The 143,752-nt window shown below is 41.2% G+C and overlaps 4 protein-coding genes across 8 annotated transcripts; 2 read left to right on the plus strand and 2 right to left on the minus strand.

The window, feature by feature from the left end:
* Positions 1 to 322: 322 nt before the first annotated feature.
* On the plus strand, positions 323 to 9,621 carry CZH5orf63 (chromosome Z C5orf63 homolog). 2 transcript variants are annotated; one of them, XM_088156523.1, is made up of 5 exons: positions 323 to 570; positions 2,390 to 2,520; positions 5,179 to 5,299; positions 7,987 to 8,043; positions 8,799 to 9,621. In XM_088156523.1, the coding sequence occupies exons 3-5, from the start codon at positions 5,183 to 5,185 to the stop codon at positions 8,976 to 8,978; spliced, it is 354 nt and encodes a 117-aa protein (XP_088012649.1). In that variant the 5' UTR covers positions 323 to 570; positions 2,390 to 2,520; positions 5,179 to 5,182; the 3' UTR covers positions 8,979 to 9,621. The 2 variants fall into 2 exon arrangements, with proteins under 2 accessions (XP_088012649.1, XP_014739366.1); XM_014883880.2 differs by having other exon boundaries at positions 327 to 382.
* Positions 9,622 to 14,412: 4,791 nt separating this feature from the next.
* On the plus strand, positions 14,413 to 70,716 carry MARCHF3 (membrane associated ring-CH-type finger 3). 4 transcript variants are annotated; one of them, XM_014883844.2, is made up of 6 exons: positions 14,413 to 14,545; positions 15,756 to 15,903; positions 51,979 to 52,195; positions 53,247 to 53,454; positions 66,316 to 66,525; positions 70,252 to 70,716. In XM_014883844.2, exons 3-6 carry the CDS (start codon positions 52,002 to 52,004, stop codon positions 70,408 to 70,410), a joined length of 771 nt encoding a protein of 256 aa, XP_014739330.1. In that variant the 5' UTR covers positions 14,413 to 14,545; positions 15,756 to 15,903; positions 51,979 to 52,001; the 3' UTR covers positions 70,411 to 70,716. The 4 variants fall into 4 exon arrangements, with proteins under 4 accessions (XP_014739330.1, XP_088012646.1, XP_088012647.1 ...); XM_088156520.1 differs by lacking the exon at positions 14,413 to 14,545 and having other exon boundaries at positions 15,766 to 15,903; positions 51,933 to 52,195; XM_088156521.1 differs by lacking the exon at positions 14,413 to 14,545 and having other exon boundaries at positions 15,775 to 15,903; positions 51,929 to 52,195.
* A 6,215-nt stretch (positions 70,717 to 76,931) lies between these two features.
* Positions 76,932 to 98,643, minus strand: LMNB1 (lamin B1). The gene is made up of 11 exons (XM_014883843.2): positions 98,146 to 98,643; positions 89,576 to 89,732; positions 88,640 to 88,765; positions 87,470 to 87,640; positions 86,007 to 86,132; positions 83,333 to 83,553; positions 81,861 to 82,086; positions 79,848 to 79,952; positions 79,296 to 79,415; positions 78,541 to 78,654; positions 76,932 to 77,674 (listed from the first exon to the last, which is right to left on the minus strand). The coding sequence occupies exons 1-11, from the start codon at positions 98,490 to 98,492 to the stop codon at positions 77,633 to 77,635; spliced, it is 1,755 nt and encodes a 584-aa protein (XP_014739329.1). The 5' UTR covers positions 98,493 to 98,643; the 3' UTR covers positions 76,932 to 77,632.
* An 18,660-nt stretch (positions 98,644 to 117,303) lies between these two features.
* On the minus strand, positions 117,304 to 126,250 carry PHAX (phosphorylated adaptor for RNA export). Its single transcript, XM_014883872.2, has 5 exons — positions 126,079 to 126,250; positions 123,435 to 124,054; positions 122,040 to 122,160; positions 120,206 to 120,289; positions 117,304 to 119,167 (listed from the first exon to the last, which is right to left on the minus strand). Exons 1-5 carry the CDS (start codon positions 126,172 to 126,174, stop codon positions 118,898 to 118,900), a joined length of 1,191 nt encoding a protein of 396 aa, XP_014739358.1. The 5' UTR covers positions 126,175 to 126,250; the 3' UTR covers positions 117,304 to 118,897.
* Positions 126,251 to 143,752: the final 17,502 nt, after the last annotated feature.

Consider the following 143,752-nt stretch of genomic DNA (forward strand, 5'->3'; position numbering starts at 1 on the left):
AGAAGCCACAGTATAAGAAGAGGCTGCAAACCAAGGTTCGGTGGAGCGTGGAGTGGGTGGTGACCCCTCACGTTCCCCAGCGCGCTGCTCGCTCTTTCTATATCAAATAAAGCAATCTAAATTTTGCTGAATACCGAGACATTTGCCTCTCATTTATAACATTACTGTTACTATTATTGCTATTACTATTACTGCTATTCCATTACTATTACTGCTATTACTATTACTACCAGCATTTTACTTTCTCTGGCGGACCTCGGCCGCCCCCTTGGCCAGCCGGGAGCGCTTCCCGAGCCCGTGTCGCTTCCTTCCCGTGGCCGTGTCACGTCACAGCCGGTGCGGCCCCGCCCGCGGGCCGCGCGTTCCGGCGGAGCTCCCGCAGGTGAGTGCGGCACCGGGCACGGAGCGGCTGCGGCTCCTCGGCGCTTTGGCTCCTCGGGATTCGGCTCCTCGGAGTTTGGATCTTCGGGGGTTGGCTCCCCGGGATGCAGCCCCTCCAAACCCCCACACCCCAGGGATGCGGCTCCCGTGGGATGCGGCTCCCTGTCCCTGCGGAGGGTCCGGTTACAGGTTTGCAAGGATCGGCATCGCCGGGAGGGCGGGCTCGTTGCGGGGGATAATGAGGAGGCCGCTGGATACACTGTACCCTGCTGGGCTCGCCGGCCGGGCTTCGGGCGATCTGGGTCAAAAGTTTCCAAATAGAGATGTTTAAAACTCTTATTATGCTATATTTATTGTATTAGATATAAATATAGATATAGATATATAGAGATACAGATATAGCTATATAGATATAGGTATGGATATAGACATAGATATATACAGATATAGATACATATGTGTATATGTGTATATATATGTATATATATATATATGTGTATGTGTATATCTATATGTGTATGTGTGTATCTATATGTGTATGTGTGTATATATATGTATATATGTATATATATATATATATAAAACTATGTGTATATATCTGTAGACAATATATTTTTTTATATATAATTAATAATAGATATTGTATTTCATATCTACTTTATATATTATTTATTTATTTATTCATGTATATTTTGTACATATATAGTATTTTCATATTTCTTTTTCATATACATGGGTACAAATATATATCGTGTACAAATATTATATGCATATTATATATAAATATGTATGTGTATATTATTATATATTACATATATAGGTCTATATTATTGTATATTGCATATATTACATATATGCATATCTTATTATATGCATACATATATATAATCCATATTATTGCCATTTTATATAAAATCCATATATCTATGGATATCTAGATATGTGTATGTCTATGTGCATATATATGTATGCTTATATGTGTGTGTATATAATGTATAATATATAGATGTATATATCTATATGTATAATGTAGACATGGTATGTATATATAATCTGTATTATATGTGTATATGTGTACGTGTATGTATAAGTATATATATAGATGTGTATTTATATATGTATATATATGTATTTAAAACATATAAGCTGTACATATACATAAAATATATACATATCACATAATGTGCGGTATCATTATATACATCATTAATATACAGTATAATTATATACGTAATATATATGACATAATATTCAGTATCATTACTATAATTATCAATGCAATAGACAAGAGCAATACTTTAATACATTAGTACATATTAATGATACATTAATATCGCCTTCTGTTGCATCTCAATAAATATTAATATGTATTAATGTCAGCCATATCCTAATATTTTAATATTATTGATATATTTTAAAATATTATAATGTTATAGGATGTGTACCGTCTAAGATATTAATATAATTTTGTGAGATACATGGTATATATAAAATATTATATGTTGTGTTCTATAATATATATGACGCATATATTATACTCTATTATGCTATTATTACTATTATTTTTTTAAATCCATTACAAACTTTACATAATGGTAGCAGTCTGTCGTTTTGTGCAAGTTCTGTATAATATTCAGAACAGCATTACAGCAAGCTGTTGGATGTTATTTAAATTATCTGAAATTTGGAGTGTGGCCCTGGACCAGATTCTAGGATGCACACTCTGGGAGGAATTATTGAACAAAATGTGTCACTCACGGGGGTGATCTTCCATCCTGTCTGGGAAGGAAGTCAGTGTGTTTGTGGCATTTTCCCCATGTTACTTTGGAGGAGAAAATGCAAGGAAACATGCACTGATGGATGCCTAACATCACCCCACAGATACAGCTGGAATTGCTGGTATTGAATTCAGTATCTTTGAATTTTGAGTTGTTGCAAGAACCTGATTCTCCCTGAAGGACTTCTGGAGTTATGTGCATGTGCAAAAAGATTTCCCTGTGTTTTTCAGGCCTCCTCTGAACGTCAGGTGGGGTAGAAGCTGTGTGGGGATCTCCACAGCTGCAGGATTTGCTGTCCCCACGCACCTGGGCTCCTCGGTCTGTGGCTGTGGCACCCATTTTCCTGTTCAGCATTTCCTTGGTAGGTAACCAAATGCAGACTGCCAGAAAATTTCAGTTCCTTGATGAATTTTGATGGTTTTGAATGATGGACAAGAGGAGATAGGTGTTTTAAATGCCATCAGCATGCATTCTGATACTTGCACTTACTTGCTCCCCCCATTCCCTTTCAGCTGTTACTTAAAAGGTAAATCCTTCAAGAGAAAAACCATCCATGCTTGTCTTTCCTTCATTGATGCTGAGATTAAGTTTATACAGATAGTTATCTCATCTAAATAATGTGTGGTTTTAGTGTCACAACTTAGTTTTCCTGTAGATGAGGATTTATTGGGTGATGGAAATTCCATTAACAGGAATTGAGTTCAACTTGGCTTTGCAAAATAGAGCATGGTCCAAATCCAGACTCAAAAGAATAATTTGTTAAATCTGTAGCATTGTGGTGTAGGAGAGGGTAAATTCTCAAGTTTGCAAACATTCTTCTCTGCATTTATGTATTCTTTTTTTTCCCTCGAGCAAATCTTTATAATTGGGGATCATCTAGAGAGACTTCCAGAATAATTATATGGGAAGTTTTGTGCATTTTAATGTCTTTGGTATTATTTTACTTAGGTGAATAAATAGACAGGATTTTGTTTTCTTTTGGTTATTTATAAACACATCCAGCCAGTCTCATGCTAGCTCTGGAAACAGCAGATTCTTTCTTCAATAGCAGCACTGGTCAGTGAAGATTTTATTGCTGGATTCTGAAGGTAGAATTGCCTGTAATCATATAAAATTGGTAAGGAAGTTAAGGCACTGCTGGTTGATTATTTTTTGTGAGGTCTCAAAGTTGATATTGTTTCATTCATTCCCCTTCAGCTGATGATTTGGTAGGAATTGTCTTCAGGACAACAGAGTATGGAGGGATTAAAAATGGGCTAAACAGAACTGAACTGGAGCTGTTTTATGCACATATGTCTATGGAAGGGAGAATGAGATCTGTGGAAATCTGGGCTTTAATCATTGTGCTATCCAAAGAACAATTTGAGAGCATCTACCTCGTTTGGAAGGCTTGCTGGGCTGGCAACAAAAGCATTCTTAAGAAACTTGTCAGAAAGCAGACCTCCCCCCAACTCCCCCCCTTATTTTTTACCTTATATGTGAACAGGCCAGAATTCTGTAAATACTTCGTGCCAAAACTGCATCCGTTCTGGACTTCTATTTATTGTAGCTTCAGAAATTTTCTACGTCTGACTGAGGCTCTTCCTGTCATCCAAATCTGCATTTTTTCCAAGAGGTTCCAAGCTTGTTCTTACATTTAATCTGCAAAATCCCAGGCAGTTCTGTTTCCACCTGGAAAGTGAAACAAATGCAGTAGCTGCCAAGGACTGTGACCTTTGGCAGTGTGTGCTGTGCCAGTCACTTTTACTGCTCTGCCCCTTGCAGCTGACTCTTATTAATAGCTGCTGTCTTTCTGTTATGCATGAAGATTGGTGGAGCAGTGTCCTGTCACCCATTCGATTTTTCTTGTGGTTGTGGCTTAGAAATGGAGCATTAAAATTTAGAGTCCACTGCAGTGTTCTTCCTTAGTGGTTATTCTGGATAAACTGTCCTCTTAAAAAAAAAAAAATCTTTGTGATATTAGTACTGAGAGATCCAGGGAAGCAAAAAAGCACTGGGCTCTCTTTTACTGAACATCCTAAACTGTGCTTGAGAGTTGCAATGGGATCCTGCTCACTCTTAAGCTGTTTAAAATTGTGACATCATGTTGTGTGTTTAACTTCAGATAATAGAGGTGCAGTAAGCCAGGCCTGAAACTGAGCAGAAGCAGTTTGGCTTTGGGTAAAAGGGATTTGATTTGTTTTTCCCAGTGTAAATTCTGATACCAGATGTCATGTCTGCTGATAATCGTCATGCAGACTCCCTTTGGCTTCTGAGATTTTTTTGCCCCTCAGTCCTAAAATGCCTTGTAAAGGTTAAGATTAAGACAAAAGTTTAGAGAAAGCAGTGTTGTTATTAATGACATTGTGAACAGGTGACTTCAAGACTCCAACATGGCACCCTTCAATAACACTTAATTTATTCAAACTCTCTCAAAGGAATCACAAGCCCATCAATCAATTTGCTGTTGCAGGAAGTACTTTGGGCAGTGTGAATACTTTTAATATTCCTAAGTTAAATCATCTTGGCTGCAGCTTTTTATTCACTCCAGAACGCATTATATTAATATTCTGATTAGGTACAGATTAGTTTTTTGATGGAATAATTCGGGTAAGTAGACTATGTCAAACACTGCAGCAAGATTACAGAGGTTCAAAGCACGGCACTTTGCATTTTTAAATATGTAATTCCAGCTGGCATCTGTGGAGCTGGAACAGCATAATGCATTTATGTCAGCATTTGTGTTAGGGAATTTAAAAGAGGCATTTCAGCAAGAAAACGTAGGTGTTCTGTTGTTCGTTTTTCTTTTTTTTAATGGAACTGCTGGTTTTGAGCTGTGCAATGTTTCTGGCCTGCTGCACAGTAAACCAGCTCCCTGATGAATGTGTTAATCCCGTGAGCATAAAAACCCTGGGATGAAAGTTTTGATTGTTGGTGGTTTTGAGCCGCCACGGAAGCGCCGCGTTTATCCTGTCATTAAATTTCATGAGCTGTAACTTGGCACAGAGCAACTAAGGAGTTTTGTTTCTGCCTGAAACAGGACGATGGTGCTCTCTTTTCTGGGCAGAGCCCTGCCACGAGTGAGGCGTTCACCCAGCCCACTGGGGAGACAGCTCTGCTCAGCCAGCACAAATAAGCCAGTGTTGACTTTATTCACCAAGGTAAGAGCTGTTAACACCATAAAGCTGGGCAAGACCGTGTGTTTATCAGCTCTGATAGACAGGAATCACAGATTAAATGGCTTGTCTTTGCCCTTTTTTCCCCCCTCCCTTCACGGTATTGGGTGTTTTGCTTAATGGGTTTCTGCACACCAGGCTTTGCAGCACAGTCCTGCTCTCATTGTAGCAAGCAAGAATTAGCAATCAACAAATATTTCAGGGCAGTTTTGCCTCAGTGGCTCTATGGTTCATTTACTAGTTAAAGATTTGGCCCAGCTGCCAGTGTTTCACCCTGAAAATGGAGAACAGAGATGAATTTTTATACACAGTCTGCCAACCACGAGCATCAGCAGTCAAGCAGGCACTTCAAAGTGCTCATGTTTAATTTCAGCACCACCTGTGAGATTGTAAAATTCATCCAAACAGTGGAGCACGTGAGGGAAAAGTAGATTTTGTTTTACCCTCCTTTTGCTTTATTGGCAACAGATAAAATGTGTGTAGCATTCCTAAGCATAGTTAGAAAAGAGATAAGGATGAGCAGGAAGGGTCATTTGTGGACTGACACATTCATTCCATGGATTGTTTTCAATTATTACCTGCATAGTTCTGCAGTTTTATAAAGGATGGCACAGGGTTTGGGGTTTTGCTGAATTTATGTGGCTGTTGCAGCTTTCAAGAGGAGAATAACTACAAATGCAAAGCACTGAGAGTGCTGGCATCAGTGTGGTGGTTTCAAATATGATTAAAACAATATCCTCCTTCTGCACAATGCCTGTTTATTCCATCAGTAACCATACAGGAGATTTTAAAGTGTGTGACAAATGAATAGGTTAAAAATAATAGGTCAGCATCCATTTAATAATCAGAACTATAAAGTTGCAGCTTTCTCTCCCCTGCCCAGTTCAGCCTCAGCCCATTCATAATTCAAATCAGGTAAGGTAATGTTCTTACTTTTAGGTTAATAATTGGAATAAAAAAGCTCTTTGTGTCTTAAAATGCCTAACTAGTAAGGCACTGTGTGAAATCAAATTTTCTAGTAGCAGCTCTGAAATGGCCTTTTGTTGAAGGTGTTTTTAACTCTAGATGCTTGCTGTTAACTTTAAATGTTCACTGGCAATTGCAAAGAAAAGCTCAGGCTATAAAAAAATTATTCTACACTATTAGCTTAGGCTAAGTGACCCCTTGTTTGCCTCCTTATTTTTAGTAAGGAGAAAAGAGGAGAAAGCAGAAGGGAGTTATGACTTCTGGATCAAACTGATAGAAACAACCAAATGGGTTTCCCTTTGCAGACCCCGTTTCTGACCACCCCAGCATTTGTGCAACAATTGCTTGTATAAATCTACTTTTGAAAAATATTTCACTGCTTGTTAAAATAATTCACTTTTGATTTTAAACCAGTACCACCTAGTGCCTAAGCTTGCCATGAGAGTAAAACCATATTTTTTTCCTAAAAGTTAGCCTCCTTTGCCAAATGCATTTGTGTGCCTGATGTGTTAGGAAGCTCTCCACAGGTCTAGATGATCCAAGTGTGTCCTGTTTTAACTGGAAGGGTCCTGGTGTGTTACAAAAGGGGTGTGCAGGATTCTGGGTCATTCCTTTCAGTCACCAGTATCTGTTAAACCAGTCCCTGCAAAAGCAGCCAGGACTGTGAAGAACACAGCACTTCAGTGTCCTGCTTAAGTTTTCGGAGCACAAGGACTTGTCCATGTGGGAAAGGCAGTTTAGATTAGATCTAAATAGAAGTAGAGTGTTTATTCTGAAGAAATTCACATGCTGGAAATAAAAAGTAGCTGTTTCGGATGAACTTCACATTTAAACAAGCCCTAGGAAGACTTTCAGTGGGAGAAAGAAGACGATCTTTTCCAGTTGTGGAAGGTATTTTGGGGCAGAGGGATAAAGCAATCATGTTCACCTCCCTACACTTTGCCATGTGAATTATTGTCCAAATTCTGCTGTTGCAAACATTGGAGCAACATGAGAGGCTATGCAGTTATGAGCAACTTCATCAGAGTTACTTCTTCAGTTACTAGCTGGTCAGCAGGACTCAGATGTTCAGCTGTAGTGGAAGATGAGGGAGTTTTCAAAAATGTGAGGATTTTTTTGACCCCACCACAGGTCAAAATACTGCAGATGTTTGCCAGTTCTCCCCACTGGAGCTTATTCTCCTTCCAGCTCTGGAGTTTGGAGGATCCTGCTTGATTTCTTCCAGGAAAAGCCACCCAGGTTATCTTAAACAGCCTTCTTTTCCCATTTGAACTGGGCCATGTGTCTTGATCTGAGAGAGGCTGGAAGTCACTTGTGTGGCTTTCTCATTCCTCTTTTAGCAGGAATGGCACCTGCAGCAATCTTCATTTGGTGATGGCAGTGCTTTGAATATTCATTGCTGACTAAAACGAGGGGTCTCTGCAGGACCTTTCAGGTCATTCCCTTGGATCAGCTTTCAGAAGACTGTTAATTTCTTCTATGAGAAATGGAATAACAAACATAAAATAATTAAATTCAGTGGCTGAATAGTTTGTTGGGTTTCTTTCATCCATACTGCACTGATAAGTAAAGTTTTAGAAAGCCCTACAACAGGGTTTGGTGCAGGGAAGGGAACCTGCATTTGAAGTAGTGAATGCTCCTGTCTGTGTGTGTTATTTTACAGTACAAACAACTTTTGTGTTTACTGTTTATATGTTTTCATTTAGAAACCGTGCCCTCTGTGTGATGAAGCAAAAGAAGTTCTTGAGCCATACAAGAGAAGGGTAATGTATGGAAATACAGTATATGCTTTCCATTTGGGAAGGACAGTTAATCAGGATTCTTTCTTTGTAAAAAGAGAATTGCTTGGATTTATTTGCATATGTTATTCTTTCATGGATGACCTCTTCAAGACAATTTCAGCACTGATTTACATAAAACTCATTATACAAAAGCATTTTGTGACAATGCTACGCAAATAAGTATTGCCAAACTAAACCAATATACACCATGTTGCAGTAGTTCTTGAAAACACTCCTTTTCTAAATGATGTTACCTTGTCTGAAGGAGGAGTTTGAAACTTGTATGATGCAGGTAATGATATAATTTGGGAAGGATGTGACTAAGTGAAGCTTTGAATATTTGAACTACATGTGACTGAATTTTTGCCATTCTTCAACCAGGTTTTGATCTCTCTGTTGAAGGACGAAACTTTTAATGGAAGCATTAAGAGCTGTTGCACTCTGCTGCCTGTTTTGTTCCCAGCTGTGTGTTTGTTGAGGTTGCTGCCCACAGGAGAGTGGTTCTGCACAGTGGAACAAGAATATTCTGGGCTAGGGAGAGAGTCCCTTGTGGAGAGGCAGCCAAGTGTTGTGGCTACATGTATTTTGTACTCAAAATACCAGGCCCTGAACAAAGAACAAACCCACAAGCTTCAAGAAAACAGCCTTGCATTTCTGAGGAAAACACTGATCAGAAGATAAGCAGGTGGTGTTTTCCAGTGTCCAGTAGCAATTGACATATTTCTTTCCTGTCACAGTTTATTCTGCAGGAGGTGGATATTACCCTTCCAGAGAACTCAGCGTGGTATGATAAATACAAATATGACATACCTGTTTTTCACTTAAATGGGAAGTTCCTGATGAAGCATCGAGTTGACATTCAGAAGTTTGAGGACCGACTTAGGAAGCTGGAGTTGCAAAGTGAGGGAAGCCAGTGAAGAAAATGCAGCTGCTCTGATGCAGATCTCAAAGGTGAAAAGAACTGTGTGGAAAAAAAACAAACAAACGCCTTATTCATTATCTGGCCTTCAATTTCTTAGGAATTTTCAGACTCACATGAGTCTGAAAAACGTTAGTGACTTGTGTTCTGTTTTGTATTAATCACCCAGCCCAGCTGCACCAGGAGCCACATTTTCTGTGCCATTCATTTGCTGCTCTTGTGGGCTGGTTTTTCACTGGCAGAATAAAAGCTGCTCCATAAGAGCAGATGAAGTAAACTCTGTTTGTATGGGGTTGGCATGGCCAGGTTTGGGCAGTGGGGGGTGGGACAGGGAGAACGTGCTGGAAGTTTCCCCTGTGTCCAGCTGAGCCAAAGCCAGCCAGGTCCAGGATGGACCCTCTGGCCACGTCTGAGACCATCACTGATGATGAGTAAGGAGGAAAGAATGTTCAATAAAATGACCACAAACCCCATTCTCCATCTCCCTGAACCACTGAGGGGAAGTGAGGAAGAGAAAACCGAGAGTGAAGTTAAGCCTTGGGAAGAAGGGAAGGGTGGGACAAAGGAATTTTTAAGATTTAGGTTTTCTTTGTCTTTATCCTACTGTGATTTGATTGATAATAAACTAATTTCTCCAAGTCTCTTCTGCCTGTGACAGTGATCATTGATGTCTCTCTGTGTTCTCATCTCAGCCCACAAGCCTTTTATTGTGTTTTCTCTCCCCTGCCCAGCTGGTGAAGGGAGTGATAGGGTGACTTTTGTGGGTGTGTGGCATCCAGCCAGGTTCAGTGTTTAAAAGATGATTAGCACATGTAGACTGTAGCAGTGTAGGAGACCTCCTTGGAGAAGTCTAGGAGCCTATCCTAAATGATAATTTGAAATGGAAAAGAGGACATTTTCTGTTAAAAGGACACTCGATTAAAGATCACACACCCGCTGGAATTGAATGATATAGAATATAGAATGATCATCACAATTTGATCCAGATTTTGCTAACACCTAACACTGAATAGTTGATTTTTCAGATTTCAGTTCTGTCTACTGCACAGCTGCAAATGCATTTGTCATGTGGCAAGAATGCCATTTTATTAAAGATTGCTGCAGTTACATTAGAGCACCATAGGCAATATATATGTGAAGGAGACAGAATGCCCAAGTTAAACATATTTTCAGGGAGAATGACAGATTCAGGAAAAGTCAACCATTTTGGGTTAAATAGTCTGTAATAGAATGGAGAAAGTTGCTGGTATTTTTGATGTACTTAATAGATTCTTTAACACAGAAGCTAATCCCTACGTTCTGCATTTCTGTTCTTCTTATCATGGTGGTATTCAGTCTTTTCTTCTCACTAGGAATTTAAGTAGGTTGACTTGACAGATGTGTCTTCACAGAGGGAAGAATCCAGACACAATGCCTGGCTGGAGCAGCAAACTGGAATACAACAGGATTCATGGCAAACTCTAAGTTTTGGAGTATGATTTAATAGGAAGTCAGCTGATCTGCTGTGGTGAAAACGGGCTGTTCCTTCATGGCCTCATCCTGCAGTGTCTTCAGCATTTGACAGATAATTTGCACCCAGTTTTGATGTATTCCCTAAAATGGAAAATTTCTGGGGCGTGGGGATTAAGAAACTGAACTTTCTTCCAGTTTAGCAGTTTCAATCCACTCAGGTTGGGGTCTGAAACTATCCAAGATTTCCCAGGAGGGAGATCTGTGCCATTTTTATAGCAGAGGACTTGAGGCAAGTTCAGCCAGATCATGGATCCACAGTGTTTTCCATCACCATTAGCAGAAGAACAGGGCTCTGGAGACAAAATCTTCTACACTTTCAGCAGTTCATAATGCTACAGTGAAACTTCTAACTGTTCCATGGGTTACTATTACATCAAAGATCTGAATTACCTCTATCAGCTGGTGCCACTCACTTTTCTTCTATGATTTGAGATGGTTTCAGAGGGCCCAGGTTTTTCCCTTACTGAGGTTTTGTGGTAAGAGAATTGCATAGAGCACTTGTCAACCGTAGCTCAAGTGGTCTTCTGAAATGTAACAGCATTATCTCAAAGATAGAGACAGCAGAGGTCATGTGGACTCACCCCATTTCCCAAAATACAGAACTGACAGAGACTGGCAGAGATCTCAGAAAGCATTTTGCCTTTATTTTACTTTAGTAAGGTCTGTTTTGGGAAAGGAAAAAAAAAAAAGCTAAAACGAATGTTCTTAATCATTTTAGAGTTGATTAATCCCTTGTTCCTTTTTCTGTCACTGTGGAGATTTTCCTCTGTAGCCAGTGCCAGATACTTTTTCCCCATTTATTTTGTAAAGTGAATGATAACAGGATTTCCATAATAGCTTTTGTCCATTGCATGGCTTTTGTGAGTGAGATTGAGCTTTTCCATTAGGGCTGTGCTGCCAAAAACCTTCCAGTGTTCTACACTGTTCTACACTTTTAAGAGAGTGGAAACCCTCTTTTCATCAGTTTGGACACAGGGATAGGAGGTGGGAATGTGTCAATATGGAGTGTTGGTGGCACAGCTACCAACATTCAACATTCATTTGGTTCATTTTCCAAAAACAAGAAAGGATGCATCATATATTAATTTGATGGGGGTTTTTTTTGTTTGTTTGTTTTGTTTTTGTTTGTTTTTATTCTTGAATGTAAGAAATGCAGCAGTCTCCCAGCACATGCATCTCTCCAATCAAATGTGTTAAAGTATAACACAGATATTAAAATGAGAGAGTATGTGCCCCTGCTGGCAATATATTTATGGTGCAATATGCAACTTTGTGAAAACTGGCAGTTTACTCTTTTGACAGTGAGTATTGGCAGGAGTGCAAAGCCTCATAATGCACTATCTCTGTAGGAAAAGGAGCTTGAATACAAGATGGATTTATTTCCTATTTCTGGCCAATTAAAAAGCACATAGGCAATATCCCATCTTCTTCCAGTAACTATATAAAATAAATACTCATGGGGCTTACTTTCTTATATGTTCTGCTTCTCTGACTCTTTTTTTGTGTCTTAAAATTGTACACAGGACATAGAAGAAAATGTCCTAATTTCCTTTAGGCCCAGCACTCCAGGCACAGTGTCTTCCTGTCCAAACTGGCCTGTGATACACAATCTCAGATTCAGCTGTAATCACATGGCCATCTGGATTAAGTACACATGGAAGTAAACAAAGCCCCATGTGCAAGTGTTTACAAGATTTTTTTTTTTTAGTGTTTTTGGTTTAGGGTTATTGGGGCTTTTTGGTTTTGTTTTGTTTTTGGTTTGTTGTTTTGGGGTTTTTTTGGTTGGTTGGGGGTTTGGGGGTTTTTTTGGTTTTTGTTTTTTTTTGTTTTTTTTTTTTTTTTGGTTGTTGTTGTTGTTGTTGTTGTTGTTGTTGTTTGTTTTGGTTTTGGGGTTTTTTGTTTGTTTTTGGTTTGGTTTGGTTTGGTTTGGTTTGGTTTGGTTTGGTTTGGTTTGGTTTGGTTTGGTTTGGTTTTCCCAGGCGGTTTTTTCTTTATAGTCTACCAATAACATCTCTCTTCTTTTCCATCATGCCCTGCTGGCAAGAAGGCTTCATCCCATTCTTTACTTTGTAGACCCAAACCTAAGTTTTTGAAAGTCACAACTGGAGCTGTGAGAACAGAACAGTTTCCATATAGAGAACTCCAACCAAATAATGGCTTGAGCTGCTTTGGCAAAAAAATCATGGTAAGAACAACAAAACCATTCTCTGTGCTCTGACCTCACCTCTTGTAGATCAGATTCTGGCTCTTGGGCTGGATCTTCCAGAGATAAATGGCATATGACCAGGCTATCCAAAATGAGTTCCTGCAGGAGACAAATACTCCCAGCTGTCTGTCTTGTGCATGGAATGGGCTTCAGGGGCCAAGGGCTCTCCAGACCTTCCTCACTTTCCCTCAGTGCTGCCTTCTGAGGCATACATGGTTGATTACAAGGGTAAAAACTAAATCCCTCCCAGCCACATATCTCACTGAAATGGACACACTTGCATCTACTCACTTCTGCTGAAGAGAGGGCAAAAGAACAAAGGTGTGACATGGGTTACTGGAATGGCCCTAGACACGAGGTCAGGGTGTGCAAAATTCAGGGTCTTACTAGAGGCCAGGCAGTTTTGGCCTGCCACCTAAAGAAATGAGACTTGGGCCACGTAATATTGTGTCAGTCCAGTCCTTTCCCTTCCTTTCTCTCCTTCCTGAGTCCTTCCCAGGGACTAGTTCAACAAGGTGATACAGCTGAGGTTTTTTCCTCGAGGGTTTTGGTGGGTTGTTTTTTATTTTTTTTTTAATTTTTAAAATTTTGTTTGGTTTTTGTTTTATATTTTTGTTTGTTTGTTTTGGTGATTCATTTTGTTTTGATTTGGGTTTTTTCTTTATTATGGCATTCTCTGCATATTCCCTGGAGATCTGCACCCAGAAAGGTGGCACATATCTCTCCGTGCAGTGGAGAAAAGCATCAAAACACCAAACCACAGTGATACACACAGGTTTGATTTATAAACTAGCCATTAATGCAAGCTTCTTCTCCAGGAAATGAGACATCCATTGCAACAAGATCTCCAAGGTGCCAGGAGTTGAAGCTGCAGATCTGTTTGCAAAGCTGGGATCCAAGTGACTTTGTTGATGTTCCTGCTGCATTGAACATCTGAATTTCTGCTTAATTTACTTTACCTGCCTCCTGCTAAGGTGTGCTGAGTGACTTGGACAGCCCATGTCCAGCTATCCGTTTTTATTTTAATACACATTTTAATACCCTTTTTATTTTAACAGCACCCGTGTGCTGTTTCCATTTCCACCTGGAAGTGCAGCTGGGGGTGAACTTGCAGGTGCAGATATAGGTGGGCATTTTTCTGCTTCACTGGCAGGAAGGCAAACCAAGGGCAACTCCTCCTTGCCCCTGATTTGCCTTTTAGTAAAATTTTAGTCCATCTCGCTGCTTTAATGGGCAGCAGCATTCACAGCAATTCTGTGAAATACCATCTCAGCCCTGCAATAGTCCTTTATTTCTGAACAAAGCAAGCGTGACAGAGGCAGTGAAATGGAGAACTGTGGCTAGGCAAGGAAGAAAATTAGCCTCAGGGTTTAGCCATGGCTATCTTTGGAACTTGGAGCTGTCATTTTCCATACAGCCGAGTCCCGGCAACTCGGATGCTTCCATCATTTCCATCAGCACCGAAGCAGCTCCGGAGGTGCAGCCGGCTCTGGGAAAGCTTCATCCCCCTCGGAGTGTCGAGACACGGCTCTGTTGGGGCTTTTTAACTCCCGTGTGACGAGAAAAGGATGAATCCCTCGTCTCCTCGCACTGTTTCCCTGTCGGTACCCGGGCGCTCCTTTGTGTCGCTGCTGCTCCGCGGGTACGGCCGGGGGAGGAGGAGGAGGAGGAGGAGGAGGAGGAGGAGGAGGAGGAGGAGGAGGAGGAGGAGGAGGGATTGATGGAGCGAGGTCCTGTGGTGACAGCCGAGCCGGAGGCTGCTGCTGGCGTCTCTCTCCCCTTGGTTTGGCCGCTTGGTCTGTGTTTTTTTGGAAGGACAGCCCGGGTGGAGGGTCCGGGTGGAGGAAGTAAGTGCGGCTGCACACACGGGAATGGAAATGCGTGGCTCTGGGGGGTGGGTGGGTGGGTGGGTTGTGTTTTCTGTGCTTTCTTCTTGTTCTTCTTCTTCTTCTTCCTGGTATTATTGTCACCGTCACCGTCGTTTTCCAGTAGTTCAGCTGAGGTTTGGTTGTAACTCTTTCATTAAAGAAGCAAAACCATGTAAAAAGTAAAAATGTCCAGCATGAAGAGATCTGGCTGGAGGCTCGTTCAGGCAGAATTACCTTCGGGACTTTGGAGCTGGGGAGGAAAGAAATACAGTTTCTTCCTATTCCAGAAGCTGTGACAAACTGTAGCCATTTCTGAGATTCTGCCTAGGAATTCCAAATCCTTTTTGCCTTTCAATTTAAATTCTTTTTCCTTCTAATTGCCGGGGATCATAGGGCTCTTTGGAGATATAAGAGATTATGAAACTACTCAGCACATGTCAGAGGAGTTTAACTTCCAATGCAAAGCAATTGTTTAAACTTAAATTTAACCCCGTGTTGCACCCTCTGGGGCTGCTGATGCTGCACGCAGGATGTTTGCCAAGTGGTGTCTCAGTTTGAACTGTACAGGGCAATCCAGCCATTCCCGAGTCATCAAACCAGTGAAAGCAGGGAATATTTATCTATTAGAAACTACGCGTTTTGGCAAGGATGTTTACAGCCTGTCCAAGGTCCACTGGAATAAAGAGGAAAACTCTCACTGATGATGACTCATGTCCGTGGGCTTTGGACCAGTGCACGGTGTTGGAAATGTGCTTTGCCAAGTGGAACTCTGTAGGTAACCCTCCCACAGCCCCCCTGGCTGGTAAAGGGAGTGGGATGAGCTGGAGAGCGGTGTCAGACAATAACTTGTGGGTTTGTGGCTTGCTTTAAATACATTTGCTAATTGAGTTTGTGTTCCTTGGGGTTTTACGTGTCATTTATCTTTAATTAATTGCTAATGGCTTAGTCTGCTGCTGCTCGCAAGGCTGATGAGGCAAATTGCAGCCTGTCTTTCTGCAGTAATTGTTATTGTGAGGGCATCTTGGGGTGTGAAGTGTCTGCTCTGAAACTTCCAGTTCGTGGGGTGCTTGTGTTGGGGGGGTTTACAGGCATCAGGCTCACCTGGGAATACATGGATCAGCTGGCTGCCAGATTTCCCAGTCAGAAGGGACTTTTTCTAATACCTGTTCTGACCTCTTGCTTATCGCAGGCCACAGGATTTCACAAATAAATTCTTCACCAAGCCCACGACTGCTGTGAGTTCTCCACGTGTCCTTATGGACAGGCTCCATCCATGGCAGGGCTTCAGGCGTGTCTGAGCCACTGCCTGCTGGCTCACAGGCTTGAGCTCTGAAAGGGTGAGTAATATCTTCCATTTTAAATGGCTGCAATTAGGCTTAGAGCCCACTTTGATCTATCAAAATATGTTTTTTTGGAAGTAATGCCTGTTAAGACACATCAGGGTGACTGCAGTTGTAGCACTTGTGTTGGCAGAGCCACTTCGAATTTGTACAGACTCTTCTTTGCAACAGATGCAAAGAGATGTTTGTAGTTTCTGTAGTAGCAGAAACTTCACCTACATTTGCAAATACATCTACCTAGCATGTTCTTTGCAGTCCTGCAGGGTCTCTTGATACAAATTTTTGTAAATTTGTTTCTGAATGATGTTCTGAACGGATTCATCCTCAGACCACCATTGATCAGATGACAATATTTCCCTAAAGGTGACTCTAGCTAGATGGAGCAGGCCCAGAAGAGCCATCCTTCCCTTAAAATAAAACAAGTTATAGACCACTGAAAAGTATCTGAGAGCGTCACAAAAGTGGTCACAGCAGATTTCTGCTGCCAGGAGGGTGCCCTGCTTTCCTTATGGAAGCTGGCAGGAAGAAATGCTGCTGCTGCTTAGACCCACAGTCTGAAAGGGAGGGAAATTATTTGTGACACAGTGCAGGAAGGCTTGTCACAAAATCAAAGTGCTGAAAATCACCAAAGTGATAATAAGAACTCTTATCAAGGGATTCTTGCATTTCTCCCATGTCATCCTCGCAGTGTCAGCCCTCTTGGTGCTGTGCTATAGATATTTTTTAGTGTCTTTGCTGTGGTACAACCCCTCAGCACAGCAAAGAATCTCATATCTTTCTTTCTTGTGGTTACTGAACCTGTTTTTACAGCAATACAAAGAAATAGGAAAGGAAAAAGAGTATCTGGTATCTCACTTTGCTTTCATTTAAGCTTTGTGCAAGACAATGTAGACCAGAATTAATTACTAATTCTAATTATACTTTGTGTCTTGGAGATATTGATGATATTTTCAATTTCAAATTTATGCATCTGCAGCTTCTTTTTTTTTTTCCACTGCAGCAACAAGGCCAGCAAAGCTCTTAAACACATGCCTATTTTAAGCCTGCCAGCAGTCCCTTTGACTTAATTCAGCTGAGTGGCCCAGGGTGGCCCAGGGCAATTGTTCAATATAAAATTCTCTCTGTTCTGATGGCAGTCAAAATTGTTGTGGTTTTTTCAGGGTTTGGAGGGAAGAGGAGGGAGGGAGGGAGAAGGGAAGAAGTTATTTATTCCTGAAGCCTAACACGACTTGGCCAAGGTCTTCTGGGTAGACCCTCAAAATAGGGATTCTTGTATGTTAAAATTTCTGGTGTCTTGGTACTTGCTTTCACTCTGAAAAAAACTGGGTTTTATGTGATACTCATTCACTCCAGACAGTAGAAGGCCTTGTTCATTCCCACAACACTTAATTATAATAAAACTACTGTTAGAACTGCCCTGGACATGTCTGTTTCTGACCTGGAGTATGTCCCTGCCTTGGCACTTCAGCATCCTTCCACACTTCCTTGTCTTCACCTTTTTTCTGCCTTAAGCTCCTGCACTTTCCTGGGTTTTTTTCCCCAGTTTGCCAGTATTTACCTCACACTTTTTCAGCCTTCCCCTGCTAAAATGTAGCTGGCAGAACCAATATATTTGCCAGCATCACCACTCTGCTTTTGTGTTTTCCTCTTCTCTGTTCAATGTGAGCCTGAACACTCAGAGCAGCTCAGAATGAGGATTTCAGTCACCCTTCTGTGTTTGTCCCCACGCTTGGACACTGACAGGCACTGCTGTGATGATCACAGAGATATTTCATTTCCCTGATTATGTCCCAGACAGGCGTGCCAGTGGAAAACTGCTCGTTTGGTTTCCAGTATTACCAGTTTGGGGGATAATTCAGCACCCAAATCTGGACCAGTGTGAGTTACCAGTGGAAAGCAGGGAACAAGGATCAGCACCAGGGTTAAAGGGAATGCAGTCCTGACACTGATGAAATTTGACTAATATGGGGCAACCGTGGCCCATTTGCTTTGGTGAATATCACCTCATAAATTCCTGGTCTTTGGACCCTCCCTGGCTCTTGAAGTGAAAGCTGCACCTTCCCATCCTTATTTCTTTTTTATATATGGATGTTGTAATGAATTCCCATCTAACAGCAGTGCATTTGTTATGCTCTGTTCTGAGAAATGATGATTGCTAGCATGCTTCTTTCCTAACAACCAGCCTCCTCTTGGAGTTGCCACTCAGTTTGATTTGCTTATACCACAGATTAGCAATATCAGGCTTATTCCTGCTGGTGAAAGCCAGTGCTTGACACCCTGGTATCTCAAAATACACAGAAAGGATGAGGGGGCTATTTATAAAACAGATTGTGGCCAAAAAGCTTGTAGCCAGTATGAAGTGATAAAGAAAATGAGGCGTACTTGAAAAAAGTGATAGCAAAAGAGCCTACAGTTTGCCTGTCTTTAAATTCTGTGTTAAATTGAAGTTATGAACAATTCTGTCCCTGCTATTACCATGTGGTAATATGCATGAATATCTATTAGTCTTTTGTCTCATTTGAAATGCTCTTGGTTTTTTTTTTTTGTAAATTCGTATTTGTTCCCCAGCACTGAAGCTACCAGTAAGGTATCTGTATTAAATTTTAAAGATTACCTCCATCTATTTTTAACAATCTCCACTTATTAACTAGATTATCTGAACAGTTTAAAAATTTCATTTCTTAAGACTTTCTGAAACACCTTTAATCAGGTGTATTGCAAGCTGCTTTCTCCTCATTTTGGAGGTTTGGAAGGGCAGGGTTTTGGGCAGCAGTGGCAGGGGAGGTGCAGAGTTGTTACTAATTCACAGAGAAATAGTCCTTTCTTGGGTCACTTACAGGTCAAAGCTACCAAAAAAACCCACTAGATATTTTGAGTGGGTTTTGACAGATAAATAATCCAGTATAACTCCAGCCAGTCTACAGAAAGGCAATTTTCATTCAACCAGGTATTTAAAAGAATGGGAGAGATATTTCTAAATTTGAATACCTGTGATTTAAAAGTATTAACAGTTAACAGAATATTTTAGTCCTAGTGATTATTCAAAAAGAGGTTTCATATCTTCCTTTTGCTTTCCAGCATTCTAAGTGACTTTTCCTTGTACCTCTGGCCCTCTTTGGATTGAATTCTGCTGTCTGCACTTCAGTGTCTGTGTGAAGAAATTTGCTCTCATGCAGCCACTGCCAGTGTAAACTCAAAGAGCAATTTCTAGAGAGTTTTGAGCATTATGCCCATAATACTTTTTATCAGAAACACATAAGAATTGCAATTCTGCTATCTCTGTGAGGATAATATTAGCAGAGTTCTCATCATCTTTGCACTGTTCTTACTGGAGTCTTAGCTTTGTGTCGAGAGCTCTTCTGGAGGCATTCCATAAAATTAAATGGAGATTAAACCTAATTGCTTTCTATGTAAGCCACTGTAAAAACTTGAATAATAAGTTGAGGAAATTGTCTTTTTGAAAGGGTTTTTTTTTTTCTGCTGTTGAAAAACTTTATCACAGAAGAATTATTTTCCTCTCCCATCCTATAAAACTTTCACTAATGGCAAAGAATCTTTCATTATATGTCTTAAAAGAAAACTGCATAAACAATAAAAAATAAGAATCAATGTGATTATTGAGCATAATTTATATCCCCAAAGTTTCAGTGGTGCAAAAGCCAATTACAGGAGAAATTCCAGTATCTCATTTATTATATTTTGCTGGTATTAGTCATGGTGAGTTTCTGGCTAGAAAGATGAAAAATGCAGTTTTCATATTTAAGATCTGATATTTAAGCTCTGAAAATCCCATGAAAAATAAATGGAATGAGGAGGTGATTCAGTGGTGTAACATGGGACAGGAAATGTCTTAGCTTTTAAAAGCCAAACCAGTGCATTTTGTGACCTTTGCTGTTGTCCATTGGTGATGATCTGAAATCCAGTAAGGGCTGAATTTCTCTGCTTAGGAATAACCCTAGGAAGAATTTTTTCTTTAGTCATTCCCCATTGTCTGCAGAGAGATTATTTCCATAGTGTGGAAACTTAAGAGTGCTGCAGGTTTTTCTGCTGCTGACCAAATCTTTGCAGGACCTCCACTGGACCTTTTCTGATTTTTGAGTCTTCTCGTCTCAGCCTCTGTTTCCTTGTGGAGTAGCTGAGTCTTGATGCTCTTATCTGAAAATACATTTAGAAGGGATGAGCATCCCTTCTAGGCATGCTAGAAGGGAGGCATGGGAGCCAAGACACTTTTGAAATGTATAGCATTATAATCTGAAATAATTCAGTGTGTCTATTAGGAATGGTTTTTAATTTAATCTACTCATAATGAAAAGTGAGAAATAGAGTGTCAAGGGGGAAAATATTTACATGTAGTCAGGTTTCACTTAAGTACTTTTACTAGTCCTAGGTTACCTTACATTCTGTTTTATTTAGTTAATCTTAGCAGTTAGGTGTCTGTTGGCTCCTGTTTTAAGCTGAACATGGTAACTTCAAGTAATTTCCCAGTGTTTTGTTTGCTCTCAGTTTAGTCAGAGAACCCAATGGCTATTCAGATTTTTTTCTCAAAGATGTATGAATATTTTAAACGGAAATACTTGCTAAAAGGTGTTTGTGTATTTAGTATCAGTAAAGGATTACAAACTGACTTGTGAGCCAGAAGGGAAGAGGCAGAGATGAGATCCTTGAGATTCTCGGCATTCTGCAGGAGAACCTTCAAGTTTTTATAGGAAGTGGAAAAAGAAACTAACTCAGTTTATCTTTGAAAAATTGAGTTATTGAAAAAAAAGTGGGGGGCGGGCGGGCTGGGGAAATAAACTTGGTAGTAATTTAAGCAGCATTTTGGAGCAAAACAGAAATCTTTTCTGCATCCCAGCTGCTTAAAGGAGTATATTTACTAGTGGCAGACTGAGACTGGCTCTGGTTGCTGACAGAAACCATCGCCTCATGCTAATTTAGGTGGTTGAATAGATGCCCAAAAGCCTGGGGTTATTTAGACAAAAGTAGGTAGAGTTATGCAGCAATGACTGAATTTCAATCTGTTACGAGAGAGACTCATCATTCACTGGTTGGAAGCTCTGAGCAGAAATAACTCAAGCGCAGGGTGCACCATGCAGATGACTGCTGCAGCAACCTGTAGAAACTTCTGGGCCCACATTTTCACATACAATTCTCTGATGGAACACTTTTAACCTCAGCCCATATGCTTTAAATCAGTCTCTCAAACCCTTTTGGAAAAGAACATTCAGAGGGGAATTTTTCTTGACAGGGGACTCACAATGCCATGGAGGGTTTTAGTAAAATTTCAGAGCCATAGTCTTCATGGTGTTGTCTTTAGGCATGTCCTGGAAATTCCCTCCCTTTTAAAGCTACAGATTTTTTTGGAAGGAGTTTGAGGCCTGGCTGCTCAGTTTTCAAAATCATCCTAACAGAGGCTGCTGCAAACACATCTGTGGCTGTCCAGCCAGCCTTCCCTGTTTGTGCTGGGTCTGGCAGGGATGGAGGTGAATTCCCTTTAGTGGAAGCCCATAAATTGTTGAGGTTTTGGGCTGTGGCTGGACTGGTGCTGTCGAGGTTTTTGCTCTCTGTGCCTCCCCTGCCCCCACAGTGAGTAGGTTGTAGGATTTTAGGGGATGACCAATGCTGGCCAAAGGGTTTTCCACAGAATGTGTTGTCATGCCCAGCAATAAAACCTTGGGTAGGGGAAGGTGGACTGGGGGTTTTGTCCCACAAGCAGCTTAAAGCTTTCCCTGACACTGGTATTTATTAGGCTCAGTGAACACAAATGAATGAATAAATACTCTTGTGAAGCTGTGACAACCCAGGCAGTCTGAAGCATTTTAGAATTGGTAATTTGTAAAAAGCTAGTATAGAAAAAGAGTTGTACCATATTTGATCCCTGCAACGGGATTTCATCCAACATTTTACTTTTTATCCAGTGATCAGGTCATGGCACCATGCAGTTGCTGCCAGTCTCCACTGGGACCATCTCCATCATTCTTTTAATTTCTTTCTGAAGCCCCTGCTCCAGATTAGCTTCATCTTTCACCTATTAAACTGTCCAGTCCTGTCCACACAGCTGAGGATCACCCTGGGAATGTGGTGCCAAAACAAATCTTTGTTTTTCTTTGCTGTGAGTGCCATCACTAAAGTTGAAACCTGTTTCACTTCTGTTAAGTGAGGTAATGGATAACCAGCAATGGGTTTGAATGCTGCCCTGCACGCAATTAACTGTAGATTGCTCTAACCTTCTTTTTCCCACTGGCCACAGCAGTCCTTGACACAGATTTGCCACCTTCTCTTCCTGAATGAGGAATTAAAATCCTCTTCAAAGAACCACATCACTTTCCCTGCTTGATGCCTCTTTTCTGCAGTGTGTAATATCCACTTGTATCATCTCTCTGACCATCCAGGGCTGTCTCACTCCATCCTTTGACCTCTTAATCATCTCTGGAATCATCTCTGTGTTTTCATTTGTGCTGCCATTTGGGAGAAGCTGTTCATGATGTTGTCCTCTGAAGGTTCTTGCTGGTGAGGTGGAGATGGACAAGATGACTTCTGGAGGTCCCCTCCAGCCTTTCTGTGATTCCACTTGGAAGAGCTATCCTTGACCCCTCATCCAGTATTTTTCAGTATTAGCTATGTGTAATTAGAGCTGACTGCCCATTTTAGTTAAGCACTAGCCCTATCTCATCATTAATTACTGTAGCACTATAAAAGGGGAATTATCTAGATGTGAGCACCATTTGCCTAAATAAGCTGTCACATTTCCCTCTAATTATTTTATTGTATTTGGATTACAAATGCCCTAGGCTGAGGAGTTTACTTATTATTCCTATTTGGAAAAACATTTTATATATTAGCACGACCATTAAGAAACTTGCAGTAAATAATTTTTGGGTGCAGTGACACCATCATCTCATAGCTATGGCCTTCCAGAGGAGTGCTGCTGCACATTTGCAGGTGGTGTCCACTGTATTTACATGCTGACAGATTCTGGAAAGCCAGAATGAAACCTCAGCCCGAACTGGGGCTGAAGGTCTGCATGTGCACTGTCACCCATCCTGCTGTCACCAAAAAAACTGCTCCAGACCATGAGGGCATTTTCAGACTCTGACTTCAGGTGCTGCCAAGAGGATTTCCAGAGCTAACAGAGGCTGCTGTGCACTTTGGCACGTGGCAGTTTCCTCTTTAGTCCCTGGATATTTGAAAAATTGTTGTGGTAATGAAGATATGGTTAATGTATGTATCCTACCTTCATAATAATATGTGTGTCCTACCTTAAATTTTTTGATAGTAAAAATGGTGGGGTCTTATTTAACCTGAAAAAAAGAAAGAAGAATTATTATCTATCTCAGAACTGCTGATTAGTCCTTGTAATAATCAAGATGTTTAAGCAGCAACACAGAACCACAATAGAAGCATAACAGTGCTTAGAAATACAGGTTTGAAGGCTGTGCTGTTGACCTTCCCTGTGTTCAGTAACTGTACTTCAAAAGGATGAGGATACTTTAAACTTGTTCACTGAGGGAGTGAATAGACTCATGGTGTCTGTAGGTGATCAGTTGCAATCTGAATATTCTCTATCCTGTGTGTATTCTGTAGAATATATATAGTAATCTGTAAATATGTGAACACAACTTTTTTAAAAAACTATTTTCCTTCCTTTCTGAACTTAACAAGTAATATTAAAAGCAATTCTGTCTTGTGACTAAATTAATTTTTAAGGGAGTCGTTTATTAATAAAGCCTTCGGAGGGATGCTAGGATTTAACACATTTCTTAGTTGCAGGCATAATGCTAAAGAAAACTTGAATTATCCTTTGGCTCTTGTACGAACAGTGAACCCCAGACAACTTCTAGAGCATCACCTTTACCAGAGTGCAATCAGTGTTGCCAAGGAGAGTTCAAGGGTGAGCATTTGCAAATAGGGCAGAGGAGAATTCTCTTTCATCTCACCTAGGCAGTTTGCAGTGGAGACATATGGAAGAATTTCAGCCCAAAAAACCCCTTTCAGCAGCACCCTTGTATTTGTGGAAGGACCAGTTTAAGCCCAGAGTTACAGATTCATTGGGTTTACAGACACAGCAGCCACCAATTGCAATGCAAACAGCATGTGTCTTACCTCATTGAAAAAAGCAGTTTTGAGTGCTGTGTGATCCAGGTGGTCTATCAAGGAAAAGCTGAAACTCCTCCCTTTTCATGTTGTTTAGTTTCTGTGCATTGTGCTGGAGCAGTCAGCAGAGAATCTACCACCAGAGAAGGAGTGGGGGTTTAAAGCAGGAGACAAAATCTTGAATGGAAGGTCTTTCAGAAAACTGTGAATTAGTACAGAAAGAGATCCTGTGAACAAACTGTTGTCTTCTTTAAGGAAAAGTTAAATTCTGGCTCACTCTGATTGTCCCCATGATTTGTTGTGGCTGCATAAATGTTTTGTGGGAATCAGCAGAAGGTTGGTGTTTCTCCAATAACTTGTAGTAAATATAAATATTCTCAACCTCTCTCTCTTCCTCTCTCAGTGACAGACGAATTCAACAAGACTAAATATAAGTCTTTGCAAATCTCCTTCTAGAACACAGAGATATTTTTCCTTTTCTATTCCTCTCTCAGCTCTGAAAACACAGCCTCCTTGTGGACAAGAGCTTTGGGTAGTTTCTGACATTTTCTGATGTTTTTAATATCTGAATGAATCTCTGTGGTCACACAGACCTTCTCAGAATGAAAATCTGACAATTTTCAGGTAGAAACCGATAGTTTTCATCCCAAAAAGGAATCTGAGGGAGCATGGACAGACTGGAATGGTGGAGCTTAAGCTTAGGAGCAGTGAACATGAGCTGTGCTCAGTGCAAGTTCAGGTGGAAAACAAGGCTCTGTCTGGAGGTGCTTTGGATTTGTGCAATATTTGTTCCACAACTGACCTTAATGTGCTCACTTGTTGCTCAGAGCACATCTCAGGGTTCGTGGTGCTCTGAAAAATTGTCCCACAGAGCCCTGCTATTCTATAAACTAACCAACTTTTACACTTCATTCATACTGAATATTGCTGCAGTGGCTGCATGGCCTCTGGAGAGAGCAAATTCAGCTAAAAAGGGAAATTTGCCAGCCTGTTCCTGCCATTGCAAGTGGGAGAAAGCCAGGCACTACTTCCTTCCACCTCAGCTTTATCATTTGTAGGATGAATAAGGCTACCTGAAAGTGATGGGATTGTAATTTAGTACTGGTACATTTTGCTAGAAAGGTTGTTGTAGGTTTGCATGCTACTCACAACTTAAAGTGACAATAGCAGAATTTGTTCATCTGTGATGGTCAAACCCTTCAGGACATCCTCTAAAGCAGTACCAGAGATGCTGCCTTACTTCTGTTTGTAGATTATTACCCCTTTCAGCAGTGATCATCAATCACTGGGTTTTCCTTAATGGTAGGGAGTGAATGATAGCCAAAGGCAAGAGTGATTTGTCTTTCCTCAGCTTTGCATTTCACTTCCCTGTGCTGAAGAAGTTGCATAGTTCATTCTGCTTCAATGTTTGCTCAGCCTTCTGCATAAAATGATCATGAGCAAAGCTTCACTTCAGAAAGAGTTTGAAGAGATCATTTAGAAAAGACAGAATAGCATTCCTTGGTTTTTAAACCTTGCCAGTCCTCAGTAAATTTCTGTAGTTTTACAGAAATTCCAGGAAAAACTTTGAATTTTGGTTTTGGTTTTTGTTTTGTTTTGTTGGGTTTTTTGTTTTTTTCCCTGAATTTTGTTTGTTTTGCCATTGATGAGTTACTGCTGGTTAATTACCCTTTCCCTGTCTTCATCTTCTCTCTGCCTTGATTTGTTACCTTTCTTTTCTGCTTCCCCTTATCTCCTTCTTCTCTCTTATCCTTGGTTTTCTCCCCACCCACACACCTCAGGGCTCCCCAGCAGTAGGAGCCAGCAGCACCTCTCAGTTCTAGTCCTGTAATTCGTGTTGGCTGCACAAGTTCTGGGACAAAAAGCCCTTTGCACTGCATTTTTCATGCTGACAATGATATTTTTCAGGTAAGCATGGCATTCACCCACTGGGACATTTCAGAGCTGATGAACAAACCTTTTTTGCAGCACATGCTAGTGCCCCATCCTATTTCGTCAGCCACTGGAGAAAATAATTGTCCTCCTCAGATGTCTGCTTCTGATAAACTCTACTTATGGATCTGTGGACCTTTCCAGACAGAGCAGTGGGAAGATAAAACACAATTTTATCTGCTTCATTTGATGTGGTCCTGGATCCAGACTACCCTTCACAGAAAATTCACTATTCCATATGTAAAATTCCAGCCACGTGCAGCAAGTTAGCTCTATTAAATTCATTACCATGCTGCAAACAGCAGATGGAAATACTGGTTTATTACTATATTTTATATTACTTTATATTTTATATATTTTATATGTAAAATATATTTTATGTGTTTTATATTTTATTTATTATTTCTATTACTGCCCTTTTCAAGGGCAGTATTTCCTCACAGTAAAAATATGACTTTTTAGGAAATGAACCGAGGCCTGGATCTCAATCTTTATGTGCCCCTTGTCTTGTGTCACTGTCGTGGTGCAAACTCCAGTGCAGGGGCCACAGGGGCAGAATCCTCTGCTCTGTTTCCTGCCCAGGCAGGTGTGACCAGGAGCCTTTATGACCACTCAGCACAAATTATTGAAGTTATTTTGCTGATTACCAAAAGGGACGTAAGAACACTCTTGAATTCCTGCAAGTTATTAGCCAGGAGCAAGAACATCCACAAATCCTGGGCTTTAGGATAACCAGGGGCATGTATGGGGTGATGGCTGATCACACCTGATTGTGGATCTCTGGCTGAAAATTTAATCCTGTTATTTTTGAAAGACATTTTTGCACCCCATTAAAGATTTTCAAAGTGCTGTGCAATGATATAGGGGTGTTTAAAAGTGTGCACGACGATGCTGTGCTGTTGCCAACAGCATTTTCCTGGCCAGAATGATTTTTTTTCTTCCTCAGTGTGTTACATTTTATAGCTTGGTTCACTTTTTAAGGGCTCCTGGCACGTCCTTAAACTCTGGGCTCCATCCAGAAGAAGCAGCCAAAGTTAAGCTATGCCAAACCACAGCTACTGTGCTGTTGATTTGTTCATTTTTATTACAGGCACAAATTACAATATCTAGCAAGCAGTCGTTCCCTGACATTTGCAGCAGTGGCTGAGTTTCTCAGCGCCTTGTTATTAAATAAAAATAATAATATTAGTCATAAAAAGTTCAGAAAAGCCTAAAGCAGGGTCTTGGAACTTAGTACTACACAGAACTTAGATGTGATCTGAACTGGAATCTAATTGATGAATTTGTTTTTTTTCTTCTGCTTGTCTTAGGGAAGAGAGAACTTTGGAGGTTTTTTTGGTTGGTTGGTTGGTTGGTTGGTTGGTTGGTTGGTTGGTTGGTTGGTTTGTTTGTTGGGTTTTCTTTGGGGGTGTGTGTGTTTTGTTCTTTTGGGGTTTTTTGCTTTGTTTTGGGGGGGGTGGTTTTTTGTTGTTGTTGTTGTTTGTTTGGGGGTTTTGGTTGGTTGTTTATGTTTACTGGTCTCCTTTTAAAAGCTCATGTTTCTTGTGTTTGGGAAGAATCAGCAGTCCAATTTCCTCCTCTAGGATCTCACCACAAACAGTGTGTGTACACATATGGATATACACACACACACACACACACACACACACACACACACAAATAAATATTTATATTTAAGCCAGACATTAAAATACTTGAAGCTGATTTACAGGATGTGTCCAAAGTATTGAAAAAAAGCCATGAGAATATTCTTGATTTCCCATGATGACATGGCTCTTATTCAGCTTTCTCTGGGTGTAGGGTGGGAGATAGCAGCAGCTTTTCAGTACATGCTACCAAAAATAAATTAGGATTTTCTTTGCATGGAGACACAGTGCTTAAAAGAGAAATTACTCCATGCATTTTGTGTCTCCTCAAGTTCTCTGACTGAAAATATTTTGACTAAACCTTTGGGGTGTAGATGTGGTATTTCTTTTCAATCTCCTCTTGTGCTTTTTCTTCTCACGTGAGGGTTCATTGAAATATACATAAATTAGAGCAAGAGTTTGGTCAGGCTCTGGTTGCAACAATAGAGAAGAGTCTTTCACACAACTCTCTGTGCTCTTTATTTTTCATTAGAAGGTAGCTAGATTTTAACAAACTCACACCCATTGTTTTAAATATTTCATCTCTTACTTGTTTCATCTCCTACTTTAAAATATTACAGTCAAAATAGAGGGTTTTTTTTTTAGTCTAATGAGGTTTCCTGCTTCAGAAAAAGAGAAGTCAAATCTCTCATATCCCTAAAAGCAGTGAGGAATATTTTCAGGGTGATAAAGCCGGGTCTTTATGAGAAAAGTGAGAGCACCATCACATTTTCCTGTCATTTGTGGATCTTTTTAATGGGCAAAAATCCATTTTGACAGCGTTGTGTGCCAGCCTTTAGCCTGTGTAATTTCAATCTTGCCTAAACTCTGTTTTCCTTGGAGGAATTGCCATTCCTCGTCACTGGGAAAAGGGACAGAACCTTTCAGTGCTCCTAAAAACCTTCTGACTCTCCCAGGCAGCTTTTGAAAGAGGAAAGCAGAGTTTGTGCTGTGTGTGTGGATGCGTGATTTAACTTTTCAACACGCAAATATTTGCCAGCACATTTGGTTTCTGTGTTTGCAGAAGCTGCTCCTCCTGTGGGATCAGGTCAGGCAGCCTCTGAGCCCAGCTCATTCCTCCCCCTCTCCTCTGTAAGACATTAACTCTGCAAGAATGAATGAAGAGGTTTAATTTTATTTTTTTTTTTCCCTGGGAAATGTTTCCTCATAGCAGGACGCTTATGTGAAAGAGATATCCATGGAGTAAAAAAACAAATAAAAATACAGTGAAAATCCAGACTCTTGCTCTTTTCCCAGAGGATGGGAAAGAGACTTAGCTTCACAAACATTTGCAAATCTGTTTTCTCATTATTAGTTTAGTCCATTGACCTCTCTAATTTTTAGATGCCACTAATTGCAGACCTTCTGTGTATGTCTTGTATGGGAGGAGAGAGCAGCTGGGTAAAGAGGGGAAGAGAAGTTACCCAGCAAAAGAGAGTTTTAGCACGGGGAAATAAAGCTTAAGCCTGAGATGCAGGAGTTGAAGGGAGAAGAGAGTACAAAAACTCTATGTATATCTGAAAGGAAAAGATTAAACACACCGAATTCCACTGAGAGAAAAGCACTGCGAACTCAAACAAAATTTAAAATTTAAAAAAAATTTAAAAATTATTTAAAAGCCATGAGAAGGAGTGAGAAAAGCTAAGGTCACAGTATAAATTACTTATCTCTTTCTGATTTCAAGAAAGAAGTGATTTACACTGTGTCGATCCACATGCTTCCAAAGAAGCCTTTAAACTGAAATTTTTTCATGGATTTTTTGACTGTTAAATGAAGAACAGGGAAGGTGCTGATAGGAATGGCAGCAGGAACTATTCCAGCTGCCTCTTTTTAATGTTTTTCTGTGCTAATTTTACAGGCACATTGGAACTGGGTCATGAGTCCACAAGTCATTCACTATGCCCAGTGCCAGCTAGTCCTGAGTATTTTATTGTTGACAACACTTTTGGTTGATTTTAAGTTCTTTCCCCTTACCAGACTCTAGTCTGTCAAAATCACGGAAGATAAAGCTGTGCCTGCTTAGCACACTTAAAAAATAAAACCAGAAATCTTTTTTTTACTTTATACGTAGGATTTTTCTCTCCTTTTTAAAGAAGAGGAAAGAACAGAGTGACAGAGATGAGGATTATAGTTTGTTTTATGGTATAATCTTCTCATTAGTAGGTATAACATCCAGTTCACTTATCCTTTCAACATTTTTTAAAATCGAATAGCCATCTCAGAGAAAGCCATTGCTACTTGATGATGAGTAGCTTTTGCAATTCTTGGCAATGGGTAAGAAATTGATAATTGTGCTATACCTGCTGTAGTCCTCAAGACAGACTATGGCATGTAAAAATTTCTGTCTAAATTACAAATTTTAAAAAACTATGAAAATTTTAAAAGTACCATTAGGAAAAAGTCTTTGTCCCACAGCAGTAACCACTCACTGTTTTGTGTGGTTTGTTTGGGTTTGTTTTGTTAAGTTACCTGGCACAATTAGTTTTTCTGGTGAAATTGCCATAATTCCCCTTACCATTCATCATATTCTGTTTATGTTTAAAAACATAATTCTCTGCTGTTGGATGTTATGCTGTCACATTGGTACAGGTGAGATCCACACACCAGGAAGTCTCTCTGTTTGCTGGAATGCATCTTCTGTGACATCAATTTAAATAATAATAATAATAATAACAATAATAATAATAATAATAATAATAATAATAATAATAATAATAATAATAATTGTAGTAGTAGTAGTAGTAAAAAAAAAGAGCTAAATAACTTCACATTTCTTTCAATTTAGTGTCTTGGAGCTGACATGCAGCCCTTTGTGTGGCATGAGAGATAGCCTTGCTTGATGCTGGAGGAACAGGAGGGTATCACAGATTGGGAGGCTTTGGGGGTGAATTATGCACAGGTAAGAAAAACCACAGTGGAGAGGCTGAGAGAAAACAGGAAGGACCAATTTTAATTTGCTCTTGGGTTGTCTAGCACAGCTTGCCCTGTTGGGGTGGTGTTACCTGCACAGTTTTGGTGTCAAATTTTGGATGTGAGGTGACTATGCAAAACACCCACTGGTGGAAGGGCTTTATTTATTTTATTTTATTTTATTTTATTTTATTTTATTTTATTTTATTTTATTTTATTTTATTTTATTTTATTTTATTTTATTTTTATTTCATTTCATTTCATTTTATTTCACTCTATTATTTTATTTTCCCTTCATTATTCTCTTTTCTTGGTAGGAAGGAAAATAACCCATCTCTGCAGACAGTGCTGCCAGAGATGCACTTACTCTCTGGGACAGAGAATGCTGCATTTGCCTTTGGCCTTTTTATAGCACTCTTTCTGGCCGTGCAGTTTTCTTAATGGACTCATGTGCCTGATCCTTTTAGCTGAAAGAAACATTTCAGCATTAATGGCTAAGAAGGAGTTAGGGCTCTGTGTGTGCAAGAGAGGACCTCAGGAATCTTGTGTAAATGCCCAGGTGGTTTTGGCTCTGCTGAAAGGATGAGAAGACTGCAAGGATGGAAAAGGAAAACAATATTTTCTAGCATATAATGAAATATAACAAGACTGCAGCTAACTTGTGGTCCCTTTGTGTGGGTTCTTATTTGATTTATTTATTTTTTAATGCAAGCATAAAGTAGGCATGGAAAAAGGAGGATGAAAGTGCTCAGGTCTATCAGTTCTCTCCTTCCATGGTCACCTTTTAATCATTGAGCTGTTAATGCATCTGTGAGCTAGAAGTGGTAGAAAAAGGTTATAGAGCAGCCAGCTCTTTCAAAATCTTGACTATTTAGAAAAGTGATGCATTTCACAATGAATTAGTTTTTCTCCAGGTACATTTCCCCAAACTTTTAATTTACACAGCAGTGTGGAGAAATTAAAAAAAAAAAAAAAAAAGTTATCAGGGATACATGTTTTTGCTTTGGAACTGTCTTCCAAAGGTGCACAGGGAGCTAGAGCCCAGGAATTGTCATTCTGGGTTTGGAGGAAAGGAATTAAAATATATCCAGGGTGAAGTCTGCTTCTTCATTTTCCTTTGCACACGTTGGTTTTCAGATGTTGATGTTTGTGACTGGGGTTTGGAGAGGAAAGGATTTGTACACAGGATTTGTATTTTTGTTCTTTTAAAACTTCCCTATATGAAAGAGAATTACTTTCACACAGTCTACTAAGATATGTGGGAGAGAACAGGAATATGTCTCTGGGAGTGGAAAATGCTCCTTTTTTAGGCATGCTAAGCTTTGAAATCTTGTGAAGTTTTCATGCTAGATGTGACAAAATAACGTGAAAGTAAATATAGTAGCTTTAAAAAGCAGAAATCACAGCTACTGATAACTGTGCAACATTTGAAATGTGATTTTGAAACTGGAAGCTGAAGACCAGAGACACAAATCATAGGGATGGATAATCTGAAATACATTTGGATATATCGTCTAATTATTGTGTTCTAAAGGTTCCTGAAGTTTTTTCTTCCAGAGGAAAATGGGAGAAAAGTTAGGAGAAGATGGGTTTGAATTTTGTACAGTGAACAATTATTTATGTGCTCATGACAGGAGTAGAATTCTTTATTTGGCCCTGCAATCTCAAGAAAACAAGAACGGGGGCCACATGAGGTGTCTTCAAAGTATTAGAAAAGTAAATGAAGTGTTGGTGTTTGTGCACTGTCAGTGTGAATGAATGGCTAAAGATACAAACTCAATTCTGAATATGTATGGGATGGTCATAAAAGTCTCACAAATGCATTGTACCCGGTTTTGTTAAATAATTGAACACATGCTGTGGGGCTGAACCACTAAAAGCTCTGTGTGAGTGCTTGGAATTCAGCTGGTGGGAGAAGCAGCCCTTGGAAGGCAGCCCTTGTCCACAGGGATTTCTCAAGCAGCTTGCCTGTTTGGCCAACCAGATCTCCCTAAACAAATAATCTGATTTTATTACTGCCATGAGTTTAGAGAAGCTGCTTGTTATAATCAAATGGGCTCTGAGTGCCTGGTGCTTTCTTTTGCATCACACAACAGAATGCCCTTCTGCTTCTGCAGAACTGAATTCTGGTAAAGCAAAATGTTCATGGAGAGAGACACTGAAAAGCTTAAAGTCATCTCTTAGCTTTCACCTAAGTTGTGGTTCAAAAAAACATGCTGCCCGTAGATGCTGATGCTATTTTGGAACTGCATTGTAATTCCCAAGCAAACTCAGATAAAATAAAACTGCCTGCCAGCTTTTCTTGCATTAAAGCTTTAATAGAAAGGGGGTGGCCAGCTGAGCCAGAGATCTGCCCCCACAGCCTTCTGCTTCAGTCACTTTGAGCTTGCCAGGGTAATGCATCTCGTGGAAAGCCTTTTTCCATCAGGTCTAATGATACGTTAATCTATAACAAAGCATTAATTCCCAGAGCCTTGAAATATTGTCCCTTGTGCCTGTGGCATCATGATTGACTGGGTGGATTTTGGAGCAGCAAGCAGCTACATATGTGGATGGTTATACATGACTGAAGGATGAGCTAAATATTATTTTCTTGAAATCTCTGTCCTGCTGGAGTGTTGTGGCGACTAACCTGTGGTGTAGGTACAGCATAACTTTAATTTTCACGTCCTGTAGCCTCACCTGAACTGTTGGAAAGGCTGCTGAGCATGCCTCAGGACTGGTGTGAGGAATTTCTGGCTGACTTGGGTTTTGAGATGCTGAAGGCAAGATTAGCCACCCAATATTTGACACAAAATAGCTGAATATCAAGTGAAGAATCAGAGAGAAATAACTTAATAATAATTTTGTCAGCTGGCACAAAGGAGCGGAGTTTAATTGCTGTAAATTCTGTTTCTTAGAATGATTAGCATCTCTAATTAGCAGTTTTGTAAACTGGGTTCCCAAGCCAGTTCTGCAAACATGCAGAATATTTGGTCTTGCCAAGAACCTACTGAGCTGGACCTTTTTCAAAGCAGTGGGACGATGACAGCCAATACAACAGCCAGGAAATCTTGACCCTGCTGAATTCAGTGGCAACCTTGTCCTAAAAACCAGTGGATTCAGTTCATCTTAGGTGCTGGATCAGAGCCCCTGAGAGCTGCTGGAAGGTTCCTGGTGGGATCTGTGCTGAGAAAGTCAGCAGGACAGGATGGGCTCCTTTTCTTCTTTCCTCTGCTTATGCTGCACTATTGGATTTGCATCTGGCTGAGCTCCCTCATGATGAGCCTGCCTCACTGGGCTTGGTTCCTGTCACAAACTCTACAAAGACCTGGGGTTTTTCCCTCAGTGTGGAGCCTTAGAGAACAGCTGTCCTTGTTTTTCAAGTGTCATGAGTCTGGTGCTGCTCTAGGGTCAGTCCAACAGAACAAGGACCAAGCTGCCAGGCCCCATTAATAAATAACTAGCCCCGATTATTTCCATATTTGGAAATAAATTTATTTATTTATTTCCAAATAAATTTTGCAATAAAGCAACTCTGCTGTACTGTATCCTGTTTTCTTATTTGGTGCCTACAGATGCAATTACTTAAAAATTTAAGGCCTAAAATTAAAAATAGCGTTCTTTCTGTTAACTTCAGCCCTTGCAGAAAATTAGTAAATACTTACATATGCAATTGGGTCAAACATTCCAGAGATTATCTATATTTTAAATTTTTTTTTCAAGAGAATAAAATAAAGCAAAATACATTATAAATTTGTGCTTGGCAGAAGGAGAGAAGCACTGGATTATACCAGACACAGGTTTAAGAATAAAATACTGGTAGATACTGTAAATATCCTAAATTTAGTATTACAGTACTAGTATTAAGATTGTGTGTACAATAGCCAGACTTTACCCACAGCCAACGCACATTTTACTCTCAACACACCCTAAAATCCACTAAACTTCTTGTACACACAAAAAAACCTCCTAAAATAGGAGGAAGTCAACTCCTTGAAAATACATAATTCTTCTTAATAAGATGACCACAAAGATGCAATTCTTACCACTGGTGGGATAAATGCTATTACTCCTTATCATATATAAAAAGGAAAATATGTGATCAGCTATGGCCCGGGTTAACTGCTTTGTCTGCTTTTTAAGCATGCAGACAGGCATGCAAACCCAAAATGCTTTATGGTTTCATAAAACCTAGCATGAGGTGACTCCAGGAAAGTCTTCTAAAATTGAAATTAATTATAAACTTGGTGCAACAGTCACCTCTCCAGGTTATCCCAAGTTTTATAGAAAAGCCTACCTTCTAAAAAAACCTGCATTAACATAGGCATCACTGTAACATGACCAAAAGTCATAGTTTTGCATCACATTTTTCATCACAATTTAACTTTAAGTGTTTTTTAGAAGCACTGAAAGTGGAGCACAAAACTCAGTCTGGCTTGACAAAACTGCCTTTCTTGCTCTGCTACTCCTTTAGCTGAAGCACAATGTGAATTTCCACCGAGTGAGATGCCAGGCAGTGGAAGTGAATGTGCTGTAAAGAGAGGTCCAGGGGATCAGTGAGAAAATGCCCCTGGCTGTGCTGAAGTCCCAGCTGCAGGTCATTGCACTCAGCAGCCCTATAAACTCTGGGATAATCGGCACAGACAGCTTGGACAATGTGTGCTGATCCCCAGACTGAGCAAAAGATTGTGTCAGCTGATGAGAAATGTTAAATTTCGTGGGAGGGACCCAACCTTCTTCCCCTGTAAATGTTTCTCTGTGGTTACATGGCCAAGGAGCTCTGTGATAACCATGATAAATTATTATCTGAATCTATTATTAACTCAGTCTTACATAGAATAAAGGTATTTTTCACAGCAGCATTATCTAAGAAAGCCCCACAATGCAGAAAATAAGAAGTTCCATGGATCTGGGATTTATCCTTTGGAGTAATTAACAGCTCACTGAACTGAGGATTTCAGCCTCTGTTCTTTGTGGAAAAATAAAAAAATTGGTAATAGTTGCCATTCATTTTTATTTAATGGAGTGGTGAAGCTTTTTTAAATTTTTTCGTTAGCAGAACCAGGAAATTAACAATCTTGTTAATGTGTTCTGCTCTAAGATGTTGGTTGTCATTGCAACGCTGCTCTGCCAAGGACAAAGGAATTGAAAATAACTTTGGATAATGTAGTCTATAAATTACTTTCACCTGAAGAGTTAGTGTATTCCTGTGCTGAGCAGATCCTAGAAAAATGAATGTTAATTAACTGACTGGTAGACATTTGTTTCAAAGAAAAAAAATTATGAGTAGGAAAAAATGTTATTAAGAGAGAACAGAGATATCATCTACTTTTAATTATTCAACAATATTTTGTAGGGATGAATCATTGCTGGCACTGCTAAAGCAGAGACAAAATATTTAGTCTAACACTCAGTTAAAAAAACCCTAAATGCTCAAGACAGATCTTGGATGCTTTTACTTTGATTCGTACAGATCTTTACTTAGTTTTATTTTGTGGAATCACACAGATCCACAGAATGAATTAGGTTGGAAAAGAGCTCTGAATCCAACCTGTCAACCAGAGCAGAGCACTCGGTGCCACATCCAGTCATTCCCTGAACCCCTCCAGGGATGGGGACTCCTCCCTGGGCATCCCCTTCCCATGCCCAATCACCCCTTGTTGAAGAAATTCTTCTTCATGTCCCACCTGAACCTCTCCTGCTGCAGTTTGGACTAAGCTGTGGAACCAGAGTGAGCAGAATTTTTGTTTGTTTGTTTTTTAAACCTGTTTTAAGTTTGTTTTTTTTTTTAAATATTGAATTAATCTGGTTCTACTTGTAACACGAAGCTGCTGAATTTTGAGGACAAAGCTTCCGTGTCCAACTGCTATGGCTTTGTGTAGAGAAGCACATTGGCTTGGATAGAGCACACTGACTGACAAACTCTTTTACTTCCCTTCAGTTTCACTGATTTTTTTTTTTAATGTTGGCTGTTCTGTGGGAGATGTGGAAACATATCGTGCCCTGGGGGCAGTCTCTGCAAGACTGGGGACTGATAGAATGTGGGGAAATAGTCAAAGCCATGAAATAAATCTGAGCTTCATGAGGCTTGCCACAGGACCTTGATAAACTGCTGCTCAAATGTTGGGTGTCCTATTATCAGGAATAATTTTAAAAGGTAGAAGCCATGCTTTTCTTCTTGGCATAAGGTAGCAGTGGAGATGGCTGCTGGGATTTTTATCTGCTAGATAGAGATGACCAATGGTTGGGGTTTTTTTTAATTATTCTGTCACGTTTATATTAGGCTGTCTAAACTTTACAGCAAGTGCTGTAAGACCACTGAGCAAGTGTTAAAAAATTAACACATAAAATTTGCAAATGTGTCTCTGTGATAAAATACACAGGGGGAAAAAACCCACTAGCAAAAGAAAATTCTTTTTCTTTCTGGTTTGGTGATGACAGTTGTGATGAATAGGCAAATTTTGCAGAAGGTTAACCAAAGGATACAGGCAACTGGCATAAAAGCTTTTATTGACTGTGATATTTATTAGGATGTGACAGTACACACAAATGAGTAAGTACTGTTGTGAAGCTGTTACAACTCAGGCAGTCTGAAGCTTTTTAGAATTGGTGCTTTATAAAAAGCTAGTGCAGAAAGAAATAGGCCATGTTGCACTCCTTCAATGGGATTTCATCCAACATTTTCCCTTTTATCCAATGATCAGGTCATGGCACCATGCAGTGGCTGCCAGTGTCCACTGGGGCTATCTCCATTATACTTTTTATTTCTCTGTGAAGCTCAGATTACCTTAAACTTTCACCTATTAAACTGTTAAGTAAACAGCTCAGGATCACCCTGATAACTTCTGGGGATAAGGGCAGGAGGTTGATGGTGCTGCAGGGCTGCAGTTCAGCTCTTTCTGCATTTCCTCATTTTTGCAGACCTGGGATCCCTGCAGGCTGGTGTGCAATTCAGAGAGGTTTAAAGCTGCACTCTCAGAATGGTGGCTGCTTTGGGGTGCTGACCCATAGCCTGGTGTGCCTTTACTGGTGCTTTACCCTTCCATTAAGCCACCATCAGTGACACCATGGAAGAAGAAATAATCCAAGATGTTTAGATTGCAGGTGAAGTGCAGTAGACTTCCTTTTTTTTTCCTTTTCTTTCTTTTTTTGATGTCTTTTTTTTTTTCTTTCTGTCATCAAGTCTGGGTTCTGCTGTCCCAGTTCTCATTGTAATCAGTGCTGTACCTCAAAGAAAGAGAGCATGAGGCAGAGTCAGAGCTACAATAGCCTGCAATCCTTTTTTATCCACGTGGTTGTTCCTACCTCTGTGTGAGCTGGGTGCTTTACAAGCCTCCCTGGGCTGAGCACTGGGGAGATTAATTTTCTCCAAACTAGCTTATGGTTTAGGTAATTGGTTTTCTGAGGGCTTAAAAAATAAAAATTGTAAATCTGACATAGGGTCAGTGTTGGTTCTTTGCTTATCTGCTCTAGGCTGTTTATGAGAAGCATCAAATGCATTTATCTCTGAAACACTTGGAAATAAAACCATGTAGCATTTCATGGCTGCAGCTGAATATAAAGGCCCTGTTTAAGCCCGTGGTATCTTCACATGAGGACAGGTTTATACCTTCATCTTCTGGGCTCTTTGAACCCCCAGTTTAAGTCCTTAAGGTCTCTATGAAACAGACTAAAATACCTTTTTCCTGTAGGTGCCACTGGAGACCTTATGAACTTTATGTCACAGAGATCCTCAGGATCCCTGCTCCTTCCCAGGTGAGCTGTGCCATGTCTGAGGGGGCTGGTGCAGCAGAGGAGTTATTAAATCAGTGTCAATGAGAGTATCCAGAACATGCAGAATAAGATTTGTTTTCTAGGACCAGCCCACGGACACAATCACAAGCTAGAAATTGAATCCCACCTCTCTTTTCTCCTCCTGGCAAATTGCAGGTCCACTTTTTCACAGCTGCTGAAGTTGTCTTTTCTCTGACTTAGTGCATGCACCTGTGCCAAGACAGGCAGAAAGATGAATCTCCACATTCCTGCCCTCCTTCCACTTGTGCCCGTAACCTTCCAATCCATGCAGCTCAATTGCTGCACAAAAGGATAGTTTCCCTTGCAGCAGCTTATTTTAAATTTAGACATGCTCTGAAACCCAGGAGATCAAAGTACATTCAACAGCACAAAAGGAACTGATCCATAACAGAGCCCTTAAAGCCAGCTCCTTGCCTGTAAGCTGATTTTGCTGTGCAGCAATGGTTGGTGGCTCACTTTTTGTGACTACAGGATTCTGTGACAATCCTGCTTTTAAGGATGTATTTTGGGCTGGGAGTAATTATCAGTTTCGAGGCTGATGTGGGCTTTCAGCTGTGTCACACAGCACAGAGTTAATTTCTAGTTGATGTTTGACTGCCTGCTATTCAGCTGTGTGCTGTTTGACTGACTATATGGACAGCCAGGGGTTTATAAAGACTGAAAAAACTGCAGTGGAGAACAACTGGAAATACTTCGCTGGATGTTGCTGCTGTAATTAGGCTCTGCTACCACTAAGGTTTGGAAATTAGAGACAGCTCTCTCAGTTCTTTGAAATATTTTATACATGTATAAAAGTATATGTATAAGGTTGCTTGTGCTTACTGGCTGTCAACCCACTCGAACAGATTTCAGACAGAGTTTGATTTAAAAGCTTCTCTCAAGTAAATCAAATTAAAGAATGAAATATCAAATGGAAAAATTAAAGGAAAAAAAAAAGAGAGTGACTGTGGGTCAATTTCCCCATGTTTTGTATAAATCTGTGTTAAAGCCAGGTGACACAAGGGCATTTCCAGCCCAGCTGGCTTGGGTTGTGGCTGCCAGACCCTCACCCTTTGCCTGTTCACACTTTGTTAGGAGCACAACCTGCTCAGGGGTGTGCAAGAATGCCTTTTTTTCTCTCCTCCCTGAACACTCAAAGGCAATGAATCTGTTGCCACCTCCCTTTTGACACATAAAAAAGACACCCCCAAAGTCCAAGTGGAATTTTCTACCACCTGAATTCCCTCGCCTCCTCCTGTGCTGGCCTGTTGCAATAAATTGCTTTTGTTGATCATTAATTAGGCTTTTGTTGTTTCGCTTTTGACAAAAGACAAGCGTGCTCTATCCTGGGCCGAGGTTGTTCAGTATTTTGGGGCTGTTTTGCTTATTTCAGTCCTGCTTGGCAGCTGAGAGCTGATGGCTCTGTGCAATGAGACAGATAGTCTGAGTTTCTGGGAACTCTTGGTCACAAATTCCTATCCACAATTGATTTATCCTCTGTCTGTATCAGCAGCCAGGAGTGTAATGTGCTTGAAACAGATACTGGCTGTCAGAAAGGACAGATCTCACAAATATGGGAAGCAAATGTGTGGTTTAATTATTGCAGTTATTATATGGGACTGTTCAGCTTTGGGGATGATCTGCACTGAGTAGGGGTTTAAACAAACCTTTGGCTTACTTTAAACTAATTTTTGTCACTCTTTTAACTCACTGCTCTTCATTAGGGCTACAAATACGTTGTATGCCTGGAGGATGTTACAAAGACAAGTATGCCAAGAGTGTTAAGATCTATTTTATAGAATGATGGGATATCAGGGATTCATTCTGCTTCCACAGCTGTGTTAGGAGATAAACGAGGAGTTAGAAAGGAAGGAGAGCTGCTGGAGGATGTCAGCTTCCTTAGAAAAACACTGGGGATTCATTTGATGGAAAAATTGAACAAATTTAAGGATTGGTATGACTAGCTGAGAACAATGCCCAGATGGCACGGAGAATGTAATTAACCTTTGGCAAATGCAGCAGTCTCAAAATGATCATACAAAAATTCACCAAGATTCACTAGTTTATTAAGACGTTTGTACATAAACTGATCAGTTTTTCAACTTCAGCCTCAATGTTATTATAAAATCCTCGTGGACATGTTTTAATACTTTTTAATTAAAGACGCAGAAACACCCACTTAAAATCTCAGTAGTCCATGGCAAGGAAGGTAAAAGTGATGGAGATAGCCTAACATAAAACAAAAAATGATTGAATCTTACTTGTCCAATTTACAGGGAGAAAAATGATTTTTCCAGCAATAGGCAGAAGCTAGGAGACATGGTACTTAACGAGGAAATTTGTTTCAGTGCTTTTCTCTAACAAGGTGTAATTTCTTTCTGACCTGACAGGCTGCTAAACCTTGGGATGCCATTAAACTGGTAATGAAGTGCCATGCTAAAAATAGTCTTTCTGCTTTCTTTCTGGTTGCCAGAACCAGCAGAATCGTCTGTATACTCAATTTACCACTCTGTGTGTGAGAGACATCTCTGTGTGGATGCCTCCAGGGAGGAGGAGTGTCATCTTTTCCCTGTCACAGAGCAGAGCTCCGTGCCCATCAGGTGCTAAACAGGCAGACAGGACTGGGAGCTGGGCATTTGCTCCTGTGTGTTTGCTCACCAGGTCTGGATTATCATGTGCTGTGCTGTGAAAGCTCGGTCCTGAGCATTAACTGAACCAAGGAAAGTGCTCTTCGTGGAAAATGTGGTGTGCTGGTTTATTCTACTAAATAGCAGAATGCCTTTGAAACCAGGATCCTCAAACTTTACATTTCGTGGGCTGTGTAAATATAAATTGCTCTTGATTGAGAGACGGAGCTGGAGTACATAGCTAAGGGTGTTTTTTAGGACTGCTAAGGTTTCCATTTTCAGGTTTCATTGGTAATTGTTTCTACCTAAACTCTCCTCAATTGCTGTTGCAGCCATAAGTGTCAAGATGGAAGATGAGTGAATAGATTCTAGAAATTTCCACAGCCCTACAGTGAGGTAAGGCTGGCTGAACTCTGGTGTTTAGAGCAGTGGAGGGGACAGAAACCCACAAAATCTGCATGGTGTAAGACAGAAATCAATCACGAGTTTGTGGAAAACCTACATCCTAAACTTCCAGCAGGGTTTTCCTTTTTACCTGCCTCAGCAGCAGGCAATGGCAGGAGGGCAAGTCTTGGAAGAGAATCTTTTAGTTGCTTGTTTACTAAGAAAGGAAAAATTTTTTTGAGGATGAAATTGGCTGGTAAAACACATTGCTGAAAGCAGGTAAGTATTTTATCTTACTTTTTACTTCTGGCTGCTCACTACATCTCCAGAAACCCCAGAATTTTGCAGCCCCAAGGGTAAAACTTGGAGCTCTTAAGTTACTTTGCCCTTTGGCAACAACTAACTTCACACAGATTCTTCTGCAACAGAGCCAATGTGCTCAGCCAAATTTTAGCATTTCCACACTTCTGGATGATTTTTTTGTGCCATTGGCGATGTCTTACGATGTGCAAAGTGATACAAAGATGCACAAACATTTTGATGAGACAACAGCGATTCCCTAATTAAAGATTCTGCTTTAAAAGTGTGGTTGAAGGAATATCACAATCATCATGTTCTCATTCCGAGTGGAACTTGGCCCTGGTGTTTGGGGCAACTCCAGGTACCAGCCTGGGGAAAGGAAGGTTTCAGGGTGACCTAATTGTGACCTTTTTGATGCAGAAGGAGGGCTACAGGAAAGATGCACAGAGATTTTATAAGGGTCTGGAATCCTGGAAAGGGTTAATGGTTTCAAACTAAAGGAGAATAGATTAAGCTCAGATATCAGGGAGAATTTTTTTCCTGTGAGGCTGGGCAGGCCCTGGCACAGGGTGCCCAGAGCAGCTGTGGCTGCCCCTGGATCCCTGGCAGTGTCCAAGGCCAGGTTGGACATTGGGGTTTGGAGCAGCCTGGGACACTGGAAGGTGTCCCTGCCATGGCAGGGGTGGGACTGGATGAGCTTTCAGGTCCCTTCCTACCCAAACCATCCTCTGATTCTGATACACAAAGCACCACTAAGCAGCAATCATGTTGTGGCCCATAGATGTGGTTTCTGGATTACAAATACTCAGATTCTTAAAAAGGATTAGTAATTCTCTGGCAGAGCAGAGAATAGCAGAGCTTGCTAAATCACACTATAGAAATCTATGACATTTCTTGCAGGTCAAATTACACAATACTATATTTTTTTAGCATCAGTCTGGCTCACTGCTATCCTGAAAAGTTCTAATAGTCCTACACCAAGCTTGTCTTGGGTATGCAAGAAAATCTGCATGTCATGGTTGATTTCAGTGCAGAAGTCACAGTAACACAGAGTAAAGTCCCAGCTGAGATCAGCTCAAACCCACTCCAGACTTCCAGTGCCTTTATTTCTCACAGAAATAAAGCTAATACCTAGTTCACTTCTAACTCTTATTATTTTTCTTGTTGTTATTTCTGTTAGATTTGATAAGGACAATAATGTTGTCCATTCAAATTTTACCTCTGCCATTATGATTTAGTTCTGTCTTGTAGTTTTGATTCACTAGTGCAGTATTTCAGTCAGTAATTTGCTTGAAGATTACCAAAGAGCAGTTGAATTTCAGGTCTGCACGTCAGATCTGATTTGTTTGACCAATGCCAACTTCGTGTGACAATGACTAAAAGCATTCTTGGTGTGTTTGTTACTGGAAGAAATGGAGCTGTTCAGTCCCCACAGCATATAGTTTTATATAAAACATCACATACCCATGTAAAACTAGTTCGTGTAGGGAATTATCACTTGATTTTAATTAACTCACAATATCCCATGTGTTTGTCTCATTCTGGACTGGAGTGCAAGTCTTGGAGTTTGATGGAAAACTCTTCCCCTCCCCCAAACTGAAGTTGAGAGGGAAATCTTTATGTAAATATAGAAACCCATGGAGACCACAATTTGCTCCTGCTGAGAGAAATAGACTGATATGGGAACAGGAAGGGTTTATCTTCCCATGTGAAGGAAAATGCAGCAAGAATATTTTTAACTGCTTTTGACTGAAAGGTAAAAGGGAAAAGAGAGAGGAATAGATCTGCGTTTGGAGGCATTTTGCTTTTTAAAGTGTTTTCCTCTTTTTCAAACAGGGTATTTGGAAGACTAATTCCCTCATCATTAAACATCAAAAACTCAACTGCTGCCAACTGAAACACAACAAGATAAAATAATGCAAAGTAAATTCTCTTCAGGGAAGGAAAGTGGCTTGGTAGATTTCACCTCCAGAAACACCTGGGGTGATCCCACAGTCTTGGAACAAGTGAAAGCACATATTCCACATGTAAATATAGTTTGGAACACGCTTTGCAAAGCATCTCACACAAGCCAAGTTTCATGTATTTGCAGGCTGTCATCCAGGTGATTCATTGCTGAATAAAACATGAGAATTGAATCCACCCCATGGGGTTTTCAGTCTTGTTGTAGAAGTGGCTAATACAGTACCTAGGGAAGAAGAAAAAGGCCTTCTGGTTGTACCTGGTGCATGTAGGCTTCAATGCAGAGCACCAGACAACGTTTTTAGTAATTCAAGTACCTTGCAGACAGTGAGATGTTTGGCATCACATGGAAAGGAGAGAAGTCCTCTGTGCAGCAGCTAAATATTAAATTTTTGTGCAGATGAAGACTAAGGAAGAAAATAAATTAATATGAAGGTACCTGAATCATTTCAGGCTTAATTACAATGCATCAGAACAGAGGTATGCAGGGTATGATAATAATCTTTGTTTCAAAACTGGAGTCTTAAAGACAAGTAGTGCTCATTGAGCTTCTAATGAAGCTTTTCTCAAATGGAAGACTGATGAAGCCAATATTGCTAAACTCTGGAATTAAAATATAAAGCTATTAAAAAAATAAATGCTTTCAATCTTCTACTTACTTTAATTTGAAAGTGGGTTTAGTACCTTTTCTAAGTTTCATCCATTGAACTTTTTCCCATCAAAAATGAGAAGTATAAATACAATAATTGTAATAAGATCGTATTTGTGTGCAGTATTGACTGCAGGAGCTGGAAGAATCAAATTTACTAAAAATGGGCAAATAATTAACTTAGCAATGATGAACAGAAGAATTAGCATTTTTGTTAAGCTGTCTGTAGAAAAACCATGACCACATTTCTCTAAGTAGCCCCCATTAGTAGTTAAAAATATTTTGCCTTTTGCTGGCTCTTTTTGCCCTGCAGTTTTCAGGCTCCTGCCTCCATCACCTGCCAGCACTCTCTGTGCTCTCTGTTGCTCAGACTCTTGTACAGACTCATTGCTTGGTCACAGCCTCAAAATCTGTGTGGATTTGGCCACAGCGAGCCAGGTAAAACCACAAGTTAATAACTGATCCCTTTTGTCAAAGAGTTAATTTACACAAGATTTACATGAACAGGAGTTCATTACCAAACCCCAGGCATGAAGTTAAGTCTCAGGTATTAACTATGTACATGATTTGCAGCTTAAGCAAGTAATTTTCAGCTTGGCCTTACCTGGCCAGGAGGAATCAGTTGGATTCAGCTGATGATTACCTGTGTGAGTGAGAAAAAAGAAGCCAAATCAGGGATTTATTTCGTGGGTCAGGACAATGACCTATGTGATGTTGGCAGCCCTCCTTTCAGCCTTGCAGTGGAAACGGGGAGAGCTATTTTTGAAGGTGAAAACTTGGCCTTGGTAGTACATAAATATTTAACTTGGAGCATTTTCCCCTGAGCTCCATCCTACAACTGTGAGACAGTAGCTCTGAGTCCAGCCTAAATGTGGAGAAGGTCAATAGTAGCAATTCCATCAAACACAGCACATTTGGATGAGATCTGGCTGAATTTGCCCTCCTAAGACCTTGTATTTAAGAAAGACTTTAAGACTTTGTATTTGGCAGGAACAGTGGTCCTCACACTGTCTGGATTCTCCCCACTTGCTGGAAGAATAGTTGAAAGCACCAAGGTGTGGCAGATGCAACTTCTGTTCCATTTCTTTGGTGTGCTCTGCTGTGTGCAGGTGTGGTGTGAGTCTCAGAGGGTGGAATGTCACGATTAATGCAGAGTGGGGGTCATGATGGTTCTTTTGATCTCAGAGGTGCAAACAGGCAAAGTGCAGGGGACAAAATAAGTTTATTCAACAGCAGCAATGCATTTTTATTAAATGCCAACAACTCAGTTGCGATAGAGGGGAGAGATACAGGAAACAAAGCATAGAGAGAGAAAAAGAAGGGGATGGGAAAATAGCTACCAACGAGAGGAGATGGATGTCCTCATGGGCCAGCCAATGGTTGGGTCTTCATCCATGGGGAGATCTCAAAGGGTCCTTTCCAGAGGGTCACTCTTTTATAGTCCTTCTCCAAAGCGAGTGGCCTCTGGCCAAGAGGTGGGAAGATTTATGGACCATTGTGTGGTGCTGCAGGAGACAGGTACGGTCAAGCAGTCCTCAGTTGGTACAACACAGTCTCTGGTTGGTGCCATGACAGCACAGTCCAGTGAACACAATACACCAGCACACAGCCAGAGCATCCCCCTTGGCCAGGCCAGTAAACCATTGTTGGGAGTTAGCCTGGGTGGGGTCCTCGAGGTCTCCTTGCGATGGTCGGGAGGCAAAATCGAGGGGAACTTGGGACCCACCCTTACAAATGAGCATCCTGCCCCCTCAGATTTTGCTTTATTCTGACAAAAGCAGCAGCAGGAATGAAGCACCTAAATGGGACAGAGGTCAGAGTCCAGAGGCTCTGGCTGGTGCAGTTAGAACTGCTGCTGTTGGAAATTGCAAAAGACAGGTTTTCTGATGAAATCCGAAGTACTTTCAGAGAATGGCACTGCTGAAAGTTTTACGGGTCCCATGATGAAGGAAGTGCCTCATCAGTAGAACACAGTGTGCAAAAAAATACTGTCACTCTCCAGGACAAAGTGATTTTTAGAGATGAATCCTGGCTTTACTGACATGGAGTTTTTTGTCCTTCGACAGCTGTTGAGAGCAAATTAAATTCTCATCTTTCACATTTTAGACCAAGAAGTGCTTGACTCATTTGTATAAAGTGACCTAATTTAGAAGAGGAAAGAGAACCCAGAAATTTCTAGGGCAAAAACCCCCAAACTTCTGGGCCTTTTAATATGCAACCTGTGAGTAAATAAGCAAATGCTAATTCTATCACTGTGTTTTGGTGCATGAGTGTGAAAACAGTTGTGGTTTAAGCCATGTTCTGGGGCCAGAATAAGCAGGAAATTTGTGGGCAGGAGTGGGGAAATAGGGGAGTGGGGGACTGAAGCAGATGTGGCAATGAAAAAATGGGAATTTAGGGACATGTTAAAGTATGTGCCTTTGTAACCTGTGAGGAAAGACATTTCTGCTAGGAAAAAAACTAATATAAGGAAAGAAAATATACATATCTCCTTATACCTTGGGGGGACAAAGAAAATGTATTTTCAGATCACTTGTAAACTGAATTTGTATCTTCTGTTTTTTTTCTTATTATCACAAGGCTAAAATGCCACCAGCACAAATACTTATGGTATTTATTATCATCTTCAAAATTTCATTTCAACAGCCAACAAAAGGATACAAATCTAAGTAAATGACTCAAGTTAGTGGCTGTGCAGGCAAATAAAGCGATTTTTTAGAGCTCACAGTGCCAAAAAAGCAGTCTATTGCTCTCATGGAAAGTGGTTCAAGATTCAGTATGTAACAAAATAGCAATGATTTACGGGTGGGCAGTGAAGTTTTAAAGGCATGGTCAGATTCTTAAGGACTATTTATGCTGGACTGCTTTGTGCTGCTGCCTCAGATGAGCATTTAGTTTTTTGATATGCTTGTTCATATAATTGCACTTTGAATGCAGCCTACTGTGTGGTAGTTTTTAAAAGTCCCTGGAGCTCAGACCAGATGAATGGGAAATGCTATTTACAGCTCGAAAAATTAGTAAAATGTGGGCTGAAACAGAGTAAAATTGCCTAATGTCATGCAGGTTTGGTACTGTGCTCCTTCCTATGTGTCGAAACACTTTAATGGGAAGTCTGCCCTCCCCTTCTGGTGAACAATTACCACACCTTCCTCTTGCACCTTTCAGTGGTCTCTCATAGCTCCTTAAAAGGTGGTGGTGTAGTATAGCAAACTGGATGCTGCTGACCAAATAAAATTTTCTCCAGCCTTCCTCTGCTGTCACCGTGTGCCAGAGCTGCTGTGTCCTCGCGCTGCCTCTCTCACTGATGGCTTTAGAGCTCCAAAATGAACAAACAGGTCAGGCAGCGTTTTTTCTCTCTCCTTGTGCTCAGCCACATGTCATTATCAAATATAGGAATTTGTCCTCTCAGTTTAGAGAAATCAATTTTTTAATTAAAAAAAAATTAATTCTGGGGGACTTGGGGGTCTTGTGGTGCTGCAGCATCCATGGCTTCAGTTGGAATCCACAGATTCCTTTACTCAATATTTGTATATTTGAAACCAGGAGGGCACCCATGAAGCTCTTTTTGGTGGATTGTGGAGGAAAGAGTCAAGAAACATTTCAAACTATTCCAGATATGGATGTCTGAGAAAGGCTGGGCACAAAACTCGATGTTTGTCCACTAAAATGGGATTTTCAGGTGCCCCAGGGATGTTTTCTTTTTAAAAAGTGTTTTGTCTATTCCACCTTCACAGAACCCTGCATTGTTTCTCAGTAGGTAAAAATCTAGGAGGTTTCAGAGTGCTCTGGAGTTGAGACTTTTTGGTTCTTCTGCATTTTTTTGGTGGGAAGGGAAAACAGGGATCACACAGCAACTGTGTGTGATCCAGTGAGTGCAGTGCCTGCTTTGGTCTCTGGAGCATCGTTTTTAAAAGGTGGCATAAGATTATTGTCTAAACCTCAGGGAGGGAAAAGTAAGTTCCTGTTCCCCATTTCTAGAAACAAAGGCAAGGCATTAAGGTTTTGTTTTGGTTTGGGATTTTTTTGACATTTTGACACTTGAGCCAGTGGAAAACAACTTTTTCACACAGCCTCTGACAACTGCATTGCTGCCAACTCTTGGAAACATTAATTTATTACTTAGAATGCAACTGTTTGCATTCTGAGTAGCCAGACAAGACTGAGAGCAGAAAAGGAGGTGAGAGATGCTCCTCCATGATTTGCACCATTCTCCCAGCTTGCAGTAAAATAGAGAATTCTGTCTGTGCTGCAGATCTGCTGAGCTGTCCCAAGTAAAAACTGTCCAAAATTCTGAAGCAAGCTGCACAAAAGTATGTGAAATTACACAAATAGGAAACAAAAACATATCTCTCTGAAAGCGTCTGAAAACTGGAAGGTGGCTTTTTGGTTGTTTAGGGTTGCTGTTGGTGGTGGTTTTTCTGTTTCTTTGTTTGGGATTTGTTTGGTTTTTATTTTTTTGATTATTTTTCTGTGTGGGTATGTATTTGGGGTTTTTTGTTTTTTTTTGGTTTGTTGTCATTTTTACTATTATTATCATTATTATTATTAATATTATTATTAATAATAATAATAATAATATTGGTGTTGATATTAGTATTTTGGCTGTCTTTTTAAAATAGTGCAGTATTTCTTGGGAAAATATCTCCAGATGGGATGCTAATGGTTTTTCACACATATTTTTAAGTCTTGAAGCTGATTGATACAAACTCACATCACATTTTTTGAAACTAATAGGGTGAATTTGTGGGAACATGGAATAAGAAAGGTGAATGGGTTTCCAAGTTTGAAACCACGACTGAGAGGTGAAGAAGTGCTATTCTTAGCAGAGATGCTGATAAAAAAAGGAAAAGGGAGGAACCCCACAAGTATTTGTTCAACATTTGCAACCCACAGCTTGAAGTGTAAAGATCCTTTTGCCCTGTGCAAATCTCAACCACTCACAGCTTCAGCAGGAAACCAGCACTGCTTTAAAAAAGCTCTGCTGTGATAATTTAACTCGTCACCCTGATGATGCTTTGTGTGTCTAAGAATTGGAGTGAATTCCTGCAAAGTCAGGAAGAGTGCAACAAGGATTCCAGTTGTATTCCAGGTCTGCAGATGGCTCGGCCTTTAAATTCCGTTTCAGGGCAGTAATGCTGTTTTTACCATCTTATTCGAGTGCAGCTCAATTGCAGTGGCAGTGCCTTGGTCACTCACACTTGTTGAGCCTTGTGGGTTTTTTTGGTACAGAACTTATGAACCTCTTAAATAGGAATATAGCATAATATAAATTGATATGGGGCAAAGGATGTCTTCTGCACTTGAATATTCTGCCTAGTTTTCAACATGCCCTCAGATAATTTGCTTGAGTTCATTGGTTGGTTTGTCATTGTTTTTACACTTACTGCATAAAGAAAATACCTGCAACGCCTTTACTTTTACTCTGATAGCCATAAACCCATATATATAAATAAATGAAAAACTGGGACTAGTGACAATATAGAAAAGAAAAAACAAAGAGCTAAATACTGCCATACATTCATCATCCCAAATTCAGCCACTTTTCTCACAATTTTCTGGTGTCTGGAATAAATATTGATATTCTGTCTTCCCCAATTTTATATTGCTTGTCTTCATAAATACTATCTAAACACATCTTCCTGCTTTTGTTCTTTATTTTCTCTTTTATTGAGGCATTTTTGACTGATTTCCACTTGTTTTAGGTGAAAAACTTTTTAACATAATACATACATATGGGTAAATACTGACTTTGGGGAAGTTTGGCTGTTAAGATTTACAATTCTTTAATGTCAGCTTTAATTTAGGATTTGCTTAGGATCTCTGTGCTTCTCAGGGCAACTAATCTCCATTATTTACCATGGAGTTCAGTATTAAAGCACATAAAATTTAATTCTATAATTGTATCACTTTTCAGGCACATGCACTGATTTTGTGTGAAAATGGTTCTTCTGAATTCAGAAAAATATGTTGTAACTTTCAACTTCCTTTTAAAAAAGTAGAAAGGGATTACCTGCATCTTCTCTGCCAAAATGGGATATCAATGCAGTGCTGTAGGCAGAAATTTGAATTAACATTGCTGAGATATAGCCAGATTATTTCCCTTGTGCTTTAAAGCTTTGCATTTAGTTGCATCTTCTGATGCTCCAGCAAACTCTCCAAACTCATCAAGTGACTGATGGATATGTTTGTAAAGGCCTGGATGGTCATTTTATGTGAAATTATAAACCCACTGTTGTACTTAATGGGGTCAGTGAAGCAATCAGGAAAGAAATATAGAATTCTGCAGTGTGGGTCTGTAAGCATGATACTTCTTAGGCTTTTTAAGTTTAATGAAGCAGCTACTCAGCAGCTGAACATTCTTGTTAAACAGTCTCAGCATGGATTTTAAAACTAAAATGTTTGCTGAACACCATGGTCTCCTTGGAGAGTCTGTGGCTCTTATTCTCTTGAAATGCCTGCATCTTTTATATGTTAATGGTTTTGACATCAGCCATTTGCTTCATTTTCATTGTAAATGAGGCCCAGAGTCCGACTCCCTTCCCCATTCCCTGCACACTCTCTCTCCTGTAAGCTGCCTCATCCAGCTCGCTCCCTGGGGTGTGCCTGCTCTGAAAATAGCTGAAGTAATCCTGCAAAACAAACGCTCTGCCAAAGCATTCTCCTATTTTGGGATGCCTTTCTAAGAATAAGAGTCCCTGTGTGAAAACTTGTGTGGTGCAAGTGGTCCAGCATCCACACGAAACCTTACTGCAAAGACATCTCTTCAGGGGCAAGGCCAAATCACAAGGTTTATTCTATACTCTTGGGGAAACACCCCTGTGTAGAGGGTTTTATTCACGTTTGATTTGTAAAGATTCTTCTCAGCTGCAGTGCTGACACTGTATATCTGGGTGAGTGATGCACAGCACTTTTTTTGGAGATTTTTATGATTTTTATGTGGGAATATCATCATTGCGACCTGCAAGGCTTACATGGGACTGCAGCCAAGTGTCCAGAGGTGTGCTAGCGAATCTTTCCCCCCTTTTGCAAAGAGATTAACTCATCCTGTGTGTGTGTTTTTGGTGCCTAACCCGAAGGGGAAAATGGCAGGGATGGTGGAATTAAATCCACAACAAGCACACCCAGCCAGGAGCACCCATCCCACCAAGGCATCAGGAATTGCCCAGGCTCCTTATTCCCAGCACAAACCCTTCCTTCCCAATTGCCATGGTGGAAAGCATCATGCAGAACACCCTCACAGTGATGTGAGAAGGAGCAAAGCAGAGCAGAGAGGCATGGGCAGGCTGTGATTTCTGCCTCACCTTGTGGCATAAATTATTGCTGTGCACAGGCTGTGATTAAGCAGGTTTGTGTGACTAAAGCCCTGTACAGGATTAATTGCCAGGTCTGTGCTCTGCTGTGGGTTGGTGATAGAAGACACTAAGCAGCAGTGAAGTGTTGTCAAAGGGGATTTGAAGCCGATCAGACATCTTCCTCCCCAGTACATAACTTTCCCCGTTGGCAGACAGCCTTTAAATTTGAAAGTGCAAAAAAATTTGAAAGTACAGGGTGGAGGCTGTATATTCCTTCGAAACATTTGGAGGGAGAGTGACAAAAGGTTCAGCCTCTCTGTTTATCACTCCTGACTTCAAGATTCTGCAGAGGGAAGACAGCAGGGTTGCTGTCTTGCTGCCTGTGGGATGTGCAGACTGAATTTTTTTGGGTGACACCTTCTCCCTGCTGAGTGGGCTTTGGAAATCTGGGGTGGGGAGTGAGGGATGCTCCTTCTCACGCCTGGTGTTGGCCAGGCAGGGAGAGATGTGCCCCACAGCACCTCCCTGTCCTGGCTCCTGCCTAGATGGGGACCCGCTGCCCAGCGCCATGAGGACGAACCGCTGCAGCCACCTGCCCGGAGTGTCCCCAGAGTGCCCACGCCCTCCAGCCCCCGATGGCAAGAGCCTGCCCGGCAGCAGTGGGGGCCTGGCCACCAGCTGTCCCCCCCAGTATGTCATGCAGGTGTCCTCCAAGGATGGGCAGCTGCTCTCGTCCGTCGTGCGCACCCTCGCCGTGCAGAGGTATGTGGGGGGCAGAAGGAGGGACAGGTTAATCCCATCTGGTTTAACCCCCATCCCAGCATCACTATCATCCTGCTGCAGAATGCATCACACTTCCCAAACGCTTTCCCAGCTGGAGTGCTGAGCAGCCAGACAAGCTGTTCCTAGCACCAGCGTGGCAGCTTCTGTCTCTGTCCGAGTGATTGACCAGCTCTTCCTGCTGCTGGTTTGGAGAGGCAGATCAGTGGGGAAATATATTGTTAATCTGTGCCTCTGAAGCATGCCTCAGGCTGGTCTTGTTCTCATTAAAAGCAAGAAAGAGTTTTCTGATGTGTTTAGCCTTATCCAGGCTTGGTGCTTGGGTCAAAGTTAAATTTGTATTTGCTGGTGGTGAGCTGGAAAGGCTTCATGGATCTCAAAGCAGTGCAGAAGAAATACCCAGCTGCAGCCACACACAGGGATGTGTTTGGTACAGCTCTTTACAGTTCTGTCTGTATCTCTGCTTGACCTGCCTGTGGGCTGTCCCAAAGAAAGGAAAATCCTTTCCAGAGAGAGGAGGCTTCTGCCTTTTTGTGCTTTTCTGAAGTTGTGGCCCTGCCTTCAGGGTACTACAGGGCAAGGTGCTGCTCTTCCAGCAATATTTTACTGTTGGCCAGTGAAAACAATATTCAGGTCAGAGGATCACCACTACAACAACAAGTGCCCAGCTGAGGCAGATTTAGAACCTCCCTGATGCACTTTGGGACTTTCTGAGGTGGCTGCACCACTGCTTTGGTTGGGAAGAGTCAACCAAAGTTGACAAACTCTTGTCAAGAGTTGGGAAGTACAAAATACAGAAGGACTTGGTCTTCTGCCTCTCATCTGCCACTCTGATGTTCTTCTCTCTACACTTCCTTCCCTCCCACCCCAACAGAAGAGCTATTTTAACCAAGGATACCAAAAACGCCTTAAACCATTAGCGCAGCAGCTCGGATTACAAATTACAGCACTCTTAAATATTTCTAGCCCGTGACAGACAACAAAGCCTATTGCCATGAGCCTTGACCAGCATTTTCCTCTCCCTCTCCTGCAGCAGCCCCTTCAATGACCGGCCCATCTGCAGGATCTGCCACGAGGGCAGCAGCCACGAGGAGCTGCTGTCCCCCTGCGAGTGCACGGGGACCCTGGGCACCATCCACCGCAGCTGCCTGGAGCACTGGCTGTCCTCCTCCAACACCAGCTACTGCGAGCTCTGCCACTTCAGGTTTGCAGTGGAACGCAAGCCCAGGCCACTGGTGGAGGTCAGTATGTGTCAGGCACAGCCCTGAAATCTTGGTTTGTCTTGGTTTGAAAGACAGGTGTCTGCTAAGGAAGGCAGTAGTTTCTCTTGAAATGGAAAATGTAACCCCTCCCCTCCTTCTGAATTATTGTAGTTTTGAAGTTAAGGAGCTTCCAGGCAAAGATATGAGAATAGGAATAACATTTTTTTTACTAGGAAAATTAAAATTAAAAGATACGGTAATACTACACAACAAAACTCTGACAGAGTCAGAATGCAACCTGACACCTCCTCATTCAGGGTATTGGTAGCAGTCCCATTAAAAGCTGGCTGCAGTCCTCCTAGAGTGACAGCTGTGGTGCTGTTGAAGCAGTGGTCCTGTAGAAGGGTGCAGTTCTCCTCCACAGATGCAGTGATGATGTAGAAGGGTCTGATTTTCCTCTGGGAATCCAGTGGAAAAAGGCTGCTCTGATGTTTTAAACCTCAGGTTTTATTTAGGTAGGAAATGCTTGGCTACTCCCCCTGGGTGAAGCATCTCCCCATGGGATGATGTCATTTTATCAGTCATGCAGTGGGACACGATGGCTCATTAACAGAAGATGCCTCCCTGGAGGAAGGATGGGTTGTGGAAAAGATAAAGAACACTGCCCCTGTGTTTTAACAGATGATGACAGAATACATACTTTAGTTTACATCCTGCCTTGCAACCCAAGCCATAGTTTTGCTGGCAAAAATCCACGCCTGCCCTCATGCAGGCATCACAAAGCCTCTGTGGCTCCACTGGGGCTTGGCAGTGTGAGGGTGGGAGCTCAGGGAGTGGCAAAACTCCTCGTTTTGGAGCGAGTCAAAACAAATTATTAGAGTGGGATTTGTGGGTTTGCTTCACTGCAAACATGAGTGGAGGTTTGGGAAACAGTGGTGCAGCAGATTCCTGGAATGCCAGCCAGCTTGGCAGAGGGTGGAAGAGAGGTAAACAGCAGTTTCTGTGGAATGTAGGGCAAGTGTCTGCGCTCAGCATATTAAATATAGGTCAGAAATTACTCTTTTTTCTTCTTGCTTTTGAGAGGTAACAAACTTAGGAGCCCTAGAAACCCGGTTTTCATGCCAATCCCACGAGAAAGAATTGCTCTTGTTCAGTGTTTAGACATTTTTTAGTGACCTTTTGGGCTCTTCTTGCCTATGCGCCAGACTCGACAGTGAATTCAACAATTGTTTCTCCCTTATCAATTAAAACTAAGTTTTTGCGAACCACAGATAGCAGATTCATGAAGTTTTCCAGATTTTAGGGTATTTTTCTTTTCCTCAGGAAAAGAAAAGAAATCAAACCAAGTTCAGTCTCTTGACACTGTTAATGACCTTTTTTCCTCCTTTATTTTATTTTGGAAAAAGAGGAAGCAAAGTTAGGGTTTCTTTTGGAATTAAATATAAATAACCTTTGGCAAAATGAATGAGAATAAGCATTTTGTACCTGTTGGTGATACATGCAGAACTTGGGTTCGGACAAAGTGTCTTTCCCATGCATCTTAATTGTTCCTTTAAACTGTGTCAAAACTGGTGGAAGGAGGCACAGTATTAAAAATGGGTAGGGGAAAACAGCATTTTGTTTCTCTAGTGTTCACAGATAAGAGGACAGAACTGACTGCTAGGAAGTGGGTCAGGGGATGAGCAGCTCAAGACGACCAAAATTGCTTTAACTAAGATAGGCATGCACATTTCGTGTCTAAGCCCACGAATATCTTCATTCTTCCTCAGGATCCCCCCACAGAAGGTACATGGCAGGGAATTTAGCCCAAGTGCTGCACCCAGAGCAAGTTTTGGCCAGTCTGTGGCTTGCTATCTGGTTCTCCTCTCAGTCTTTGGTGCAAGAACAATGCCACTCTGAATCTGCCCTCTCAGAAGAAAAATAAGTGGTGCTGAGGAATCACAGTTTGATTTTAGAGCCCAGCCTCTCGAAATTGTTCCCTTCTGGTGGCTCCTGGTGAGGCTTGTGCTGCACAAATTGGATGTGGTGCTGGCCAGAGCTGATGATGATGATGATGGAAGGAGCTGGAAGCAAAGCTGACCCTGCCCAGGCTGGGGCACTGTGGTTGCTTGATTTTTCCCTGATGAAACGAGGCTTCTTTTTTGGCAAAAGCAGTGATAAATAGTAGAAACAAGAGCAGTGATATTTAAAGTAATAATGGTGAAACCTGCCAGTTGTTTCTCAGCTGAGGACAAATGAAAACCCTGACCAAGAACATTTCTGTAACATAATTAAGTGTTTTTATCTTTACTACTCATTATTTTCTGACTTCTCAGCTACTTACACACACAGTATTTTAGTGCAGAAAACAACAGTTGGGTGCAGTTGCAGGAAAGGTCATAAAACCCCCAATCCTTTGTGATATTACAAATATATTTTCAGTTTAGAAGGAAAATGAAGATGTACTTTCAAAGCCGCATATACAGAGAGTAAGTAAAATGAGCTGTAAGCCAGGGGGAAAATTAAGCAGAAAGATAATCAAACTTCTTGGTTCCTGTCAGCATAACTTAAGTTTGTCCTGGAAGTTTCTACTTATTTAGTGCTTTGAAATGAGAATACATCCCCATGCAAATGCAGCAAAAATCTGAAAGTTCCCGGAGTAGATGAAAGTTGCCAGATTCCCGCATCTTCTGTGTCCTAAAAGCACTTTCATGCCTGTCTCTGCGTGTTACCTGGAGTGTGAAGATGTGGAAGGAGGTTTTTCAGGTGTAGTAGGACCATTTGTCACAAAAACTCTGCTGTAATATTTGGATAAGTGACAAGCCAAAGTGGCCACCTGCTTTTAACACCTCAGTGCGTGTAGGTGTGGGCTGAGGTGTCAAAGTTCTCTTCATTTAGTGAGGTAATTAGTTCTCCAAAGATTCCCCTGACCTAGATAATGGAAAGAGTAAATGGTCCTCCTCTCACTGAAGGTGAATGATGAGTTTTACCAATGTGTTTTAGTAGGTCAAGGGGGGCTATTGTACTCATAAAGTGATTTATAGAGCACAGACTCTAAAAACCTATCCAGTAGCTCCTCAACAGGCCCTATCTCACAGAGTGAATACATCCCATTCAGGGGTCAGTGACAAGTAGTGAAGAAATGCTCAAAGCAATCAGTCATCATATTGATTTTTTTCTCCTAGAGATATTCCACCAGGGTGGGGGCGAAAAAAAGAGGTATTTCTGACTATTCCAAGACATATTATACTATTTTCCAAAGGAGAAAAAAAAAAAAAGAAAAAAGGAAAAAGAAATAGAAGAAAATAAAAAGAAAATAAAACAGCACACTATTATGTTTTCTCCTTGTCCCTTCCTTGCTTCCTAGTGGCTTAGACATGGGTGTGGGAGAAATCTCTTCCAGTGGAAACAAATTGAGGCACTACACTTGTTTTATCTAGTAATGTCATCTGTGAATTTATTCCTGCTGTTACAGGAGAGGGTGCATCAGCAGCGAGCTTTAAATGGAATGAGTGGTGTGGCTGATGGTTCAGCTGTGTTCCTTCCTCCCTGTGTCCATCCCCATGGAAGCAGCAGAGGTGCTGCTCTGTGCTTCTCCTTTGTCTCTGCCGCAGGATGTATATTTTTGTCTGAGGGAGAATCTTGTCCCTGGAAATGCACAAGGTGCTGATTGTTTGATGAAACCCAAAACCCAACCACAGCAGCAGGCAATGGCAGTGCAGCCTGCCAGGCAGACCCGTCCTCTCAAAAAATAAATTTGGGATGCTTCTTGGTTCATTTCCTTTTTTGGACTAACATTATTCTCCCCAAAAAGATTTGTGTTTCCACACAGGAAACCAGGCACTGTGGTGGTCAGCATTCACAAGAGTGCAAAATTCAGTTAGAGGAGTCAGGGTCTGAACCCACCCCTTGTACTCCATGACAAAGGAAATAGAAATCTCTAATAACCTATAATCATACGATCCATATGATGGTTGATATCCACAGAGCTCTTATGCCTTGTGACAAACCCGCCAAGGACCTCAAAGCCACCACAGTGAAATCTCAAACTGCAGTAATTCCATGACTGACTTTTATGGACCTTGCAGTTTTATACAAGCTGCCTTTTTAAGGCCAATCCACAGGAAAAAAAAAAAAACCAATCTGCATTAGGAATGTGTGGTATTATTCACGTAGCTGCATTTGCTGTGTTTCAGCATAAAGATTAGTCAAGCTTTAGGTAAGTATTATGTATCATCTTCATTTCAGTTTCCACATTGCATCTGTGTTGCTTCCACTTGGCTTAGTGCAGAAGCAGGCACGAAATGTGGCAGTACAAACATATTTATGTGCAATAATAAAATGTTAGGGAACAGCCAGCTATGAAATAAAAATGGTATAAGAGTATAATGTGACCATATAAGTCAGGCTTGTATTGCTTGTACGTTACTTACATGTTTTAAACCAAACAGGATTTGGTATCTATTGGCTCACTTTTTTTTTTTTTTTGCAAACAAACAGAAAGCACTTAATTAACAATACAAAGCTCATAAGCAAAACAGCATGACTAGGACAAAAAATAAAGTCAGGATTAGCACAACAATATTGGGCAGAAATTAACTTCAGTTTTTTCCCTGCTGTGTTACTGGCTATAGAGCTTATATCAGGAAGGTAAAATAAATTTTAAAACCCTCTAAAATGTACACCTATGCATGAAGTATTTAAGATGAGCTTACATTACAAATTAAAACCTCCTGAAGCCTTGCACTGAAATATGAATTTATCTCCTGTGCAAGACTTTGAGTCACGATGTTTTTATCTGTTTGGATTATTTTTACTTATTTTTCCTCTCCACTGTTCAGTGAAGCAAGTCATTAGCATTAAATTACTGTAATGAACAGACACCAGATTTGCTGCAGGTAGTTTATAAAAAGATCACACCTCAAGCTAGAAGGAAAATAAATGGTTCCTCAGCATAGTCACCAACCAGGAAAACTTCCATAAATCAAAGTTTGGAGGAACTGCAGCTGTCCATACAGCATATTAGGGCTAGGAGCAGATAATTAAGATGTGTCCATCCTCCTTCTTTTCTTGATCCAAAAAATGACAAATAAAAAGGGCAAGGTGATAGGAACATTTTGGTACCTAGTTGTCTTTGGCTGTGAAAATAATCCCCCTAGGACCAACCCACACAGGGAGATTTTGAAGCAGCCATGTAGATTTCCAGTAAAAGTATATCTGAGTTAAAGAAAGTAATAAAATAAAATAAAATAAAATAAAATAAAATAAAATAAAATAAAATAAAATAAAATAAAATAAAATAAAATGTAATAAACTCCCCAGCATAGATTTTAAACCATAAACTCTCCAAGATGCATTTTTAAAATCTATTTATTCCCAATGGAGTGAAATCCAGAGACCAAACCAGAATGTTCTTTCTCTTTTAAAGATAAATTAAGTAGCTGTTTTATGTTCCTTGCAGCAAGGATCTGCTAGAATACACAAATCTTTCTTATAATACTGGCAGCAAGAATGCAAATAAGAGCAACCCACTCCCCATAAAAAAATAAGAATTCAAATTACTTGTCAGTGAACAGACTAGTTTAAGCCATCACATCTGCAACTGCTCATTCCTAAATTCATAACAATCAAGGGCAAAAAAAACTCAAGGAAAGTGCCCAGGAGAAAGGAACTGAACAACCAGATTTGCTTCAAGAATGAACAGAATGGGGGCAAGATGCTGCAGTTTTCAAAGGCACAGCTTATTTTGTTTGAGATAATGGGTTTGGTGAGTTTTCTTTGGGCATCTTGGTCCTGTAAAATAGTTCTAAACTGCCCAGTTGTAATCTATCTCTGTTCTTCCTGCTCGTAGCATTTCCTACCACTCATGGGAGCCAGTCAAAGTTTACATTTTCTAGGAAAATAGAAGTGGTAAGATTTGTTGCATCTGTCTTTTTGTAGACCTATCAAGCATTTATTATCTATCATGTCTTTGATGTCCATATATTTGAGCTTTTAGATCAGGATATTTACAATGTCTTGAAATGAGTGTTGCCAATAGCAAATCTGCTTTTCTTTCTTTCTTTCTTTCTTTCTTTCTTTTTTTTTTTTTAATGAGAAATGTGATTTTTGTTGGTTTTCTTGAATGTATATATTTGTCTGCCTAACTGGGAATACAGTTAGGCAGACAAAACCGAATGAGAGCATTGCAAATACACACAGATAGAAAGAAACACAGCTTTTCCCATAATTCCACAAAAATCTTCTTTTTTCTTGACACATCCTGAAATCTTTTAACTGATACAAGCATCTCCAGAACTATAAATTAAAAGTAGATAGTAGGAAAACAGAACAGTGGTGAGCCAGGCTAATGTGAAAAAATTATATTATTGTAAGACATTTAATAGATTTCTCTAATGCCATTTAGCAAGCTCTGCTATTTGTTTTCACTGCCAGAGAATTACTAATCTTTTTTTAGAAGCTGAGCATGTGTAATCCAGAAACTGGACACCACATCCACGAGCCACAACATGATTGCTGCTTGGTGGAGCTTTGTGTATCAGAATCAGAATCCAGAGCCCTGAATAGGGAAAATTTTGAACTTTCTGTGCTGACAGGCACTAACCCCCCAAAAAACCACAGCTTTTGACTTGAAGCCATGGAGAAGGCTTCCAAAATTGAATGATGGAACTAAAATCACTAGTTTGTAGTTTAAATAAAAGTGCGCAGTTTAAATAAAAGTGTGCAATATCACATAGTAAAACTTATTAAATTTGGGGTTTTAAAATATAGTAGTGTGAAAAAAAACAAAATGGAAGTTTTAGGGCAAAAGTTTCTTTGTTATTCACCGTCTTCTTCATGAGTTTAAGTAGTACTTTTATAATTAAATTTAAAAAAAAACCACATTGCGGATCAAGAATGTTTAATTATTAAATTAAAAGCAAAAATAATTTAAACGTCCATTCTTAATTAAATAGTTTAAGCTTAAAAAACCTTTTAAAAAAAAATACACTGCTACTTTTAACATGTTAGCTAAAAGTGCTGTAGAACTATAAAAGTACTGGTAGTACTATAATATAAATAAAAGTTAATAAACATCTAAGTCCAAGCACAAAATACCATCTCTCAAAGTTTTAATCCCAACTCTAAAAAGAAAAACAAAACAAAACAAGACACCACAATAAGGATAGGTGCACTCTTTCCCTTTTTTTCAGTCCCCTGGGACCCGGCCTGACTGCCAGGACTTTTCCATTGTCATGGGCAGCGCCCTGGCAGCTCCAGCAGCCAATTCCCTGGGGGCTCTGGGCTCCATCCCACGGGTCCCGCAGAGCTGAGCACCTGCAGCTTCCTCAGCTGGCCCTGAGCAGGATCTTCCCTTGCAGGGGCAGAGCCTTTGCTCCCCAGGGCCCCCCTGCTCTGCATCCCCTGGGAGGGCTGCCAGGAGAGGCTGCCATTGGAGACTGAGGCAGGAAAGCCTTTGGGTACCTCAGGCTTCTCCCCATCCCCTTCATCCCCATCCCCTTCATCCCCATCCCCATCATCTTGCCACAGCTGTTGGAGAGGGGAAAACACCTCCTGTGACCTTCCTTTTCTGTTTAATGAAGCTGGAGAATGTCTTGTTACTCTTTCCCCCTTTCCAGGTTCAGCTCCAGCCTCACCTTGGCCTTCCTGACCCCAACCCTCCACAACCTCTTAGAGAATTTAATCTCCAGACTCTTCCCAGGTCACCTGTCCTTTCTCCCACTGCCTGTGCATTTGTTTCTTTCCCTTTCCTCTGGCCAGCAGGTCCCTGCTGAGCCATGCTGGTCTCTTGCCTTCCCTGCTCAACTTCTTGCTCCTGTTTTTCAGCTGGAAGATGACCCAAGGTCTAAATTGAAAACTGAGTTGTGGTGTGACAGCTACAGCCTGTGGTGATCTCCTTACAATAAGGAACCAACCCTGGGTGGCAGCTGTCTCTGCTGTGATTTACCCTTTCTAGAAAACAAAACAAAAATTCAAGTTTTATCATGCACCACCCTTACAATGGAAAATGTAATTTTTCCCCTTTCAGAAACATGCAGACATAGCAAAATTTATTTGCTATTTCAGAAAGAAGCCTTGGCTCTTTGAGACATCCACATTTAAAATATTACCATCAATTTGAGTTAAAGTAGGGGCTAAACTTAAGTAACAACAGTCTCATTTACAAAGAGGCCACGATATAGGCACAATAACATTATATAGATCAAATAATTTCAATTCCAGCTCTCAAATACACAGGCCTCTGAGACCAAAGAAACATCTCTGTGAGCTGTCACAATGGCCTTTATAAAGGCACCTAAAAACAAAGACAATACTAAAGACAATATCACTGTGCCACTAACAGAATGTTTGATAAGGAGGAGACCCAAAAAATGAGGCATAAAAATATATTTTTTTCAGCCAAAAAGTAACTGTCAAATGTTTGTTTTCCTTGGCAAAACATTAACCTAGGAAAGCTTGAAGTCACCCAAAGTCTTTCATGACACAGAAAACAAGCACGTATACCATTCTAGTCTGGGAAATTTTGGTTTTGAGTTGCATGTAGTTAAGCCAAGTTTCAAGACATTTCACTGAAAAATGTTAAAATGAATATTTAAAGTAAAAATAGTGTCAGAAAGAAAAAAAAAGGCTCAGTTTTTTGGGAATGGGCAATAAATGGGAAGAGGAGGAGCAATAAATAGTCCTCTTGGTCTTAAAAAATGTTCTTCATTCCAGAGAAATATTCTTTTTAAAAAAAGAGGGAATATCAGCCTTTCTGTGCTTAAAACCCAAGGGAAAATTCTCCCACTGGTGGCTGCTGGTATGAAACCAGAAAACACAGTAATTTCCAGCACTTCAGCTTGTGTACAGCCTGCTTCCACCAGGACTCACTGCCGACCCATCAGCGTGAAAATGACAAAAGGAACAGATAAGTTTGGATGTGCAATGAGCTATTTTTTGCTCAAAGGACAATGCATTTAGGGGAGATAATTCCTTCCTATCCTTCCAACCCAGCTTCGTGGTGTAACTCCAATAATGTTTAAAATCATTTCTCCAAGGAAAATGTACTCAACCAGAAGGGGCTCTGCAGCAGAAACAGATTGTAGCCTTAGGATCTGATCAGGAAAAACACTGTGCACACACTTTACTTTTATGCTTGTGAGTCATCTAATTGAAGTTAGACCTGTAGAGATGAGTACTTCCAGGATTTGGCCTTTGGCAGTGGTGAGCCAGCTCAGAATTGTGGAGGTGTTTTACAGCAGTGCTCTGCTGGCAGCTCATTTTAGTTGGGATAGACAAATTCAGAGTCTGAGCCTCTCCAGGGTGCTCTGGTCCTTGGCTGCTGCTTGCTCCAATGATTTCCTTCTTCAATTTCCACTCTGCTTTGTGAAGTGACTGCAGAAAATCTTCCTGTGTGTGGGGTGGAGCAGCCCTAGGTGTGTTCACAGTGTCTGGTCAAGGCGAATGCAGTACATAAAAAAATCTCTTTCAGGATGTTAAGCAAGTTCCCTCTCAAAACTGCGTCAGCTTATAAGCTGCTCTTCTTGGGAGGCTGCTCCAGAGCTGGATCCTCTGAAGGATGGGGATTTTTTTTCTGATTCTTATCCTTAATTTATTTGGGGACAACTATTATCCACCTGTTCTTAAGCCAACCTTAGGCAGCACTTTTACTTCACCAATGGCCCCCTTCAGTTCTCCCTTCTGGCTTTCCTCAAGATGCATTTAGAGAGTGGATTATTTGAGATAAATGTTAACCCCCATCTCTCTGAGGTGCTGGATTCTCAAAGGGTCTCTTGGCTTGCCTCAGCCATGAGCCAAGATGAGGTTTTGCATCAGGTGCTATGCTTAAAGATCTTGAAATAATTTTTGCTGCTATTGCTGAGGTCATTTCATGTCTTGTTAGTCCAGCTCCAACGACCTGTGGATCAGGTACAGGGAACACTTATCACTTTAAAATTGTACTTCACAAAATACCAGGCAGGCCAGCATTTTACTTCAAACATTACCGTTTTTACAACCTCTTTCTTTTTCTTTTTTTTTTTATTTTTATTTCCCTGCTCCCCTAAATGGAAATTATCACTCTGAGAATCTCAACTTATTGCAGAAATAATTGGGCACATTGGCACATTTTAATAGGACGGATTTCAAAGTGTCACAGTGCAGATCTGACAGCTTCATCTGGCCTTATATCTTGTTCCTGGCCAGGAGGGTAGTCCATACCATACTGCCACAGTAATTAATCAGCTCAGGGCTTTGTTAGGATCCCTGTGTGGCTATGAGCTGCACAAAAGGACTTGCTGACTTAGCTTTTTAGCTATAAAGTAACTTGACAGTGCCCATTCCATTCCCAAAACAAATAACTGGAACTGGAACCTAGAAACAGAAGCAGATTTAGAAGCAGGTGTACCCTACTTCAGGAGAAAAATAAATGCTGTGACTGAAATCTGTACAACCACTGAAGTTGCTTAATCTTTGCTTTTGGCTTATACTTCAGAGCTAGCTAATGAAATCCTTCTGGCTTTCTCAGGTTAGACTGTAGAATTGTGATGGCTTCATTTATTATTTAATACTACTCTTGCCTGTCACAGCCTCATCTAATATTTGAATTGCTTGGGTTTGACTCTTTGTTAGTGTGCCACAGGGCATAAGGAGCAGGGAGCTGTGAAGCAGCTCCACACCATTTTAATCTGCTCAAACTTTCAATCAGGTTCAATGACACAGTGAAAAATACTGTCTCAATTCAGGTGCACTGCACTGTGTTCTAGTGACAGTCACAGGGTGGGGACAGCAGCACATGCCTTGACATGTCTGCTCCCTCCCCTCCATTCATATTTTTCCTCCTTGCCCAGAACTAGCAATTATTTCTTGCACTACCTGAGCTGCATGGACGCCAAAATTTTGAAGTCTGTCCTGGGAAAGTGGTGAACACCTGCAATTCCTGTTGAGGTCAAGGAGAAGCCAACAAATGCCCAGAGTTTTCTCTTCCAGGTCACCTTTCAAACAAGTGCTTTTCACAAAACATCTTTTGCACTTTTAAAACCTTCAAAAGCACAGTCTCTGCTATCAGGTGCTTTTAGTTCCTCTTGTTTTCTTGGTGGTTTCACATGGCAGGGACTCCTGGAAATGGAACAAGGGGAAGGTTGCAATCAGCCCTGCTCAGAAGCACCCAGATACAACCTGGAGCTGTTGTGCATAAACCCTTGGGGCTGTTTTTAAGTAAATGGATTGAAAGCTCCAAGGAAAGTGGTGTGAGACTTTTACTCACTGTTTAGCATTCTCTTTAAAGCTACAGTTAAATAAAAAGATGTTCAAATGTGAATGCAAGTCCCCTTATTTTGCATGAGGTCTGCTGAAGAAAACTCTGCTGGCAGCCTATTGCTGTTCTCCCTCTCATACTGATGGGGTAGAGGGATGAGGAAATGGCTGTGTGGGGTAAACTGACCATGGCTGGTTACTATTTTTCCTGGCTAAGGAGAGGAAAAAACCACTATTGAACCGTCCTCTTTAATTGGCATCTTCCTTACAACTTCTTGCTCATAGTAATGCATAGCTGGTTTAAAGCACTTTGCACTCCCTCAGCATTTCAGAAGTATTCAAGCAAGTTAAAAGCCTGCATCCTGCAAAAAAAAAAAAAAAGTTTATGAACATATTTCTTGTGTTCTAAATTTTTGAGTTGTACATGAGACAGAACTTCTACTGCCATGTGTAACACACTTGGAGAAATACAAGGACCAAAGTGTTCAGGGATGCATGAGCCTCCTCTGGTTCTGCTGGCCCCAAAAACCCATTAAAGGATGCTGTAGAGCAGGTTTGACCAAACCCTCCAGATCACATTGGCAAAAATTACAGGGCTGGGTAGTTTTCCTGTTCAAATATTGACTTGTGTGATGAGGGTTGTTTTTTTTTTTTTTTGCTTTTTTTTTTTTTTTTTTTAATTAAAAGGCCTCAATGTACTGTTGTAGGAACTTCTTTCACCTCTGCTATCTCAAATCCTGTTTATAGAAATGTGGGCGTGTGGGCTTGATAGCTATTCAACCCCAACCTTTGCTTCAGCAGCTGACTTCCAGACACTGTTTCTCAAGATTAATACCCTCTTAATAAAAATAACCTGGGTGCATTGAACTCTGCTTAAATGTGGGTATCTGAAAAAAAGTTGAAAATGGCTTTGTGAATGTTATGAGCAGAATGTAAAGAAAAAAAAAATCATAAAATAGCATGGAGAATGTTAAAACATTTTCTGCTCGTTTACACATTGAGAAGGGAGTTTTTCAAAGAAGCCAGTGGGCAAATTCTAGGGGCTGCACTACATAAAACACTTCTCAAGGGCAGCCTTTACCACAGCTGAATAAATATGGTGGGTACAGCTAGAGGGGGACACCAGCAGGAAGCAAGGAGGAGAAATTCAGGTCTCTAGTGTTGCCTAAAAATGAAGGAAAACCTTGCAAACAATATTAAGAGTGGTAAGGTGAAAAGCAGCTCTTTAATGAAAGCTTTCAGGTTCCCTAAGTATAGGTATGTACATGAGTGATACAGGATTTTAATAAGGTTAATTAATTAGTATATCTAGCAGGTACACAAAATAAGAGACCAGTTGCCCTGGGGTCTGTCCCTTGGAGTTGGTCCAGGGGGTTGTTTGTGCCTCTCAAATTCTGGTGGAAAACAAGGTATTCACTTCTTCAGCATGAGAATAAACAGAATTTCAAGAAAGTGTTAGAAAGGGGTTGGTTTACTATTCTGAAATGTGAGAGAGGGCAGGAAAAGGACCAGGAGCTCTACAGCTATGTAATAAAAGTCTGCAGGCACATGAGAGGCATCGCCAGGAACACCCAAAGCCACGTCCTGCTCCACGTTCAGTCCTCCAAGGGATGGGTTTGTGCTTTGAGCTGAGGGTAAAACACCCTCCCTGTGCTGACACGTGCCTTGTCTGTGCTCTGCCTGCAGTGGCTGAGGAACCCAGGCCCTCAGCACGAGAAGAGGACTCTCTTTGGGGACATGGTGTGCTTCTTGTTCATCACCCCGCTGGCCACCGTGTCCGGCTGGCTGTGCCTGCGGGGAGCCGTGGACCACCTGCACTTTAGCAGTAGGCTGGAAGCTGTCGGCCTCATTGCACTCACTGTGGCACTCTTCACTATTTACCTCTTTTGGACCCTGGTAAGTGTCAGGGATTTCGTTCAAGTCGCGGGAAAAAGGGGAAGAGCAAACGGGAAAGTTAATCGTGCAGAGCGCTCTAGAGCATTGCATGGAGCGTTGATTCTGTGCTGGTAAATGCAAACTGCACCTGCAAGAAACCTCTTGTTTCCACACCATTCAAGTCCCCTGGAACACCAGAGAGGCAGTTTGCTTTAGGGTAAGGATTCTCAAATCCCAAACACCAGTGGGGACAGCAGGAGGGAGGCAGGGAAGTAGCACAGAGGAGTTTAGGATAGATGCTACAGGAGGGAATTTCATCAAATGTGATGTACAAAGGGTGAAGGCACAGCACACACACACACACACAAAAATATCTAGGTGAACAACCTGGCTGCCATAGAGGATTCAGATTTTATTCTAATATGACATTAGGCCAATGGCAACATTTGCCAATTTTAAAATTCAAAAGTACTGGATGTGGGGGAAGCATGTGCCCAGGTCTGTAAAAACAGAGCTGCCTTTGCAGTGCAGGTGGAATTGCATCCTGCACGCCAACACGAGTCACTTACATGCCAACCCATCCCGAGAGCCACTTGTTCTGTGTCAAGTTGTTGAACAGAGATCATTTACTGGCCCCAGTGCACTGACAGGCAGCTGGCCCAGCAGAAACGAGAGGAACACAGGGGACAGCTGCCAAAATGGGTGTTCATCCAGCCGTGCTCGCTGAAAGGCCCAGGTTAAGGCTGTGTCTGATATTTCACACCTTTTTGTGCCGTGGGAAGAGCAGGGTGGCTGCAGAGGGGGAGCACTGACAGCAGTGAGCTCAGGAGGTGCCAGCCCGTGCTGCTGGGGCAGGAAACACATCCCACGTGTGGGCCATGGCCACATGCCACAGGGCCAGCACACAGCTCTGCCTCCCACTGGGTATGGCCCTGCCATCTGGACCCGTGTCAGCTGCTGAGCAGGTGGCACTTGTAAAAAAACTGTGTTGGTGGAGGAAGAAACCCCCTGTGCTGAGCCCTGAGGAAAAGGGAGTGTGAGGGGAACACAAAACCCCCACGCTTCCTCACAAGTATCTCCAAGAAAGCTGTGGAAGGGATCATCTCATTTACACGTTTGTGAGCCCTGTCTCACCCACAGGAGGGTGCAGGCAGTGAAAGCTCAGAGTTTTGCCTCATGAGCTCAGTGCAGTTCATCTTTTTGTTGTTTGTTTTTCTGTGGAGCAGCAGCCCTCTCCTGGGACAGGCCGTGTACTCCAGCACGGAGGCCACACTTGTTTCTCCTCCAGTGCTGGGTGTAGATGTGCCTGGCAGGTATGCAAGCAAATATTGCCCAAATTTCCTTTGTGTATGGCTGCTTTAGAAACCAAAATGCTGAACAATTTGCCTAACACACTTGATTTACCATCACTAAAATTGTTGGAAGTGGTAAAAGGAATTTTTTCAGGTGGATTTAATTAGCTATGACACATGGACTTATCCAACCTTGCTTATGAAGACTGCAGCATCTCAACTTGGGTCCCTATCCCTGGGTATTGCATTTGCAGAGTAAGAGGAAGAAATCCTTTCTATTCACTTTACAAATTTTATCCCTTCAAAAGCACACAGAGAAATATGCCCTTGGCTCTTGGAGAACATGGTAGTGATGTGAGCCTGAGGTAAATACATACCTTGGTTGGTTTAATCAAAATTCGGTATCTTTGATGCTCACTCAGTTGTGGACAGCTGTAATTCCACTCTAAATTGTTATTTAGGGCACTGGGAGATGGATGGAGTAAGGAAGCACTGTGTTCACCTGAGAAGGGCAAAACAGGGAGGCCTTTAGGGGACTGGACCACCAAATGACTAAAGCTGAAAGGCAAAATAACCCTCTCTTCAGTGATGTAGGAAAGGCCCAGCCTGGGTTTGCCTTGGGGAGGGCTCCAGAATAGCCTTGTAATGCAGGAAGGAATGGTCCCACACCCAGAAGTGTTAATGCCATCGAATTCTTCAGCAGCACTCGCCTTGTCATTTTTGGAAGGGGGAGAATCCTGTTACAGAGCTGTGGCTGTGCAGGGAATATGTTCAGGGCTGCGGGGTAAATTACACACAAGATGATACAATATTCCTCTAGGTCCTGCGGAAATTGAGAGAACTAAAACTTTGTTTTACTTCCAGTAAATCAGCTTTCCTTCTCTGGAGGCAAAAGCTGGCACACAGATTATTTACACATCACAGTTATCCCAGTGAGCAGCAAGCAGGAGGGATGCTATTTTTAGCATTTCAGAAGCTTTTTTATCCCTCCATCCCTGTAAAACAGAGAAGTTATCCATAAAACACTGCTGCTTTTTACTCTGTATTTTAAACACACACCAAAAAAGGTACCTGGGCCTTCCCAAAAAGAAACATCCACACACAAAAAAGGGATTGGTACTTAAACAAAGAATTCAGGGCCACACTTTGCTTTCTCTTATATAACATACATACCTGGTTTAACAATGCAGCTGCTACTCAAAGAATCTCATGTTCTGCTGCTTGAAAACCCAACCCGAGCTCCAGCTCACTCTCCTGAAGCTGTCACTGCATTTTACAGGGCACCCATCTTTGCAGATGTTGGGGTGTTTTTACCCTCCTCACTACTCCAAGTGATTTCTGCTGCCCCTGCAGTGTCTTTTGAGAAAAGTTTTCCAATATTCCTTCATACACACTGCTCCACAGGAACAGAAGAGGCAAGTTGCTTTCCTGCAGGGGGAGGAGGTGGAAAGTTGGGGGAATTAATCTGAAGAGCTGTCTTTGCAAAACTGCTTAGTAAACCAAAGCTTTATAGGTTTCCCCCAGAGAGCTGTAAAAAGATCTAAATAAAAAAATAAAAAAGTATTTTTTAGCCCTTGTAGGACATCATTAAAAGGTACATTTGTTCGTTTAAAGGCACCCTTTTTGCAGTCAGGAAAGGATACAGTGCATGGGTCAACTCCTACCCACACCTCAAGAACAAAGCAATCATCACCTGGCACATTTATCTCAAAATTTACAGTTTGTTGTTAGTTTTTGTTGTTGTTGTTTTGTTGTTTTTTTTTTTAACTGCACATATACATCCTCTTACACAGCTACAACTCCCACGACACTTAGCTGCCACTAAAACAAATGGTAAACTATTTTTTTAAAAACGTGAGGCCGAGCTGTCTTGCATCTCCACAGCAGTCACACATTTCCACAGTAAGGTTGAAATAACCTGAAAACAGCAACAAAAAAATTTTCAGAGACAATCTAAATTGAGACACACATGTCAGCCTCTGTGCAAGCCCAACTTTGATGTATTCAGCAGTATTAAAAGTACTACAAGGTAGAACACACTACACGCAAACAATTACACTGTTTGTCAATTTAGCAACCTGAAACAAGATGGGTGCTCAGTATATCCCAGAAGATGTATATCTATCTATATCCATATATAATCTATAGCTATATCTATTTATTTATTTATATATATTTTATAAGGATATCCCAAATTCTCATTCCACATGCGCCAATAGCTCTTGAGAAAGGAATTGGCAGGATGTCTGATTTTTCAGGCTGTGAAAAAGGAGAATGAGAGGTAAAATAGACACAGACTGCTTTTCTCCTCTGCTGTGGCACCTTGGAGCAGGGTGGGTCTCTCTTTTCACCAGTTTCCCCCCATTTTTGTCCCACTGGAAGGCATTTGCAGGCGCAGCTGGCTCCTTGCAGGGCAGCAGTGACTGAAGGTGGCTTGTGTCCCTTCTGTCCCCAGGTGTCCTTCAGGTACCACTGCCGGCTGTACCACGAGTGGCGTCGGAACAATCAGCGGGTGATGCTGCTCATCCCAAAATCTGCACCCATCCCCTCCACCCAGCAGTCCCTGCTGGGCCTGCAGCCCCTCAAAAGGAGCTCCAAGGAGACAATCGTGTGATTTGGGGTGGAGCTGTGCACTGAAGATGCTTTTTTTTTTTGTCTCAGACTCGTTGGGGTCGGGCAGCGTCCAACACCCAGGAATGTGCAATTTGAATTTACAGACTGACTGCAGAGGGATAAATCACAGTCAGAACTCAAGTTCATGGATGCTGCAGTTAATTTGTGGTGTTTGCTAAGCTGCCAAACGTGTTTAGTTAGCAGGGACCCTATGGATTCTGCAAATATGTTAATTGTTGCATCATCGAGTGATGCAAACTTTTTTTATTGTTTAGAGTATTAAACTATGGTAATTAACAATGCAAAACAGGTTGCTTTGTTTTTATGATTTTTTGTTCCTACAGTACTGTTTCTTTAGGCAGCTGGAGAGTAACCAATATTTATTTCTGCTGCCTAAAGCACAGCAATGGCATTTCCTCATATGATTTTATCTGCAGGTCCATTATACCAATGTTTTGATTATTAAAATTTGTGTGCAATGAGCTCTACAAATCGGCACGTTATTTAAATGCTACAAAGTGATTAGAAAATTGTATTACCCATTTCCTATTTGGCAGGGAAGGTCCAATAGGAAGATTCTTCTGTTATGAATCTAGCATGCACAAGAGAAAAATTAGACAAATTGCAGTAATCTTCCTATCAAAAGTATTATAGTACATAGCACTCAGGAAAAAAAACCCCATACTTTTCCAAGAAGAAGCACCACATTCTTCAGTGGAGTGCACATTCTGCTGGTATGAATTCAAACTTAGCCAATTTATCCTGCATTTACACCAGGCTGAATTTAACTCTACAGCTTACTTTTGTATAGGGAAAGCTCTGCATACATAATGAATGAGATCACCAGATAAGTTTTAGGAAGCAGGGACTCATCTTGCATGAAGAACAGCATTATTTTAAAGCAGCAGAAGCTCTAGCTTGAGAGGTAGGATTTGTCAGAGCATGTGCAAAACCTGAGCTCTCATGGTAGCACTGAGACAAAAAAAAAAAATTTAAAACATTTAATACACAGTTTTCTATGATGACCAAATTGGACCTGGAGTGTAAAGATCAGACCTTATTCCTGGGTGACTTTACCTGCTTCCACTTGGTTTTATGCCCAATTCATTCAGCAATTCTTCACTCCCAGAGAAGACACACTTCTATAGATAGACTTATTTTAAATAACTACATACACAAAATCTCATTACCAAATGCTGCTAGAATTAGAAATCAATACAGAGCCCCTCTGAACAGCTGAATTTCTTAGAATTGTGCATGGATGGCAATACCACTATGTGTTTTGTTTTCCAAACACTGCAGGAACTGAAAAATCAGAAGGAAGATATAGCAGGAAGACTAATAATTTGTTATTCATAAAGTTCAAGGTATTATGGGCATTTACCATCAGACAAGAAGTTATTTGATGTTTTGTGTGTGCTCTGTGATGGTGGTGGTGGGGAAAGCTTAGTGCACAAAGCCAAATCTGTTAAATTTCTTTATTCTGTCTATGGACCAGTCTAGCTTTGAGTGTGCAATTCAACAATGTTCTTTGTAACTGTCAGTCATGGGGATAGGAGAATCATGGGGATATAAAGCAATAACAGCCTCATTCCAACAGAAAGGTACTCACACAACAAGCCAAGATGTGTAGGAAAATCATGAACCTGCCGATCTGTAGTCATCAGTCTGGCAAGGCTGGGGTTGCTCATGTTTGGCTGTGAATAATTGCTTCTCTTCCAGAGGAAACTATACAAGGCTCTGAAAATAAGGACATCACAATCTCTGTGATAGCCTAAAACCTGTAGTGCTTTATTTGTCTTTATTTTTTATACCTCTTCCCAAAGGTAAATAACGATTTGGAATGAAGACTGAATATGTACTTAAGCAGAATTCCAGATTAAAAAAAATCCGCTGGCCAGGGTCAAAGAAATAAAGCAAATCTAGCTGGGTCAGGATGCTGTGTTTTAATGTCTACACACATACTTTAGGTAAGCTTTCTTCAGAACTTTATTACTGCTTTCAAATTCCTTGAGAGAATTGTTATTCTTAGTGAGTGCTATTGTTGGCTGTGCCTCATGAAACCAAAAATTAGGGTGATAGGGAATTTAAGCGGCAAAACGTTCAGGGAAACATTAGCACAGTGGCTTGGCCCAGCTCATCTGTGTTATTTCAGTTTATTTTTTAAATTTTTTCGTCTTTTTTTTTTTTGTGAAAGGACATCTTTATTTACCTGAAGAAGGCATATTGAAGCAGAGAGAGAGAAAAAGTGTGGTGCAGTTTAGCACATCCATGGCTAACTCACTTTCTGTGCTTGATGCAGCAGCACAGTGAAGTCACCAGCAGTAGTGTCCCATGGATTTTCTTGAGGAAAAAAAGTGACAGGAAAGATCCAGTCAGACACATAGCACTGCATTAAACCTATTAAAAAACAAAAACAAAACAAACAAACAAACAAACAAACAAAACCACAAAAAAACCCCAACAAAAAAACCAAACATACTTGTATTCTCCCTTGTTTTTCCTAAAACACAAGAACTGGGAGGTAAATTATATTACTTTTTAATCCCACTTCTGCTCTAAAGATTTACAGACAGAAGGACCTGCCAGATGGAAGTTGATTTTTCTTCCACAAGTTGATGCTGTAGATGCCACACCAAGCCCAAATTTCCATAAAAAACTGGTTCATTACAGCAAATACTCTTTAACAGCAGTAACACCCATTTCTGTCTGAATAGAAGTGAAAGGCAGAATTAACCAAAGCAGAAGCCACAGCCAGTAAAGCTCCTGGCAGTACAATGACACCATCATTGTTCTCCTTAAAAAAACAAAATTAGTTAAAGAACATAATTAATGAAAGGATGAGTGACCACCTTTTTATTTTTTTTAAATGTCCCTCCACTTCCCTCTCAGCATCTTTATGCTTTCTTCTCATGAAGCTGACTTTGTCATTTACATTCCTTTTCCAGATAAGTTACACAGAAGGAACAATATTCAACAGTATTTGAGTCAGTATTTTAAGTTGCAAATGATAAAAGCAGCCTGTTCTGATTCAGAATGTAATACAAAATGAAGAAATTTTAGTTTTTTTACGTAGTCTTTTCCCTGCAGGACTTGTCTATCACATGACACGGATTTAGAAACACCCCAGCTTTCTGTTCAGCTGGAAGGAAGTCACAACAGAAACAGTCATTAAAGATACTTCAGTTTTTGGTGGTTTGGGGGATTTTATTTGGTTATTCAGCTGAACAGTTATGCCAGACTGAGACCTCAAAATGTCATTTACATTTCATTTATTTAAACCAGCTTTGCACCAATACAAAGTCACAAAGGGCAAAGTGGCAACTCTGCATAATAAAGGGGTCCAGAGTCAATATATGCAACTGGCCTTTGATGCAATGGGTACCATCACAAAGAGGTATGAGAACAGATACTGGGAAAGATTCATGCACTAAGAGCTGAAGAAGCTCTTCTTTTGAAAAAAATAAACCAACAAAACCTGTTAATAATGAAATATCTTTACTTGTTACTTTCTGTGAGATGGCGCTTCATTTAACACTGAACTGGTTAATTAAAGAAGCATTTTCTTTGCAAGCAGAACTGAGCCCTGCCTCTTTACTGCCAAATTATCGGGTATCCAAAAGTATCTTTAAAAACTATAATGGAAATTCATAGAATCACACCATTTTTACGGCTGGAAAAGATGATGTATCAAGTCCAGCCACTGACCCATTGACCACAAACCATGACCCAGGTGCCACATCCAAATGTTTTTTGGGATGATAATTCCACCCCTCCAGTGAATAAACTTTTCCTAATATCCACTTTTCCCCCAGCCTGCAGCTGCAGGAGGTTGCTGTGAGCCGAGGGCAGGAGCCAGCACTGCCCCTGGCTGTCCCTCACCCCACTGGGCTCATGCCATGGATGCAGCCTGTGCAGAGCCCTGTGCAGAGCCCTCCTGCCCTCCAGCACATCCACACTCCAATTTAGTGTTAACTGCACATTTACTGAGTGAATAAATTCCAGAATGCACTCCAGATGAATAAAGATAAATAATAACCAGAGCTCATCCCAACACAGTATGCCCTGGTGATGACACCTCACAAATCCACTGTCTTATTCCACATTTCAAACTTAGTTTCACATGCATTTCCATATGAGACAGCTTTTCCAAAAATCAATCTTTCAGTCCTTAACCTGCTTAAATCTTTTGCTGGCAGCGTCTCCTCCACACCTACCTGTGGCAAGGCTGCAAAACACTTGTGCTCCCTTTGGTGTTGAAGGGTTACAGAACCAATGAGAATTCTATTTATTCTGAGTGTACCAAATACTTTCCCAATAAAACTTGTCAAAATTAAGAATAAATGTTGATGTTCTATGTACAACATGCCCTAAGGAGCAAGAACAAAACACAAAACCTTCAAAAACAAGATGCTGCAGTTTGCAGGGGAACCAATGTCACAGTTTCATTCCACGGCTTCTATTATTATGCAGAAAATAAGACTTGCATGCCAATAATAATATTTTTTCTTCTACAAGTGCAGAACAGTTATGAAAACTCACACCCAAGAGTTAATATTTAATTGTAGGAAAATTCTATCTATCAATCAATCAGCTTAAGCTGAAATGTGCCTCCCTTTATTGAAGCCCCAAATGCAGCTTTTCTTCAGGGTTAATCCCACTGTGTTTCTATCACACAGAAATCCTGTATTTATGCAAACCCTCTAAAAAGAAACCAGGAGATCAGCAAAAGGCCCTGAGCAATAAATGCACACCAAGCAAAACCTGAGATAAAATAGCTAACTTCTGCCATAATCCTGTGATGGAGCTACAGCTGAGTATTATAAATAATTAAGTGTCCCAGCATTTCCTTGATGTCAACCATCATACACCAGGAAAGGCTAAATAAGCATTCACATCCATCACACACAGCCTCCACTCCCTTTCTAAAAAAAATCACCAATTTTTACTAGTTGTCCTCTTTGGGACAGGGGCTTTAAGAGCTTTTATTCTCCAACTACTTGATTTCTTTGCCTGGAGAAAAAACCCTTCATAGTTATCACGTGGCTATTTCTGTAAAAGCAGCGGCATTTTTTTTTAACTTGAAGTACAGATACTGTTTACAGTGCAGCATGAATATGAAACCCAGTGTTTCACAGGTAAAAACTATCTTTTTCAATCCAGAACCCCCAAATTAGTACCAAATGATACACTGGTAAGATAAATTTTCATGGAAAAAAATTGAACTAAGACCAGCACTTAAAATTGCATAATTTATAGAAGAAAATGAATAATTAGCATCCATTGAACAGAATTTACATATTAATTTCACTGTCCATATTTTGCTGTCTGCTTGGACAAATGTGATGTATCTATGTAAATCAGGGACAAGGAAATCCAAAGCAAGAAACAACTTTTAGCACAAAACTGCTGTCAACACCATGAACTGATTTGCACCAGTTTTGACTACGCTGGTTTTTATACTGAACATTGTAAAAAAAGAATGCAGTTCCCAGGTTTGCTACACAGGTCAAACCACTTGTTTCCTAAATTCCCAATCTGTTTTTCACAGGAATGAGTGTATTTGAGCAGAAATATTTCTGGCAAAGTGTTTATCCAGCTACAAGCACTAAATTGCTAAAGAGTTACCTGCAGGGCATGCAATTTGTATGTAATGCCAGTACCAATGACAATCAAGTTACGGAATTTGCAGGGAAGTGCAGGAAATGTTGAGTTGTTGCTGTACAAGTATTAAAAAAAGACAAGCAAAACAAGACCTCCACCTTGTGGCAGGATGTTTCACAGTTGTGTTTCCCAACACTCCCCCCTCATAATTTACAGGAATTCCCGTCACAGCAAAGAAAAAAAGAAAAATTATGCTAAAATTCGTTTTTCTCCCATTATCATCAAAGAACAGGCTCTACAAAAGCTATAACCAAGAATTTGATCAGCAGGAAAGCTCCTACCATAACTTAAGAATTATCCCCCTTTCCATCTTCTGCTGGCACATGAAATACCATGACATTGGTCACCAGAAAAGGGCTCATCCAAGATGAAAGACATGTAAAAAAGTCTTAACTTTGCCATGAAAAGGTCCAGTCAATTAAAAAAAAATTCTGTCAACTTCCAGAGTTCTGGCCATGCATTTAAAACAATGCATTCAGGCTATGTTAAAGGTATCTACTTCACAGCACTTCTAAATTTCTCTTTATGTTATTGTGCTTGCCCAAACTGCTTAGCCTGGTACTTGCATGATGCACTAAAAGCCAGTCCTGTAAGAACAGAACAGAACCATGAGCAAAGATGAGCATAAATGCAACAGAGTGTGAATAAAGCTCTAAAGAATTAATTTTCCAAGTGTGAAGCAATATCAGTTATTATTCAGAAGAAATCTTTGTATCTCAAAAGCCAGTGCTCCATTTAATGGATGTTTCTTCAGCTTCAAAGCCCACCAATTTCAAGGATTCAACATTCATTCACCTTCAGTTCTAGGAAGAAACTTTTAGCTCAGTTCTAGGAAGAAACGAATTCCAAAAACTTCACTCTTCTGCACAGGGATACTTTATTAAATGTTTTTCAGACATTGGAATAATGTGAAAAGGACAGAAAAATTTTCAACATTGGCAAAATTACAACTGTTTCCCATACAAATGTAGACTAGACCTCTAGAGACTTTGTTTTGTTACTAAAAAGTGTAAACAAGTAAGGCAATCCATATTAAAACAGCTTTCTAATTTGTTAGAAAAAAACCACATAAGAAAATTTAAGCTGGTAACACTATCTTAACAACACAGCTACAGGGTGTAACATGAATCCTCTTCCAGAATTAAGAACTCTAAACCAATCCCCAACAGCACCTAAAATACAAAGAGGTTGTAGCAACTAGTCTAGAGTGGTATAATCTAAGAAAAATCGATCCCCAAAACACACTGGAATATTCCTACTCCAGCAAGGTTTCAATGAAGAGAGACGACTGGCGTTTAAATCTGAGAGAGACAGGAGCATCAATTCTCAATTCTCCTTGCCAGGAGCCACCACCTCACGTCCTGCGAGGAGTCGAGATGCTTGTGACAAAACTTCCTTTTTTTTTTTCCTTTTCTTTTCAGTGGCAAAAGGAGATTTAAGGCCATCAGACTCGCAGCTTTAAAAATTCACAGACAGGAAAAGAACGTTGTGCTTCTCAGAAGGCTCTGTTCTGCAGGCAGGGATTACCACGGCTGGAGGAGCCTGGAGGGGCTGGAATTTCACATGACCACACAGTTTCTGTTGGATGCCCTTTGCTCTGCCTATTATGAACAGGGAGAACCATTTAAAACCAAAAAAAAAAAAAAAAAAAACAACCCCAAAAAACCCAGAAAAAACCCAAAACCCAGAAGGAAATTTTTTTCCTACTCAAAAGAATCTACTGTGTTTTGTTGTATATACTTTTTAATGAGTATATATTAAGTATTTATTAGTTTTTATACTATATACTTTTTAATATATTAAAGAACTGGCCTGGCATGGTACAAACAAGAGTCAGCAAAGCTGTACAACCTGTTTTATCCTGGAATTAAAAGAATGTTACATGTCCTTTCCTATTGAGGAGTAATAAGAGGACCGGTATCAGAAAAATACAAACAGTTACCATATTTGAATGAGGGAGCATACAGAAGAACCTTGAGAGGTTTTATATAATAAATCTAATAACACACTCCTTTCTTTTTGGTTTTCAGAACTTCATTTTTTCAGCATGCCAGGGACATTTTCCCTCAAAGAGTTTTCAAATCTCAAATCTTGTCTATCAGAGAAAATATGTGAACAGAGATAACGAGAGATTTAAATTCTCAAAACTTACAGTAAATTTACCTGGCTAAGCCAAGCTTTACTAGAAACAATTGGCATGGGGGGGGAAATCTTAGGAGGAACAGAGTTTAGAGGAAAAAAAACAACATCTTAAAACTTTAAAAAAATGTACTTCTCTGCAAAAGGATATATTAGGCAATATTTTTACACTGGTTTCAGTAAGACACAGCTCCACGCTTTCAATAATTACTGATTAAAAAAAAAATAATATCCAGACCTTATTTTTAAATTTTTTAAAAAAATAATTCATTACTTATATCTCTGTATTTTCGATGCAAATAACCTTGTTAACCCTAGAAGAAAATACCTGCTGGCGGTAAATGTCTTCCTCATCCAGAGGTTCAGCTGATTCTTCCTCAACTTCCTCATCTACCCCTTTACGTGCTGTTGTTCTGAACACAGTGCTTCTCTGAGCAACCTCCTGCAAGACATTTTTAAGACTTGAACTCTTAAAAAAAAAAAAAATCTCCTGTTGCTCGCCTCCTTAAGACTTTGAGAAATGACATCTCTAGCTGCTGGGGAAACTACCTTTATTAATTTTGTTTGTATACTTTTCAGGTACTGCTGAGTATACACAACTTAAGTTTCTTAATGATTATAAAGGAGTGTTTCTCACAAAACACTCATCTGGTTCTTCCAAAATCTGCTTTTTTCATAAATATTTAAGTATTTTCTGTCAACTGCAGCGTGTCACAGTAACTGTCTCATCCCAAGTTTTAAATCACACCTCACCTGAATTAACCCCTCATTGCTTCATGTGGATTTCACTGTGGGATTCCCCACTCCTCATAAGCACACAGGCTTAGGGTAAACTAGTTTAGAAGACAAATCACTGAAGAGTTTACCAAAACTTTCTTTTCAAAGCATGTTCTAAAGCACTGCCCAGCTCCTGGCATGAGAGAGGTCTCTGAACAAGTAATTTTTTTACTATTTACACTCTATATAGAATAAAAAAAACCCAAACAAACAAAAAAAACCAAACAAACAAAAAAACCAAAACCAAAAAATCTTTGTAGGTGATGCCAGCACAGAAAAAGCTCACACAGATCTGAGCTGCTTTACCTCTCCCTGAGAATTTTTCAGCACAACTTTCACATCTTCACCGGTGCCCCAGGAATTCTGGTTCTTCCAGATGAGGTCAGTGGGAGGGCTTGCAGTAACTCCAGCATTTGCAGCCCAGATCTGACAACAAGAAGTCACACAGGAACATTTTTTGCCAGTCTTAAAACATTTCCAAACTGCTGATTCAGGTAATGTATTTCATTTAAGTGACACTATGAATCTCTTCCAGTGAGAAAAAACAAGTATCTTCCAAAATTTTGTACAATAAAACACGTGTGTTTTTAATGCAAGGACTTCAGAATATGTAATATGATGTAAAATTTTCACCTGTACATAGTGAAAATTACTGCTTCATACAGAATGTTCTGAATAACATCTCTCTGTATTAATTGCCCCAGCAATTTACACAATGAATGCCCAACACAAACACAGGTGATAATTTCCTGAACATGTACACAAGAAGGGCAAAACTGAAAAAACCTTGTGAATTCTGACCCACAGAAGTTGGCCTGAAGTCCATTTCAAGTGAGCAGCTGAAACTTGAAAACTTACTGTAACAGTCTGGCCTGCCTTTAGTACATATCTTGAGGTATATCTGTAACTTGCAGAAGTGTCTCCTATTTTTCGGATCATTTCCCAGCCTCCCATTGGTTGATCCTAAGAAAAGGGAGATAAAAAAAAAAAATTTCCACCAGTATTCGTTTTCTGCTATGCATGTAGTATGTTTTATCTTTTAGGCTGTGACACACATAAAACTTAAGTGAAAGGGTTTATTACCACTTATCTTCAGCATGGAATTAGAATAATATTAGGCAAATTTATCTTACCTCTTATTTGAAACTAAAGGTTAATATATCCTGCTTTTGAGTTCTGATGTTAACTTAACTAATGTTTATGATTTGCATCAGTTTTGTTATCAGTTGGTCCAGAGAAATACGTATTAGTAATATGTATTTAATATTAAAATCCCCTTACAAATGTTTATGGTTTTTTGAAGCACAGAATGGCAAGCAGGCTTCCTAAAAAACAAAATATTGCTGTGAGTATTCTTGATATATTTTTATGTATGCACACCTGCCACCACATACTCCATGTTATCTTTTTTTCCTATCAGCCACTTGAAAAGCATTAACAAATCATATACAAATCATCTTTATGGAATAATTGATTCAAAACAAGTGTAGGTATTTTTCAAATTCAAAACAAGTGTAAGCATTTTTTAAACTCTACAACCAACATAGTTTCTGATCATTCAACGGTTGCCACTGTCAGTTAAAATTATCCAAAATAAACAGTCTTATATATTTCCATGGATGCTGACATTCAGTTTTGTCATTGCACCAAAACATACCATATTTAGAGAGATTTTATAAATTTTTAAAATCCATTTATTTAAACTGTCCAAACACTCGTGAATATTCCCCAAGTTTATTACACTGCACTACAGGGAATCACTCAAATCTAGATCCTCTATAAAAGTGCTGAAAACATGAACCACCCATGGTTACTGGAAGTAAAACTGATGCTTCTCCTTGCTTACGAAACAATTAAATAAGTAAAAAACTAAATAAAAGGTTGGGGGAAAAATCTATGTGTGTGCCAGGAGGGAGCTCAAGAAAAAAAAAAAAAAAAACAACTCAAAAAAAGGCAGGTTCTGACTCACTAGAATTCATCTTTGACCTGGTTAAATTGAGTCATCCACACACTGAAGCGTCTAGACCAAGAGACATGTCAAGGTTTCTTGAATTCACTAAATGAAACCACTGCTCCCCAGGTGTGGTAATTACAGGTAATTACAACCCACATTATCACAGTCTGGAGGAGCCTGTCCATATCCTCACGATTAGAGGGGACTGGGACATTTGGAACCAGGCCAGTCCTTGTCACCTAAATCATCATGATGAGCTGCCTTTCAGTGAAGATAAAGGAGGGAAATGTACTGTATGTTACAGCATCGTTTAGAAAACAATGTAAGGAAAAGCTGTGATTATTATTTATCAAAGGGTCCTTCATTTGTGTAGATATGTGTACCCCTCGAATATGAATTCCAGCCTATTCAAGAATCAAATAAGCTCAGTAGCCACTCTAAGAGTGGCTTTGGCATGGGAACTGAGGGCTCATAAAGTTGTGGGTGCAGCCAAGGAAGAAGAAAACCTATGATTTAGGAAAGCTCTATGCAGATACAAGGGACATTGGCAGTTAATTTCATCTAGACCTTGATTCTGCATCTGTGTATGTTACTTTTGGGCCTTTTTAAGGCAGAGGAAGTGCTGAAAAAGCTTCTGAAGCAGCCTGGTGTCCGCTTGCAGTATTTGTCAGGAGCAATGCCACCTGTGAAGTTTTACAGGTGCGTTACTTGCAAGGCAGAACGCAGAAGTGTGAGGTAACGATTTGGTGGACCTTGCAGTGAAAGAAAAACACAGAAAATCCTTGGGAAAAAGTCGCCATCAACCCAAAACAGTGTGTGAGAGCTTTCTTTGAGACACACCCGTTCCTTAACGCCACGAGGTCAGCACAAAGCCCGAGGACGCCTCAACTCGCGACACGCGTGGGGCGTTTCCAAACCTGCTCAGAGGTGTTCTTCAGGCGGATGAACTTCCCATCCACGTCTATCTCCTCGATGGACACGTTGCCCGTGGCAGAGGCAGAGTGGGAGATGGTCACGCTGCTGCTGGCTTCAGACTCCTCCACGTCGATCCTCTTCCTCTTGCCGCCGGCCGTGCGGACGCTGCGGCTGGACGAGGCACGAGACACGGTCACCCGGGAGGAAGGGCTGGGGGACAGCTTCAGCCTGGAGTGGGGAAGGGAGAAAGAACACACACACACATCATGTCAGAGAAAAGGAGGCTCAGGGAAGGACCTCCTTGCTGTCCACAACTTCCTGGCGGGAGGGTGAAGCGAGCTGGGGGTCGGGCTCTGCTCGCAGGGAACGCGGGACAGAGAGAGAGGAGACAGCTCAAGCTGGGTCAGGGATGGTGTGCACTGGGTATCGGGAGGGATTTCTTCACTGAAAAGGCAGCCAGGCTTTGCTCAGGGAAGTGGTGGAATCACCATCCCTGGAAGTGCTGGAAACACATGTGGATGTGGTACTTGGGGACATGGTTTAGTGCTGACCATGGCACTGCTGGGTCAACAGCTGGACTCAAATCTTTTCCAGCCTGAATGCTTCCATGATTTGGTTTTACTTTTCCCATCTTTTCTTTTAAATTAACTTGCTTCCATCGCCCCTTCTTCCCACAGATTTACACAGCAACACAGTAAACAAAGCATGTTACATGAAGAAGTGAAGGCTTAAGTACTTAAGAGGTGAATAAAACATTGTCAAACAGCCGATTAATGTTCCTGGAGCACAGAATACTAATGGACTACTACATTAAGAGCATAAAAGCATTTCTGTGCATTTGTCAAAGACTAAAAAGAAACAAAAACCCTAGGGGGACTCAAGCCACTGTGGGAAATTAATGCAAAAACACAGTGGCATAAAACCTTTGGGTGTTTCATCTCCACAGTTGAGAGGAATCAGCAGTGAGCAGCTCAGAATACAGCAAAGAATCAAACTGCTTTAAATGACAGTTGTGACAGAGGTGAAAATTCTCAGTATTGGAAGAACTCTGAAGCCTGATGTGGAAAATGCAGCTGGCTGATGAGCTGAGCAATCACAATGGCTATAATTTATTAAAATTATTCTATACTTAGAGAAATTTAGGTAACAATTAATTAACCCTGCAATTAATTTTGAAGAACATTAACCATGGCACCAGACAGGCATACAAATGACAATTCATTACTTCTTCTGTGCTGGATCTTAAAAAAAAATAAATAAATTTTAAAAAGTGCTGTTTGCTGCCTTGAGAACGGGTCTGACAATCAGTGTGCTTGGTCTCATGGTGACTTAGAACCGTGTCAGACAGGAGGGGGCAAAAGCAGTGCCTTGGAAAACAGTCAAGCACCACTAAAAACTGCTTTTTAACAGAGAAAAAGATCAGAAAAGTACAGAGATAACAGAGACACCACCTTGTTGCCATGTCCTTTCCTACCTCTCCTCTTCACCCTCCAGCAATTTCCGGTATGCATTGATCTCCATGTCAAGTGCCAGTTTAACATCCAGGAGTTGCTCATAGTCAGACAGCTGCTCCTGAATCTGATTTCTTATCTCTGCAATTTCCTTCTCCTTCTCTGTCAGCATTTTGCGGCACTTTTCCTGTTCCTGGGCCAAGCTGTTCTCCAGGTCCTGTGCTCTGTCCTGCCACGCTCTAGACTAGAGAAAAAGCATTGAAAACATCAGTGATGGAGCAAAGGAAAGCCCATCCAAGCCTTCACGTGCTCTGCTGTTCAGGCAACAGGGAATTCAAAACACAGAAGTTATGTCCTCCTCTTTTTCTCGGTTCAAACTCATCCGTGTTCAAATTCCTGCTCTCCACCTCACCTACTGCAAGACGTAAACACCTAAATTCCAGTGAAACTTGCAACATCCTTGGAAAAACAACTACTTTGGTCTGTTTTTCTGAGGTCTGAAAATATGCTGCTGTACTTGAATTTACTTGAGAAAGAAAAATTGAGCTTAAGAGTTTAACTGTTTAACACGTGCTGGACAGGGCACAGTAACACAGTCTTAAGCTGCACCAGGGGAGGTTTAGGCTGGACAAAAGGGTGGTCAGATATTGGAATGGGCTACCCAGGGAGGCAGGTGGAGGAGTTGCCACCTCTGGAGGTGTTTAAGTGCTCTGTAGTTTCCAGATGTCTCCTTTGGGGTTTGGCTTGGTGCTGCTAATTCTGAATTTTGGGAGGCAGCTCGCCTAAAGGAATAGGGGTTGTTGTCAGTGAAAACCTGCCTGCCTATCCCTAAGGCCTCCAAGGCTTGCTCAGAGTATGGTGATAAGGATTCCTTGAAGAAATCTGATTTATCTTCTGCTTCAAAAATTCCATCAAGCCAGCAGATCTTAAAACAGCCAGAATGGAATGCTTATCAAAGAGAGCCCAAAATGATGGCAGCTTTAGGGTTTATTTTTCATAAGCATGCTTTCTTCTGTCTCTTGAGATTTAATTTTTTTTTTTTTAATTAAGGGGCACAGGACAGGAACCAATGCTCCATAATCACAAAGTCTGCTATGCATGTACCCAAATTTAGGAAGTCACCACATATTCCAAAGACAAAGAGAGAAGGGAGTCTACATGTCTGACACAGGGGACCAGTGTAACTGGTTGTTAATGCTAAGAGGCAGAATTTAATAAATGGAGTTTTGTGTCACATGGAAGATCATAGTGGAGTCTACAACACAGCTCAGTGCTGGCAACTCAAACTAGACCAGCACCAGGGACAAGAAATTTCCAAAAAAGTGCTAGTAAAGTGGAAAACAAAAGTTTACTGGATTGCTACTAATGCTACAAAAAAAACCTCCAAAAAACCAACCAAAACCACAGCAAAATGATTTCTTTGGTGGAAAATCTTGGTCAAAACTACAAAAAAAAGTTGATTTTCTGTGAAGCTGATTGCCCTGAAGTTAGCAATAAACACTTCTGCCAGTTCAGAAGCAAGTCCTCTGAACCAAGCTGTCACTCCTGAAGGAACAGAACAGAGGCAATTAACTTAAAAATCCTGCTGACTGAACCTCCAGAAGATGAGGTAATCTAAAGGCAGAAATAAGATCTAGGTGGCCAAAACTTTCCATCCAATTCCTGTGGAACCTCATGCACATTCATTGTGCCACCTGATCTTTTCCAGAAACTAACTTGTCTAGATAAAAGGAAAACTAGGAAGACTCTTACTAGTATCTGGAAATTTATTTGGAAAATTAGGAAATAATGTCCCCTGCATTTATATTTTCCACTTGAAATGCATAGAATTTTGATTTCCTACTAGAGTCTACTGTACAGGAGGAATAAAATTCAAAATGTATCACAGGAAGGATCAAATAGCACTAGCATTTTATGTTCCTAAAAGGGTTTAAATATTTTGTTGCATTTTCAAGCCAGTTACAAAAGCTTACTGCAGAACCAACTCCTAACACTTCCAATTTTCACTTTGGATTTCCCACTGCAGTGCACACAATGTTACTAATAGGCCAAGAGTGAACATATTACTTGTCTATACATTGTGTCATACTGCTCTGGGTGTGATCTATGCCCTCTGTGACCTAGGAAAAACCAATTTCTGCTCAAGATCCTGCCCTATAAATGCTCAAGGACAGTTATTTGATACTTTTACTCAGTCTCACACTCCTAATCTGGGCAACATCACATCACTGCTTTTGGTTTGTTTTAGATGTCCAGATGCAAACTGGATCTAGGATGAAAAGAGACTGCAAATTCCGGTTCTGGCTTTGAATGTTGCTTTGTAGAATTCTACACTCGGCTGTTCCAGTCACCACTAAGCCGCTCAGAGTGCCAAGAACATTTAATACACATTTGTCCAAAATTGCCTCACCTATCCACAAAAATTTTCACAAAAGCCAGTTAACAGCACCCTGTTTCAAACTAGCTCTGTAGCTACACTTAGAGAAAAGAAAATTAAGCTTGTCAAAAGGGGTCACTCAGGAATTTGAAACAGCACAGAGCAGTGGGAGAGAGGACAAACCCCACCCGCGAGGCTGAAGTGAAGGGCAAGACCGACCTTTAACAGAAAAAAACCAACAACTTGTAAGGGAAAGAAAAGCCCTTTAATACAAAAACCAACAGCTGCAGAGGGCAGGACCGAGGGGGCCGGCTGGTTACCTCTTTCTGGAGGCTGGCGATGTGCGAGGAGAGGCTCTCGATGCGCATGTGGCTCTCGTTCAGCTGCTCCCGGATGGTGTTGGCGGCGGAGCTGCTCAGCTCCGATGACATGCGGGCACTCTCCAGCTGCGGGGCACCAAAGGCAGCGCTTCAGCTTCGAACAAAAACTCCCACCAGAAGCACGAAATGCATCACTGAAAAACCCGCAGGCCACGACAAGCCACCCAGTTCCTCTCCGCGGCTCCAAAGCACCCGAACTTTTCTTCCTTCGGGGCTAAAATGCGGTGCCTGGGTTGCCACGTTAGAAGTGCCCTGCCTGGAATTCCAATTCCCTGAATATTTACTTGAGGATCAGAACTTTCCCTTGTGGACGTTACTGAAATTGAACTGCTAAGTTCAGTTTTCATGCTGGCCAAAGTTTATTTAATACACTTAAACTGAAGAAGCTAAATTGAAATTTCCAGTTCACTAAAAGAGGCAATTGTTAACTTTCAGGCAATATAAGCAAATTCGTACCAGTACCAGTGCCCTAAGCCACTACTGCTTCATTCTATCACTTCAATTTTGAATAGTTTTACCTTTATAAAGTAATTAAAATAACTCCTGCTGAACACTACCACACACACTTGAGTTGCACCATAGATTTACTGAACTTGTTGATGATGATGCAAAGCAATCTAGTTTAGTTTTTTTAAACTAAGCTTCCAAAAATACAGAAAAGCATAGAAAAGACCAAGAAAGCAATGAGAGGTTGCACTTTTTTGCTAGATTGTATTTTAAATAATCTTTTCCAAGCCAGATTGAAGGCCTGGAAATAAGCAGATTGAAAAGACCAAAACCAATGCCAATAAATTCAGTTTGTATGAACTTTTCTGCTGTAACATCCCACCTTGCTTTTAAAAAATACTAACTGCAACAAGTAGAGCCACAGAAACCAGGTTCAGTTGAGACATCAGGGTGCCTCCTGACATAAATGCTAAACAACAGCAGAGGAAGGAAATGATGAAGTGTAACTGATTTCAGCTTTTTGCCTAGATGAGTGAAAAACAGAAGTTACTGGGCATTGCAAAACTTCCCCATGACAGGGTCAGAGGACTCTATCTTGTCTTCTCAGCAAGCCCCATTACGAATTTTTATACAAAACATGGGACGCCTTATTGACCATTGTTCACTATCATGCTTAAAAACACATGAACTTTCCTTGAATTCATAGTAATCCCAGCATTAATCACTTTTCCCCCACCAGATCACCTTCACACAGTGCTTCTTTCCCTTCTATTATTACACCTGATGAGGATTAACCCTGCTCCCAAAGCCAGAGGTGAAAATGCAAATCCGTGCCCAAACACAGGCTAACTTCAAACCCAGCTCCCTAATAAACCCCTCCGAGCTGCCAGCAATTATGCCACTAAGCAAAACAAAACCAGAGCACATCAAACAGCTGTGTGAAAACACGTTCTCACCTTGGAATGGTAGGTCTCTTGCAGCTCCTCTTTGTACAGCTTCACTTGTGCATCGTGCTGCTCCCTGATTTCGTGGAGGGCCTGGGCCAGCTTGTGCTCGTACTCAATCTGACGCCCAGAATCCACCTCCACCAGGCGAGTTTCGTGCTTCCTTCTTGTCTCATTGATTTCCTGTGACAACCGGGAAAACGTGGCAACACTCAGCAAATACAGGGCAAAAATTTCAGAAGGCTACCCCTGCTGAGTGGAGACTAATGCAGGTTCTGGTGTCAGATTATCTGGTTTCTACTAAAAGTTTAGTGTCAATCTCCTCAGTCTTTTTTTGCAATAGCCACTTAATTAAAGTAAGAGCTAGGATACCATCAGCATTTTTTTTTCTGAGAGTTGTCTGAACTTTCAACAAATACACCTCATCATCATTATATTTCAGAAATACATCCCTCCTTTCTTCAGGTATCTTTTCTGGGCTTCAACAAAATCAAACTACTGTGAAATAACAGCCACCCCAACTTTTCCCATTAACTTGTGTGCTTGCCCGTGCTTTCTCTGGAAAGAAAAGGACTCCAAAAACATAAAACAAAGCTGAAAATATTCCAAGCAAGGAAAAAAACCCACATGGAACAAAAGGCAGAACATCAAGTACATTTGTTACTGCCCTAAGGTTCCTCCTGGAAAGTCTCAAGGGCCACAGGACAAAGGGAGGGTGGCAAGAAAAAGTTCTAAAAGACAACTGTTCATCCACTTTTGTTTCCATTATTCAAAAGCATCCTATTACAAAGGTTTGAAATTAAAAACATCGCCAGGTCCAGAGCATCTGTTTGAGTCTCCCTCCACTTTATTTCTTATTACGGGATTATGTGGAAAAATTACTAACCTACTTTCTCCTTAATAAGAAAAGACATGTGCATTGCATACCATGATCAGAATTTAAGATGAAACAACATGACACATTAAGTTATTTTACCACAAGAATTCAGAGTTAAAATTACTTTTCCTAGAAAAAGGAGGTTCTAGAAATCTTCATGCTAGAATAGAGGTAAACTCTACTCAGAGTAGGAGTTCAGACAACTTGCACAGGTACCTTCCAACCTGAATTATTTTCCTATTGTAGAATGACACCCCAGTTGTCTTATTCTCTTTAGAAATGTTAATTCTTGAGGCTAAATTTACCTCCTCATACATATTTTTACGGAATTCCAGGTCCTCAAGGAGACTCTGACAACGGTTTTCAAGGTCCACCTTCTGCAAGGTTTCGTTTATAAGCTGGTCCTTGGCAGCAGCTAAAGAAGCTTCAAGCTTTAAGAAATAAAACAAACAACTATTAGGCAGCAGAACTCACACAATGGCCAGAGCCTCACAGAACTACAGCTGACTACACATTAAGGTTTAACTTCACAATCAAATCCCAATATTTACCCCAGTAATATTACATATCACAGACACACTTTTGCAGTTGTTTATACAAGTGATTTCTATATATTTCACATTATTAACTAGCATTAAAATTACTACTTAATAGTTTTCCTTACAAATCAATTTTTAATGCACGGAAAACACCAAGTTTCCTGCTCTCTACATCTCATCCCCTTGAGGTGGTGCTGCTCAAGATCACAAATCAAAAGGCTAACAAAACCAGGACAAGAGGTTTTTCTGCCTCACTGTTCCATTAGAACATGGAGAACCACAGTCAGAACCAAAAAGGAAGACAGAGAGAAACTTATTTGTCAGTTATCTGTTCTTGTGAAGTCAATCTGCCCCGCCAAAAACACTTCTGAAAAGTGTCAAGTGTACTTTGAGTTTTGACCTGTTTTCTTCCCCCCAAATAACATCCCTTGTAATTCTAGCATCTGCAATTTTAAGAGCTGTCTCTTCCACCATTCACATTATGAATAAAACTCAACAGTACTGGACTCAGAAACCTATTCAACACGTTTCTAATGTTGAAAGTGAATCATGACTTGTTCTAGCTGTGACCAGATGACAAGTTTTCAGCCTTGTTTTTTTGGTAGTTACAAAGTTATATTTTATCAGATTGGCAGCTCATAATATAGAAAACCACATCAACTTGCTAACAGAGACTGATGGATAAATGTTTCATCTTCTCACCTCTCTAACTTGATCTTTCAAATCTTCAATTTCTCCCTCCAGACTTTTCTTATCACCAAGTGCTGTGGCCAGTGCAGCTTCTTTAGAATTTAGGGCTGCTTCAAACTCACGAAGTTTGACTTGGGCTCCATTGAGGTCAGATTCCTTTTTTGCATAGCTGGAACAAACCAGAGAAAGTGGTTGCAGGAAAACCTAGAAATGCCCCTGAAATCGACTGCTGACTAACAAAGCAATCTGAATCTTGAACTTGAGAAACACCTGTCAAAAATATTTTGTGTTAGCTAAATTTACTGGGCTTTGCAGCACCTTTCGAAAATAACAAAGTTCCACAGACCTAAAGAAACAGACCCGAATCTTGTCTGTACAACAATATCTGCCATCACAGAAATTACACTGGTGCAGAGGTGATGTGATTTCTTTATGAAGGCAAGCACAGAAGGTTTTCAAATTACCTTCAAATTAGCTTTTGTGTCTAGACAAGCAGTCAAGCATTTTCTAGGTGTTTATTTCCTAAGCCAGCATATTCAAACAGAGAAATCAAACACGAAAAAAGTAATGTCACATAAACATAAGTTTATTATTCACAAACAATGCTGTCACAGGCTACTATCAAAAGAAAGGAAACCCATATCCATGAATCAAAATGCTTCTTGTCCTTAGATGGCACCAGCAGCCATTAAATTTGTAACAAGTTCTTCAGGCTTGGAGCTCATTCTTTTTCTGCCTGGAATACCCACATTTGTCTATCAAGGACAGTAGCATGCAGATGTCCTAGATGGTTTCAACTGAACTATGAACTTTTTAAAGGAATGGACAGATTTAGGCTCAATAATACTCAGCTAAAACATCCTTCGTCAGTTCTCACGATTTTCTTTCCAGATTGGGAAAAAAAAAAAAAAGCAGAAATAACAACATAATGCTGAGAAGACTTAAAATTGGATACAGATAGATTCAGAATACATCCACGGCTCCTTTTAATCACTGCACAGCTTACAAGACACAAGAGCAACACTTCTTGACAAAATGACACCTGACACAAAATCAACACAATCTTAAAAGAAGAGACCCTCAGCTTGAAAAGATCCTTTTTTTCCCCAAGATTACCTGCAGCTAGCATGCTCAAGAGAGGTGCATGCACGCAGAGGGATGCAGGGATGGAATGCATGTCTGGAGGTTCCAGCACCACATGGCCGGCTTTACGCAACAGATTTAGCGCTTGCTAATCCCGATCCCGTGGGATTAGCACCTGCTCCCCCCGTCCCGTGGCATCAAAGGGGCAGGCTGGGAGCCCCTGAGACACAAAAACACTCTCTTCTGCACTCAGCTGCTCAACACTCCTCAGTTCCTTTGTGGCATTTCGCTCCTCAGACCCACAGCTGGATCCGCAAAGCTCGGAGAAAACCACAGGATTTAGGGTTCGGACACTCCTGGCTTCCAGCTCTCTGCATTATTCCCAAGAGGTTCTGTCCTGTCCTTCCTCTTCCACCCAGGCCTGCTGGAACTTCAGCATGCAAGGAAAGTGTGCAGCAGAAGAGGAAAAATGAAGAAAGAGAAGGTGTCTTGCCCTGGTACAAAAACCCAATCTCTCCACCCCTACTGAGAAGCAGAAGGGCCCACAGCAGACATTGGTTTGACCCCTGCTAGGAAAAGAAAAGCTTTAATCAAAATATGAAGGAACTACTTCTCCCATGTTGAAACCAAGCCTACCAAGTCAAACCCTGAAATGAGAAAGTTGCAGAGCTATAGACAGTGTGCTGCTCCCCAGTCTGCCCCAAATTATCCTGGACTCTGAAACGGAGATTCCCCAAAATATGCCACTGTCTGAAGCGTGTGGATACCTTAAAACTACTTGGATTTTAAATTATTTTAATGCAAATACCTTTTTAATGCATTTACAGACTGGAAGGCAGCTAAGAAGAGCATTCTTGCCATGCATCAGCAGAGAAAAAAGGGTATATAAAATGGATAGCAACAACAACATGATTAAAATCCAGTGTAGTACCTACACCACAAAAAGTATTACCAGCTAGATCAGCCCCTTCTGGCTTGTTTGCAACAAGACTGTCTGTGAAGCCACAGTATGATTTAATGACACTAAAGCCACAGCCGGGGGGGGTGGTGGGTGGGTGGATAATTAAAATAAAGCACTATTACTTGTTAGTGACATGAGCTGTCTATGAGACAGCTCAACAGAACACATTCTCAGAGAGAAAACAGAAACTGGAGCTCAACACTTCAAATGCTGAAAGCCAGATGAAATCTCAGCAACTCAGCAGTGTCATCCCAGCCCTAAAGGGAATACAGAAAAGATCAGAAAAGCCTCAGTCATTTATAAAAACAAACACTAATGTATACAACACATACTTCACCCTTACACCCACTAATTTTCACCAGGAAGAACTTCAGCCTCTTGACAATAGCTGGCTTCTTCCTCCCCTAAGATCCAAAGCTACATCTGAATACAGCAAATGAAAAAACCTCAAACACCTTCCTGTCGCAGTGTTCAGAAATTACCTAGAACTGTACTCCTTTTCAAGTAGTCTGACTCATGAAAGGAAAATAAAAGCAAAGAAGTAATTGCTGACTTGCATCTTTTTCAAAGAAGCAGCTTGGTCTTTTTCTCTTTTGACTTCAAAGTGCATGGATCTTCTTATCCATGGAACTGTTAACAACAACCTAGAATTTCCCATGATCTCTTTAAACTTCTTGCTAAGTTAATAGAAAAGCCATACAAAACAACCGAAACAAAACAAAATAAACCAACCCAAATCAAACAAAAAACATTAAGAAATCTTCTTCTAGCTGTTCAATAAACTGAACTGACCATCTGCAGCCAGACAAACCATACACCTTATGGCAAGGCAAGCAGTCAGCAGGCAGACATGGGGAGGATTAATTCAAAAGTTCCTTTGACACTGACCAAGTGCAGGATACCACCACCCTACAGCAGATTCTTCTCACCTCCCACATCCCACCCACAGTTTTCTGCCGCTACTTAAGAGTCTGGTCACAAAGCTAAGCATTACCAACATTAATCAAACCCTCCTCGAAAAGCACTGGCTTTCAGCCAAGTCATGACATAGATACACACTTGTGGTAATTCCTGATAATGCAACCTATATTTAGACCCATATAAAATCACATTTACAGCACAATGGGCTGGTTTTCTACTCTAGTCGTAGAGAAATATGAAAATAATAAAAAAACCCCTCAACTACAGTCACAATTTCTCTGTTTAATTTAGCGAGCAGTCAGTTTCCCACATTTTTCCCCTACGACAGACAAAACGCTAAGGCTGTACTCTGCAAGAACCTGACTTAACATAAGAAGCACCTAAGAGAATTCAATTTTTTTAATAGAAGTCAACATGAAACTAATAGTAACTGGATGAGCTTTCCTTTAAATAAATATATGTACTGTGATTTCAGCTTGTCTCATGCCATCCATCTTATGGAAACATTGTTTGAAACCAACACCACACCATCTCTGGTCACATACCCTGCTTGGAGTCACAAATCCACCCTGAAGTTCATGGTCATCTGTGTGAATCCCATGACCCCATTTCTAAGCAGAACCTACACACATAAACATATATCAAGCCACCGTCTGTTACCCTGTCATCATTACATGTCCATGTATTTGAGACGAAATATTTCTGTCCTACACTGCACAGAAGACATGCTTACTTGAGAACACAAATTCCTACATTTCAGTGGCTTGATTTATTTTGCAACAAGCTAATCTCCTCAATCCTTCCCCTCTGGGTGCTCGATGGTATGCACCCAAAAACAGTGACAGATTTCAGATTAAAGCTCTGGAGTCCCTCAGACTCCCATCTCTGCCTCACTTTTCAAGATCACATAAAATAACAAAAATATGCCTCAAAAAATTTCAGCTCATCCTGTTTTCCACAGCTCCTCTCCTGCTCCTTACAGCACATATGCACCCTGGAAAACCCTGGAACAGGTGTCACATCTTTGCCTGCACCAACACCACATGGTAGCTGCTCAGGGTACCAGCTGCAGAGTGCCACACACTTGCACAGTAATTCAAGCCACAGGCTGATGGGAAGCTGTTCCTGATATTTATTGTATTGCCTAACCTCAGTGCAGAAATGTACTTCAGAGTGTAGATAGGAAAGAAGGCCAACTGGAGATTCAAAGCCAGCCAGCCAGATAAATTATGACTTTGATATTTAAAATTAAAGTTTAGTTCCTTGCCAGAATTACTTTTGCTATTAATGCTTGTAGTCTACAAAACACCTGAAGGTAATAAAGTAAGATCACCAGCGTCTCCAATAAAACACACAATTTCCTTCGAAGTTGCTTTAATCACATTGTCTCCTCTTCCAGGAGAGCAGATGTCCCTCAGCACTGGCAAACTGCCACAGGGAAACCTCGGCGGGCCAAAGACAAAAGTAAACAATGGGTTTCCTAAATGAACTAGTGTTAACACCAACTTATGCCTCCTAAAAAACACAATTTCCTCACACGGGACCAACCACAACGTTGACAAGTCCAGCCGGGGATTTTTGACCTGCCGTACATTTAACTAAGCCCCCATCACAAACATTCCTTGAAATAAATTTCCTTTATCTTGGAAACCACTTCCACCGGCGGAAAACTGTGCTGAAACCTGACCCGTCAGCAGAGCCACACAACCCAGCAGCCAGCCCGGCCTCTGAGCAGCAGGGCTGGGTGACACAGCTGTGCCCAACTCCACAATGTGCACCCTTGTTAAATTAATTGCTCCAGTGACACTCGAGACCTTTTCCCCCCCACCATCTATGCTCAGCACTTCTCCCTGGTGCGGCAAATGATGAAATGACACATTTCCCCTCAAAAGCAGAAGCTTCATCCAGTGTTGTAGGGTGTGATGGAGCAATTGGGACCTGGTGCTTAAATGATAGCATTATGTAGTGCCCAAGGATCACACCTTTCAGTGATTTGTATGCCTTGCCCACTGAACCCTTCTCTCGGGAAAATTTGTAGCAATCTGAACTCCCAGCCAGGGCATCTCACAGCGTGCACTCCACCTAAAAGTAACAGGAGTTGTTACCTTAAAATAATTTGTTGCTAATTGTATCATCACACATTTTGAAACTTCATGATCCCACTAGGTACAGGCAACTACTTCCTTTCGTCTTTATTGTTCATGATGAGCAAGTCCAGCAGCCGGAAATCAACATGCACAGACATTTTTTTTTCTGTGGAGCTACTGCTGGCATCTTCCATAGCCCTCGACTGCAAAACTGTAGCAGTCACAATTAACTACACTATTTATTTAAAGGACAGTAGAGGCATGTCTCCACAACAGCCACCACCAATGGCAAAGCGTACAGTAAAGTCTTGGCTAAACACAAATGAGAAAATAAATTGGAAATACTGTGAAACTGGTATGTGTCTCTCAATTCTTTCTCAAAATATGGAAAAGAGATCTTCCTCTTCTCCACCTTCCAAGAGCTCTCCAAGAATTCTATACACCTAAACTCAAATTACATCTTTTGGGTTTTTTTCCCCCCCAAGTCGTGATATACAGAGATTTCTCTTTCCTTATCTCCATTCTGCCCATCACAAGCTTCCTACTTACACAACTGTGAGTATCACTTTCCCATCTCTTCCCCAGAGCATAAATAAGGAAGCTGGTTTTTTTTAATCTCACTTCCCCACCTAGTTCTTTAAAGATTTCAAGTATCAAGGGACACCTTCATATTCAGCTACAGCAGAACCCACTGCATGGCAAGTATTCTAGAAAGAGAGGATGCAACAAGTCTGCTATATATAGGAGTGTCAGCTAAAGAAACAAATGCAATTTTTCTTGAGGGATTTGAAGTATGAACAGAGCAAGCTTTTCAGTGCATCACACCATATAGATGGCACTGAACTCAGCAAATCCAACAAACAGGTGACTGGGTCTTTAATTTTTGTAAGGAAAGAATAAGAGAAGTCCTACAGTACTTTGAGAGTAACTAGAAGCTTGAGTTTGAGGCACGAATTCAAAGGGTGACTGAAAGATGACTGGAATAAAATGGATGAAGCAATTAAGAAGGATGCCGTGCTAACCAGAGAAAGCAGAGTTGCACAAGCATAACGCCTGCAAAAATATTCAAATAGCAAGAAGGCCAGCTAGATCATGAATGTTATTGCCCAGCTTCAGACAACGAAGTGGCAAATCATCTTTGCTCCCTGCACAGACCCAGAACAACTTGAGAGCCATTTCTCCTCACATTTATCTCCTCTGGCTCTGCAGGGAACCAAAGACATCAGTAATTTGAGTGTTATTACATAGTTACCAGAATACCTAAACCACACAAATCACACATGTCAGCAAACTTTTTTTCTTCCCCCCAACTGGCTCTGTTAAATCCAAACTACTACACAGATTTAAACTAAAGCCAGTGTACACATCATACTGCAGTTCAGCTTTTAGAGAGAGCAAGGAAAATTCTGTTGAGAGCACACATTCTCATCTTACCTTGCAAATCTTTACAGTACTCTTATTCGCACTTGTGCAACGTGCTTTTAAGAGTACTTTTTGTCAAGTTATAATGCGACTTAACAGCTTTAAGTAGCCATGCGGGAGAGTGTGCTCCAGTTCAAGTGAAAAGCCCCTTTGCTCCTTTTTATGACTTTGCAAATAGAATTACAGATAAGCTTAGATATCCCCAAGATATCCATCTAACAATACTCAAAGGACGACTAGGGAACTGCACGCCCACCATGAGGTGTGGCACCAAACAACACCAAAGAGCCACAAATAAATAGAATCCAGGAGCCTCAAACAGCACTAAGTGCTTGTTCTACTGAACTATCCAGGAGTTCTTGGCAATCAACACCCTGCCCCCACCAAAACATCAGGTTTTTGCCAAGTACCCCACCACAGGCAAATGCAAGACAGAATATGCAAATGTCCATGTCCACATTATTAATGCCTTGGTCCCAGCCACAAAAAGGGAATCTACAGACTGCATTTAGATCCCAATCTCACACACGGAGTCTTGTGAGAAGGTAACACAAGACTACGTCTTCCTCAATAAAATCACTAAGAGACAGAAATTCCTGGCTTGACCTTGGAGTCAAGTAATGTTGGTGCCTGTCTGCAGCTACACCTGGCTTTCCCTATCACTGTCAATAACCACTTTGATTTAAGACCTTCATAAGGTGCCAAGAGGTAACCTCAAGAACAACCAGTCTTACTAATTTAGAAGCTCACGGGTTTAGTTTTTTAAATAAGAGAGTCCAAAAGATATCAGAGCTGTCTGCAGACGCCCAAAAATATCAATATGCTGGTTACACACAAAGTATCTTTTTCATCATGAAAAATCAGGACTGAGAGGGCATTTAAGACACAGTAGCAGAGGAAGAATAACAACTGGAGGTTTTTTCCCCCTCCCAGCATTGACACACCTTGTGATTCCAAGACTAAAGCGCGAATGCCTAAAACTGCAGCAGACACAGAACTCAAATTGAAGGTAAACACAAACAAGAAATCAAATAAACAACGGAAACGAGTCGAACGCTCAAGCAAAATCCAGTGCCTCTAAATCAGTTCGATGCAACAGGGGGGATCTTGGCACTGTGCCCTAAAGCCGTCAATCTGGGGGATGTGTGTACACAAATTCTACATTTTGTAACATGCGAACATCCAGGAAGGCACACAGAAATTACAGTTCCCTTTGGTTTTAAGTATGCCCCGTGTATTACTTAGTGAGTATTTTCATCTTACGAGAAAATAATAGGAAAAAGTTCTGGTTTTCATTCCGAAGCAGCCTGAGCCTTAAAGACAGCTCCATGTCCGTGCAGTGGGTGGTGAACGGAATCACAGAATGGTAAAGGACTGGAATGGACTCTAAAGCCCGTCTAGTCCCAATAGGCAGAGATGTCACTGACTACAGCAGACCATTCAGAGCTCCATCAAGCCTGGCCTGGAACACTTCCAGGGATGGGGCATCCACAGCATCCCTGGGCAACCTGTGACGGAGCCTCGCCTCTCTCACAGACAAGAATTTCTTTCAAATATCCCATCTAAACCTACCCTTCTTCAGTTCAAAGCCATTCCCATCTTGTCCTATCACTCCGTGCCCTTGTCAGAAATCTCTCCCCAGCCTCCCTTAGTTACAGGCTTTAGGGTCTGTCTTACTGCGGGAAGCAATCAGAGCACTACAACTCATTTTTTAAGCGCCAGCCTCCCCGTACAACCTGTTCTAGCGCCTCGCCACCCGCACAGTAAGGAATTCCTGGATAACCTATCTAACCAAAACCTCCCCCTTTTTCCACCTGGAGCGGTCGGAGCCATCCCGACGGGCACCGGAGCGGCCGCGGATGCTGCGGGGACCGGGGCACTCGCACCCGGCAGGGGCGGCGCTCGGGGCCGGCGCTTCCCGCCGGGGCGGAGCGGCAGCAGCAGCGCTGCCCGTGCCTCATTCATTCCCTCATTCATTCCCGGCCCCGCAGCCCCCGCTGGACGGACGGGCGCGCGGCACCGCGGGTGCGTCCGCCGCCGCTCCGCCCGCATCCCCATCTCCATCTCCCATCCCAGGGATGCTGCCCGGCCCTTTCCCCGCTGCCCACCTGCCCAGCAGCTGCTCGTGCTCGGCGCGCAGCTTGCCCAGCTCGATCTGCAGCTTTGCGCGCTCCCGCGCCGTGTCGTCCAGCGCCCGCCGCGCGTCCGCCAGCTCCGCCTCGTAGATCGCCTTGAGCCCGGTGACCTCGCGGCCCCGCACCTCCTCCCGCTGGGTCACTTGCAGCTGCAGCGCGCTGTTCTCCGTCTCCAGGCTCCGCACTTTGTCGATGTACACGGCCAGGCGGTCGTTCAGCTGCCGCAGCTCCTCCTTCTCCTGCAGGCGGGAGATGCGCGTCGGGCTCTGCGGCATCGCGGCGACGGCTGGGCCGCGGGTTCGCGGCGTGTGTTCGGCCATGGAGCGCGGAGGGGACACCGGCGGGGCGGAGACCGGGCGGGGACAAACGGACAGGCGGACGCACAGAAGGACCGACCGCCGCCGCCGCCTCCTCCTCCTCCGCCGGCACCGCACCGATCCAATATGGCCGCGCGCCCGCCCCGCCGCGCCGGACCGCGCTCGCGGCCCTCCCGCCCACGTGACCGCGCGCCAGCCAATCGCGAGCCGTCTACTGCCGCGGGCTAAATTCAAAACCCGCCAACGGCCGGTGGGCGCGCCACCGAGGCCACGCCCCCAGGGCCACGCCCCCGCCCCGCGCGCCTTCCCGCCCCTTCATTCCCGCCCCCCGTTCCCGCCCATGGCCCCGGACAAAGGGACTGGCGCCCCGCGTCCCCTCCCGCCGCCGCCCCCGCGGTCCCCGCACGGCCTCCCCGCAGCGGCCCTCGCCTGGCCGAGCGGTCCCAGGGACATGCACTGGTTCGGCGGCGTGGCTGTGAATTACCGAATCACGGCATAAATCTGGTGGGGATGATGGAGCCCAGCGTATGGCCGGACACCACCCTGTCAACAACGGCATGGCACTGAGCGCCGCGTTTCAGCCTTTCCTTAAGCACTTCCAGGGATGGTAACGTCCCTGGGGAGGCCGTTCCAGTGCCTGGCCACCCCTTCTGTGAAGAAATTCCTCCTGATATCCAGCCTAACTCGCTGCCTCGGCACAGCATCAGGCCATTCCCTCTTACCCTTGTTCCATGGGAGCAGAGCCCGACTTCCCCAGCTGTTTCCTCCTGTCAGGGAGTTGTGCAGAGCCCCAAGGCCCCCTGAGCCTCCTTTTCTCCAGGCTGAGCCCCTTTCCAGCTCCCCCAGCCCCTCCTGGGGCTCCAGACCCTTCCCCAGCTCCGTTCCCTTCTCTGGACACTCCAGCCCCTCAATTCCTGTCCTGAGGGGCCCAGAAGTGGACACAGCACTCAAGCTGTGGCCTCAGCAGGGCCAGCACAGGGACGGTCCCTGCCCTGCTCCTGCTGGGACAGCCCAGGGCCATCGGCCTTCTTGGCCACCTGGGCACCCCTGGGCCCAGCATTTTCAGCTGCAGCTATAAACCCCCTCATAAATAAGGAATTTTGCTGCACCGCATGTTCCCTATCCTGAATTTACTTCTCCCTTGCTCACAGGCTGCTCGCTGTGGTTTAAAAACAAACTTGGCTCCTGCTACTGCCTGAGCACCCAGCGTGGCGCTGCTTTGAAGGAGTTTGGTATCCAGGGATCTGCCAGATGACCAGGGACGGGATGAGAGGGCAGAAGGGGCTGCCCAGGGAGGTGGTGGAGTCACTGTCTCTGGAGGTGTTTAAGGAAAAATTGGAAGAGGCACTCACTTTCAGGTTGAATATTAATTCTTCAGAAAAAACAGGAATCCTTTCCACTGGTGGGCGACAGCCCTTCAAAGGAAAAAAAGAATATATTCCATTCACAGGGGTGTACAGAACTAAAGTAATTTAGTCAGTTGGGAGCTCCTGCTTTTCCTGCATAGTGCCTTTGCTGACACAAACCATTATCTCTTTCTGTTTTTTCCTTCCCTGCCAGTTACTAGAATTTTCTCCTTTTCCACTGGAAAAAATAGAAAAGCCGGGTAACAAGAGTGATAGCAGCTGGGAAAAAATTCTATGGCACCTGCTGGAACATAAAATTGCCAGCACAGTAGGATTATAACCCAGGGTAGTTTTACACTGCAGCTGGCACTGGTGTGAAAGGATCTGTGTTCACAGGCAGTACAAGAAACAAAGTTTGGGAGGTTTTATTGTTGGACAAACTGAGCCCTCTGAAGGTGTTTGGTGCTGGCATTTACTTTGCTTCCAGAATTTAGTTTGGTGCTTGGTTTTAAACCACGGAATTTTTATTTCATTATAGAGAAATGTGGGATCATCCGTTCCTCACCCCCCGGTATTTGTCTTGCCGTTGGTCTGCCTGAAGTAAAACACTTTTCTCTCCCGACAGAGGTATGGGTATGATGTGTTCCATTTCACCTCCCAAATCAAGAGGATGTATTTAAAATTCAAACTATTTGTAAAGAGGCCTTCCTCTCCCCTCAGTAGTCTCAAGATTTAACTCTTTGTTGTTGAAACCACTGAATTTTAGCTTCTCAGTCCACCACATGAGATTAAACTAAATGGTGCTTATTTAGCAGACAAGGTTGGCTAATACTATAAAAATTAAATGAATATTGTAGTAGAAGTAGAAGCAGATGGCCAAATCAGTCTGCTTATTTCACTATGCAGTGAAAAAAACTAAATGTTGATTTACCAATTCTACGCTTATTTTTCACCAGTCTGTGTTTTCAGGTTGCTGCTCCCATCGAATTAAAAAAAAAAATATGTAGGATTTCCTATGCACATATAAATTATAATAGCTGAATCTATTAATATCTCATTATTTTAAAAAATATAAACTTGTGTTGGTTTCAACTGCAAGACTAGCTTCCATAAAGAAACAATCTGCTGTCAGATTTCCCTGCCATTTTCTTATATCTGAGATTTCTTTCTGCTGCTTGTGTGATTGAATTCTTCCTGCTGAATTAGTCTGAAAACGGAAGTGAGTAAATTATGGGTCTTCAAACTGTGCCTGAGCTGATGGTAGGATTATGAAACTGAATATCAACATCGCTCCTTTTAGTCAGGGTAGTTCCAAACAAACCAAAAAAAAAGAATGCAGTGTTTACCTGTGTGACTCAGCCCTGCCTCTGGCACACCTCTGAAATACATCACAAGTACTTTCCACATGGCTTCGAAATGCCACTGCAGCTACAATTTATTGATTTTAATTTACTAATTTTGCAGGCAGCATAAATTGTGTATATGAGGCATGTACACAACTTAACAGACCCAACAGACTACAACTCCTCAAAATGTGAAAAGCATTTCAATAACAGACATTTTTAAACAAAACTCTTCCAACATTTCCAACAGCACCTTTTAATAGCAAAGGTTTTCTCTGTATAGTGATTTAAGTAAAATTCTAGAATCTGGAAAAGTTTTTGGGCAATTTGCATAGATTCTGTAATTCCTAGTAAATGAGCTATTTTTGGTATTGCTAACTTTGTTTTACTAAAATAGATTATATATATATTATATATATATATATAATTTGCATTTTTACCACATTTTAAAGTGGACAAGAACCATAGTGAATACATTCTGCATATGTGTCCATATTCTGAGGGTTACATCAGTGATTCAGATATTGTTCTCCTAAAGAAGAAGAATATAAAAATATTTAACTTTATATAACTTAACCTGAGTACTTATGAGAAAATACTGCTTGTTTCCACCTGTGGAATGTCTGCTAAAGAAGAATCAAAAAGAGAATTTTGATTCTCTTCAGTCTGGGCTTTCAAGAAACTAAGCAAAATGTCTTGTGTTGCAAAGCAGAATGTAACCAAAAGTGTGTATTCTATCACCATCTGTTAAGAATCCGGTGGAACAGTGTTCTTTATGTTTTCCACCACTCATCCTTCCTCCAGGGAGGCATCTTCTGTTAATGAGCCATCGTGTCCCACTGCATGACTGATAAAATGACATCATCCCATGGGGAGATGCTTCACCCAGGGGGAGTAGCCAAGCATTTCCTACCTAAATAAAACCTGAGGTTTAAAACATCAGAGCAGCCTTTTTCCACTGGATTCCCAGAGGAAAATCAGACCCTTCTACATCATCACTGCATCTGTGGAGGAGAACTGCACCCTTCTACAGGACCACTGCTTCAACAGCACCACAGCTGTCACTCCAGGAGGATGCAGCCACCTTTTAATGGGACTGCTACCAATACCCTGAATGAGGAAGTGCCAGGTTGTATTCTGATTCTGTCAGTGTTTTTTGGGTTTGTTCTCTGTAATACTGTATTTCTATTTTAATTTTCCTAGTAACAAACTGTTATTCCTATTCCTATATCTTTGCCTGAGAGCCCCTTAATTTCAAAGCTATAATAATTTGAAGGGAAGGGGTTTACATTTTCCATGTCAAGAGGAGCTCCTGCCTTCATTAGCAGATACCTGTCTCTCAAACCAAAATACAAAATAACTAAAAATGAATAGAGGTGGTTTTTATTGTCATAGCCATGGCAGGAGGAGAGAGCATGGGAGTGTCTGCAGCTGTTTAGAAAGACAGCAAAATCTGAAGACTCCTCACATGAGCAGATGGGGTAATAGTAGTACTCCTCCCTGGTTTTTGGCTTCAGTGATGTGAAAATGATAACTGTGACTGCTGCATAGTCCCTGTGAAAATTGTAAGTGCCGCTCTGTATAGCAATAACTTAAGTATGACTACACATTGCACTTTGTACGTTCCCTCATGCAAAACTTGAAGCCTTTCCTTAAAAAATACTTTTAATTTAGCGCTGTGTCTTACCATGATTCAAATAGAGCTATCAACATTGTTTGAGCTAAATTACTATATGATACGAAAATAAACAGATGACATTAAAAAAAATCTGCAACTTTTTTTTAAAGTTTCAGGTAGAAGGGAAAAGTCTGTTTTTCATTTCTGCTGAATCTTTCACACTGAAAACTTTCTTAGAAAACCATGTAAAGTGTTCTGTGGGATCTCTTTCTCCAGGAGAATCTAAAATAGGATGAATAAACATATTTGGGATGCGGACACGCAGCCTTGCCTGTGACAGGCTGGAAGATTGAGGAGTGCAGGGGCGGGAGAAGCAGAGCAGGAGGAACATAAGCGAAGAGAACCATCACAAGAGCTGCACTGAGCTGTTCTTCGTCATGTAAATCATCTTGTAAACCACCACTCTCCAGCTTGCCTTGCTTAGGCAGATGCTGAGCCATGAAGGGACGTTTTTGAAAGGACAAACACATGGGCTGGGCGTTCGGTTTTGGCTGAGAACAGTGCAGGGAGCTGTCTACCCACACTGCAGAGCTACCCACAGGAGAGAAGCAGTGATATGGCTGTTAGCTGTGGTTGAAATCACTCCCCACAGTGTTTGCAAAACACCGAAAGAGAGAGAGAGAGAGAAGCTGTGGGAGGTAAAGCAGAAGCAGGAACTCGTAATTACACAGTTCCACATGAAGGTCAGGTTAGGCTCACTTTAAGAAAGACCATGCAAAACTGGAAAAGTTGCATTTCTGCAGAACAGGATACGAACCAGACTGTAAATACAGAATCTCCTTGCTAAAGAACCCAGTTGTTAGCAGAGATGGGTTATGCTTATAAGAAGTACTAGTTTCTGTTAAAAAATGTGTTTACCATGAAGTTACAGAGGTGTTAACCCTGCTAGTACATAAGAGTGGATTGCTGTGGGTGGTCCTGTGACACAACTTCAATTCACATTGTATGTGCATGGTTAGAGAAACATCAATTATTGACATCTTGTGAGACTTTGTCATTAGTTTTATGAAACTGTCACCTTTGTTTTCAAAGGCTAGTTATATGAATTTGTCAGATTAATCACAACTCAAAGTCTTAACAGATCCTTGTCCCCTTAGAGGCAGAGGAGAAAAGCAAATCTGTTGTGTTAGTCAGCGCAAAATTAAACATCTTAAAGAAAATTAAACACTTGCCCTAAGTCTAATCTGGCATGTGACAGTTAACAGCAGGCATGGTGAGTTTCCCAGATCCTCTGAGTTAAGGTGAGTGCTTGTGAAGCTGATGTGCTCCACACCTCTGGACAAGTATAGCACAGAATTTCAGAAAACCAGACTTTAGCAGCCTGCTTGACTTTCACACATGCTGCTCTCTTGCCAGTCACAGAGCCTCTCTTCTGTTTTTACAGAGATCTGGAGAGTTTGGGGCTCTGGAGAGTTTTAACTTCCAGAGCTGCTCCTCTAGAAAACAATTTAGTCCTCTTTCTGGAATGAAAACATCTCATTTCCATTCACCCACACCTGGAAAATTGTCATTATCAACGATTAAATCATTATTAAACACAACTATTTTTTGTTGTGAAAACCAGAAATAGCAGTAGGGGTGGAAAGCCAACCTTCTCCAGCAGGCTTTGGAGGGGGCAAGGCTATTGGGTGGGCCCAGAGGGTTTAGAGAACCCCGAAATTTTACACAGACACCTCCGCCCACCCTGCAGCCTGCATGGGGTCACTGGACATGGGGCTGGCCTTGTCCCTCTGCTGCAGTGTCACCTGTGTCAGCCCCACAGAAGCTCTCCCACTCAGGGCAGGGCTGTCCATGCAGGGAACGTTCCTGTTGTCCCCGAGCAGGGAACACTGGTGGCCCAGCACAGTTCCAGTCATGCCTTCCAGCAAGCCGTGGGTCTCTGTAGGACCAGTGCCCTGTGGCCACGAGCCCAGCCTGTCTCCTTCCCAAGCCCAGGTACACCTGAAACCACCTTAGAGCAGCACAGAGGGATGGGAAGGGCAGCTGAGGACAAGGCTGTGCTCCAGTGGCTGCACCACCCTCACCTGTGGCCCTTCCAGGTCCCACAGATTTGGAACAGCAGCCAAAAAAACTTGGAGCACACCAGTGCAGTGTCAGCTGTGGGGAGCCAGGCTGCCCTGCCTGTAATGCTGGCTCACGAGTACCCTGGGAAGCTGGCCCACAGCATGTGGACCTTTGTGGCATAAGAGCTGTCAGCCCCAAGGGCTTGTTCCCTGTGGAAAGAGGGATCCTGAGACTCTCTGGCTGCCAGACCCAAGGAATGCTGCAGGACATCTCCTTGCAGGGACAGCTTCAGACTGTGGGAGTGGATGTTCTCTACGCCCCAGACTCTGGAGAAGGTTCTGAAGGAGCTGCACATCCAGATCTGGCACAAAGGGCTCTTCCCCACCAAGGAGGAGGACACCTACCTCATCACCTTGGCTGTGAATTAGCAGGAAAAGCTCTGGGGCTGTGTCCTCAGCTGCTGCTGGGCACCAGGAGCTGCACAGCACTGGCAGCCCCACTGCTCTGCTGGGAGCTCACTGCTGGGTTCCTGTCAGCTGCTGGCCTCCGACAGGGAGAAAAAGGAATTCACTCAGCAGTACAAAGGCTTGAGTTTCGTGACACATCCAAGCAGTGGTCTGCTCTCCCTGCTGCTCGGGGGCCTCAGGATGCTGTTGGAGAGAGCCGAGGTGGCGAGCAGCACAGTGTCAGGGCAGCCGGGCTGGCAGCCGGGCTCTGGGGCCGTGGGGAGGGTGCTGTCTTGGCCTGAGCTGGGTGTCAGGAGCTGGGGTGACTGCTCCAAACACCCTCCCTGCCTGGAGCCTGTCTGGGAAGATGTGCTTGGACCTTCTCACAGAATGGAAGGTGTGTCTTTCACACAGGCAAGAAGGATGCATGGGGGCATTGGGGGGGTCAGGAGAGGGAACTGACACCTCCTGAGGGTCACAGGCACTGGGGCAAGTGATGCTGGCAGTGTTCCCCCAGCCCAACCCGTGGGAAGGTCCCTGCAGGACCAGCACGGGCAGGGCCAGAGAAGCTGGCACAGTCATTTCCAACACCTGCCTTTGCCTGTTCCAGCAGGGCTTGGCAGCAGAGGCTGAACATGTGTGTCCCCAGAGCCTTCTCAGCTGTCCCCACCTGGAGGCCAGGGCTTCCAGCCTCGGTCCCTGTCCCCCACAGCTCTCCGAAGAGAACCCCAGACACTGTGATGGGAGCACATCCAGCTGGGGATCTCTAAGGGTGGGATCACCCCAGGAACAAAGCTCCTTCTTGTTGGATCCCAGAAACTTGGAGTTTTTCAGCTTTCTGTGTTTTCAGGCACAGACCCCCTAGAAAGCACTGCTTTTGAGCTGAGGCCTTGGAAACAGCTTCTAAATATGAGTGGTGAAGTAGAAATCACAAATGTGTAGTGAATGAAAAGTGTGTACTTTCACAGGGTGATGGGTTTTAAATTTGAAGTTTTGTAGTATAGTAATAAGTATGGGACAACATGGTGGATTTTAGGCATTGTCTCTTTCTTTATTCATCTTTCTTCTTCCTTCTTCTTCATGGTTTTCAGGTAGTAGCTCCTAGTTAGTCAGTTAGTGCCACTCTAAAGGTCATAAGAATCTAGTTATTAGGTCAAAAATATAAATAATATATAATATAAATAAATAAATAATATATATACAAGCTGTTAGTTCTCTATTGAACTGTTTAGCCTTAAAAGACCTTGTAGCAATTGCCTCTGTAGCCATTTTCCCTACTTCTAGCAAGGAGCTGGAAGTGCTGTTGAATTTTCTGTACTTTCTAATAAAATACAATAAACAACCAAGCCCGAACACACAAAAAACCCTGTTTCAACCGTGTTTCTGTTAATCCCAGCTCTGAGAAGAACACAGACGAGACTGATAGACAAACATGCAAGACTAAAAATGGTACTCTCAGGTAGGGAAAACAGTGGAGAAGATGAAAGGGCTCTTTTGCTTTGTCACCGTGAACCGCAGCACCGGGTCGACATGACATCCCTAGACTAGGAGGGAGCCAGCGTTTCTTTAGAGACTCTTGAGAGAGCAGAAGGCCCAGCTCTGCTGCCCAGCAAAGCTGAATTCCTCCTCGTCTGGATCCTCCATCGGGAGCAACAGTGGTGCCCGTGACCCCTCGGGCCCCCACCCAGAGCTGATTTCTCAGTAAAGGTGCTGGAAAGGAGCTGGACTCCTTGCCCTTATTTATTTCAGGGAGTAGGGGCTGGGGGCACCCGGGGGGTCTCTGCACACACAGGGGCTCATGTGGGCTCTGTTTCCAGGCTCTCAGCTCCTGGAGGTGACCTTGGTGCCACCACCATCGCTGGGCTGGCAGCTCAGACTGCCTTGATCGTGAGGAGCTCAGGGAAGAACAAAGACCAGGGTGCTCTCTGAGACAGTGGCCTCTGGCCAGCAAGGTGGGAGCTTCAGACAAGGTTTCACAGAAAACACAGAATTCTGACCTGAAAGGGACCCAGAAGCACTCTCTTGGCATTATCAGACACCCACCCGCAGTGTCACGAGTGGCAAAAATGACCTCCAGACTTTCTGAAGTTCTTCTCAGAGAGGAGAGGTCCAACCCCAGCCTCAAGGCTGGCCAGCAGTTTATGTCTAAAGGATCACACAGGTGTCACTAAGCCTCACAGGATTCGGGCTGGCAAACCAACTCTATTTATAGAGATAACGCAGATTATTTATTTTGCAGCCCAAAAAGCCAGACGTGCCTTGGGCTGATCCCCCAGTGTGGGCAGCAGGGGAGGGGGGATTCTGTCCCTCTGTCCTGCTCAGGTGAGACCCCACCTGCAGAGCTGCTCTCAGCACAGGAAGGACTGTTGGGAATGAGTTAGGGTAGGGTATTTTTTGAAGCACAGAAGCTTTCACTTCTGTGGACACTCTAAAATCTTAGAGTGTGACCAGTCTGTCCGCTCCTACAGGAGTTGCTGTGGGTGATAGTGCAAATACAACAAACATGAAGCAGATTTCTAGTCCAGACGTGCTCTTATATTTAGTTTTATACCAATAACTTTTTTTACGTGGCTGCAAAGATAAGGAGTGTCAGAGTTTGTTCAAAGGGTGTTGCAGGCATTGAAAACACCAGTTTTCATGCTTGGAGAACATAGGGGCGTATAAAAGCCTTATGGTTTTGTTAAATGAGTCAGCAAGGTACTAATTATGATTTTAAAGTTTGGCATCTTGGCTGTAGAGTTTTTCTTTAAAAGTCACATTAATGAAGAAGCCTTGTGAAAATGCTTCTGAAAATGTTTCAGAGTTAGGAATTTTGATTACTTCAACTTGTCAAGGGATTTCTGATATAGAGCATTGACATAAGGAAAATAACAATTTCAGTGCAATTAAGGTAAGTCTTCCTCCTAAGCCCAGAAGAAAACTTCATTTCTTAGCTGTGTAATACTACCCTACAGTATCTCTGCAGTGGAAATTCTGTAAATGTGTTTTTTATGAGTTTTCTGAAGATTCAGAATAAAGGAGACTTGTGCAGGCTCCTGAAGTTGATAGTTGAAGCCTCTTCATTTTAAGTGTTGCTTTAGCTGTATCTGTCAAACTGTCCTAAATCTCATTTGGCAGAGGAAAAATATTGCAATTTCAAAACTGTCATAGCAGTGTCTTTTCACAGCCCAGGTATTTGCAGCTCTGAGTTAGGTGGGACTGTGGATTCCCAGAAAACTGTACAAGCACTCAAGTAGCCATTTTAGAAAAAAAATATCTTTGAGAACAAATGTAAGGATTTGCCAAATTTTGAGAAAGAAATTTCAATGTGTATTTGGCTATAAGTTTCTAGTTCTGGGCTTTATGAATACAACATTGTAACCACAACTATAGGAGAATTTGAGTTCTGCAAGTTTAAGAGGTTTTCAATTTTTTATTATTTTATTTTTTATTACTTTTAAACTATGGCTCTATTTAATTTTGGCACGCTGCTTCTTGCCTCTGGAGGGAAATGCACATTACTGACAGGTTCTTACCTTTTAAATTACCAGTAATATATTTAAAAACATTTTTTTAGTGCACAGCTATATGCAGGACAAATTATTCAGTAAGAAGGATTTATACGAGGGTGCAGAGCTTTATTGTACAGATCCTAAGTACATCAGCAAAACTGATCTCACCCTATAGTTTTCATTAGTAACTGCCTTTAACAGAATAAATTTGCTCGTAGAACAACACTTCTTGAAGTTTCCCTACATCTGTTACAAATGGTGCAAGAGTGCCCTGGAGTTAACTACAGAGAATTAAAAGTTGCTTATTTCTACTTGGCTTCAGCAGCTAAAAAGAGTCATATTTTGTGTTTGCCTCAAGTATTCAGCTACCAAGTTCTCTGAAAGATCAGCTCACTGCCACAGCATGAATTAAGGAATTTAGGTGAGATAAACCAAGGTCCAACAACACAAAATCTGGTCTTTCAGCTCAGGGATCACAATTCCTGCAGTGGGATGGGAGGGGAAAACTTTACCAGTCCCCTCAGCTGCTAAATTAACAAAGCACTGACTAAAGATGGTCTTATTTGTTCTATAACAAGAATCCTTTTGTTATTATTTATTTTTATTTTTTTTACCTGCAACTATTTTCAATGAACTTGAAGATTCATGAGCCTGTATTTTTATTTCATTTTATTTTTCTGTCAGATAAGGCTCCAAATATAAGGCTTTCCAGGATCTATGAGTGTCTCATTGTGAATTTTGGCCTTAGCAGTCACCAAATGGACACTGCAGCAATTTCCCTGAATCAGCTTAATTCTTGCACTGAGTACATTGAGTGCTTCCTGGTCACTGCAGTGCTTCTTGCTTAAACTATTAGAAAATACATCTAAAATGATATTACCTTTAGAAATTTCTCTAAGAGGACAAGGAGAGAATCACTATTGTTAAGTCACACCTTCATAAGTTTCAGGTCTTATTTTAATTTTCTACAGTGCCATATTTTTTACTTGCATCATTGTAAAACTATTTTACAATAATACAAAAAAATTATTTTACACTGATAATTGGCTGCCTTGCACATGAAGAATTTTTGGAATCCTAAAGCTTAGTTCCTCATGGTTTAAAAGATTTAGGTATTAATTCCAAATGGCATCTCACAAAAAGCCAGATTTCCATCCAGGGATAAATGACTGCTCATCCATGTCAACTTTAATGTGATCTGATCTGCTCTGCTCAGCAGAGAACAGGATTTCACAGAAGGCTCTTACTTGATTCTGTACCTATTTGAAAAAGTGAATACTTTATGCTTCCCTTGGGCACTATTGAAATGGCAAACTATGTTAAATGCTGCTAAGGGTACCAAAAAGAACTTGAGCTAGTATTCTTACTGATAAAAAAAAAACATTTTGGAATTAGCAGGCGGAAACCTTTTCTCATGAATGAAAGGTGCTCTGCCTTGTAGTAGCCTGTGAGTAGGAAAAACAGCGTTTGACAACAAAGTTTTTTAAAAGCTTTAATAGCTTTTTTAAAGCTATTTCCTGTGTGTTCTTACAAAGAAAGTAGTGTAATGCAAGTAAGGTAATAGCTAAGATACTGATAAGCTGGCTACAAAAGAAAACTCCAATGTTTTATAGAACTCTGGGAATCTGTTCATCATCTCCCAAACTTCCCAAAGGCTCAAACAGTACTCTGCTGGTTCCAAAAGTTTAAAGATATCTGAATAATTATTTCAGGCCTCATGCCAGAGATTGCTTGAACATCTTGCAGAGATGACTTAGTTCTGAAAATATGCATGCAGGCAGGCAATAGTGTACCTGCAAGACACCCTCTCCAAAGTTCTGGAATAAAGACCAAAAGCAACAAAATCTGTTTCTTTCTCCCCCGCCTTTCCTTTCAGGATGTAGCTAATTTTTCTTGCCTGTGATTTCCCCTAGATGTGCCCTGGCAAAATACCACTTCCTCTTGTGTGGAATATAGAAGGATATTGTGCTGGAGGAATATGATATATAGAAACAACCAAGAATGAATAAGGAAGTAATTTATTTTTTATTCAGCCTGCACGATAAACTTCATGCTTCACTCTAAGTCAACTGCCAAGTCCAAGTAGAAAAGTACTATCCTATTCACAGATACCTGAAAAATCTAATGAATAGTTGCCTTTATTATTAAATTAATTTATTTACTATAAACCTTTTCACTTGCAAGTAGTGTTTGCATGTTTTAGGACAGAAAATGAATCATTCCTTCCTCCTCCCCTAGTAATAGTTGGGTAATGACTTGACTGAACTTTCAAGGTGAAAATTATAGCTCTACAAACATTAAACTGCCTCATAAACACAAAGCAGTGCTAGCATGTTATCTTTTTTATTATCATTATTCTTAAAAGTAAATTCTATTGGCCGGATAAGCACGTTCAAGAGGCACAAACAACCCCACAGCCAGCTCCTTTTGAGAAAAAGCTATTTTCCTGTCTGTCCTTCTCTAGGGAATGCTTGGGTAGGAGTGATACTTAGAGGAAGGCAGAAACGACACACTTTGTCAGCATTTTTTAAAATTAGTTTTGGATATGACTAAATAAATATAAATAAATGAAATTAATTTTCCTGCCCATGCCGAGGCAGGGATATGCTGGGTGCCTCCATTTGAGTTTCAGAGAGCCCCCAGATCTACATCACTGTAGATGATGGGACCTGCTGAGTTTGACTCCAGGTCCTGCTGATAACACCTCCTTAACTTCTCAGACATCAACCTGATATTTCTTCCATTTGCTCTTGCTCTGGGGGAGCCTTTCCTCCCAGCACACACCAGATCCGGATTTCCTCCTGGCTGCCTCACAGTCCTGATTCACAGACATTATCCAGCAGCTGCAGAGGATTTCCTTCAGGAATGCAACTGCTCAGTTTGGTGCCATTCCCACATCTTCAGCTTGAACCACCAGCCACTGAACCTGACTCTTTCCTATTTATCTTTCAGTTTAAGAAAAATCAGCCAATTTCTCTCAGGCCTCCTGAACAATCTCTGAAAAATTTCAAATAGTCTTAGCCCATAGACTGTTAATGTTTTTCTTTTCCAGTAATGGGGAAGAAGCTCACTCCTAGATGAGGCTGAGTTCTGCCACCTGGAAGGTTTAACTCTCTCCAAAATACTGTACAATAAACAGGGTAGAAACATTGCTCTGATAGCTTTGAAACATTTAGGGTAGCCCAGGGGGCTGCATGCTGTCGGTGAGGTCTGATCACCCTTGGAGACAACTGGGGCAAACTCTGCTGTGCTTGTGTGAGGAAGAGGAATTATGGACAATCGCAGTGCTAACTAAATAGGAGTATTTTGGAGGGAGCTGTGGGCCTGCAGAAATTGCCAGGCAAGGAGTAGGGAAACTACAGGTGACATTTTCCTATGTGCTGCTCTTAAAGCCTTCATCCTCTGCCCTGAGTAGTGGTGAAATATCTCAAGTGAAATTACTCCTCCCACCAAGATTCGGTTACTGGGGTTACACTCCAATGGAAATGTTTTTCTCTCTTTTCTACCCAGTGCAAATCAGAGACTTGTAAGAAAATGACAGCTGAAGCAAAGCTTTATTCCCCGCAGTACAACCAACTCTGGACTGCAGTTCTGTAAAAAACTTTCAGGCTTTTGGAAGAGGCTCATTAAATGCTACTGTGTGGTGTCTCAGTTTAGAGGTTAAAGGTTTTACATGTCGAGCTGTTAACATCTACATACTTCACCTTGATGTATCAAGGCACTTCAGTCTACTTTCAGTCATTTTTAGGAATTTCCAAATCACAGGGAAAGTGTGCTGGTTTGAAAATTGCAAGTAATTACATCTTCAGAAAAGAAAATTCTCCTTTTCCCACTTAAACTCATTTCCTCATAAAAATAAAATAATCTGAATTATTTTATTACTTTATTTCTCAAGTAATTTCACAGAGGCAGTTTAGCATCATTATCAGTTCCTGTTCACTGCTGGAAGGCTTAAGTTTCTCTACATAAAACTGGCAGCTCTTAAACACTCCCAAAAGGCCAAAGGAGCATTGTGTGGTTTTCCGTGTGTAGTGCTGAGCACATTTTAAGCAGCATATTAAGGTATGGAATGCATCTGGAGTCCCATGTCCTATGAAGAGTATCTGAGGAGTTTGGGTTCATCCTGTTGGAAGGGATGACCTCGTGGTTCTCTGCAGCTTCCTGAGGAGGGGATGTGGATAAGGAGCTACTGAATTCCCGAGGATCCAGTGACAGGATAGGTGGGAATGGCACAAAGCTGTTTCAGAGGAGGTTCTGGAACAGGGTTCCTACAGTTCCCATGCCTGACCCCTGCCTTAAAACGAATTATTTGGACAATGGCCTTAATAAATAAGTTTTAACTTTTGGTCAGCTCTGGAATGGTCAGGCAGTTGAACTAGACGATTTTTGTAGGAACTATTCTATTCTAATTCTATTCTATTCTATTCTATTCTATTCTATTCTATTCTATTCTATTCTATTCTATTCTATTCTATTCTATTCTATTCTATTCTATTCTATTCTACTCTAATTCTGCACTTTTTTAAGGGCTTGCTGGAGGAACCTACTGATTTCCCTCTTGGCTATCTCTTGGGAAGGGACTATGATTTTGTAGGTAGCAGCAGAGTGATGTATCAATCACATGAACAACCTCTTTCATTCCTGCTTTAATCTTACCTGTTCAACTCTTCATATAACTGCTGATATGACTCTTAGAATTGCTTTGTGGGTTGTCTCACACACCCCTCCATTCTCTACGGGGTTGCTGTGCAGAGAAAATTGCAGCAGGTTTATGTCTCACTCCCTCTTTACATTTGTAAAGAGAGCAAACAAACCTGCAGCAGGGAGGAAGGGAGGGAGGCAAGGAAGTGGTGTCCTGAGGGGCCAGGGCCTTAGCATGGAGCTTATCCCATAAATGCTTTTGGATCTATCTACAGGAAACTCCTGGAGATCACTGCCAGAGCTTTCTGCTGTGCAGAGTGTTCCTGAGAGCCCAGGCAGTCAGTCAGGGCAGGCAGAACCCAGGAAAATATATCTCCTGGTTAGGGAATCCTGAAGACCCTTCTTTACCTGCTTGCTTGGCACGCTGATCTGTTATTCCATCATTCTTCAAGCTGCAGATTATTGCACTTCCCAGCTGTGGTGCTCAGGAATTCATCTGCAGTCTTTTGTGTAAATCTGGGCATCCAAGCCTGCAAAAAGTTCCAGTCTTTTGAGAGGTACTGAGGATGTTCTGGCACAGAAACTCATCTTCAGTGCCTTACATTGTGTAAGGTAAGAAATTAGTCAGTTTGCAGAAAACAGGTCAGAGGAATACCATTAAAATAAAAAAAACAAATACAAGCAGATAGAAGGTGTAACCTGTTCTTAAAGCATGGAAATAGACTGAGTATTAGTAGCAACTTCTGTAGAAAAGAAGATTGTGTCAACCATAGATCTTTATACACCATGACAGAAGTTCTTCATGGAGAACTAACAAGGTGCAAGATATATTTAATGTATTTTCCTAAGTAAATATAAATGCTTTTTTTTTTTTTTTTAGATCTGAGACTACTTAGGGAAAAACAAGAAGATTGGGCTGCTACGTAACTCCTGTACATCTACACAGACATTCTGATTTTCCACCAAAACCTTAAGTATTTTAGGTTGTCATATTCTTTACCAAGGGAAGTGTGTCAACATTACGGCAAATTGGTGGGGTTTTAAAATTACTTTTCATGATGAAGAAAATAGTCTACACAAAGATTTGTTCTGCATGCAATTTAAACATTACATACTATTCTGTTCCAGTTTGTTTTCTAAGAGGAAGAAGCAGCTCATGAGTTTTTCAAATGGAAAAGCAATCACAATTGCTCAACATCTGGAAACGGGAATGTGTGAGGATATCAGCAACTAAAATTTCTCAAGGCTTTTTTTTTTGTTTGGAGGGATTTCTTTCAGCTCCATGGCAAGGTCTTTCCTGATGCACCAAGACAGAATCGTTTTCCACGATCTATTTCCCCCAGTTCTGTATGTTGAATAGAGACATCCCAGCGGCTGAAAAGGTGCCAGTACAAAACTCATCTGTGGTAACTAAACCAAATGTAAAATAATTACTGTAAATAGCTGTACTATCTGGGGCAAAAAACCAAAACCCAAACACCATTAATCCTTGACAGAATGAATGAAAAATTCAGATGGCTAATTAGAAAAGTGCAACTTCTGCAGGAAAATGAGAATACCTTTCAAAGGGATTATGTCTTAAGCAAGAATGCTGATACATTGAATCACTAGTAACTTTTCTATAAATAAAACATTCTGTTTGGGGAAAAGTTTTTAAGATAGTAAATTCTTCTTTTCTGTATGTATTTAATGATACAAAATTGTTGGGGTTTTTTGTTTGTTTCTTTAAATAATTAAATAAATCTTTCTGGCCAAGCAAAAAAAGAAATAAGAATCCCAACAACCTGAAAGGTGTCTAGAATAGTTAAACTGTGTGTAGAGTCTCCCTTCAGATACACATTCCTTATTTTTGCCTGTATTTAGGTCCAGATGTTTGTGATTCTAGAAATGCATTTGGCTGGGCAATATTATATGTATCACAGCTGAGTGTTCCTCCCACAGCTCTGAAAGAGTGGCATGATCTACCATCACTGCAGATGGAGAGACAAGAAACCTTCAAATATGTCATTTTTAAATATAGTTTTGTTCTGCAAGAACTTCTTAGGTCTGGCGGGTCACAAATAAGATGGGATGCATGAGGTCCAAAATCACCAAGAGGCCACAGCTGCTGCCATGTTTTCCAGAGGTGGTGCCAGGGAAGTGCATTCATTGTTTCTGCCACATTCCCGAATCCCTTAAGCAAACTGTGATGCCAAAGCTCCAAGACTGGATGGATAGTCTCAGATCCATTGAAGCCCCAGAACGGTTCAGAAAAGGGCTTGGATCTCTGAGGTGTTGCTGACCAGTAAGAATTAGGAAGAGGAGTGAGGCACCAAAGCTGCTATTTACTGGAGTCATGAATTCTCCTCTGTACGTTGAAATAAACATTTTTTAAAAATACTGCCTCTGACACACTTGTCTGAGTCACAGGATGGTCTAAGTTAAGGGGATAAATAATGATCATTGTCATACTGACATTTTATGACTAATAAAAACTCGGAATTAAAAAAAAAAGCTCAAGAATTGTCTTTATTACTCAGTCTACCCCTTCCCCTTTACTCTGAAAAAATGCAAGGAATTTATCCTCTCTGTAGCAGAAATGCCATATTTAATACAATCATTTCCTTTTCCCATCTCCTTTATACCTTGAACTGTGTCATTCCACGCTTGCTTGAGAATTTTGGCAAACAGCAGTTAGTAAGACCAGAGGGCGTAAGAACACCTTAATGAGATAATCTACTTGGAAAGGGAAGAAGAATCTGTAAAATTGCAATTGTACTTCAAATGATGCTTTCAAGATCCACAGTAAAACTGAATCTTAAATAAACTATCTTTTCCGGTGGTACCAAAATAACACTGCTTTCCAGCTGAAATTTTAGATGCAAGGTAGCAAAAGGTCTTTGTTTATAAATGAGCTTTGTTTTTTCAGACCAAAGCACATTTCCCTCATTTTTTCAGCATGGTCCTCAGGTATAACAGAGATGGCTCATTATGCTGCTATAGTTCATGGGATGGAAGGCGATGTTTGTACCAGCAGTCGAGAATCTTTTTTTGCAGCCAAGATAATGCCTCAACCACACCTGCTCATCAGAGAAACTTGAAGAGCTCTTAACTCCCTCCAACCTGTGTTGCTTGCATTTTTGTCTGCAGAACATCAGAACAAAATCTACAGACAGATCTGTTCCCAGACAAAAGACAGGCAGGGCTGCTCCTTGTGCAAGGATCAGCCCAGGACAGACTGGTGTGTTTGTCTGTCTGGTGTAGACACAGAAACTGGTGCTGCTTAATGTTTGATACCAAACACAAGGAGATTGCTGGGGGACCAAGAGCAAAGACTCAGCTACTCATTGTTTTAAACTGGCCTGGCTTTTGGCCAAGGAAAATACAGAAAAACCACAAGGTCTCTTGTACAGTGGGAGGAAACTGAACCATGAAATCTACTTAGCTGGAAGCGATCATCCAGTCCAGCTCCCGGCTCTACACAGCCCCAACAATCCCACCCTGCGCCTCATCAGAGCAGTGTCCAAAAACTCCCTCATCTCTGTCGGGTTTGGTGCTGTTACCACTGCCCTGGGGAACCTGTTCCAGTGCCCAACCACCCTCTGGGGTAAGAGCCTTTTCCCAATAGCCAATCCAAACGTGAACACCCTGAGCCAGCTTCAGGCCGTTCCCTGGAGTCCTGTCACTGGTCACCAGTGAAGAGCTCAGTGCCTGCCCCTCCTCTTCCCCTCCGGAGGATTTTGAAGACCCCAGTGAGCCTCCCATCCCTCTCCTCTCCTCCAGCTGAACAGACCAAGTGCCCTCAGTCCCTCCCCATCCTCACTGCCCTCTCCAATAGATTAATGTCTCTATTACCCTTTTGTTAATGACAACACTTTACACACCATTTCAGTACTCCTTGCCCTGGAAATCGAGGTTAGAAATATAAACATTAAAAAAATACACAGTGCAAATCACATAACATAAAAAAATTGCTTAAAACAATGTTGCAATTTGCTGATTCTATCCAGAAAACAGTTAAGACATATCCCCAAGCAGGTCCCAAAAACCAGGGCGAAATGGTACAGTCTCAAAGCAATTAAACAGCACAAAATTCTGTTTCCCTTATAAGAGTTATCGGTTTAGTGTGACCATCACTGGTCAGGAAAATTAACGAAAAAAATTAGAAATTCTGTTATTTCAGCACGAGCAACTACTAACAGCAAAGGCATGCTGCACATCTGATGAGTAACTTTTTAACAATTAGGAGCTTTGTTTCATGTGAACAGAAAAAAAGCAGAAAAGTCAAAACCCAGGTTTAGTAAGGCAAGTAATGGAATGTGCTGTTATGTGTAAGAAGTGTTTCTTCAAATGCCAGCTCTTGGTAGTACTGAATTGTTCAATCCTATAAACTGATTATGTGTTATACTGACACACTTTCCTTCTGAAACTCAAGGACCCGAAGGTGAACAAAATTTATGCACAAAAGTTGGGCTGAATAGTGTCTAGTCACAAAAATGCCACAACTTATTAGTAACAAAATACTTTAGACATCAGTGTTACACATGTTCTTCAACTATATTAAAAACAATATTCAACATAAAAATATATTTCGGTTGAACTAACAAACTACACAGCAGTTTCCTGCATCAAGTAAATTAAAAAAAAATATCCCCTGCGAGAGTCAGCACAGAAAAACTCCAGATTTTCTGCAAGCTGCACATTATCTCACTGCACACAGGAAGAGGACAGAAACAAGAACTGCAGGGTAAAGGGTTTATATCTGCATGTACAGTCTACAGACCCTTGAAGGGAACACAGCTTAGTAAAATCTCACTACTCTGAAAGCTTTCAGTTATATTTCTCTGGAAACAAAAAGATCCATGGAACTTAGGTGTGTGTCTAATCATGGAAAATGTTTAGACAGAACAGATAGGAAGCTCAAGTCACCACTGGAATACAAGGAATAAAACTGCAGAAATCTGAAACATACATTGCTCAATACTGCTTATTTACAAGGTTCTTATTCAAAGGTCCACTAAAATTATTTCACAAATCAACAGGTCTTAATTCTATAAATACTGCTGGTTTTGTCAATACACTGCCACATTAAGAATATATGATCTTTTATATCAAGACTAAATTCATACTGTTTTTCTGTTCATCTGTAGTAAAGAGCATTGCTCACCTGATGACTTTGTGTGCTTCAGCAAATTAAAAGGTAATTATTTGGTTAAAACACAGCCTTAACACCTGACTAAAAACACTTCCTAAAGTGATGCAGGGCTGTTATCTAGAAAAATGTTGACAGTTTCTGAGGACTCAGCAAACAAGTAACAGGACAATTAAAACTCTTTCATGCTGTTAAATTTAGCTAAGAATTACCTCCTATTTTTCAGCATCAAGTATTCCCCATACGTCGAAAACGAGAAGTCGCAGGATTACAAGAAAGGCTTATTTAACATGTTTTTATAGAGACTCTGTTATCAAGAATATCATAACTAAAAGATCTCCAAATCGTGGGCATTATCAATTTCAATGGTATCCTCAGGTTCCATCTTTGCCTCGTGGTGCCCCTCCTGCAGGTCATCCAGGGAAGCCAGAGCCTCGTTTGTGTCACTGGCAAAAGTCTCACGAGATGCATCATCATACTCCTGCAGGTTAAGCCCCTTGATGGCCTTTTTCATCTTCTTCCCCAGAACTTGTATCCTCCTCTTCTTGGCAGCTTTTTTGTTTTCATACTCCTTCTGGTTTTCCAGATAGAATATTTCCTTGAAAGAAAACAAGTAAACAACAATAAAAATTTTTCTGTATATTCATTTTACTGGTATTTCCTAAAAAGAATATGAACGAAAAAAACCACGTATATTACAAACACTGGTCAATATTTAATTAAGCTACTTGTTATTGAGAACAGAAGCGTGAGGAAAGACTGCACCTAAGGAAGAGGGGTAGAACAGAAAATTCATTTTCTAATAGGATAAGTGATCAGTCTTGCAACTTTTGAAATTTTTTTCTGACCACCGTAAGCTATGAAAGAATGCTGGGGTTTTATTTTCCCGTTTCTTTTTTTTTCTCCAAACAAAGAATCACAATGTTGACACAAAGTTGACTTTTTTCTCAATTCCTAGTACCAGACCCTAAAAGGGCTTAGAGAAGCCCATAGCCACAAGCAAAATAGAAACTCTTAACAAAAACTCTACTAAAAGTAGCATATGCCACAAAAAAAAAAAGTTGGTACTTTTTCTTCATTAAGTTGAAACATCTCAGAGAAATAATGTTTACAAGCTTACAAAAATGATTTAGAGAGCATCACAGGTGAGCCCAGTGAGCAACTCAGATTAGGTTCAGCCCATCAACTGATTTAATGAGAGATTCTGGCTGGTGCCACAGCTGGAGCTATACAGGACAAAAATATTATACTGAGAGACCTGCACTCAATCCATGCACAATGACAGTGCTCCGAGGGAAGAAACACACTATGGACAGCTAAGCTGTAAAGAATACAAATATACAAATTAGGAAAAACTAACATTTACCTCTGCCAGACTCTACAACCTCATCTGCCTCAACAGGTTTTTGTGACTGGCGACATGCAAAAGTCAGTTCTCTCTGCTCAGAGTTAATGGCAATACAACAATTTTTGAGTAGGTCTTTTATTTTTTGCCTGTCTTTTGAATGTGAAAGCCTGGTTTCAAAGGAATACGCAGTTACATTTGTTACAAGTTAAGAGAGTTTCAGTCCTGACATTTCTAGTAGGAAGAAAAAACCCAAACGAGAATGCACATTTGAACTCCAGACATTTTTACCTTGATTTGTTCTTCTTTGATGCTCGGTGTGTTCTTCAGCAGGTTTAAATAAACACCTCCAGGTGTTCTTCTCCTGGTGCCATTCTTAATAGGGAGAGAGGAAATTGGGAACAGCAAACTTAATGCTGAGTGTTGACCAAAAAATAGCCTTTAAGGCAACACTCAGTGTTGAGACAGAATAAAGCCAATTTTAGTTCTGGTATGTCAAATACCATATGAAAATAACCATGGCTGTGTCTTATTTATAACTGAATTAGACATATGAAGACAACAAGCAGCCCGTTAAATCTGGACAGGAAAATCATGCAGTTACAAAGTAATTCCTTTAGAATACAATATTAAATTGTTAAAACTACACACTAAACCTGATTTTGGTAGTGAAGACACAAAATGTGATTAATATTCTAACTACTCTCACCGTTATCTGCAACAAGTTATGCACTAGGTTAAACACTCAGAGCATAAGCCCAGTAAAATATCTAAACCAAATTTAATAAAATTATGCTCATCTCAGATTTTGTTTTTTTTGTAATTGTGCTCAGATGCTACAACTTTACTGCTTTGTTGACAGGATTCTGCATTTCTGTTGAAGGCATAGGAAACACAACCAGTACTTTAGAATTCCTCCCCACCACATGTTCGACCCAGCAGTTTTTAGTGCAGGAAAAGCAGTGCATGGAACGGGGTCAGCTTTGAAACCTCTGTAAATTACAAGTGCTAATTATCATATTATTATTCAATTAACATTAGCAGTATAAAACACTACTTTTACTCTAGTAAAAACTGGATGATGCTGGTGCAAAATGTGATACTTTCCTGCTAAATAATGTACCATATAATCTAAAAATTCCAAGAACAGGGATGGTCAGGTTTTAACATCTTTTTATCACCTGCATTTCATGGTGCCTTTCGTGATCTGCCTTTCAAAGAGTGTACTCTGGTATCTGCTTCCAAAGCAACGTGTGCCACTGGGAGCTGTGTCCCTTCATCTCCTCTTAAGTTAAAAGTTAAACACTTCTGAACTTAACTTTCAAGACAACAGAATGCTTCTAACACAACCAACTAGCTGGAGTTTGCTGCCTTTCCTTTTTTGAAAGAGGGAGGTGGTGGTTTTGCTTTTTTTTTTTAATTTATTTTGGTGGGGTTTTTTTTGATTGTGTTCCCCTACTTGTTTTTTGCCTCTGTTCTACTTCCAAGTGATGGAATTTAAAAATTGTAATCAAATATTTCCTAGTTTTCACCCACTTTTTCGTCACCCACAGCTTTTCTTACCCACTGTGTCTTTTACACTGAGACTCATTATTTAACAAGAACAAAAACATTTAAAAAAACTGACAACCTGACCACAAAGAGTGTAGGGCTTTTTACCATAATTTGTAACACAAATCAGTGCACAGTTTTGCTCTGCTGATAGACAAGCCCGTGGTTCCCTAATAAATCAACAGTTTTTCTTTTGGGAGTTACCCTGCAAATGGTATATTGGAAATGCTGGCTTTTACTCAAGTCTGGAGTCCTTCAGTCTCAAGTCTGTGAGGCGAAAGATTCCAAGGAGAGCAGTAACAGACACAAGGTTATCCCTGCAGATCAGACACCAACCTCAGCACAAGAACCTGGGTAATTTCCAGGTTCATTCACGTTATTGTTTGCTGAAATCCTACTGGAAGGTTATGTGAGTGTTTATTAGGGGAGTCTCAGGGCAAGGGAAGGCCATAAAACTCCAGCAGAACACGTCCAGCACCAGAGACTTCCAACAGCACTTTGTGAATATTCTATCAGTAAAAAGCTGCGTTGCCCTCCCTGTCCCTGGCAAACCACAGGATGACATTTTCCTTACCACGATGAACAGTCCACCATTCTGCTCCACTTCTGCTGTTTCCATCAGCAGCTCGATGGCTTTTCTCTTCCCAATTATTTTCACTACTCGAGCAATTAAGTCTTTCTTTGGCTCACAAAGTCTGAACAGAAAGGGGGGGGAAAAAAGGCACATTTATTGTCAGGATAATTTGTGGAACTTCCACAATGAATAATTCACTTTGTGCTGAAGAGTCTATGTTTTCAAATGTGTTTAAATAGTTTATTGAATTAGATTTCAAATACTGAGCTTTTGAGGGATGTTCTTTCCCTAAAGCATGCATTTTTGAAACTTGTTTCAATGAAAATGCCTTGAGTGGTTATTTTCTTCTACTGATGTGTGAAATATCAAACCTAATACGAAACTGCAAAGACCCGCATAAACCTCTGAAATCCAAGTATAAAAGTTTCTTGTGCATTTAACAGTAAAAATTAACTTTTTACAGTTAAATCACCAACTCCAGAACACAGGAAATAGAGAAGTTCCCCTGTATCATGTGCAATTTCAGTCAAACCTCCATAACAAAGAAGAAATCAGTTTATCGACTGATCTTTGATAATCTATAAAAAACAAACAAAACAACAAAAAAATTACACTATAACCCTATTGATACAGCTCAGTGCCACTGCTACTACAATTAGAAGAGGCTTCTGCCCTATTTCAGTGAAGCTCTATACAACAAAAAGGAGTTTATTGCAAGAAATATGCTCTAAGTTTTCAGATTAAAAAATGAGCAACTACCCAGAACTAGCAACAGCAGTAAAAACTAATTGCTATAGTATTGCCAGACTCTGAAGTAATACTACATGTATAAAAACAACTATGACCAATAAACACAGGTTTTATTTAAATGTCAAGCTAACTGTCAGTAAATCTTCTAAGTCTTGTTCCCTATTTAACATAATTTTCTTCCCTTGCACCATTGGAAGAGGAGTGTGGCAGTTTGACTCCATCCAAAACACTGCACTGTCCAAGCTGTCTACAGTTTCAAAGGATTAGAACTTAAAACAGATTTTTGTGGTGCCCACAGCACGTGTGCATTGCTGTCAAAGCCCAAACAAACATGGGGTATTTCCCCAAAAAAGGCACTACTAAATCTGTATAATGAGAAGCAGTATTTTTCCTTGCCACTCTTCTCAAATAGCAAACCATCCTGGTGACTTTTTAAATAAAAATATAAAAATTCACAGAAACAGGCAGTATTAATAGGATGTTTCCACCAGACCACCAGCCACAGTGATGGACTTCTATCCCAGGATTTTGGAATTGCTCTTTGTGATCTGGTGTGACACCTTATTTAAGCAGCAGGGGAGCTTATCTCCCTCTCTTCTTTCCATCAACCAATACTTAGTGAAGATGCACCATTGTTAAACTCACCGATAAGCAATTTCATCTGCCACTTTTTCCTCCGAATCTTCCTCTGTTATCTCATACCTTCCCTTATATTTCATCTCTTGCCTTTCTCCCAGCCTGTCTCTCACGGGCCGCTTCCGTTTGAGGAAGCCCTGCCCGTTCTCCTCCTCTGCTGCCAGCGTCTTCTTGTCATCGTGCATGTATTCATCCAGCTCCTTATCCAAAGTCTCTGCCTCCTTCTGCTGGGCTTCCTTCATCAGCTTTTTAGCCAGCAGGTAGTTGTAAGTCTCAGACTGCCTGCTCCTGTCAATTGAACCGTCCATGCCGAGAATCCCAAGCTCAGTCGCCACTGCGTCCTGGTTCTGCTCCTGGAGCACCGCGCCCCAGATGTTGTTGACCTTCTTGCCACGCAGAGCAGTCTGTTTTTGGTGGCTCTGGCTGACCTGGAAGGGCTCGGGTTTGGCAGGGGAGACGTTGAAGCACTTCTGCCTCTTTCTCTTCCACAGGCAGCTGTCGTCATCGGAGTCGGAGGCGCTGTCCTCGCTGGAGTCCAAGCTCTTGGTGGTCCTGTAAGGAACGCTGGGAGCACAGGATGAGAGGCTGCTCTGGAAGGGCCTGCAGGAATCACTGCTAGCGTGCAGCTTCTGCAATTAAAAAGTGAATCCAAACCCATTATTCATGAAAATCAGAAGAACTATCAAGTCATCGATTAGCTAAAATAGGTAATTCTGACCCTCATGGCCGTGCAGCCCCCCACAAGCATCTCTTGGGCCACAGCATCTTTGAAACTCCTGTATTTTGAGTGCATGAACATGAAATAGAGCATGGCTGACATAGAAACACTTCAGGACTTACCTCTGTCCTTAAGGCAGACTTTGCTGAGCAAAAATTATTACAGGACTGGCAGAGTGGTGAATATGTACAAACTGGACAAAGACAAGATACACAAGCAACTCTAAGAGCAGTGAAATACCAGAACAATACCAGAGGTTTGTCAAACAGCAGAGAAGTTAATCTCTCTGGAGTTTCAAGTGATAAGACCAAATGACCAAAAATAAAAAACCAAACCCACAAAACTGGGACAGTGCTCAGACTAAGAGTGTTCTGTGATCCCAGCTCAGTCAGGTCATGACCAACTTAGGGACAGCAGAACCCTTACAGAAGCACCCATTTCTCCTCCTTTAAACCAACAAGACACCATGGATTAACTACGGCTTATGAATTAGAACAAACACCCCTCACCAAAAAATCATTCCACTGAGATACATTTACTCAAGAATTCCAGTAATTCCCTGACTGATTTCTTATCGTAAAGTTATATGCTGTCCCATGATCTTTCAAAATAAGATCTCTTACTTCACTTTTAGGTGAAATGAAAATTCTTTATTTAGCTTTACTGCTTTCATCAACACGGGTGCCATTTCTTCTTTCTCCAAACAGCAAACAGAAAAGAGAAGTATTCAACTTACCAGGTTATGAAATACAAACCTTTAACTTCAAATGTAATGCAAAAATCCCAAATCAGCATAAATAAAAAGACTGAACATTTCTATAAAAAACTTATTTTTGCACTTCATTTCTCAGAACTGTATCACAAAGATCAAAATAACTGGAGAAAATAAAATTCGTTATGCATACAGTGTCACACATTGATCGTAGTTTGAAATATTTTCCTGTTCTGTACACCACCGTGAATACTTCATACTCTCCGTACAAAATAAATAAAGAATAAATTCCTCATATCCTCTGAGAATCACAGAATGGTTTGGGCTGGAAGGGACCTTGAAGACCATTCAGTGTCACCCCTGCCATGGCAGGGACTCCTTGCACTGTCTCAGGCTGCTCCCAGCCCCAATGTCCAACCTGGCCTTGGACACTGCCAGGGATCCAGGGGCAGCCACAGCTGCTCTGGGCACCCTGTGCCAGGGCCTGCCCAGCCTCACAGGGAACAATTCCTAGCTCCCAAAATCCCATCCAGCCCTGCCCTCTGGCAGTGGGAAGCCATTCCCCGTGTCCTGTCCCTCCAGCCCTTGGCAATTGTCTCTCTCCATCTTTCCTGCAGCTCCTCCAGGCCCTGCAAGGCCACACTGAGGTCACCCCAAAACTTCTCCTGCCCAGGCCGAACAATCCTAGCTCTGCCAGCCTTTCCTCCCAGCAGAGCTGCTCCGTGCTCTGCTCCTCCTGGAGCCTCCTCTGGGCTCTCTCCAGCAGCTCCAGCTCCTTGCTGTGCTGGGGACTCCGGGCTGGTGGCAGGAGCGGGTGCCATAACGAGACACAGGGAGACACGAGGACCGCACTGGCATCTCTGTACCGGCACGGAGAGCCGCGGGCTCCCAGGGATGGCAGGGCTCGGGGCTCTCTGGCGGTGGCCCAGGGCTCGCCCCCTTGGTCGCCACTGTCCCCATTGTTCCCGCGCGCGCCACGCGCCCGGCGCGGCCCCGGCTCCCCGGGGAGGCCCCGGCGGTGCCAACACAGGGACAGTCACGGCAGCAGGGACGGGACAACAGCCCCAGCACGAGCTACTGGCCCCGGGAGAAGCCACCGGCTCGGGAACGAGAGCCCCGAGCTGGGAAAAGCCCCTCAGGCGCGGCCTCCGCGGCCTGCCCGTCCCGCAGCCCCCCAGCCCGGCGCTGCCCGGCCCGGCGCTCCTGCCGCTGCCGGCCCTCACCTCTCCGGGGGAGCCGACGCCGGGCATGTCCGAGTCGGAGCCGGACAGCTCGCCATCCTCCACGTCGCCGTCCATGCCCCGCAGCTCCTGCGCCATATCCCGGCGGAAGGGCGGAGCGGGCAGGCGGGGCGGGACAGCGCGTCCGTCCGGGGCGGCCGTTATGAGGGCAGCGCATGCTGAGGGGCGGGCAGGCCGCGGGGCCGGCCCGCCTGCGCCTCCTCCTTCCCAGCTCTTCCTCCTGGAAGTCCTTCTTGATGGGAATAAGCCGCGTGTCATCGGCATTACAGCGTGCCCCAGGCGCTCCTGGGACCCTGCCGTACTCGGCACAAGCGCTGTGGCGTGTTTGCCTTAAGTTCTTTAAGGTGAAATCTCTCTGTGCTTCCAAGCCTGATGAAAAAGGAGGTTCATTGTCGCTAGTGGCACAGACAGCAAATGCATTCCCGTAGTCAGGGACATCCTGGAGCTAGCAAGCTTTAGGGGTGTAGTAAATAAAGGTGTGGGGAAGACAAGGCTGTGAAGGAATTCACTAATGCGTATAGATATCCCCAGGGCGGTTCGCGAGTGGTTGGTGCCAGACTATTCAGTGGTGCCCAATGACAGGATTGAGAAGCAGTGGTCATAAACTAAAACATAACAAATTCCACCCCAGCAGGAGGAAGTACTTCTTTCTGTGGAGGAGCAGAGCCCTGGGACGGCTTCCCAGGAAGGATGTGGAGAATCCCCGTCTGTAAGCACCCCACCTGGATTTGTTCCTGTATCACCTGTGACCCAGACTGAGCAGGGGCTTGGACTGCATGAGCTCCAGAGATCCCTTCCAGCCCCAATCGTTCTGTGGTTCTTCCTTAGTAGAACAAAGAGCACTTAGCATCCCCTACTCAAGGACATCTGGGAACTAACAGGCTTTAAGCTGACGGTATTATTGTATGGTAATACCAGTGCTTGAGGTATTATTAATTACTGATCGAGAAAAAAAGTACAAATCCAAACAGATGCCTGATAATACTTCATCACATACCAGCTGCTGGATGGGTACATTTTAACAGAAATGGAACAGCACATTTGATAAATCACTCCTACTGGAAACATCTTGACTTAAGGAAAGCAAACATAGCTGTGATTTTCCTGAGAAGAGATATATCACAGCTAGGCATTTATGGTCTTGGTGTTGTGGCCCTGAACACCCAAAAAATTTAAGAGGTGCAGTTTTTCACTCCCACCATTAACGGGCCCATGCATGGGCACTGTTTTTCCTTTATGCATTTTAGACCATCTTACCTGAGGACTGCAAACCATCAGTGCCTCATTTAAAATCCCTGTTCAGGTCTAATTGGATTTTCAGTGCTTGGACATTTAACTGCAATGAAAATCAATGGAAGCTGCTTCTCATTATCAATTAGCCATCCTCATTATCAGTTATCCAGTCGGGCCTTTGAAAACCCTACACCTTTGGATGGCTCCTTAAAAATTTCACTCCTGGACTTAAATTTTGTATTGTCTTTACTTAGAAGAAGAAAAGGCACAAATGTGAAGACAGAACAAGATCAGTTAAAGCTCCTTTTCCTTTTTGGTCCCCCAGGACATTCCTGTTGCAGTGCTTCAGAATTATTCAAGAAAACCAGTGAAAAGTAGATAAATTATAGGGTGCTGCTTTCTGTGCTGTTCTTACATCATTTCCCATTGCATTTAATGATGCATAGCACTGGTCACATCCTGTTCTGCAAAAAAGCTGGTTTTCATCTTATTTGCAATTAAATCATATCTGTGGGCTTTCACTAGGTTACAGGGAGTTCCTGGGCTGAAGTAAAGGGGAACTGTGGAACAGGGATAATGTAATCCTCCAGTAATTCAGATGAAAGAGTTCTACATGTCAGCATAACCTGTACATGGCACTGAGCAAAAACCAATAAAGAGCCACCACAACTTTCAGTTCACCTTCAGAAGAATAATTCATTTGGGCACTTCATAAAATATCCAGAAGTAGGCCCAATAAGATAAATCAGGTAACAGTAGAGTTTACTCAAAAAAAAAAAAAAAAAAAGAAAAGAAAAAGAAAAAAGAAAAAAAGCCAGTTGATTCACAATCCCATATCTGGATTTCCTAAATGAATATTCGGTATTGAGACATATCTTCCCATCCCCATCTTTAATGCAGGCTCAGCTGTAAAATACATTTTGTTTTCTCACTTCAGGCATAGTAGGGATGGTAGGCAAGGCCCTGGCAAAGAACAGAGAAGTTCTTGGTTAAATGCTAATTTCACTCATGGTTTCCGTATGTCTTTTTTTGCATACCTTCAGTTTTCCCTTTGCCAAAACCAACTAAGCTGACAGAGAAAGCTTAAAAAAACACCCTTTGATTGAGTATATAACTTTCAAAATACCACCTCCAAGTAGATTCAGAAATCATTTAATCAAGTTGAACAGAAAACAATCCTGGTTTTTGTCAGTCTTCAGCTGCTCTCTGCTGTGTTACTGCAGTTTTTTGTGACTGGAGCCTCATCACTGTAGGTTCAAATAAGGCTCAGAGGATCCATCTCTGACTGTAGAAGCTTTATTCTGAGAAAACAGAGTCCTGCCAAGTTTGTAGCAAGCACATTTCATGTCTATGAAAACAAAATGTGCAGTGTTTTTAAAACCATGTTGAATAAATTGTAGGAAATTACTTCCTCCCTCCTCCAGTGGATGGTTCTGTACTTTTGTAGCTGTGAGTGACTTTGCTTGAGATTCCTCATGACAATACCTGTTTACCCTTTACTGGCTGCACGGATAGGGTGCACAGATTTCAGAAAATGTCACCTAATTTGTTTGTGAAATCCATTCCGTTTTTCCTGCCCCAATGAGAAAGTCAAACAGATGGAGAATATTTATTTCATGGTGGACATTTAATTAAAGCAACTGAGGTCGTCATGCCTTCTTCACCTTATTACCAAATGAATTCACAATAGAAAAGACTCTTAACTCCTCCAGGATTTTTTTGTTTTGTTTTGTTTTAAAGAATCCAATTGGTGGTGATAACACTAAACAACCTGTTGCACAGCACAGCACGTCCCAGCCCAACAGGATGTTCACTTGGAAAGGGCATATTTTTCATTATTCATTATTCAGGAACACTTCTGCTCCTTAGGATGGAGCTGAACATCGAGGAGGGGTGCAGCAACCTGATGTTTTTCATTGGTGCTTCCACTGGATGAAAGATGGGTTTAGTTTACCTGAAAAAAATGCATGAACTTTTCAGATAATCACAGTTCTGTGTCATAAGTGTTCATCCTCCCACTCTGACGCCAAATACCTGTTTTTAAAAGTCATGAATTCCTGAGATGTAGGCAGTATGCCAGGGTGTTAACATCCTCAATGTGGCTTTGAAACAGAACAGTAATAACCTTCTCAGTGCTTTCTTTTGCAATAGAATTTGTTCAATTAAATACTTCCTGGTTTATACAGCTAATCAAAACACTTAAAAAAAAGAAATACACAAACCTACAAATATAAGTAAGTAGCAAATACCTATATTAAGAAAAGGCTTTTACACTGCCAGTTAGTGAAAATTAAACCCTGCTCATGCATTTGTAATATGCAGTTGTAAAATCCCAGTGAAAATGAAATCGGTTAATGGGGTCATAAACTGAAGGAGATGAATTCGCACACAGGCACAAGAAGTGCATGTGAAACCATCTTCTGGGTTTTCATAAGGAGAATTTTCAGGTTTTTAGGTACAGAGGGGTAGAGGAGTTTGAATGTGGAGTGGCTTTTTGGAGTGTGGGGGTGTCTTTTAAATTTTTTTGTGAGGGAGGGGGTGTTTTTTTGAGGTTGTTGTCGTTTATATTTGTGGTTTTTTTGTTTGGTTGAGTTTTTTATTTTTTTTTTTTTTCGTTTCTGACTATCTACTCTGTTACAATTAATTGTTTTGCCTGTAAAGGCAGTTGATAAGTAATTTCTCGGTCTCCACCTTACTTTTGTTTTATTTTCCTTACCTGTCCTTCCTGTGGAAATGAAAGAGCACTTGGGAGCCAGCAAAGGTCAATCCACCACAGAAATCAACCTCAGTCCTAATTTCAGTTAAAACTCTTATTTAATCAGTAATTGGCAGTTTTTCTATTTGCATTCAACATTGTCTTCCTAGCACATCTTTTATTATTCTTTACAGCATTGTTGTCCTTTGTGACTGAAAGGCTGCATAAAAAAGAGTTTAATTGAAAAGTTTTACAAAATAGAAAGAAGTTCAGGAAAAATATCTTCACTTTAAATGCACTCTCACTACTAAGTGTTTGGTTTTAATAAAGCAGTTAGTAAAGGTTAATTGCTACCTGATAGAAATATGTGAGTAGGAAGGCAAAATGAGGCTGGTCACTCTGTCTAAGAGTTGCACAGGCATGAATCTATTATAATCATTGTATCATATTAATAAAAATTGATTAAGTCTTTGCACTTGGAAATAGACAATTATTAACTCATTAAACAGAACTTGTAACAATGCTCATGAAGGCTGATTAATTTATCAATAGCACAGATGTGGCACATTTAGATGAAAGAGATCCAACAGGAAACAGATTGTAAATTGCCCAAATATTTAAATTTTCTTCCCGCTGCATTCCAGTAACTGTAAAACAACTAAGTAACCCTGAAAATTTTGGAGGTTTTTGTTATGTTTTGTGATTGCTCCCGAAGTAAATACTAACTTGAATTTCTGGTGCTTCATATTTAGGAATATTTCAGACTGTCCAAGCCACAAAGTCTGATCTAAGTTAGAAGATGACACTGGGCTGTATCATTCAGGGAGGTAACAGAGCTGCTCCATGGATTTGCAGTTGTGAAAATGTATTTTCATGCATATATCACATCCACTTATTGCATGACGATTTGAGTCTCTGAGAAGAATGTGTAGTTGACTTTTGTCTCCCTCTGGAGCAGAAAAATGAATCATGGATGTAAAATATTACATCCCTTGAAAGAAAATTATTATCTCCATTATTTTCTCTTCCAGTGCCATTAGAGAATGAATGCATGTGTTTTAATTTTGTCAGTGAATTGTATTTTTATGAAAATAAATTGTCTGCTGAGATTTTGTCACTGAGAAATAATAATTCCACAGCTTATATTACTGTGTATGTACAAAAAAAATCTAACTGGGATAATAGAGCAGCATCTCACTGCTGTAGATTGCAAGGATATTAGGGACAGTGAAAAGTTTGTAGACTTCTGTTCTCTTTCAACATTTTTTTTCCCCCATCCCAAAGAATGCATTCTCAGTGAAATGGGAAAAAAAAAATAAGTTTTTATTGGCTTTCCAGATATACATCTTACTTTATACTGGAATACTTATTTTGATAATAATGATGATAATGAATAATAATTAAAATAATAATAATAATGATGAAAATAAGAATGAAAATTAAAATGAAAGTAATAATAATAATATAGAACTACAATTTTTTTTCTATTAAATTGAGATTAATTTAAACTACAATATATTGACCCAAACGGAAGTTTTTTTCTCTCTTAGCCACAGACAATCAAATCTACTTTATTGTATGTTCACTGACAAAAACAGCCTGGCTGGTCAGAGCTATTCAGAAGTGAAAGTTTTGTTATCTCTGTTAAACCATTATTTCCATTATTGGGATCTCCATGCAGAATTTCTTTGGCAGACCAGCATGGGTTAATTATGCCCTCACTGCTACTCTGATGTAAAACGAAACAACAGCAAAAGGTGATTTTGCAACACATACAAACAAATAAGTAAATAAGTTAATGTCTGTTTGGCTTTTTTTTCCCTCCTCCACCTGTTTTCATCTGAGCCTGGGCTGAGTTATAAGGCAGGAACATTTTTAGGAAATCACACCTGCAGTTGTTGTCCTGCTCCCCTCCTCTGGTGTGGCACCTTGGGGTGAAGGGCTGTTCCCATGCAAGGCCTGCTGTACAGAATGCCTTGTTCCAGGGCTGAAAAAAGGGGAAAAAAATGCAGCTTTGTTCATGTCAGGGTCTTGGATCTCTCAAGCATTAAGTGTACTCACAGATGTTTCTTGGAGCTGCCCTTGAAATGAGAACACCGAGAGCTGTGATAAATGAACTGCTACTTTTACAGCAGAATTTCCTCAAAGGTGTGAGTGAGAAATAAGTACATTTCAGTGTCAAGCAGGGTAATGTCTGTCCTCACATGAACTGCAGAGCCATCCAGAGTTTGATTATTGGAATATAAATATTATAAATATTATCAGACTATAAATACTTCCGTTATTGGAGGGAAGGAAAAATTGAAGATTGTGTGCTGGTTACACCTGGGGAAGGCGAGTCAGAGAGGTTTTCTTCTATGGAAACTTCCTCTGGGAGTTGATGAGACTAATTGAAGGCTGGTTAGGTTACTGACAGCCTGAAAAAACAATCGGAGAAAGTTCGCTTGGTGAAAACACATTTTAAAGGAGCTAACTAGGAAAAAAAGGCTGTTTTATTTCCGGTGGCTGAGCAGGTAACACCGACCCGAGCTCCCTCCCATGCTGGGGTCCCAGGAGGCCGCTTGGGCCCCGTTTGCAAACGAGGGGAGCCGATGGCCGGGAGGAGGAGAGGCTCCTTGATGAGACCTTCACGGCTTCCTCCTCCACGGGCCCGCGGCTCTGAGGGGGGCCCGGCTCCTGCTGCTGGCTCGGAGCAGTTTCTGAAGGGCCAGGCCTGCCCAGCCCCCGCACGGCCTGGGGGAGGCAGCCGGGCCTGTCTGGGAGCAGGGGTGGCCATGGGCAGGGTGGGGCTGCAGCCCAGCCCCAGAAAGGCTGAGTGACACCTCAGCCACCCTCACCCAGCACGGCCTGGGCCTGGCACAACTCTTGGAGTTGTGGTAAACTTTAACTTTTTAAGTGCTCAAATAAGACTTACAGACCTCTAACCTTCCTTTGAATGAAAAAAAAAACCCTAGAAAAAAATACAAAGTCAGTAACGCAAGAGGTAAGTTTTTTAGATGGGAGGAGAATAAGGAAATCCTGTGAAATCAGCTGAAAATCTTTTTGTCAGCTGTAAGGTGGACTTTACTGCACTGAAAATTCTTATAAACTGTACAAAAAGATATGGGGGGTTGGAGTGTTCCATTTAATAGATTATTTGACCAAAAGCACCTGTGTTGAGAATTTTTTACCCCGAGGAAAGAAAGGGATCTCGGTTTTTTGAGGATGAAGCATAAACAAAACAAAAAAAAAAGATGAAGAGAACTTTTGCTTTAGAACAGTTCATTCTTAAAAGTAATACCCCATGAGTTTAGCATAGTCCACAACCACAGGGATGAGAAGACTGTCAAGTTAGAAGAAATGCCATGGTTGCAGATTCCTGGGCGGCTGCTATTCGTGAAAGTAAAGTAAAAAGAAAACGATTTCTTTCCCCTCTTGGGAAAAAGATTCCTATAGCTAAACAAGAAAAAGCTCCTTTCTCTAAAGTAAACTGAATAAGCTTATTTAAGTAATGTACTGACTGAAATGTCTTGAAATATGTTGTTGTTAAAAAAAAAAAATGGAAAGAAGAAAAAGTAGTCTGAAGCTCTTATTCTGAATTTACTCTTTTCTTTGTATAGTTAATACATTTTTCTATACACTTTTAAGTTTTAGGCCTGCCTTGCTTTTGCTCCTAGTTCTGTCTCACAACAGAAAACGAGTATATTTAAATTGGCAAATCAAAACTATAACATTGTGCTAGTCCCTTTAATTTATTCATCTCTTCATAAGTTTTTGTTACTTCTGTCAGGGAACTGGAGGCAGAGGAGGCAGCTGAGTGAGAAGTCTGAAAGAAAGAATTTTAAATCTCACAGCAAAAGCTGTTAGATGAACATTCCTAATAACAATTTTGAGTCAAAATTGGGAATTTACTCACCAGAGACATTTTCAAAAATCCAAGAATTTTCAGGCATTTGTTTACGCTGTAAAATCCAAGATTTTTCATAGACACTACCAAATGTCTGCCCGATGTATTGCATGATGGTGCAGGTGCCTTGTTTCTTTTAATTCCTATCAGAAGATCTTACCTATCTTTGTTTAATGGATCCCCAAGTTTTATCCAGATAAACGGTAAATTTGCTGTCCTACTTAGACCAATATCAAGTTTTCTGGGATGCATAAGCCTTTGACTCCTTAACTCTCTCAAGGTATCTTTCCTGTTCTATGATGTGTAATTCATCTCTGGATATAAGATAACCATTAAACCATTCTTTACTGGATTTTGTTTTTCAATTATTGATTGAGTTCTCTGAGGGGTACGGGTTCTTCAAGTTCCTTTCTGCAGATACAGTGAGGTAATTTCTCAGGGTTTTCTGCTGACACTCAGCCAACACAGGTCTAAATCAAAAACAGCTAAAATCACAGTCAAACATTTCTTTGCTAATTACACATAGATAATTACTTTTTTTTTTTTTTTTTTTTTTTGAATCACCAAACTCCTGGCTAACTAAGACGTAACTTGCTGTCCAGTCAGGTTCATTTTTGCATTGATCTTCCACTATGTCTGTTTGACACAGTAATTGAGCAGTCCAACAGTCTTTCCTATGCCTACCTGATATGTTTATGCAGCTTGAAAATAAATACTCAACCTGATCATAACGTAGCTGCAAAGAGAAAACACTCATAGTCTCAAATCCCCTAAATAAATACATTTAGTGTTTAGTGTTTTCTATCTTGTTTTCGTTTGCTTCAGGACAAAGAATGAAGGAGAATGGGAGGATGTACATTTTGGCACTGATCTAAGGGGGTGAAATATATAGTTCAGATCTGGATAAGACAAGAATAGCCAGTGAGTACTAAATTCCCAGGGCACTTCCCTTAGTAAAACAGAAAGGGATTTGTAGGAGATGTTTATGAAAATTTTCCGACCAAAAATCACTCATAACAGCTGACCCAGAGTTATGGAAGTTGGACCTGAAAAAATACAGCTGTACCATCCACATTTTCAAAGAAATTTTCCAGTATTCATAGAGCACATCTCCAAACTAAGTGCAAAAGTCTGGTCAATTCTCTCATAGCAATGGGTATGTCAGACGGGTGATTAGTTTTAGCTTTTAAAGTTTTAGTCAAACCATGGCAAGTAAATTGCTGCAAATCCATGCCTATTGATTCCATTAATTTCCAGCTTTGCAAGTGAAATCTACCACGTCAGCTCCCAAGGCTTTGTGTGTAGTTCCCGGGTTTTCCTACAAGGCAGAGAGTTTCTGTGATCTTAATGTATGCACAAAAACCTGCTTGGTTTGAGAGCAGTATTTAGCCCAGGAGCTTCAGCACAGGATTTTACACAGCCATCCCACAAAGAAAGGCAGAACACACACATCCTGTGTCCTCTGGAATGTCTGCATGTGCAACAGAACTTTAAAAGGGTGTTTTTTGGAGAAATTCAGGCATTTTAATTCACTGGGAAGGTTTTCTGTGTGTATAGGGTGGTTAAACTAGAATTAAGAAACGGAATACAGTGTGGCATAAACACACAGCTTTTAGCTACACATATTTATTTCTTCTATTTATAAACAATGTAATAAAAAGATACCAATTCATAAGTAGAGAATGTTTTATAGCAGGGTTTTTTTTGTTTCTTTGTTTCCAGTTTTCGCATGAATGCCACGATCTTAAGTTACTACCTATTTGCAAGGAATTCCCAGAAAAATGTAGTTTTCTTCATACTACTCTTCTTTGCAGCAAAAATTTGGGCCTCAGTATCACTCACAGCCAAGTTTCATCAGTCTTAGTTTAGAATAGCATGCTTCAAGCTTAGCAATAGCAAACACACAAAGTTCCCATTAGTGAGTGAACAAAACGTGAACAAAAATGCCAAGCTGGTGTTCATTTTCTCAAGATAGTGAATGGCTTGCAAAATAAAACTCCCACTTATGCATTTTTCAGAATGGTGTTCAAGCTTTAGAGAAAAGATATAAGTCTGAAGTATTTTTGATCAGTAAATAATATCACTCACTTCCGTTATTAACAGGATTACTCACAAAGTGGAGGTTTGGATGCCTTTCTGACACTTTCCAAGCTTTTTTTTTTTTTTTTTTTGTATTGGAGATGTCAGTCACACTTTTTATGTAAGTTGGTAGCTTCTCTGCTTTGGTTCAGCATGTGAGGAGGAAAAAAAATAGTAATTTGAATAAAGGTATTTATTTATTTATTTATGGTTGCAGACTCCCACAACATTATCAGAAGCACTGGTTGAAGGCACAAATAGTTCTTTGCTAAACATTCCTGACAGTTTTCAGATCTGCTGCTTCCAGAATGAGCACCTGCATGAGCCTGTATTATCACCCACTCCTGGCCTATAGAGACTCAAGAGATCTAAAACAGGAAAAAAGCATAATATCCTGAAATAAGAAAATTAGACTCTTATTTCATGAAGCCTTTCCTCCCTGTTCTCTAGTTAATAACATTCACAGCACTCAGAAGACCCAATCAACCCAAATGCTTCACAAAAGACAGAATTAAAAAAAAGGAAAAAGAAGAAGAAGAAGAAAAAGAAAAAATTTAAAATGTTTAGCTTTTATGATGGATATCTTGGAGTTTAGTTGCCCCAGAGAGCACAATAGCCAGGTTTTTAATTTCAGAACTGCATGGAAAACTGGCAGCCTGCCAGAAGTGGTCAGAAAAGCCTTGGTCTGGAGAGGGTGAAATGCAAAGCCTGCACTCTGCTGCGGGTGGTGTGGCATTACCTGCAGCTGAACAAGCACACATTTGTCACACAGCAGGGAGGCCTCTAGAAAGGAAAAGCTCCAAATTCTGTGTGTAATACAAAAAAAAATCTCTCTTGAAAAGGGCTTGGCAAAGAAGTTCCCAGGCTCAATGCTGCATTTGGGGTTCCGTATGAAAATAATTTGCAACAGTGAGTTAGAACCCCAGAAGCAGCTTAGACAAAGTTGCATTTCCTCAGAGAAATACCTTACCAGCACTGTAACTCCCTGCAGGATTCAGGAGGTGCTTTCAGAGGTCATAGCTGCACACATTATTCTCATAAACTCTGGTCTGTGAGTCAAGAATGCCTGACGTGATTTACAGTCTTGATCTGTTTCCTTCATCTGATATTGTTAAAATAATGCATTGTTAAAATGATGCATTTCCCCATCAGCATTTTCATTCCTGCGCTCACTTTCACCAAAGATTTTGTTGTGGCCTCAGCTAATATACAAGTTTAAGAATAAAAGGGAAAGAAAAACCGTCCTGAACACTTTCAACTGAGGCAAGGAGTCTGGATTTTGAATTTAATTTAAAACCCTGAAGTAGTTTTAGAGAATAAGTGAAAGAGACAAAATTCCTCAGTGAAGGTAACATCCCTTAACATGGCTTAGGATGTATGTTAATTGGCTTAATACAGCAGTGTAAGGTAATTATGAGCATTAATTGTTTGTCTTTGCGACCCATTTGACCAGTTTCATAGAGACTGTATCTTGGCCAGTGCTGCATTGAGTCACTTATTTAGAATTTGGATTAAATTGAACACTAGCCATCTTGCCGGCCTTCAACCCTCTCTCCCTTCAGCCTCCCTTTCACAGGAGTAAGTGCCAGAATTTAACAGAGCACTGCCAAAGTTTAAAGGGAAAACTGAAAAGAGGAAAATCATATGTAAGGAAACTTTGCTCACACAACATCAAATGTAACATCAATTTTAGGTCGAGCCTCCATTTCTGTATTTTACTTAGAGATCAGTGGGGACGAAATACAAAGCTATGTATGTTTAGCAATCACTGGAGGCCAAAAAGACAGATGGTTTTGGTAGTGAGTGGGCTGCAGGGGTGGCTCCTGTGAGGTGAGACTGGGGAATGCCCCTGTGTCAGACAGCTCCAGGAGGGAACAGCTGCTGGGGAAAAGCTGAGCCCGCGGTGACACTGGTGTCACCTCTGTGACAACGGGTGAAAGAGAGGTTAGAAAACACTGCACAGCAGCTGTGAGAGACAGGAGTGGGACAAAAATGAGAAAAACAGCCCTGCAGAGGGAGATCCTCCTCCCCCGGAGCAGTTCTTGGTGGCCTTGGGGAAGGTGTTTTATCCTCCTCTGCTGTTAACTGGCAATAAATTAAATTAATCCTTCCCATGTTTTGCTCGTGAATAGTAACTGGTGAGTAATCTCCTTGTCCTTATCTTGACCTGTGAGCTTTTAATCTTATTTTCTCCCCCGCAGGATGGTTTAAGGAGGAGGGGGAATGGGAGGGTGGCTCTCTGAGCACCTGGCCAAGGTCACCCCACTACAGCAGCCCTGGAAAGGCAGATTGGAAAGGAGCAGAGACAGATCTGTTAAAGAATCACTCCAAGACATTTGTGTGGCTGTAGCCTTTGGATGAGAAATTTTGCAACTGGCTACACATGGGTGTCAAGGGATGTGTGTGCTCTCTGGTACAGCATGCTCTCATCTGCTAGCCTCAGTTTCAAGATATTCTCACTTTAGTGGGTCTTTCTTTCTTTCTTTCTTTCTTTCTTTCTTTCTTTCTTTCTTTCTTTCTTTCTTTCTTTCTTTCTTTCTTTCTTTCTTTCTTTCTTTCTTCTTTCTCTTTCTCTCTTTCTCTCTTTCTTTCTCTCTTTCTCTCTTCCTTTCTTCCTTCTTTTCTTCCTTTCTTTCCTTTCTTTCCTTTCTTCAATCACTGCCTCTGAAATGAGTTATAAAATGAATTGTAAAATAAAACTGTTTTCATATAAAATGTGGAATGCTGCCTGGGTCACTGAGAGAAAGATGTGCACAGAGGCCTCAGTGTCAGGACATACCTATTTCAGGAAGCGGGAAAGGGGTGTAGATGTAAAGGGAAAAGGATTGGAATTTGATCAATTTCGCCAGTAGCTACAGTAGCAGATTTGACAGAGCTCCAAACCTTGAACTGTGCAAGGTCTATCCACCCTTGAATCATCTCATTGCAGTTTGGTGCCCAAAGCTTTTGTTTTGTTGTTTGTTTAATACTCAACAAGATTAACTGTTAGATTTGAGGGCTACTAGGGGCTACCTTTCATTCTTGATTAAAAACACCAGCGATGACCACGATAAAAATAATAATTTAAAAAAATTCCAGAGACAACAGCAGCTACTAAAAATGGACAAGGGATTACAAAAATCGCTACAGTGACACCAAGTGGTGAAACAACACCCTCCATGCTGCAGTCTCAAAGCTGAATTTCTCACACTTCTCACATCTCTCTCGTGGTCCATGTCAGTTGCAGTGTTAGAATCTATTTTCCTTATCAATATGTTAATTTTTCTACAGAAACCAATAATAAAATTCTCCCCCACCACTGCCCACAAGTTTAAATCAATTCTAGTGAAAGCAAAGGTTTAACAGTTTGTATTCTCAGTAGGTCCCTTTGTTCCTCCTTGGAAGAGTAAATTTCTCTTTAAGGTAACAGTTTGGAAGTTTCTCCTTCCATTTATTCATCAAACAATCTGGAGGTATGCATCCTCTTGAGAGAGAAAATAAAAAAATTATTTCTAATTTGCCTTCACATCCTGGTTACATCTATTTTATCATAAGCTTTTCTTCACTGAACTCTTTCTAGAACTGTCCGTCCCATACCCCCAAATGACCAGTTTTAATGTATATTATAACACAAAATGTTTTTCCACCTGGGTAATACTTAGTACTTCTGCATTCTTAGATTTATTTCAGCAACCATTTCCCAGAGATATTATTTTTCATCTTATTTAGAAGTGCTGCCAATATAAAATCCATATTAAAAAATAATGGTATTAAAAATTATTTGTTTGGAATTAATATAATATAATATAATATAATATAATATAATATAATATAATATAATATAATATAATATAATATAATATAATATATATAATATAATATAATATAATATAATATAATATAATATAATATAATATAATATAATATAATATAATATAATATAATATAATATAATATAATATATAGTATTTAACTGTGTGATACTGCTGCTTTTCCAAATATTAGCATCTCCACACATGTTTAACATGTTTACTTGCATATGTAGTATAATCTGCTCTGTAGTTTGTATTGTAGTCGCTGTGGCATGCTGTGCTTAATTTTTTTTTTTAAAAATCTTACTTGAAATGGATATATAACAAGACCCGAGCCACAAATTTTCACTCTTAAAAGCACAATTAAAATACACAGCTGACATTTCTCACATGCTAATGCAGAAAAGCAATTAAGGCTCATTAATTTGGCTTTAAGAGAAGTTAGACATATACTTTAAAAGTCTATCTGTTGACCTAAAAAAAGAAATATTTGTATGACTTGCACCGATTGTAAATACAATGATGTATTAATCCATTAAAAAACCTAGAGAATTATGGAAGAGCTGCCTTTGTTTTTTCACCACGTTAGGAGCATGTGAACTGTGAGCCCACTAGCACAGGTTTTTCAGCCCAAGGGCTCTGATTCATTAAATCATGTCCTGGTAGGAATTTATAATATACATGCAGGTAATGGTAAGAAACCTTTATTTCTCCCTTTGATGTGGAAGGATATTCAGGATAAAAATGGAGGATCAAATGTTTCTGATGCCAGAGGAGCTTTCCTCTGAGGAATGTCCAGCCATCCACAGGGACTGCAGGGAAGAAATTTTGAAAAGTCCACGGCCCTTGTATTTGTTTTTCACTTTTAATACAAAAATTGAGTGGAGAAAAAGATGAATGGCAGAAAGAGAATACCTTCAATGTAAGTCAGTATTAATCTTCACTTCTGTTGCCTGGAGAGCCTTCCCATATTTCTTGTCGAAGGTAATAAGGTGTCAGGCAGCAAGACAAAGGCATGAGACTGGGCTTACAAGGCTAACCTAACAAATACACAAGGTCTAGAAAGAATCATTTTAGCATTCTGAATTACTGATGAAAGTCAAAGCACGGAGGATTTATCTTCCTTTATTTCCCCTCCTTTCTCTTGCAGTGCTGTGCACAAGCAGAGATAGTGCTTTAAATGCTTGTTTTTCCTATGGCTTTAGTGCCCGTCCATGACAGGTGATGCAGTTAAAAGACAGAGTGAGAAAGAAAAGGAGTGCTTTGGAATGATGCACTTTTGAACTGTTGATATTGTAAAGCTAAAAGCGTAGAAATAGAAAAAAATCTCACTTGGCAGGGGAAGAAGACTTCTTTTCATGGATTGCATAAATTCAGATGAACAACACTCAGATATTTAAGGTAAGAAACTCAGTAAAATGTAAAATGCCTTTTTTTTTTTTAAGAGTGTAACAAATTAACAATACAGGCAAATGGCAAATGATTTATTTCTAAAGGTCCAGGTTTTGCAGCTGGTTTTGAAAGGCTGCATAGAAACTTTCAAAGAGAAAAAATGTCACTGCTTTCATTCTGGGGAGGAAGGGAAAAGCAATTCTGCTCGCCCATGCTCCTGAGGATCACATCAGAACAGAGACATGTCCTAATCCACAAGCGGAAATGTCAATTTTTTTTCATGCTAGCTATCTACCTGCACTTCCCTAGCTAAAGTGGAGTAAAAAGGATCTTTACTGTGTTGGCTGTCACTGCTTTTGCTGCATGACTGGATGTTAGTGTAGCCATTTCCTGTTAAATGGAATAAGGCTGACTTGCAAATGGGGGAGAAAAAAAAAGAGATCTGAAATCGTTTAGGCTGCAAGACAAATTTCTGCAGCTCTGTTTGAGTCACGCTGTAGCACATATAAGTAGCTGATGTGTAATGATTTCCAGACACAGAACTATGGCTGCTTGCTTGGTGAGGAGTCCAATTCCTGTCAAGTGCATCTGAATTCCAGGAGCTTGAGTTAATCTGGAACATCTGTTGCCTATGTACAGAAGATATGAAAGGAATTGTTACCAAAAATTGAAAATACATGCATAGATATTTGTGTGTATATACGCATAGAAAAATACATGGGCACATCACCTCAAGTCCCACAGAAAGCTTGCCATGCAGGAAGTAATGTATTTTTTGGTTTGGAAATTAATAAAATTCTGGTGCAGAAAATACCCCAGCGTAGACCTGATTGAAGTTGCACTGTTCTTTGAGCTCTTTTGGTTAAAGACAGCATTAAAAATACCAGAAATTAAGAAAAACCCATTAGCAGTCTCCCCTGAGGATGCACACCCTGTTGACATTTTTATCCATGTCTGTAGACGCATAGGCAAAAATTCTCTGATTAGTTGGTTAAATAATGACAATTTTATTCCTCACTCAAGGAACTTTAAAAGTTGCTTCAGTTATTCATTGTGTTTTAAGTCTGATTTTGATATTTTGCGTGGAAAAGATCAAATGAATCATAATAAATCTGTAAAATTACAGGTTATTTTTCCAATGAGATAAAGTGTAGTGTTCAGTATCCCAGATATTATCATGGAATTAAGACATTTTGCTTTAAAGTTCTATTAAGAAGACTTCTAATCATAAAGGACAGTGCAAATACTAATTTTTCATACTGAAGCCCCTGTCTAGCTTATGAAAATCTCTATTTCACAGTTTCAAGCATTAACTTCAGAGTAATCTAACACGTTACCATGGAGCACTCATGTCATGGGGAGGTCATAAACCCAAAACAGAGCCTTTGAGAGAGAGGCCAACCTCTCAAAACAGAGGGCCACCCAAAACAGAGCCACTACCTGAGCTACACAGACCTCCAACACCTTGAGAAACAAACAGTGCCTCCTGACAAAGGGCAGGGGCTGTATTTTATGAGCCCAGTGGGGAAATCCCTGGTTACTCCTGAAACAAATGTTTACCTGCACTGTCAGAAATTCCATGGCAGCACAGCTCAGAAGTGCCATTTGTGAGATCAAATAAAAGAGCAGAACATCCCCTAGGTTGTCAGGCTGCTGTGAGTGGCAGCAGGGTGGTAGCACTGAACAGTTGAAAGAAAAATAAAACCTTGCAGAAGGTGGGGTGGCAAGGCTGACTTTGGACATGGACATGTGGTTATAGTCCAGTCTTTTCAGGGGTAGTGGACAAACCTGTGGGGTTAATCTGTGGGGGAGAGCATGGCCCTCCTCTGAAAAAGGTGCAAAAAGCAGAAATGATGTGCACGACTTGCAAGGACCCAGGCACAAAGTCATGTCAAGTCATTCACTAAATCAAAGACCACCACAAAAAAGTGCAGGATGAGAGAGTGGTGGCTCTCACACCAGAGCCAGTTACCAAGTTGTCTGGGTGGTTTAGTGGTGAATGCAGAGCTCAGAGCAGCCCTTTTGCAAGTTCCAGATGCCCAGGCAGATTTAGGTGCAGCAGCTTGCACCCGTGTAGGAGGTGTAAAGTTTGAGGGAACCTTAACAACCCTCAGAAGCAATCAGAGGTTCAGTAAATGCACCTAATTCAGTGGAAGAAAGGCTTATTTTTATCAGTCAATACAGCACAACTAAAGTTGTTTCTGCAGCAACTTAATCTGTGCAGTTAGGCGCATAGAAGGAGTTACCCACAAAAGCAGATTCTCATGAACACTTTTGATGAAAACCTAAATTCTGATGAATACCTAAATTTTGATGTACACCTAAATTAAGGCCTAGTGTGGGACACCTTAGACACATGCTGAGCTACCCCAGGGAGAAGAATTTTGCACAAAGATTGGAAGAGGTGAGCTTTGCCTGTAGAAATTTCTATCCATCATCAAAAATCAGCTGTACAAGCCGGTTTGGTAATGTGACAAAAGTGGAAGTGTAAGGTATTTGTCATCACAGATTTATATTTTAGACTGAACAGCAAGCCTGGAAGAGTGTAAAAGGAGACAAAGAGTACACCTTTGCTAATAG

Source organism: Sturnus vulgaris, chromosome Z (genome assembly GCF_052056855.1).
Source record: "Sturnus vulgaris isolate bStuVul1 chromosome Z, bStuVul1.hap1, whole genome shotgun sequence".
Classification (NCBI taxonomy): Eukaryota; Metazoa; Chordata; class Aves; order Passeriformes; family Sturnidae; genus Sturnus; species Sturnus vulgaris.

Coding starts and splice junctions, on each gene's coding strand:
- CZH5orf63 (XM_088156523.1), top strand. CDS start 5,183: ATGGTGCTCTCTTTTCTGGGCAGAGCCCTGCCACGAGTGAGGCGTTCA. Junction 5,300..7,986: donor TGTTGACTTTATTCACCAAG/GTAAGAGCTGTT, acceptor GTTTTCATTTAG/AAACCGTGCCCTCTGTGTGA. Junction 8,044..8,798: donor TTGAGCCATACAAGAGAAGG/GTAATGTATGGA, acceptor TTCCTGTCACAG/TTTATTCTGCAGGAGGTGGA.
- MARCHF3 (XM_088156520.1), top strand. CDS start 51,939: ATGTGCCCCACAGCACCTCCCTGTCCTGGCTCCTGCCTAGATGGGGAC. Junction 53,455..66,315: donor AGCCCAGGCCACTGGTGGAG/GTCAGTATGTGT, acceptor CTCTGCCTGCAG/TGGCTGAGGAACCCAGGCCC. Junction 66,526..70,251: donor TTTACCTCTTTTGGACCCTG/GTAAGTGTCAGG, acceptor TTCTGTCCCCAG/GTGTCCTTCAGGTACCACTG.
- LMNB1 (XM_014883843.2), bottom strand. CDS start 98,492: ATGGCCGAACACACGCCGCGAACCCGCGGCCCAGCCGTCGCCGCGATG. Junction 89,733..98,145: donor CACGAGCAGCTGCTGGGCAG/GTGGGCAGCGGG, acceptor GGTTTGTTCCAG/CTATGCAAAAAAGGAATCTG. Junction 86,133..87,469: donor AAGAGACCTACCATTCCAAG/GTGAGAACGTGT, acceptor GGTGCCCCGCAG/CTGGAGAGTGCCCGCATGTC.
- PHAX (XM_014883872.2), bottom strand. CDS start 126,174: ATGGCGCAGGAGCTGCGGGGCATGGACGGCGACGTGGAGGATGGCGAG. Junction 124,055..126,078: donor GCGTCGGCTCCCCCGGAGAG/GTGAGGGCCGGC, acceptor TTTTAATTGCAG/AAGCTGCACGCTAGCAGTGA. Junction 122,161..123,434: donor GCAGATGAAATTGCTTATCG/GTGAGTTTAACA, acceptor CTTTCTGTTCAG/ACTTTGTGAGCCAAAGAAAG.